Source organism: Rattus norvegicus, chromosome 4 (genome assembly GCF_036323735.1).
Source record: "Rattus norvegicus strain BN/NHsdMcwi chromosome 4, GRCr8, whole genome shotgun sequence".
Taxonomy (NCBI): Eukaryota; Metazoa; Chordata; class Mammalia; order Rodentia; family Muridae; genus Rattus; species Rattus norvegicus.
The window spans coordinates 19373918-19518096 of NC_086022.1; the positions used below are offsets into that span (position 1 = coordinate 19373918).

The 144179-nt window shown below is 36.8% G+C and overlaps 1 protein-coding gene across 1 annotated transcript; it reads right to left on the reverse strand.

Moving 5' to 3' along the window:
* Positions 1 to 9025: 9025 nt before the first annotated feature.
* Positions 9026 to 106430, reverse strand: Cdhr17 (cadherin related family member 17). The gene is made up of 22 exons (XM_063286908.1): positions 106277 to 106430; positions 105174 to 105341; positions 97730 to 97900; positions 92533 to 92627; positions 91055 to 91177; positions 81907 to 82010; positions 80376 to 80521; positions 78465 to 78647; positions 74934 to 75025; positions 73037 to 73150; positions 69602 to 69714; positions 68757 to 68902; positions 67128 to 67308; positions 64297 to 64453; positions 56296 to 56401; positions 55349 to 55570; positions 54480 to 54625; positions 35962 to 36103; positions 35521 to 35777; positions 23010 to 23140; positions 21518 to 21601; positions 9026 to 9211 (listed from the first exon to the last, which is right to left on the reverse strand). The coding sequence occupies exons 1-22, from the start codon at positions 106308 to 106310 to the stop codon at positions 9136 to 9138; spliced, it is 2991 nt and encodes a 996-aa protein (XP_063142978.1). The 5' UTR covers positions 106311 to 106430; the 3' UTR covers positions 9026 to 9135.
* Between the last annotated feature and the right edge of the window lie 37749 nt (positions 106431 to 144179).

Sequence of the window (144179 nt, forward strand, 5' to 3'; positions counted from 1 at the left end):
GGAGGGTACCTATGCCAAAGAAAAGACAAGATACTGATCATCTCACAACAAAGCCAAAAGGAGAGAACCAATGGCTTATGCTTTAAGATCAAGAATCGACAAATGGGACCTCATAAAACTGCAAAGCTTTTGTAAAGGAAAAGACATTGTTATTAGGACAAAACAGCAACCAACAGATTGGGAAAAGGTCTTTACCAATCCTACATGCGATAGAGGGCTAATAAACAAAATATACAAAGAACTCAAGAAGTTAGACTCCAGAGAGCCAAATCACCCTATTAAAAATGGGGTACAGAACTAAACAAAACATTCTCAGTTGAGGATTATTGAATGGCCAGGAAGCACCTAAAGACATGTTTGACATCCTTAGTCATCAGGGAAATGAAAATCAAAACAACCTTGAGATTCCACCTCACACCAGTCAGAATGGCTAAAATAGAAAACTCAGGTGACAGCAGATGCTGGCGAGGATGTGGAGAAAGAGGAACACTCCTCCATTGTTGGACGGATTGCAAACTGGTTCAACCACTCTGGAAATCAGTCTGGAGGTTCTTCAGAAAATTGGACATTCCACTACCTGAGGACCCAGCTATACCTCTCTTTGGCATATACCCAAAAGATGCTCCAACATACAACAAAGACACATGCTCCACTATGTTCATAGCAGCCTTATTTATAATAGCCAGAAGCTGGAAAGAACCCAGATTCCCTTCAAGAGAGGAATGGATTAAAAAAAATGTGGTACTACTCAGCTATCAAATATGATGACTTCATGAAATTCATAGGCAAATGGAATGAACTAGAAAATATCATCCTAAGTGAGGTTACTCAATCACAAAAAACCACACTTGGTATGCACTAATTGATAAGTGGATATTAGCCAAAAAGCTCAAATTACCCAAGATGCAATGTACAGACCACAGGAAGCTCAAGAAGGATGACCAAAACACAGATGCTCTCACCCCTTCTTAAAAGGGAGAAAGTTATTCATAGGAAGCAAAGTTTAGAGCAGTGACTCAAGGAATAGCCATTCAGAGCCTGACACACATGTGGCGCATATATATATATATATATATATATATATATATATATATATATATATATAAAGGGAATGGATATAGATCTCTCCTGAGAGACACATCCAGAGCACATCCAATACAGATGCTAGCAGAAAGTCACCAGACAGAGAATAGGACCCCTTAGGGGGAATTAGAGGAAGTATTGAAAGAGTTGAAGGAGCTTGCCACTCCATACAAACAACAATGCCAACCAACCAGAGATTCCAGGGACTAAACCACTACCGAAATACTATACATGGACTGACCCAGGGCTCCAACTACATATATAGCAGAGAATAGCCTTGTTGGGGCACCAGTGGAAGGAAAAGCCCTTGGTCTTACCAAGGTTGGACCCCCAGTTCAGGGGAATATGGGGGAGGGCAATAAGGGGGATGTATAGGGGACATACCCATATGGGGGCGAGGGGAGGGAATGTTGCCTTATGGACAGAAAACTGGGAAGGGGAATAACCTTTGAAATGTAAGTAAAGAAATATATAATAAAAAATTAAAAAATAATGTCACATATAAAAACAATCATAACAGGAACTAACAATCTTCTGTCTTTAATATCTCTCAACATTAATTAACTCATCTCATCTGAAAAAAGACATAAACTAACAGACTGACTACACAAACAGGACACAGCATTTTGTTGCATACAAGAAACACACCTCAATAACAAAGACAATGCTAGACATGCTCAGATGCTCAGAGTAAAGACTAGAAAAAGATCTTCCAAACAAATGGTCCAAAGAAAAAAAGCTGGGCTACCATCTTGGTATCTAATAAAATAGACTTTCAACCAAAAGTTATCAAGCAATAGGAGGTAGGATGGTTCATATTGATCAAAGAAAAAATGAACCAAGAGAAAGTCTCAATTTTGAACCTCTATAAGCCAATTGCAAGCATACTCACATTCATAAAAGAAACTTTACTAAAGTTCAAAACACATTGAGCCACACACAATATTAGTGGGAGACTGCAGCACCCCTTTCTCACTAATTGACAGGTTATTGAAACAGAAACTAAATGGAGACACAGTGAAACTAATAGAGGTTATGAACCAAATGAATTTAATATGAATGTACAGAACATTTAATCCTAAAACGGAAGAATACACCTTCTTCTCAGTACCTCATGTTACCTTCTCCAAACTTTACAATATATATGGTCATAAACCAAGCCTCAACAGATATAAGAAGATTGAAATAATATCATGCATCCTATCAGGTCAGCATGGTGTAAGGCTGGTCTTCAATAACAACAGAAAGCCCACCACAGGTGGAAACTGAACAACTCTCTATTCAATAATAACTTTGTCAGGGAAGAAATAAAGAAAGTAAAGAATTCCTGGAATTCACTGAAAATGATGACACAACATACCCAAATTTATGGGACACAATGAAAGCAGTGCTAAGAGGAAAACTCATAGCATAGGAAGTCTGGATAAAGAAATTCGAGAGATCCTACACTAGGAATTTAACAGCCCACCTGAGAGCTCTAGAACAAAAAGAACCAAACATACCCAAAAGGAGTAGAAGGCAGGAAGTAGTCAAACTCAGGGCCCAAAATAAACCGAATAGAAACAAAGAGAACTAGAACTGTACAAAGAATAAACAACACCAAAAGCTGGTTCTTTGATAGAACCAACAAGATTGATAAACCCCTAGCCAACTAACTAATGGGTCCAGAGGCAGTATCCAAATTAACAAACTCAGAAATAAAAAGAGAGAAATCACAACAGAAATGGAGGAAATTAAAAAAAAATCAGATCCAACTACAAAAGCCTATATTCAGCAAAACTTTAAAATCTAGATGAACTGGATAGTTTTTTAGACAGATCCCAAATATCAAAGTTAAGTCAAGAGCAAGTAAACAATCTAAACAGGTCCATATCTCCCATGGAAACAGAAGAGGACAGTAAAAACCTTCCCACCCTCCCACCCCCAAAATCCCTGGGCCAGATGGCTTTAGTGCAGAATTCTCCCAGACCTTCAAGAAGACCTAATACCAATATTTCTCAAACTATTCCATAAAATAGAAACAGAAGGAATACTACCTAATTCATTCTATGAAACCACAATTACTCTAATACATAAACTACACAAGGACCAACTAAAAAGGAAAACTTCAGACCAATTTTGCTTATGAATATCGATGCAAAAATATTCAATAAAATTTTTGTAAACCAAATCCAAGAACACATCAAAACCAGGCTTCATCACAGGCATAAAAGATTGGTTCAACACACGAAAATCTATTAGTGTAATCCACCATACAAAACAAACTCAAAAAAAAAAAATCACAGGATCATGTCCTTAGATGTAGAACAAGCATTTGATGATATACAACATCTGTTCATGTTAAAAAATATTGGAGAAATCAGGAATTCAAGGCCCATACCTAAACATAATTTAAGCAATTTACTGCAATCCAATAGCCAATAACAAACTAAATGAAGGGACACTTGAAGGAACCCCACTAAAATAAGGGACGAGACAAAAATGCCCACTCTCTGCATATCTATTCAATATAGCACTCAAAGTTCTATCTAGAACAATAATACTACCAAAAGACATAAAGGGGATAAAAATTAGCAAAGAAATAAAGGTATCACTATTTGCAGATGATATGATAGTATACATAAGTGACCCCAAAAATTCTACCAGAGAACTCCTACAGCTGGCGAAGAACTACAATAAAGTGGCTGGATATAAAATAAACTCAAATAAATTATTAGCTTTCCTTTATACAAATGATAAACAGTCTGAGAAAGAAACTAGGGAAACAGATCTCTTCAGAATAGCCACCAATAAAATATCCTAGGTTAACTCTAACCAAACAAGTGAAAGATCTGTATGACAAGAAGTTCAGGGTCTCTCAAGAAAGAAATTGAAGAGGATCTCAGAAAATGGAGAGCTCTCCCATGCTCGTGGATTGGCAGAATTAACATAGTAAAAAAAGGTATCCTACCAAAGGCAATCTATAGATTCAATGCAATCTCCATCAAAATCACAACAAAATTGTTCAAAGACATGGAAAAAACAATTCTCAAGTTCATCCGGAATGGCAAAAACCCAGAATAGCAAAAACGATTCTTAACAATAAAACAATTTCTGGGGGAATCACCATCCCTGACCTACAGTATCCCTGATACTACAAAGAAACAGTGATAAAAAAACTGTAGAATTGGTACAGAGACAGACTGATCAGTGGAATAGAATCAAAGACCCTGAAATAAAACCACACACTTACACACACTTCATCTTTGACAAGTAAGCCAAAAATATACAATGCAAAAATGAAAGTATCTTCAATAAATGGTGCTGGTCTAACTGTCAGTCTATATGTATAAAAATGAAAATTGATCAATATTTGCCACCTTGCACAAAGCTCAAGTCCAAGTGGGTCAATGAACTAAACTTAAAACCAGATACACTGAATCTAATAGAAGAGAAAGTGGGAAAGAGCCTTGAACTCATTGGCCCGGGCAGAAATTTCCTAAACAGAATTCCAATGGCTCACACTCTAAGATTAAGAATTGATAAACAGTACCTCATGAAACTGAAAAGCTTCTGTAAGGCAAAGGACAAAGTCAATAGGACAAATCGGCAACCAATGGATTAGGAAAAATATCTTCACTAACCCCACATTCAATAGAGGGCTAATATCCAAAACATATAAAGAACTCAGGAAACTAAACACCAAATAAACCAAACAACCCAATCAAAAATTGGGGTATAGAACTAAACAGAGAATTCACAACAGAGGAATCTCACATAGCTGAGAAGCACTTAAAGAAATGCTTTGTCTTTAGTGATCAGGGAAATGCAAATCAAAATGACCCTAAGGTTCTACCTTAGACCATTCATGATGGCCAAGATCAAAACCTGGATGACAGCACATGTTGGTGAGAATGTGGAGAAAGAGGAACACTCCTCCATTGCTGGTGGATTACAAACTGGTACAGCTACTCTGGAAATCAACCTGTAGATTCCTCAGAAAACTGGAAATAGATCCACCTGAAAATCCAGCTATACGACTCTTGGGCATTTACCCAAAAGATACCCCACCATGCCACAGGGACACATGTTCTACTATGTTCATAGCAGCCTTGTTTTTGATAGCCAAAATCTGGAAACAACCCAGATGTTCCACAACAAAAGAATGGATACAGAAAATGTGGTTCATTTACACAATCAAATATTACTCAGCTATTAAGAATGAGGGAATTCTAAGTTTTACAAGCAAATGGATAAAACTAGAGAATATCATCCTGAGTGAGGTAACTCAGTCTCAAAAGAACATGCAAATTATGTACTTACTAATAAGTGGATATTATTAAAAAAATAGAGAATACCCAGGATAAAATTCACAAGTTTACCCAGGAGAAAGTTAACAAGCTGAAGAGCCCAAGTGAGGAGACCTCAGTTCCACTTGGGAGGGTGAAGAAAGCAATCACAGGAGAGAGGGACCTGGGTGGGAAAGGGGGCAGGGAAGGGAAGAGGGGAACATGATCAGGTAATGGGTTGAGGGGACTGAACTGAAGCCTCTGAGGGCCAGCAGAAAGATTGGAAACAGGCAACCTCAGAAGGTAGGAAGTAGGGGGATGCTCTAGAGTGTACCAGAGACTTGGGAAGACAGTGACTCCCAGGACCCAAAGGGAGGGACCTTAGATGACATGCCCTACGCTGGGGAGAGGAAACTTTTGAGCTCACCTCCTATAGAAAGACAGGGCATCAAGTGAGGGATGGGGTTGCCATTCCACAGTCAAAAACTCTTGACGCATAATTCTTCCTGTCTGAAAGAACTGCATGGACAAAAATGGAGAAAAGCCTGAGAAAAGGAGGTCCAGCAACAGCCCCAAAGTGGGATCCAGTTCGAGAGGAGGCCCTAAGACCTGGCACTGTTACTGAAGCTATGGGGTTTTCATAAAAAGGGGTTTTTTAATGACTGTCCTCTAAAAGACACAACGAACAGCTGAAAGAGTCAGATGTCCATATTTACACTGAACCAATGGACTGAAGCTGCTGACCTCTCTGTTTGAATTAGGGAAAAAGCTGGAGGAATCTGAGAAGGGCAATTCTGTAGGAGGACTAGTAGTCTCAACTAACCTGGACCCCTGCGTTTTCTCAGACACTAGACCACCAACCAGGCATCAAACTCCTGCTGATATGGGGCCCCCAGTACATTATACAGCTGAGGACTGTGGGGTCTGGACTTAATCAAAGAAGGTGAAACTAACCCTCAATCAACTTGAGGTCCCAGGCAATGGGGAGGTCTGGTGGGGTAAGGAGATGGGGATATCTTTATGGAGACAGTGGGAGGAGGTATGGGATGTGAAGAACTCAGAGGAGGATAGACCAGGAGGATATTTTTATAAGAAAAAAACTCAATAATTTTTTAAATGAAAAAAATATTTTAAAATAGAAATAAATGAGTGCATTGTGTCTGTGGTATCAACCTGATCCCAAAAATCAGATCCTTTATTTTTTTTCTATAGATGTATTTTATTTATATTGCTTTATCGGCATGTATATATACATGCCAGAAGATGATCATAGACACCATTGTAGTTGTTTGCCACTGCATGGGTGCTGGGCTTGAACACAGGACCTCTGGAAGAGCACAGTGCTCTTAATCTCTGAGCCATCTTTTCAAATGGACAAACAGTGATAAGGGATGGCTCAGCTCAATGTGGGCAGTGCCAACCCCGAACAGGTCATGCTAGAGTTTTCTTATACATAGGAAAACAGCCTGAGCAAGTCAAAAAGAACAAGATGGAAAGCAGCACTCCTACTTGAGTTCTGCCTCCAAGTTCTTTCCTTAAGCTCCAGCCCTGGCTTTCCTTAACTGTAAGCTAAAGAAACCCATTCATCTGGCCCCCAGGATAAACAAAAAAGAAAGAAAGAAATTTAGGTCCTAGACGTCAGGTAAAATAAAGAATCTCAGGCCAAGTCCAGTTTGGTCAAAGTCCAACGTGATGAAAGTTTCTCAAGTCTTTTCTACTTGCTGAACATGTTTTAGTCTCAGACACATAATCATGTATAACATGAGTTGGGCTCAGTTCTTACAGAATTCATGTTTTAGCCTGTAGGAAAGGCCATACGTGTGGCTTTGAAGCCATCTCCTCTATGGCAAAAACCAGTGTATTAAAAACATCACTATTTGGGGAGAGAGAAGCATAAACTTGATTAGTGCTATCCAATATTCTTAGAGGACAGTGTTGGTTCCCATTATAAGACTTTCCAGTACAAAAATCAGAGCGAGAGCAAGGAGGCTCAAACTCTGCCCAGAAGTAGCCACATTTGGGAAGTTTACAGCAGCTGTGCTAGAGAGATCAGCTCTGCCTAAAACCCACATTACAAGAGTGATGATTTCATGGTGTTCTTTATATCCATCTGAGGAAAGGATCTTGGTCAAAAATAGAAAATAATAGATGTCTGTGGTCTTGTTTGGGTTAAATGAATCCTTATATTTCTGTTATAGTAAGCCCATGGAACCATAACTGTTGGGATATGACATCCCATTGATACATAGTATCCTTAGAGTCATACTGCTCATGCAGGTGTGCAAGGTAAGGAAGTTATAGGGCTTGAAGTTTAGGGCATGCATAAAAGTGTGGGGAGAGGAAAATCCACATACTACAAAGAATAATTATCTCCTGTGGGTTGATTTGTTTGTTTGCTTGTTTTGTTCCCACACATCTTGGTATATTGTGATGTTACCTTAAAATAGCCAAAAAAAGTTATTCCTTTAGGTATTCCCTATTCACAAAGAGGAACAAGAAAACCCAATTTCTTTAAATAGTACTCTGACCTATTTTTAGACGCATGAATGGGTTTAAATGACAAATCCAAGCCGTCTTCAGCAGTGAGTTCTACAACATTAAGAAACAGAAAATGAAATAAAAATGCTATTTCTAAAAAGTTAATCATAAGACATCTGGATATGGAATTCACTAAATGACCATGTGATTATGCCATGTTGATTCTAACAGACCATCTGAGGCAAAAACTGAGTAAAGTCTATACCAATACAGGGTAAAATAAAAGTATCAATATAGCTAGATTAGCCAGACTAGTGTCAGAGGTCCCAAGGACTACATGTTGTGATGACCCTGGCCATACACCATGCCCTGGGAGTCTTTGTTCAGTTACATGAGGTGACCTAGTTCTTAGAAGAGAGAAAAGCCTGAATCTAATTTTTACTAATCTTTCACGGTATGCGAATGCCAGCGGAAAAGTGACCACTGCCATCACAGTTTGAAAGCTGCAACTACTGTTTGCTATTTCTCTTTCCTACTATTCATTTTCATTTCCATTACTTTTCATCCAGAATAGAAGCCCCATTGCACCCTTCTGAAAATTCTATTTTCAGCTAACCATTCAATCACGGTCTTTAATGTTTATCCCCAGAGCACCAAACAGTAACAGATGAATGTATGCTAAAGAATTACAATTTCACATCTACTGCAAGAGGAAGCTTCTTTGATGGTGGACTAACAAGGTATTGATCTTATACCAGATATCATAAGGAGTTATTTTGTTGCTATGTTCCTTTAGCAGAACAGTGATATTTGGTTCCATGGTAGGCCCATGACGTATGCAGTCTAAGGTCCATGGCAATCTGAACAATGTTTCATTGGCATGGCATTGTCTTTCAAAACTAAAAACAAATATCTTGTTAACTTAATAAGGAATTTAGTCTTCCAGTGTGCATTTTCTGCTCTGAATTAATCTGTATAATGACCATTACTCTTCAATGCATTAAGACTAGTTATTGAGATACATCGCAATTTGAGCATAATTTAGATTAGTGTATTTTCAACTGGCAATAATTATGCCAAAATATATTCTTAACTGTTGACAAACATATCTTTATGGCATATATGCCTTAGCCTAAGTGCAGTGGTAGAAATGAAACACATCAAAACATGCAACAGGTTATACAAAAGTATCAGGCTGTGTTGGAAAACTTGATGGTTTTTTTATTGTTAAAAAGCTGTGTTTTCAAAGACCTTTTCAAATAAAGTGATGGACATGGAGATATAGTAACCTTTCTTCTGGTTAAAGTCAAAATGTCTTCCATTGAAATAATTTTCTTCTCATCCCCTTGTCTGGCTGTTCAGTAGATACTACATTTCTGTCACTGATGAAAGAAAGAAATACTGAATTAAAATTCTAGTAAAAATTTGAATATCAAGTTAAGTATCTTGACATCAAGACACATTCATGACATCCTCTGTCTGACTATTAAATAGATATTGCATTTCTGCCACTGATGAAAGAAAATAGGTGATTGAAAGTTTAGAAAAATTTAAATATTAAGTTATGTCTTAAGATATAATTTTATTAAAAAGATAATACCAATGGAAATATTATACGGTGTTAAGATTAATTATTATTGCTTCTATTGCCACATAGATTTCCAAACTTATTGATCTTATGGAAAATAATAATGCACCCTATGATGCTAGGTTCTTCAGTAATTACCCAAAGAATCTCAAGTATATGTTCATTGGCTTATGTATAACATATAAGAGACGAATAAAGAAGAGATTTAGATTAATTTTAGTTGCCTTACAAATTCATAATAAGCATCTATTGGTTTCTATTATTATTGCATTCTGCTGATGAAATGCCTTCACTCTCTTAAGAAGCTTCATGGATTCACTTCTGCTCTTGAGGAACTCTTCTCCCCATTGTCAATGATATTTGCTCATTCTGTTTTCCTAGGTTCTAAAGAGAAGTCTCATTGAGAAATTAGCAAGGAGAATTGCATGATGCACCATTCTGAAAAAATTCTCTTATGTTCTAAGAAACCAGAACTTTTGCTGGGGCTCACAATCAGAGTTAATAATACACTTGTAATCACTTAAGTCTACTGTACACTCAAACTCCTTGCTTGACCTGTCTTTAAGAGAACATTGTAACAACCAACCCTACTTCCTTTGTACACACATGTAATCAACTTTTACAACCTACACTAATGTATCGCTGAAATCTTACATATATACTCTTCCATGGCCCTGAACCAGCATAATGCATGTGAACCATTTGCTGAAAGCTATGAATGCATAAATTTAAAGCAACTTCCCAAAATCTACCATAAAATTTGAAGGCAACCATTTACTGCTGTTGGTTAATAAAAAGTGATATTTGTTAGATGAGTTAGTTGCGATAAGTTGGAGTGAGTGATTTAATGCCTTGTAAAACTGTGTTAAATATTTCTGTACATTCTCATTCCCTACTCCATATGATGCTTTGCTGTCTATGTGATTCAATAAATACAGAGTGAAGCCCTTTGTTAGGGAGAGATTATAACATCAGTCATAGATAGATAGATAGATAGATAGATAGTTAGATAGATAGATAGATAGATAGATAGATAGATAGATAGATAGATAGATAGAGAGTGCTTATAAGCCACAGATGCACATAGGGATAGACACACAGACAGGGACAAATGAACTCACAAGACAGCCTTCAGGCACTCACAGGTTCAGACTCCAGAAGCAGGTAAACATGGGAGCACGAAGTTGGGTAGTCAAGTAAGAACTTGTTATGCTGAAATGACTCCAAAGGGAAGCACTTTTATTTCTTTCCATAATGTGACACTGATACATTACTAGGGACTTGGAGTTAATCACAAATGTGCTAGAAGCCACGCAGAGAAGAAATCCTCAAGTTGATGCACAATTTACACATGCTGGGTATGCACAAATGCAAACCAAATGGTACGATAAATAATTTCAAATAGTCTAACCAAAAGCCACTCATCAAACCAAAATGGCCTTATTGAACATGTTTTGTGGGAGGTTTGAGGGTAGAAATGCAGGTTCTGGAGCCAGACTACTTGTGAATCCTGTTTCCCTATCTTCCAGCTATGTGACCTGTACAAGATTCGTGACTTTTCACTGTATCTATCTTCAGAGTAAGACAGTGTTTAGCTCATAGGATGTCTGGAAACCTCATATGAGTGTATATGTTTATACTTTTATGAAAACTACTGGAAAGTGTAGGGACTTTTGTCATTCATGGTAGAAGGAAAGCTCTATCTTCTAATCCGCTCTAATGATAAATTTAGGATACACTGCAGGAGAGGCAGTCCTAGAATTGAAGGCATGCACGTAGTTATGAAATGAGGAGTGAGTACTAGATAAAGTTGGTATTTATGTGACTCAGTTGCCACACAAATTGTTCTTTGGAATTAATTATCAGTATTTCCTTTTATTCCATTTCTTGAAACAAGAGCTGAATGATACATTTCACAGTAAACTCAGTTGCCTAGTATTATTTTGCTCCATTTCATTTTATTTTCAAGGTGAAGATCGTAAGCATTTACAAAATCATGAAAAAAATGGAAGAAAAAGTGAACAAATATGTGTGAGTCGTTTTCTAACTATGTGTGGAGTTAACCTAACTGGCTGAAAATACTCACTGCTGGTTATAGAACAAACAAACAAACAAAACCACAAATAAACATTCCATCAGGTCTCCATGTGTAGGTGCATGCATGTATGCAGAAACATACATAAAGTAATCACTGATCTTTCCTGGGGCAATAGCTCTCCATATGGACTATATGGAGAAGAGGGCATTGTTGTAACACCTGATCCAAGTTGCACAGATTGATGGAGAAAAGTTTAGGAAGGGAAATCTTTTATATAACAGAAATAATTTGAAATAAAATTGGTTTGAGAAATTGGCAAAACTATATTAGGTTTTAATCAATGAGAAAATTAAATAAGTTAACACTCTAGCTCAAATATGAAGGATATAAACTCATTCCTTAAACACAAACTGATTAAAAAGCATGAAAGAAATAATTTGATGGTAATATTAACCATTTCCTCTTTCTTGGGGGGGTCTATCATCCAGTATCTGTAAAATAGTGCCATCCAAGGCTGAACACATATGACAATTCAGTAGCCACAGAAAATTTGTTGGCATTTTTTCACAAATTTAAATCCATATCTTATCTTTTACATTGATGTATAAATTAAAATAGCATGGCAGTTCACACATAAACTAGTTCTATTGGGCTTACAAGCCTACTTGATCCCAGTTTTTCTGTATGCATGCCTGTGTGCCTATCATTTCTTTATTCCCAAATCATTCTAGTCAGGTTTCAAAGACCAAGTTATGCAGCATTTGGCATGAATGTGCTTTGCTGAAGGGTTGAATGAGATTCAAGCAAGGCATTTCATTTTCTATTATGTTACGTTCTACACATAGTTCAATGCAATAATCTGATACTACAGCACCTTTCTTATGTGTAACCTGGAGACAGGAAGTTAGCTAGTCTCCATAATGGCACAGTATCACATTTCAGTCATCAGAAAGAAAGACGATGCACTGCTAGATTCTGTACATTCTGGTCAATTATTGGTAAACCCTTGGATTTTGACCAGAGAAAGGCTTTGCCAAGTTCCTGTGATGTGCTGCAACAGGTCCTTATCAATAAAACACATTCATTCAGACTCCATCTGTTTCTTGTCCATGTCCTCAGGGCTTCTTTAACTCACCGCGTATTTATATGATCATAATGATATATTTGCATGGTAATTTATTAAGTTGTAGGAGAACATCATGGTTGCCTCTGGAGACAGAGAATAAGACTTTTAGCACACATTTGAGTCATTTGAGGCATAAACTAGTCGTTCCTGTTATTCCATCCTTAGTTAACCAAAACCTTTGTTTGGATATGGGTGTCAGCAACTCCTGAATAATGAAAACTACAGATTATATAAAAAAGAACAGACTAGGAGTGTGTGGAAATTAAACAATGATATTCCAAAATATTCCAAATTCCAATTTCTCTCTCTATACTTTCCACATCTGAATGAAACAATACATTTCAGTAAAATGTCACCGTATTCTATCTTTACACACAGAAGACAGAGGAACAGAGACAAAGATAATGTCCACATACGGAGCTTAATACTATCTTTGGACAAAGATAAGGTATCACATGAAGTCCTCAAGGTTGTGCTACTATTCTCTTTCCTCAAATCTGCTTTAAAACTTCTCTGGGAAAAAAGTAGGTTGTACCTGATTGCGTACATAATTTGTTATTAATCCTTGATCCTTGTTATTTACACTCTTAAAGATTACCGGGAAAAACTCAAATAGAAAATTCCCTTTAATCAAACATAATTTGAATACATAGTATTTATTTAGCACAAGGCATAATAATTTAGTTGACATTTCATATTGTCCTCAAATAAGTATATAATAAGGATAACAGAGAGCAGTTTTATTATATACACTGGGTAATTATTTTCTAAGCACCATAGAGATGTGCACATTTCAATAGAGTTTATCCAGAGGAAAGCAATTCAATCCTCTTTTCAAATACGAGTTGACTAGTTGAGGAAGAGTTAAGTAGGTCAGAAATGGCCTAAAACTTGCAAACTACATAAGCAGCCTATATATAAAGATTTCCTTTACAAAAGAACAAAGGTGTAGCACACTGTGACAGAGTTACAAACTACAAATGGCACTATCATAACCAAAGTAACAGAATATATTTGGGGTTCTGTATCTCGACAAACATTGAAAACATGCTCATCTTTGTCAGCTAATGGTTTGGAAAATTGGCAATATGATCTTTGCCAAAACTTTTATTTCCAGTAGGTTCTTGCAATATTATCCATAAATAGTTTGTGCTTTATAAAATAGCAATGGATACAGAATTTGAATTGTTTAGACATACAGGAAACAAAGAGTAAGGTAAATTCAAGTGCAATTTCCTAGCATGAAAAAAGGATCAATTAAGGCTGTTTAGGAGCAATGGGGGTTAATGGGAGATAGTACAAGTACTTAAAACTAGTTAAATAAAGAATTAGGTCTGAATTTTGGTAATATACACTTTAAAAAGTACCTACAAACTTTATAAATCATTGTGATGACAAAAACGACACAATAGCTATTTTAAGAGTACCATAATTTATAAGACACCTGGATCTTTAGGCATAAGTGAGCATTCTTAATTTCCTTTTTAATAACTTTATTAGAGTAAAAACTTGATAGTGTAATATAAGTCACACAACAATGCTCCTTTTCAGTGTTACGCATGCTCTCCATGCTTTAGAAACAAGAGTATTGATTGATATGATATGCTTCTTACCAGGATCTACTGCATTTTCATCACAAACTACTGATGGCTGGAAAAAGATTTGTAATTAATATTTTAGTCCAAGGTTTATCACTATATGCAGATGCTTGAATTATTATTAACCTTCTAAATACTAATAAATATAATGCTTTGCAATTATGTCCCATTTTCCTTGATATACAAGATATCTGAGAACTGAGAAATTGTTTTGTTTGACACTATTGCCCATTCAGGAACATTTAGTGTTATCTTTCTGCTGGATTTCCAAAAACAGGTTTACAGAAAGCACAATTAGGCCAATTCTCTCCTAAACTGTACGGGTAATGGACAAATAAATACAATATTGATTATATGAAGTCTTTTTGAGTTGAATAAATGTATGGAGTTTAGCAATGGATACAGTTACTGAATGCTTCTCATTAAGAACAATTGAGTTGGGTTCCTATAAGGGTACATCTAGGGTGTCACTAAAAAGTACCTTAAAGTAGAACTGTGAGAATTTGAGAAAAGCAAAATGCCATCTTGGGCCATACTAATTAGAAAGCAGAAACAGAGCAAAAATTTTTTTTGATGAAATTATCAGAGAAGGATGCTTAATACATAACAAGAGATAAACACTGAGATGAGAATGAAGACTATGATATCTGGAAAGTGGACTAGGTTTCTGCTGGGGCCATTTAAGAACCCAAGAGAGCTTTTAAAATATTTGTTTATTGAAAATTGTGTGTGTGTGTGCATGTAGGCATATACATGTGTATGTGGACATCCATAAATACCGAAGGTAGCCAATTACCTAGAGATTCAGTTAGAGGCAGTTTTAAGCCAACAGTTGTAGGTATTGGGAACCAAACTTGGTTCTTCTCTAAGAACAACATATGCTGTGAACTACTGTGGCATCCCTCCAAGCACATCTGAGTGAGTTTAAATCTAATTTTGTCTTTTTGTTTGTGAAATGTTCAGAGATATCACAGTTCAAAGTGAGAAGATAGAGATATGTTAGAAATTAGGGGGGAAAATGCAAGAGCTGTCAGGGATCCTTATTCAAAGTGGGAAAGCAATTGATGTAAATCTATAGTTAGCCTGGTTACATTGAGCTGCCCTTTAAAAGAATTGTCATAAACTGTAGTGAGTTAAGACAGAACTATGACATTTTCCCAGGAGACACACTGAAGATTCATAGTGTAATACAGTAGATATGTGAATTTCACTGGGATTGGAGAGTTCCTATAAATGAGTTTAAAGGAGGCACTGGAAGACAGATATGAAGTGCTTGTGACTGCAGCCATGATGTTAGACAGACAGAAGCAAAGTTTAACATTAGACAATAAAGAAGATACACAGGGTTCTGGATATGGTTCCCTAAGGGCCTGTCGCACAAGCATGAGCACCCAAGCTTGCATATCTAGCACCTAATCAGATACTGGACATTGTCAGTTATGTACATAACACTAATCATAAGGGAGGGAACATATAGGTCAATAGAATCCCAGAGCTCAAGAGTCAACAATCCAAGCTAAGGAGTGAGTGTCAGTCTACAAAAATAACATCAAAATTGTTTTAGAAAGATATATAACATTAACCTCTGTCTTTCATATGCCTACATGTATATATACACACATATGCATACATACACAAGAACATAGAGAAACATACACATACACACAAGGAGGAGAGAGAGAAAGAGAGAGAGAGAGAGAGAGAGAGAGAGAGAGAGAGAGAGAGGCATTGAATACAACAAAGAAAAAAGAAAAAGAAGCATGGCAATCAATATAAAAAGTTGGGAAAAGTTGATAAATATTTGAATATTTTGAATCAAATTGAGAAATAACCAAAAGGAATATATTTGTAATCTAGAACTTTGGAAGTGTAAAAACGTTGATGACAAAGTCTTGAGGATTATCATGGGGAAGCATGTCTAGAATGAGTAGAAAGGAAGAGCAGGTACAAAGGAGTGATGGGTCATGATACATGTTGACCATGTTTGAGGACTGTCAGTATTCATGAAAGATGTCAGAAGACACAATGAAGCCAGGGAATAAGTTATTCAATTAGTTCAGTGGAAAGCTTGATAGTGTTTGTAAAACATATGATGGTAGCTCTGTCAAAATGTAGTAATCTGAAGGGAGAAAGAAATACAGATGGGAAGAGGAAAGGGTAATAAAACGTAAGTTCTGTATTACCTCCACAATATTTGAGATATTCATAAGCATTTGTGTGCAAATATAACTTCAGTGATAATTCGCTTCATGGGAAACACATTAAAATTGCTTCAATCAGGAAGATAAAAGAAATACTGTTCTGGATAATGTACACATGCCCATTCACACTGCACAACAGAGCAAGGATGCAGTGTGTGCAGCCTCTGTCTATGCACCTAACCTAATTTAGTAGGGAGAGTTAGAGAAGACGGCACCACAGAACTATGAATTTGCATGCACAATCCTAGAGTATGATAAAGACAAAAGAGAGAGAAATGCTGGTCCAAGGGCAAGGAAAAGTTGTGAAAGGTTGAGGAGTTTTTGAGCCATATTTAGTGCCAAAATAAACACTCCATTTCCTGTCTGTAAAACAATGCAAATTCTTTACGTAACCTCCTAGATTTATTCTTCTGTGGTTCCCCTGCATGTTCTACCGCACAGGAACTTTGTAAATCTCTGAAATACTATGGTGCTTACTACATGCACTACACATTTTGAGAATTTTTCAATTACCAGCATTAATCTTTCCAAAATTTTCCTCGTATTTCTCTAAGCTGAAGCATTGGCTTATGATAGTGAAATCCATGCAATATCTCCTAAAATACTTTCAAATACTCTGGAAAAATGACCTTTATAGGTAAATATTGAATAAATGACCATTGAAATAATGCCATGGATTAATGTTATATAAGTTAACTCAAAAATATTTTACTTGTCAAAGACACTGAGTCATATCAAGTTTTAGGCGAAATCTATTGCTGCAGCTCAGAAGCACCCAGGTTTTAAGTCATTGTTTTAATCACAATCCATATCAGAGCTCCTTCTCCCAGGGTTTAGAGATGATTGCAGAAGAAGGGTGGAAAGTGTGTAAGATCCAATGGATGACTAGAACAAGACAGTGCTTTTGTGTAAAGAGCTTCCCATGTAAAAATCACACTGGCTGGCAAAGCACATACAAGACCTGAACACAATTAAGTTTCAGCATAAAGCAGGAGGGCAGTCATGCAGTCCCATCCTAGCCAAGGAGCTAGAAAAAGTCTGTCCTTTCAAAACTGCTCATGTTAGTACTGAAGTGCATAGTGTGTGCTAAGGATTAAAACAAACATTTCAAATGTGTTCTGCAAGAGGTATGAAAGTTCACTGAGTTTTGGCACTAAAACAAACAAAAATAAGAAGAAATGTCAGTTTTCTTGAAGGATGCAGCTCTTATGGTAGCTAATCAGGCTCTAGAAGATTCTATCCACATATACATGCTGGCAGCACGTATTCAATAAGGGGACACATCGTCTTAGGTCAAGAGGAGATACTCGTATTCAAGAGGGAAGAACCTAAAGGCAGATTTGAGCACAGAGAATGGGAGGGAGGGACTTGATAAAACCACATTGTATCGGTACATAAAATCCTTACTTAAACAATGACAAGTGCATTTAAAAGACCATATCTTGAATGAATACTCCAACAGGTACGCGCCCATGAGACAGTTTGACATGTGGCAAGTATTCACTGAATAATTGTGTTGATAAAGATGGACAGACGTTAAAGTTACCCTTAGTAGTGACCCCGGTACATTACCTACGTAATTTAATTTCACTCAAAGAGTGAACAAAGGAGACTTGAAAGCTATCTCAGCAATACTCACCTTCATTTCGACCCCTACAAATATATCAGCACTGTCCTTGTCTCCTCCCTGACATGATCAGCATTAAATCATTGAAAAGTGGGCGGAAGCTCTACTTTCTTCAAGTTTTGCTCCCACTTTGAACTGAATTGAATGAATTCTCTCATTTCTATTCATGAGTTACTATTAACTATGAGTTATTTATAAGTGCTTTTACTGTCTAGATTCTGTAAAATGAAAAGCAGGCATTCTGGACTCTACAGCGTCCTTTTGCTCTTTGTCCTTACTTTGTCATTTCCAGGCAGCAGGTTTAGTCTTGTGGTTTGCTTGGTGCCAACACTCGGTGAAATTTCACACCTATTAGAGAACATTTTTGAAATAGTTATTTTAATCTTTAATGCAAAATAAGTCTTTTGGTGCTAATATATGCAAAGAATAAATGATATTGCAATTCACTTTCTAAAAGCAATTTGTACACCTGGGCAACATAATACTAGAGTTAGAAGCATGAATAAACTCTGATGTATTATAACACATAACTGGGAATGTTTTAAAGTTCATGTTATAGGGCATATTATTAGTATTTCATATTAAATCTTCTAGAAATAAGTAATGTATTGTGATGTTATGCTAAGTAAACTTTCTGCAAAGTATTTGTTCTTGTTCTTTCGGCCTCTTTGCTCCTCACCATTAAATAAACAATCTGAGGTTAAAAGCACGATAATGTTTTCAGTCACACTAGATTATAATTGTCATCTCAAGTCTGACTTTGCTCTCTGCTTTGATTCCAGGCCTAGAAATGTATTGTGTGGTCAATAAACATTGATGAATAAGGCTACTTTTAAAAATTGATATAGAATTTAAAGATAAGGATTAAATTTTTTTCACAACTGTTTCATTTAGTTTTGAATATCGGAAATCACATTTTCAATATTTAAATACTGTCCTTTATTGTTTAGTTGTTAGTTTTTTTCTCCATCTTTATTAATTGGGTATATCTCATTTACATTTCAATTGTTATTCCCTTTCTCGGTTTTCAGGCCAACATCCCCCTAACCCATCACCCTCCGTTTTATATGAGTGTTCCCATCCCAATCCTCCCCCCATTACCACCCTCCCCCCAACAATCACGTTCACTGTGGTTTCAGCCTTGGCAGGACCTAGGGCTTCCACTTCCACTGGTGCTCTTACTAGGCTATTCATTGCTACCTATGCAGTTGGAGCCCAGGGTCAGTCCATGTATAGTCTTTGGGAAGTGGCTTAGTCCTGGAAGCTCTGGTTGTTTGGCATTGTTGTTCATATAGGGTCTCAAGCCCCTTCAAGCTCTTTCAGTCCTTTCTCTGATTTCTTCAACGGGGGTCCTGTTCTCAGTTCAGTGGTTTGCTGCTGGCATTCGCCTATGTATTTCCGGCTGTGTCTCTCAGTACAGATCTGTATCTGGTTTCTGTCAGCCTGTACTTCTTTGCTTCATCCATCTTATCTAGTTTCGTGGCTGTATATGTATGGGCCACATGTGGGGCAGGCTCTGAATGGGCGTTCCTTCAGTCTCTGTTCTAAACTTTGCCTCCCTATCCCCTTCCAAGGGAATTCTAATTCCCGTTTTAAAGAAGGAGTGAAGCATCTGCATTTTGGTCATCCTTCTTGAGTTTCGTGTGTTCTGTGCATTTAGGGTAATTCAAGCATTTGGGCTAATAGCCACTTATCAATGAGTGCATACCATGTGTGTTTTTCTGTGATTGGATTACCTTACTCAGGATGATATTTTCCAGTTCCATCCATTTGCCTATGAGTTTCATAAAGTCGTTGTTTTTTATAGCTGAGTAATATTCCATTGTGTAGATGTACCACATTTTCTGTATCCATTCCTCTGTTGAAGGGCATCTGGGTTCTTTCCAGCTTCTGGCTATTATAAATAAGGCTGCTATGAACATAGTAGAGCATGTGTCTTTGTTATATGTTGGGACATCTTTGGGTATATGCCCAAGAGAGGTATAGCTGGGTCCTCAGGTAGTTCAATGTCCAATTTTCTGAGCAACCTCCAGATTGATTTCCAGAATGGTTGTACCAGTCTGCAATCCCACCAACAGTGAAGGAGTGTTCCTCTTTCTCCACATCCTCGCCAGCATCTGCTGTCACCAGAGTTTTTTATCTTAGCCATTCTGACTGGTGTGAGGTGGAATCTCAGGGTGTTTCGATTTGCATTTCACTTATAACTAAAGGTGTTGAACATTTCTTTAGGTGTTTCTCAGCCATGCAGCATTCATCAGTTGCGAATTCTTTGTTTAGCTCTGAACCCCATTTTAATAGGGTTATTTGTCTCCCTGCAGTCTAACTTTGTGGGTTCTTTGTATATTTTGGATATGAGCCCTCTATCAGTTGTAGGATTGGTATAGATCTTTTCCCAATCTGTTGGTTGCCATTTTGTCCTAACAACAGTGTCTTTGCCTTACAGAAGCTTTGTAGTTTCATGAGATCCCATTTGTCGATTCTTGATCTTCGAGCATAAGCCATTGGTGTTTTGTTCAGGAAATTTTCTCCGGTACCTATGTGTTCAAGACTCTTCCCCACGTTTTCTTCTATTAGTTTGAGTGTATCTGGTTTGATGTAAAGGTCCTTGATCCACTTGGACTTAAGCTTTGTACAGGGTGATAAGCATGGATCGATCTGCATTCTTCTACATGCTGACCTCAAGTTGAACCAGCACCATTTGCTGAAAATGCTATCTTTTTCCATTGGATGGTTTTGGCTCCTTTGTCAAAAATCAAGTGACCATAGGTGTGTGGGTTCATTTCTGGGTCTTCAATTCTATTCCATTGGTCTATCTGTCTGTCTCTGTACCAATACCATGCAGTTTTTATCACTATTGCTCTGTAATACTGCTTGAGTTCAGGGATAGTGATGCCCCCTGAAGTCCCTTTATTGCTGAGGATAGTTTTAGCCATCCTGGGTTTTTTGTTATTTCAGATGAATTTGCAAATTGTTCTGTCTAACTCTTTGAAGAATTGGATTGGAATTTTGATGGGGATTGCATTGACTATGTAGATCGCCTTTGGTAAAATTTTCCATTTTTACTATATTAATCCTGCCAATCCATGAGCATGGGAGATCTTTCCATCTTCTGAGATCTTCTTCAATTTCTTTCTTCAGAGGCTTGAAGTTCTTATCATACAGATCTTTCACTTGCTTGGTTAGAGTCACACCTTCAGCAATGTGGCTAGATATAAAATTAACTCAAATAAATCAGTAGCCTTCCTCTACACAAAAGAGAAATAAGCCGAGAAAGATATTAGGATTAAACTTTAAAAGCACCAACTGACATTGTGATATAGATAGATAGATAGATAGATAGATAGATAGATAGATAGATAGATAGATAGATGTAGATATAGATATATAGATAGATATAGATATAGAGATATAGATATAGAGATATAGATATAGATATAATATTATATTTCAAATGAACCGAATCACTTAGGGCCTCAAACTTCTTTCTTTAAAGCATCAGATCTCTTTTACCTTGGTAACTGTATAGCATCCTTTTCAGTGAGACTTGGTTGATGTCTGTGATAGTGAGGAAATAGTCTTGAGCAGGCAGGAACACTGAAAAGAATCAAATACAGCTGTGTATGTGAGTGTGCTAAAAGAAATCAGAGCTCAGGCTTCTTCTCTATCCCCTACTGCTTTCCTTCCTAGCTAACTCCAAGTTGCTCTTTTTTCATAAACCCATTCAGTCCTCTTAATGTCACTTGAATACATAAGAATGAAAGAAAATCTACTGGAACGTGGGTAGCATGTCAAAGTCTCCATCCCTGAAGACATAGATTCCCTGCCCCATTCCCAGCAGCAGGCGAATTCTAATAGCTCCTCAGCTAGCAGTGAGAAATCACGAGTACCCTAACCCCAAGTCTGTGCTGGAATTTTGGCTAGGTTGATTTTGATCAGGTTATGTGTATGCAGCGTCAGATGCTGTGAACTCATGTGTGCAATGTTATGCCATGCCCAGCAAATGGCTATTAAAACTTTTTCAACTGTCCTATATCTTCCTTTTATTAAACCTCTTGCAAATGCTTCCTTTATCTTTGGCCCCTATCACTTTACCTTTTAGAATCTACAGTCCATCTAGGGGGATAAAAGACAAGGTTAGAAGGATAAGAGATCCATATAAACCCACTTCTGCTGTTATGCTTATAAAAAGGAGAATGAATCACCCTTGATATGAATAAAGTATTTTCAATATCTTTCCATTGCTTTTGCTTCCACTTCCTCTTCAAAAGCCCATTGTAGTGGCATTTTTCAGTAAAACTTTCTCATGTCAAGCTCCTTGGACAGTAGTTCTATATGCCATAGGAAAACGTTTACATTTAGTCTCCCCTTATCATTCTGCTATGTAATCTAATTCCTTTTCAACTAAAGGATATGATTCTGTCAGAGTACTCTCGACCTGTTCCTGTCCCTGTGTTCCTATCACCTGTCACAATAGCCCAACCATAAGGATCACAAGATAATTACAGGATTATCTCAGCCTCCTTCCCCCACCGCCACCAGATTATCACTGAGGCTCTTTGGTCTCTTACTTTATGACTTCTATCTATCTTCAGAGACCCCAATCTTGATCAAGCATATGAACAGTTTGACATATCATTTTTGATCATTTTAAACAAACCCAAAACTTAGAACCTAGAATCATTCAATCAACCATTTTGGTAATGAGTATTAACTTTCAGGACAGAAAAATTTTCCTTAATACTCAAAATCTACATGTAAAACAGAACTCATGGGGGTTGGGGATTTAGCTCAGTGGTAGAGCACTTGCCTAGCAAGTGCAAGGCCCTGGGTTCGGTCCCCAGCTCCGAAAAAAGGAAAAAAAAAAAAGAAAAAAAAGTACTCATGACAAAGAGCAAAAAACAACAGAGCAACTTCCCAAAAGGTTTTGTCTCTGTTTTCTACCTGATTTTGAGGGCACCCGTGGTTTATTTCATTTCAAGAGAAAACACAGCTGAAATCTTACTCTTTGCAGAGGCACCATGAAACTGCGTAAAGACACATCACGAGAAGAACTCCTGCAAGCGTGAGCACCACTGGAAACCAGCTGTCAGGTCTCCAGTAATATGAGATCTTCCTTAGGACAGAGGTAGTAATCTGAGGAAATAGAATAAATACTTACTAAGCATTAACAATTATGTGATTGACAAAAATATGAGATACAGTATATACTGTGAGGATTTCTACATATTATTTTTACAATTATTCCTATAATATTCTATAAACTATTATTGAACAAGGGTTATTTCCTACATATCTTTGTGGATTCTGTGAAAGTCTTTCTGGGGACAAGTTAATGGCAAAATGATGAGTCAGCAAGTTCTTTACAAGACAATGCAATATTTCAAAATAAGCCACAGTATTATTGGATTTCCTGTTTTCTACCAAGAATCATGATGTTCCCCCCCATAAAAATTTCCATTACTATTTCAAGTCTGATCACTAAGACATGACTAAGAAGTGAATAAGATTTAGTGGGTTGTGACTAACGTCCTTGCCAACAGACCAGTAGAATCCAGCAGATGGCAGCATAACATAGGGTAAGTTTATGAATCCATTGAGCCATTTAAGGTACTGTAAACTACAAGTCCAGTTTCACAAGCACAGCATGGGAGGAGGAAAGACTGAAAATGGCAGCAAAAGGAGACATTTGCAAAACGGATCCATCAGCAGGGGTGGTGAATGAAATCCCATTACTTGTGCAATTCAGTGAAAGGAATCATAGCTGTGTTGAATTTGGGTAGTTGTTAAGGTTAAACATTGTATGACTGGCATGAGTATGGGCATGTCAGAACAAAGACAGATGGGGAAATCAGATTAAGATGAAGTAATGTCCCCTTAAATCCTCTGATCTACTTTTCATAAATAAATACTGCTGTGATGAATTTCTAAATAATAAACAGATCAAGAGGTTGACAATGTGCCACTTAGACACATCGCTTTATTTTCAGATCATTAAGAAATAGCTGGGTGGGGTGGCACACCCTTGGAGTTCCAGGTCCTCTGGAGGCTGAAGCTGGAGGATAAATAGAGCTAAGGAGTTAGAGTGTAGACTGGGTGTCATAATGAGACTCCCTTTCAAAAGCTAAAGTACTATACTGCTACTAATAAAATATACATTTGCCATCATATAAGGAGAAATTCTAACCTACACTTGCTTACTTTCTCCTCACTTCCATCTCTCTTTACCCCTTCCCTCTAACCAGTATTTATTGAATACTCATTGTGCTCTGGGAATCAACATACAACGATCATACAATAGCTTGAATATCCCAGGCACAGCATTTATTTACTAATGACTATGGGCCAAGATAGGCCAAAATAATTCAGCTGCTGTTGTGCCTAATTCAAGTCTCAGAAGAGAGGGGCTCACCATGGCAAATTCCTCATGAATCTGCAAAGGAGCAGGAGAGGGGAATGGAGTAACCTTGCCACGTCTAAAGTGGCAGAAATAGAGTTCACGGGCATACGTGTATGTAAAAAGCACATTTCTTTCAGAGCCCTGTGCTATCAACTCAAAATTGTCACAACACTCTCAGAGTGTGTAGCAAGGCACCAAGGCACAGTCTTGCAAACAGCCTTTGCAGCTCTACATACTGGTAGCTAGCTGTAGAAAACTGACAGACCGTGCTTGAGATCCACCTGCTATTTTTGCTCTCCTATCTGAAAATAAGCAAAGATTTTTGAGTCTTCCCCCCCCCATTTTGCCTTCTCTTGTGCTCACCAAAGTTTATCTAATGATTTTTATTTTTAAAAAGCCACACGTAACTGTGAAATATGTCAGTCTTCTAAGGTAAGTCAGGATAATACGTTGGGAAGTGATAAAAAAAAGAGCAAAATCTTTCTTCAAGTATTAATACTATACAAATGGCTTCTGTTTGCCTAGCATGCTTATTACAAGACCCTTTGTGTCTCTTGTTTCACTTGATCCTAATAAACATGTTTGCACAGCACATTGAACTATTCTAATACATCTAGTAATCTCTGTACAATAAGTAAATATTTAAATGTGTATTTTGTGTAGCCTGGACTCCCATGCTACACACTTTCCACTGGTGATTCAAAAGTACTTGAAAGAAAGGTACGGGATGTGGGTTTATCTACTCTCACTGCTCACAAGGTTTATTAAGCTGTTGCTTTATTTGCAAGTCTGGTGGTGACCTTGGTGCACAATAGTTTCAACAGAGGTCAAGGCTTACCTGGTCTTTGGTGTAGCACTTGCCTGTCTAACTTTCTTGCCTGTGGTTTTTTTTCCCCCCTGCTCTCCAGGCTTTGTCAATCTACCTAATTTCTTAACTCTCTGCCTCAGGCCAACCTCACTTTCTGTCTCAGAACACACTTGATCATTCTTTTATGAATAAACCATGTGCTCACAAATCTACATTCCCTCAACTGTGGCTGTTGCTTAATGTCTCTGCTTCTCTTTCTGTCCATCAAAACCTACCTAAAATTCCACTATCTCTTCTGGGACTTTCTCAGATCCTTCAAGCCAGAATTTGATACGACATCTGCCCTACATTTGTTTATCCTTCACAGCACTTGTCAAAATGATGTGTAACTTAATTTACTGGAAACCATCCCCTGTACTTACTGGAACTTCTCAGACTGTGTGCTGTGGCCTCTTCCTCCTAGTTTGTACCTTATTTACGAAACTAGCCACACGATCCCTCAAACTTCACGCCTTGCTGTGTTTTCCATGATCTTCCTGGCTATGTCATTTTATAATTCTGTGACCTTGAGAAAATAATTTAACCTCCAAAGATGAATTTGGACTTTTCAGTGACAGTCAAATTCTTTGAATTTGATCAAATCAAATCCCATTTTTAATGTGAAAATTCAAATATAGATGCATTTATATACAAAACTTCACTACTAGGTATGAAATCTTATTCACCCATTAGCTGCACAATGTTCTCAGGGAAATTGACTTTAACTATTAAATCCTGCAGTTCACAGAATTCGTCTGAAATCATGTCTTCACTGCTGGACAAAGTGTATACATTTTATATCTGTTTTGAAATGTAGGGAGATACATTTTTTTCAAATGCTACCGTGTTTGTCTAAAAACCCAAAGGCAGGGGTGGACTCAGACCCAGGCCTGCTATTCCCTACACTGATAGACATGACGAGGGAGGAGACATACTGCTCCAGGTGCTGGACTCTGGATGTCACCAGAAGTTTATCTCACCATCAGGTAAAGCACTGGTGAAAACAGAAGAAAGACCCATCTGTCATCCAGTCATGCACTAAACCTCTTCCTGCCGCATGCAGTTAATTTACTTTGATTCATAACTTTAATTACTTAGCTTGTTCTACTTCACAGGAAAGGCAATAATAATAACAATGTCTGTCGTGGAATCTTTCATCAGTGTTTGGAATCAGAGTCCCAACAGATGTCCACGTCTATAGCACAGTAGGGCTCAATTTCGATTATTTCTGCTGCCTTTCATGGTCTTCCACTTACCTCTTGCTTTTGGAGTCATCTTAAAAAAGATTGTCAATAGGTTTTACATTTAATATTTGTTCTCAAATGCAGGATGAATGGCTAGTGAAAATATCAAATAACTTTTAATAGTAAAATAGATTACAGTAGATAGTAAAAGTTACAAAATTAATAACTCCTCGGTGGAAGTTGTGACTGAGAACTAAGTGATGTTGCTGAATGCTTCGAAATGAGAAACAATATATTTCTGTATGTTTTCAGCCGATTGGAAAACACTGATGAAGCATGTTGTGTGTTAATTGCATCTTATGCTCTGGCCAGTGCTCCAGGAAGTGTTAATACAATGGCTGTTAGTAATCCCTGTTGACAGACCGAAACTGTGGCTCAATATAGTAAGTGACTCAGACGTGGTTTACCTAGTTATGGACAGGAAGAACTAAAAGTCAAGCCAGGACCTGCCACGTTACTAAGGCTACGCTCTGCCCCTGCACTTGGACATAGATCATTTACCATCGGTACAAAAACCGTTTTTAGCAGACTTTACCTGGTTTGACATCACTACAAAGTCTTATTCATTTCAAACATTATTGTCGTTCAGCATCGGGACCTGATAGTACTATGAATGAATGGCTAGGCAGAACATTTTTAAGCTTAAAGTTAAAGATGTTTGCCAAGAATTCTTGTAATGAAAAAAGAACTGCCAGTTAGATTTCAAACTTTAAATGATGACAATGGTCTTTATACTTCTTATCTACCCTTATACTTCAGGTCTTAATTTAATTAATTTATTCCACTAAATAAAAATAATGGCACAAAAGAAGGAAGCAGAGAACTTTAAACCATGAAGACAGACACTTCTGCATGTGTTAGTGCACAGCTCTGATCCTAGCACTTATGAGGCAAAGATGGACTCGGGGCAGCCATTCCATATCAAGAGTTACAGTCACTTAGCACACTGTTCTCTTGCAAGACTTGGGCTCATTCCCCAGCATTGACATAGCTCACAATCATCCTAAGTCAAGTTCCGTGGTATGCAATGTCGTTTTCTGACTTCCATAGGTACCAGACATGCATCTGGTGCACATACATACATACATACATACATACATACATACATACATACATTCAACACACCCATCCACGAACAAAGAAATAAGTTTTAAAAAAGAGAAGAAGTTTGAAGTCAGACTAAACTATGTAGAAGACTGTCTAAAATAAAACACAGAACTAGAGTTTAAAACAATTAATCCCCTGTCCTCTTTTTCTAAAATGAAAAGGCAAGGCCATCTCTAGAAGGCACTGCTTAAAAGGGGAAATCAAAATTAAAATGATGTAAATGAATTAATTTCTTACATTTTCCTGATCACTGATTTGTCTCACTTTGGTTACTGTCTTAATCTATTGCTGTGAAGAGACATGACCAAGGCAAATCTTATAAAAGAAAACATTTAACTGAGACTTGCTTACAGTTCCAGAGGCTTTGTCCATTATCATCATGGTGTGATGCAAGGTGGAGGGCACAGCAGGCATCCTGCTGGAGAAGTAGTTGAGAGCTACATGCTACATACTGGTACACAGGCAGAGAGAAAGAGAGAGAGAGAGAGAGAGAGAGAGAGAGAGAGAGAGAGAGAGAGAGAGAGGGAGGAGGGTGGTTGGGGCTGGCATGGGTTTCTGAAATCTCAAAGCCTACCTCCAGAAGCACATTTCCCCCAACAAAGCCATACCTCCTAATCCTCCTCAAATAGAAGAATTTGCCCCTTTAATGAGTAAGCATTCAAATCCATGGGCCATTCTTATTCAAACCACCATAACTGCTCACAGTATCCGCGCAGAAAACCATTGCACTTTGCCTGTGTGTTTTGTGCAATATTAATCACTATTGACTTCAGGGACAGTAACCAGATACAATCTTATTAGATGAGGAGACTCTTGTTTCCTTTATTTTCTTCAATAAACATATTTTGTTTGTATTATTCTTTTTATTTTTGACATTGTAACATGTTATATGATTGTCTCCTTTCCCTTTCTCCCTTTCAACCCTTCCCATGTATTCCAACCCCACTTTCATTGAGGCCTCCATTGAGGCAATTTGTACTTTTAGACACAGGAGTAATCAAGCACAATAATAAAAAAAGAAATTTTATATATAATACATCTAAGGTTAGTTCACATATAAAGCAGACACACACACACACACACACACACACACACACACACACACACACACCTGGTTGTTTTTCTTTAGTGTTGCCAATGCCTTTCCAAATGGAATCATGTACATATCTCTTCAGTTATTCTGTATTTATTTCCTATTAGAGTTGGACAAGGACTGAATCTCAAAAATGGTTGACTGGAAGTGCACCAGTTACACATGCAGCTTAGTTTTTAAGGATTTGTTATTGTGGCATAATACATATAAATATAAATGATCAAACACATGTCTAACATGTAGCTTCCAGACACAGCAATAGACTTTATTAACCGGGCATACTTGAGAGAGGTGACTTAATCACAGTCCCCATGCCTGCAATTTAGGATTAATACCTAGTCTCACAAATAGACCTTGAACACTAGAAGGTTCCAGCTACATAATAAATATTTCCATCTCCCATATGTTCGAGGGAACAGTTATTATTAGTTCATATAGAGAAGATGCTACCATCATGCCCGTTATGGTTGGTAAAATGAAGATGTCTCTCTTCCCCTTAATTTCTCCCTTACAGAGAAGGCTCTATATCTATTGTTATCAATCTACAGTTTCAACATTAACTGTTCTATATGTAATTTGGTATCATTGGCAGATTGATTGCATTTGTATTTTACTATACTAAGAAGTTACACTCTCCAGTGTGTCTTTATGCAAGATTATATTCCCAACTACTCAGAAGGCTAGGCAGGGAGACCACAGCTTAAGGCCAGATTTAACACATTAGAAAGGCTCTGCTGCACAACACTTTGTAAAAAGAAATGTAGGGCTTTGCTTATTGGCAGAGTGTTTGCCTGGCACGGGTGAGGCCCAAGGTTTAATTTCCTAGGCCACAAAAATAAATTATCACTCAATATATTTTCCTTTATCCTTTGTAATGATACAGACTTAGTAGGATTTTAGTGAAGAATAGTTCTTTACATGAGTCTGTCAGCGTTCTCTGGGCAATTAATTAATGTATGATCATTTACAGCTCTACTTCTTATGTTGACAGTCAAGCTTTTCTATGAAGAAGATAGAAATAACAAAAGAAATTTAGTTCAAAAGGTAGAGATAGGCAGTTATCAAATGGATGTCACAGAGAGAACTCTCCTTTCTTAGCCAATTCAGGGAGAGCTCACTGCAATCCATACATTTCTCCTCTCTGCTTCTGCTTCATAAAAGTAAAGAGCCGATGTATCCTTGAGCACACACTCATAACCCTAGCACTTCATCTTCTGAAGAGCAGACATCATCAATTTGTGTGTATCCTGTGCCGTCTAGTAAAACCCTGCTTCAAAATAAAGGCAGAAGGCCACATACGCTGGCACAAATGGCCAGTGAGTTTATAAGGCGGAAGCAGGAAGGTTCTCAGGGTTACACAATCTCTAGCTACATATGGTGCTCAAGGTCAGGCGAGTTATCAGAGAACCTGTATTAAAAATCAAACTAGACCAAAGCAAAAACCATAAGAGGACAGTTATTAAAGTCATCTGTTGCTTCTATAGGTACAGTGTTCTTCAAACAATGACCTTAGTGGTGCATGACTAGTCGTAAGAAGTAAGATTAAAGTATTTTGTTTATTATATATAAGCATGAATCTCACTTGGTTGGGAATATTTTCTATGCTTTACATTCCCTAGAGGACAAAATGGCAGGTCGGAGGGCAAGCCAAGAGATTGACTGTAAAAGGACAAAGCAAAGCAAAATCCTGGGATGCTCCATCTGACTGCTTCTGTGGTATAAGCATCACCCACTGTGATGTACTTCAGTCTACCCAAGACTCATCAGAAGAAAGACATTCCTAAAAATTTATACTGGGCTTTAATTATTTAAAGTGAATTAATTGCAAAGTATTCTATGTGATACATAATAATAAGTGTTGTTGTTTTGGTGTGAGAAATCTAGCTTTGGAAAAGTAGTGTGTCAGTGAGTATAGTCGGGGAGCAAGCACAGAGAGCTAGAACCTACCAGGATAGCTTTAAAGTTCATTTTTAAAGTTCAGATTCAGTAAAAGAAATAAAGACGTACAGATTTTGCCAGTCCATGCACTAATGTCTCTTTTCAGTTCTTCACTGATAGGATAAAGCCTTTTCATTGTGCTGATACGCATCATGAAATATGGATGTGCTACCCAGAAGAACTGATGAAAAGGTTGGACAGAGTTATTTACAGACTTTCTCTCTTCTATGCTTTATGTTGAAATGGGAATAACAACCATAGTTACAAATTAGAATGATTTAAAGTTTTTACCGTCTTCCCTTCTGTCAAAATAGATATTAGTCCTGGAATTTTTATTATGAGCTCAATTTGCTGCACACTGTCTCTGGAATTTTGATTCATGATTCCTCTGGGGAATTGTATTTGCAGGAAACAGTGTCTAGCCAGTTACCTCATTGTCTCTTTAGACAACATACATTTAAGTTGAAGAGTTTAATTCAGTTCATGAAAGATGACTTAGTGTCTCTCTTCTTCTCTACCTGAGGAAGAATTTCTAGATGAGGAGACATGAGGTGATCAGGAAACACTTCACAGTGTTTCTGTTTCCTCTCATCAGACCTCTCATCATCAGTTTGGGCTCGCTTGTTATTAACCTTTTTACTAAGTTCTTCTGTTTTAAAAGCGAGTCCATCTTGCTTCCGTTCCTTCAGGAATTGTGTTAGTTATTCTAACGTCTATCTTGCCAAGTGTCACCACATTTGAGGAGTGTTTTACAGTGTTCTCAGTGGCTCTGTAGCCTGTCTTCTTTGTTTATGTTGTACAAAGGGGAACATATTTGTTCATGGAAAAATATTTTTTACAAATTCAGAGGCAGTTACATACTGCTGTTTTGTAATCTGGATTCCATAGCATTTTTTTTCTTTTACAACTCTCTGTGATGGAATATAAAATTTTACATGTGCATGTCTTTTTCTGCATAGAAGGAGCATAGACTTCAGATTCTGCAACAGTTCATGAGCTCCCACCTTTCCCAATTAAAAAGTGTCACATGTCCTCCTTATAACATATGGCATTCGTCCTCTGACAAATATGTACTTTTGCCATACTTGGCACTGTAAAATATGCAGACGTCTGCAGACTGTCTTCTATAAATTATAATTTCTGAGATGCCCCGTGTATATTCTGAAAAACTAAAAGAAACTTTTACTAATCTCTTTCTGCATTTCAAATTAATTTTAGGATGGAGATGTATTCTATACTATTTATAATATAATTGAATAAAATTTTATTGCTTTAAGCTTTTTATCATTATAACTTCATTTCTCTAAAACTCACAGGCAGATGTTGCTAGCAATATAGGTTTTAAGAATGTTCTATTTTTGTAATGGATTTGTAATTGTATTTTAAAAGCAGTCAAAATTCTGGCAAATATATTTTGACCACTTAAAATATTCTAAATTTCTCATATCTAATTTAACATTTTAAGATGAAAGATTGTCTTAATAATAATAAGAGATAGTTTATAATAATATGGCTAAGTCCTAAATTTTTTCTTTCCAATGATGTATTGTGTTCCTATATTTGACCTTTTTTGGGCAAAATTCATGAAAATTTTTATTATATGTGTATGTGAATATGCATGTATATATATGATGTAACAAAGTCTTATTTTCAGGTCTTCTTTATCCCTGTCATTACTATAAAAGATTAACAGCAATTGTGGGTGTTTCTTCCACAATCTGCCAATAGCCACTGAGCCCTTAAAACCACTATAAAACATGGAAACCTTTTGTCTGGCACAAATATTTCATCACCTGGTTGAAGGGCCTTCATAAAGGAAAATAAAGTCTATATTCCTTAAGTTAACACATTGACCTTTCAGAATGGTCCATTTGAATCTCCTACAATTCTGAAAAAAAAACTGTCTGTTATTGAAGCCATTTTTAGTCAAATGCTTTTATTAACCATTTTACTTTAACTTATTCAATGCTGTATGCCAACAGATAGCACAGAATTTGCTCATGAATTTAATAGACAAATAAAGACACAGTTGAATTTTAACTGATGATTTTATACTTTTGTTGAATTAAATAGAGCTGGTCAATTGTTCTTTTAACAAACCTTTAGAAATACCCTATATTTAAGAATTATTTTATGTAGATGTTTGTGAATATATGTATAGTCATACTTAAGCACGTACATTGAAGTTAGAGCTGTTTGAGTAGCATTTTTTTTTCTTCCTCTATAAACAAGTTGAACTGCAGAGCTGGTAAGGCTATTTCTGGTTTCATAGCATTTTTTCCATAAAGAGAAGTACACATTTCTCATTGTGTAGACCTATGTGTTATGCAAGTATAGATACAAACATTAACCTGGATGGAGTTTTTAAGAGAAAATCAATTATACCTTTCTATGTCACAAGTTGGAAATCATTTCCAGATAGGTTTAATTGCCCTACTTCCTTTAGAAAGCCTAATATGCATTACCAAGGGAAGTGTATGGATTCCAAGACCACTTAGCTCTGCTAAAAATTAAAAAATATCCTGTATGTTTTGCTATAGAATTTGTTTATTTTGTCTATTACATATTAGTATGATGGCTTTTGCTTTGCTTGACTTTGCCTTCTTAACCTTTGGGATGACAGAAATTTGGGTGTAAACACAAGTTGTGAGGGATGTTTTTAGACATCAATAACAATGAGGCTAAAATAATCTCCCACAGAGAAGCATGGACCAGCAAAGTAGAATGATTCGGAACAAGGAAGTGAGATTCATATTGACCCAGGAAGGAGAAATAGTATATGCTCTTTAAAATACTACTCTAATGTCTGACCACATTACCAACAAAATAGGCCTTTCACAATGTTTACCTGACTTATAAAATGATTCAGATGGTGGCTCACAACCATCTGTAATAGGACAGCTACAGTGTACTTATATATAATAAATCTTTTTTAAAAAATGATTCAGTAAGTGTTCATGGAATGTGAAAGTTTGATGCGTACACACACTGGGGTGAGTAGAGAAAATAAAAACTGATTTCTGATAACCAGAAGAATATTACTATTTAAAACTCATAGCTCATGAAGATTGATTGGACAAAATGTATGACTAGAATCTCTGACACAGAAGACAAAGCTTCAATCGATGGGCACAACTCTTTTAATTATGAAGACTGTGTTGGAAAAAGAATTCCGGTATCAGAATATGAATCTTTTCATAAGACACATAGCTTCGTTAAGCATTTGGAGAGTACTGTGTCCTTATAATTCACTTTTCTTCTAGTTAAAATATTAAAATTTGTATTATGTTTTTCTATAGCTAAAAACTAAACTTACCTGTAAAGTCAATAAATGGGATTTTGCTATAACTTATTTAACAAAGGACTAATGTCATTTCAAGTTCGTCTCTTTGGAGTACCATCGTTACATGGGGAATATCAAAGACCTGTTACTGAGGTCATGGATATGCATAGGCAACTTGGCTGTTTAAACTTAACTTGTCTGAAGTCCTGCACAAATCAATTCTACCATAACATTTGCTATTTATTTGAGTATCATTAATCTCTACCAAACACCATGAATTTATCTGCTGTGAAATCACTATAACTTCAGGTCTTTCCTAACATACAAGCCTTCAGCTTCCAGACAGCTCCTCATCTCCTGTTCCAACAGTTCACATATTTACCAATCACACTCTTCTTTGTCAGTGAGCTACATGCTCAACCCTCTTTGTGGCAATAGGGAAAACAGCTTACAGTATCACTACCTTGGGATTCATTTTATTCTTCCTGGGATAATTGATGCCTACCCCTTGAAAAGTTTTCATCTCTTTGCATGAAAATATTAACAGTAATATCTTTTTAAAAAACTGCATTTTATTTTCCTCTACAATGGAAAAACTAAAGAGTTCCCATGAAAACTTACTTTATTTTCAAGCTCAAATATTGAAAGAAGTGTACCATAATTTGACACTATGCAGTATTTATAAGCTACACTAAATTTATTAAATTAAGGACCAAATGTGTTGTTTGTGTTTCTTCAAAATGCATAGGTTATTCAATCCTAAGCAACAATTTAAGAGTGCCAGGAGGCAGGGGTCTTCTTTGTGGTGTGATTAGATCTCAGATGTAGAGCCTCCATGAATGGTGTTAGTGCCCTCACTAGAAAGCTAGAAAAGCTCCCTTGCCTTCTTTTTACTATGTGAGGAGATGTTGTTAAGAAGAAAACCTTTTGGTTAAAAAATTTGTTCTGCTTAGCTTCACTATGAAGCGCTGGCTGACCTTGAACTTCCTGCTCAGTCTAGCCTGCAACTCAAGAGAGGCACGTGCCACCAAGCCTTGCCTAAATGGAAATCTTGGACCAGGAAAGAAGAGTGTATCCATCTAGCTCAGCCTTTCCATTAATCTTGTATACTCCAGCTCCATCCTGTGAAATTTAAGTGTTACTTGGGTCAGTCTCTCCTTTTATGGAACTGTTGCTTGAACCAAGACAGCACACCTGTCCTACCTTCCTGTGAGTCTAAAGGTTTCAAAAAAAAAAGCTACGAGGTATCTTATAAGCATAAAATGATTCTTTTGCCATAATAAAATATTAAATATTACCGGCTATTAATTTAAACAGAGAAAAAAACACACCATGATTGTAATCAGAACTATTGAGAATTCTAAACAGCAAAGTTTACCACAATGCTTGTTTTTGATGTATTTATCTCTTTAACACTGACAGCTGTCAGCTCCAATAGTTTCTCCTTATTGTGAAGATGAGAATTTGATTCTATCAAAAGTAATTATTTCCTTTAGTGTTTTTCCAGCCCCAAACCACAGGGAAACTCCTATGAGAGTTCCTAAGAACTTCCTAGGAGAGTAATTCAAACTACTTCAGAATCCCAGGTCACCGCTTTTACTTACAGGAGTTGTAGTAGTTGTTTTCATGGAAGAAGTTGGCCGTGTTGTAGTCCAGGGAAGCACATGAATTATGACTGTAGTGGTGGATGTCAGCTGACTAGCTGCATTCCCGCCTAGTTCGTCGGTGACTTCAATAAGTAACTGGAAAGTCAATACATCTTGAGCTCCTTCTAATAGATCATACTGGAAATCTTGCCTGGTGGCCAGAAGTGGAGACTCAACCCCTTCTCTCCAAAGTGTGAACTGATTGTTTTTGTTTCCTAAGAATAATGAGGTAATAAAATAATGGAAACCATATTGCGAATGGTTATTTCCATTTCTTTTCTTAAGTTCCTAAGGAAGATGTATGTTATGATATGTTCCCAACAGTTGCAAAATATCCAATGTGAGAATCTTACGGAACAGCATGGAAGTGACCAAGTTGAACTCACATGCTTTACCTACCTTCTATGATTGAATAGCTTAGATGATCCTGTGGAGAGTCCTTGTCTGAACACCTGAGGCGAACGATAGGACCCCTAAAGGTGGCGAAAATCTGAGTCTCTACGTGTGGCGGTGTGCATACTGGAGGCTCGTCATTTACATTCTACAACAAAAGGACATTTTCTTAGGTTATGTCATGCTTCCAAAACAGTCTCACCATAGACAAATTAGTCACTTTCAACTTTTTATTGTGTATGCTGTTGGCCTTGATAATTTCAAGTAAACTATAGAAATCTCTCTCTCTCTCTCTCTCTCTCTCTCTCTCTCTCTCTCTCTCTCACACACACACACACACTCACACACACACACACACACTCACACACACACACACACACACACACACACATGCTCGAGAGACAGAGAGAGGCAGAGACAGAGAGAGACAGAGACAGACAGAGGAGATTCTGCACCTCTGCAATTTCCCCCAATTTTCCTGAAATTTTCCCAGACAATTTATTTCTCCACATATTCTTCTGCTTAGTCACTCACCTGTCCCTTTTTCTTGACTTTCGAGCTTATGAAATCAAACAGGTACAATAGACAGCTGATAGTATTGGTTTGACCTTATAGCCATTCCTCCATGAACAATCAATTTAGGAAACATGACTATTTAATTTTCTAAAACCCCATACTAAGAAGCCCTAGAGTTGTGTTGAGGAGGTTTACAATTTCGCTTTGGAGTGATAATCACAACTGTACAACTTGTAAGGGGAAAAAATGAAATGGTAGGGACAGAATCCATTAATTGGTTTGAGCTTCTCACAAATTTGGAAGGATTCAATTAATCTATGTTCTTAATACAGATTAACACACACACAAAAGTAAACATGTTTTAAGAAGAGCCAAGCAAATATTTTTCAGGAAGCAATTATCTAAGCACTTTTATAATTGCTCTTCTTATATGTGCCTCACTTGAAGTAAGGACTCTAAGCAAAGCTCTCTGAGTAAACTTCCGGGACTGTAATTCTCTACACTCGTTTTGATACCCCCATTCCATCTTGACGCTCTGGGAACATTTTGGAAGAAGAAATTCTTAGTTCACCAACATTATTATAACCAGCTTTTAAGCTTGTTCTTAAATTAAGCAAAGGGGACACTGCCAACCTTGAATCATCAGTTTCTTATTTTGAGGTGCTGTTTCTATGGTTTGGAATTTAATATATCATTCCAATCTTGCTTGCCAGAATTAATTTTGGCAAAAGACCATCATTTTCTTAAATAACTGAATCTCCAATTACATTAGGACATAGCATATTTGTGTTACTAAATTATTATTCTTTATGGAAATTTAGCCAATACAAGGTATACAAGAAAACAAAAACTGTGGTTTTAGTTGTCCATACACCTTAAAAATTAGAATCACTATAATTCTGGAACAAACATACTCTGAAATGTTATTTATGTATTTATTAATAAAATTTCAATAAGTAAGAAGAAACTTAGCCAATGTGTTTGGTAATTTCTTTAAAACCTGTTCCCAATTAAAGAGAAATAAATTGAGTTGCAATTATCTTTAAACAATCTGGAAAGGCATTTTCAATCCCTGTGTTGCTATGCTGTTACCCAAGGTAGTTATTAAATAAAACACACTATTTAAATTTTCTTAATTCCTAATAAATAAAACAAACTCCCTATACATGAAATATAAGTTAGCAATATTTATCTTATTTCATCTGAAATAGTATATAGATTATCTTTACATACAGAAGTCCATCATGTTACTTAAATGCAGGAGTTGGACACATGCTTCAGCAGGTAAGACCATTCACTCTTTTTAAAGGAGGACCCAGGTTCAGTTCCAAGCACCTCTATGACAAATCACAACCATCCATAAATTAACTTCCTGAACATCAAACACATTTGTCTGATGTTGTGGGACATCAGGTATGCACACACTGTGTGTACATACAGGTAAAAAGGATAAATGTAAACTGGATCACATAAATAAGTAAATCGTTGTGTTTTTAAACATAAATATGGTAAATTTTGACAAACTGGGAAGCTGTAGATCCTTTGCTTAATATGATTTAGACTCTAAATTTTAGAATAAGACAAAAAATCCTAAGTGCATCATTTATCAAGTTGGGTGCCCTTGTGTTTGGTGCACAGATGTTTAGAATTGTAATGTTCTTGTGGATTTTTTCCCCTGACTGATGGTGTAATATCCTTCCCTACCTCTTCTGATTAGTGTTGGTCGGAAGTTTATTTTGTCAATCTAGCACTGAAAGGGGGCTTGGACAGCAGGGTCTCATCCCTATCCAAGAAGCAATTTGCAACTTATACCTGTTAGGAAAAAGAAAATCAGTTCTTTTCCAGTGAGGAAACTAGGTATATTATCACACTCCAAGACGGAGCCCAGCCCTGGAATATTGTCAACACAGAATGTACTCCATGTTTTTACTGAATGTGCCTGTGTGTGCGTGCAGGCATGTGTGTGTGTGTGTGTGTGTGCGCGCGCGCATGTGTGTGTGTGCGCGCGCGCCCACGTGTATGTGTGTATGTGTGTGTATGTGTGTGTGACTAGGGATAGGGGAAAATCGGATAATAATACATTATATGAAAAATAACGAACAGATTTGTAAGGAAGAAGAATGGCAGGACACATGGTGAAATGGTCAGGTCAGAGCAGATATGATATAAAAAGCATTGGTATTCTTAATGAGCTTCATTCTGTTTGTACAAATATGATATTTAATAACTTAAACCTGAAAAGTTCTCTGACAAAGTAGGTTCACTCTTGCCTCCCCTGGGCTGGAAATATATATATATATATATATATATATATATATATATATATATAATATTTATATTCCATTTAACTATTATTATATCAGATATAATATACATTATAACTAAAAATACATGTTAAATATATATTATATGTAAAATGACATTTATTTATATATATAAATTTCAAGGAAGAAGAAATTATAGCATGTAAACTTCTGAAATATTTTAAAGATGGAATGTAAACAAACTGCCACTGAAACCGTATTTTGTCTGCTCCCCTTGATGCTGATTGTAATGGTCAACTTGCTAGAGTCTTAGTGCTGTGTTCTGCTTCTTCACATTGAATAAGGTGTGGCCAGCTCCTCCCTTTTTACTTCCCCTCCATCATAGGCTCTGTGTGGATGTGCAACCCAAAGGAAGCCTTTTTCTCTTCCCTTGCTTTTGACAGAGTATCTTATCAGAGCAACAAATAAGAGTGGCTAAGACACTTTCATAAAACATTATTCTTACATAAAATAAACCAGGGCAGGCAAGAGAAGACCGTGGGTAAAGGTTATAGAGTGTAACAATCTGAGTTCTATTCCTGGGACAGACACACAGAGGCTGAGAGACCCAACTTCCTCAAGTTGTCCTCACAGCTCTTCAAGTACTCAGGCAAATACATCAAATACATTTTAACTAAATTGAGAATAAAAAAGAAAGGAAAGAAATTATGTGAAACTGAGAACTGAGTGTCCATTTTAATTTAAAGCTTTAAAATAAAATATTAACTACATTGTGTGACTAAAATGTCAAATGTTAAAGGATGTATTATTAGCACACATATCAAAGAGATAAATAAAATGAACTCGAGATTCAAAGATTTAAGATGATTAGGAAAAGTTCTTAATAGTGATACATAATATTTATTAAGCTTTCTTATCATTACCCATGAATATCTCTTATGGTTTATGAATTGAAGAGCAGGAACCCTCTTTCTTAGATTTCTCTTTACTAACTGAAATTCTTGTAGGCTTTAAGATAGAAAAATCTTAGAGTTACTCTTCTCAGTCACCAAAGCAAGAAAATTCTTTCCTTACTTTTAGTCCTTAGTCCTACATTTACTATTATAAGTAGGTGTGTGTGTGTGTGTGTGTGTGTGTGTATTTTAGTTTATTCTGCCTTTTAACATTTTTATTTTTTTGGCATAGATTCCAGTAACCTCCCATAGGACCTTCTCCTCACACTCAGGTAATAACACCTTAGCAGGTGGCTCCCAGGGGACAACATGCATCAGGTGCTACCTGTGCTCTAAGCACTCTCCATGGACTATGTCTGGATAAGCTAGATGTCCCACCAAGTTCTGTCTCTGATTCTACAGGCCAGTTCAGGCTTGTGCCTTCTGCTAAATTTCCCTTTTATCCTTTATCTCTCTTCTTATGTTTGAGCACATATTTGTCCTGCTTCATTGTCCTGCTTCCTAGGATACCAGGTGCTATCCAGGTTTTGTACTCATTTTTACTGTGGCAGCCATAGGCCAGATGGCAGATACATACCCCTCCCTCTGAGATGTTCTCTAGTCAAGAAAGACACCCTGTCATCAGCCTGTAGTGATGATGTTACCCTCTCTTCCTGTGCCTTGAGGTGGCAAGTTCTTTTACTCCTGATACATTGGAAATGCTAGACATTTCCTTTTGGCACCACTGTAGTTAACCATGGTCTGTTCCTTTTTACTTCCTTACTAAGTACCAAAGGCCTTACATCTAATGGTGTGATCTCTACTGTAGTTGACACTGTGATTAATGATATAATGTATTTGGACTGACTTCCATATAAATATATAGTTCTTTATTTTAAATATTGTTTATCTTTATGAACGGGCTTCCATTTGCTTCCTGCTGTCTTGATTGATTACCGGGAAATTTGTAGCCACTGACAAAAAAAATGCAACCTGCAACTCAAGCAAGTACAAAAAAAATAGTCAACAGAAAGGAGAAAAATGTAGAAAAGCAGATATAAATATATCTGTTAACATGTAAAAAAGATAATGAATTTAAATACATTAACAAGCATAATGTAAGGACATTTGCTTTGCCATTAAAATACAACTACATTACTGAGCCATAAACCATAAAATTATATAGAAACATCTTTAAAGGCAAAAATATAAAGACATGGCTTAAAATGTAAAAATAATGAAGTAAATACCAAGGGCAGGTCAATATTGAACATAAAAGAGTTTTGGGGTATTTATGGCTAGCGGACTTTTGTCATTTAAGTAAATGTCTCTCCAAGTTTTCAATCATCATTACAGAGCAATGGGGAAGGTAAACCATAGTGGCTAGAGTCAAGCAATGACAATACCAAATGATGCAGAGGAAGAGGAGCTGCGTACCTTGCACCTCATGGATGGCTGTACAGTGATCAAGTCAACTTGGAAAAATTAAGCTTCCAGATACTGAAGAATGCATTTCAGTGTGTGTCTGTGAAGATCTGTGGGGAGCTTAACACCTGACTCATAAAATTCCATAATAAGAAATAGTCCAATCATGAAGTAGACATTGCTCAGTCCTCGGGAGAATCAGATTAGGGTCTCATCTTCTTATTTGGGCACAGGAGCTCTAGGTTATTTTGCTTTCATATTTAAATGTTCCCACCTCAGGCCTTTTGGACTAAATGGGACAGTGGTACTGAAGTGTTGGCTTTCTCTCCATGGTCAAGGAATACATTTAATAGGACGCTCTGTTTCTGCAAGGTTTGGTTAACTTCTGCTCAAGATAGCATAGTTATTTCCTCTCCGAGTTCAAATTTGTGCTACCGTGGGAACCTCAAAGAGAAATGTAATCTGTATTTTGATCCACAACACATGGTATTCTCGAAGAAAAGAGTAGAAATGAAACTAGGTGTACAGGCATAATTTTATGATTCAAATAGTTGTTTTTCCATTGTAATAAGGAAAACCTGAAAACCGTCAGTATATAATATTGTAAACCATGTATGGTCCTCTAAGTAATGATAGAATTATCAGAAAAGGGAAGAAAAATAAATAAGCTTGAATTGAATGATGTAATATTTTGAATATTAAAACACGAAAAATTCAAGATTTCATTAAAATGAAGCATATCTATCTCATCATTTGAGAGTAAGAGTAAGAAAAATAAGCTGCCATTTTTACATGTGCTCATGATGCTTGTGTTTTTGACCAAATCACTGATATCTAATCTTCTTTAATAACTATAAACTATGGGGCCAGTGAGATGCTTCACTGGAAAAGAATACTTGGCTCCGAGACTGAAACCTGAGTAAAGTCCCAGAAACACATGACAGGAGAGAGCCAACTCCCACAAGTTGTCATCTGACCTTTACTCAGAAATGATAGCATGTGTTGTTCTCAGGCAAGGACACACATCTACTGGGCTCTGTGAACACTCCTACATATGTCACTCATACACACACACACACACACACACACACACACACACACACACACACACACACACACACCAAGTTAATTAATTAATTAATTAACTAATTAAAGTTATCACTATGTATTATTTCTCAAATTGAAGCAATGTTCTTTCTGGTGTTCTTATTGAAGCTATCTACGACTTAAAATCACCACCATCCAACATGAAAATATAAAACATTTTAGAGGGTTCCCTACCTACCCACGTGCCGGCGGCTGAGACTGCTTATTTCCATTCATGTTCCTGGCCCTCTGGGCTTTTCTCCTTCCTCTATACCTGAGTCCATTCCCCTTTATCCTCCCCTTTCCATTCTTCACCACAGTCCTACCCTCACTCTGCTGCCTCCCGTGATTATTTCCTTTCCCCTTCTAAGTGGGATTGAAGCATCCTCTCGTGGGCCTTCCTGCTTGTTAAACTTCCTATAGTCTGTGAGGTGACTAATGGGTATTCTGCTCTTTTTGGTTAATATCCACTTATCACGGAGTACATACCATGCATGTCATTTTTGGTTTGGGCTGCCTCACTCAGGATGATATTTTCTAGTCCCATCCATTTGCCTGCAAAATTCATGATGTACTCATTTTTACTGGTTGAATATTATTCCATTATGTAAACTAATCAAGACTTAATGGGGGTGACCTTAGCCAAAATGCCCAGCTTGAGCAGAAGGAATTTGAAGAGCCCACTTCCAGTAGACAGACAAGGCTTCAAGTGGAGGAACTGGGTTACCAATCCACAATCAAATTTTCTGACCCAGAATTATTCCTGCCTTAAAAAAAATTGCAGGGACAAAAATGGAGCAGAGATTGAAGGAAAGGTTTCACTGACTGCCCCAACTTAGGATCCATCTCAAGGGCAGGGGGACACTATTGCTAATGCTATGATGTGCTTACAGATGGGAGCCTGGCATGGCTGTCCTCTGAGAGGCCCAACAAGCTGCTGACTGAGACAGCCTCAGATGTTTACACTTAACCATTGGATTGAAGTCAGGGAATCCAATGGCTGAATTAAGGGAAGGATTGAAGAAACAGAAGGGGAAAACGACCCATAGGAAGACCAGCAGTCTCAACTAACCCAGACCCAAGGGAGATCCCAGAGAATTAGCCACCGACCAGGTAGCATACATGGACTTGTTTGAGGCACAGGCACATATATAGCAGAGGTCTGTCTAGTCAAGCCTCATGAGAGAAGATGTGATTAATACTACAGTGACTTGAGGCCCAAGGGAAGAGAGATGCCTGGTAGTGGTGGGGAGGCATCCTCTCGGAGGCAAGGGGAAGGAAGAATAGGATGAGAAAATGGGAGGGGGAACCGGGAGAAGGGTAATGGTTGGAATGTAAATAAATAAAGTAATTTAAAAAAAGAAAAAATAAAACATGAACCTAAACTTTTCTATAATACAGAAAAACAATAATGTCTGTTTTAGCTTTCTTCTGTCTGTCTTTCTCGTTCTCTGGTCATGTACTCTCCCTCCTGCTTTCTCTCCCTCTCTCTCTTTCTTCAAGTTTTTTCTTTTTCCTTTTTTTAAAAAATATTTCTTTATTTACATTTCAAATGTTATTCCCTTTCCAGATTTCCCGGACATAAAGCCCCTATCCCATCCCCCTCCTCTTCTTTTATAAGAATGTTCCCCTCTGCAACCTCCTCCCTCACTCCCTCCTATATTCCCCTAAACTGGGGGATACAGAGTCTTGGCAGGACCAAGGGCTTCTCCTTATATTGGTGTGCAGAAAGGTCATCCTCTGCTACATATGCAGCTGGAGCCTAGGGCCAGTCCATGTATAGTCTTTGGGTAGTAGGTTAGTCCCTGGGAGCTCTGGTTGGTTGGCATTGTTGTTATAGAGTTGCAAGCCCCTTCACCTCTTTCAATCTTTTCCCTAATTCCACCAATGGGGATCCCGTTCTCATTTCAGTGGTTTGCTGCTAGCATTCGCCTCTGTATTTGACATGTTCTGGCTGTGCCTCTCAGGAGAGATCTATATTGGACTCGTGTCAGCATGCACTTATTCGTTTCATCAATTTTACCTAGTTTTGGTGACTGTGTATATATTGGCTACATACCCATATAGGGCAGGCTCTGAATGGATGTTCCTTTAGTCTCTGCTCCAATCTTTGCCTCTATATCCACTCATGAATATTTTTATTCCCCCTTTTAAAAAGGAGTAAAGCATCTATACTTTGGTTGTTCTTCTTGAGAATCATGTGGTCTGTGGATTGTATCTTGGATAATTCAAACTTTTGGACTAGTATCCGCTTATCAGTGATTGCATACCATGTGTGTTTTTCTGTGGTTGGTTACCTCACTCAGGATGATATTTTCTAGTTCAATATATTTGCCTTTAAATTTCATGAAGTCATGGATTTTGATAGCTGAGTAGTACCCCACTGTGTAGATGTGTCACATTTTCTGTATCATTTCTCTGTTGAAAGGCATCTGGGTCCTTTCCAGCTTCTGGCTATTATAAATAAGGCTGCTATGAACATGGTGGAGCAAGTGGCTTTGTTGTATGTTGGAGCATCTTTTGGGTATATGCCCAGGAGAGGTATAGCTGGGTCCTCAGGTAGTGCAATGTCCAATTTTCTGAGGAACCTCCAGACTGATTTCCAGAGTGGTTGACCAGTTTACAATCCCACCAAGAATGGAGGAGGGTTCCTCTTTCTCCAAAGCCTTGCCAGCATGTGCTGTCCTCTGAGTTTCTGATCTTAGCCCTTCTGTCTGGTATGAGGTAGAATCTCAGTGTTGTTTTGTTTTGCATTTCCCTGATGGCTAAGGATTTAGAGCATTTCTTTAGTACTTTTCAGCTATTCGATATTCCTCAGCTGAGAATTCTTTGCTTAGCTATGTACCCCATTTTTAATAGGTTATTTGGCTCTCTGGAGTCTAACTTCTTGAGTTCTTTGTATATTTTGGATATTAGGCCTCTGTCAGATGTAAGATCTTTTCCTAATTTGTTGATTGTCATTTTGGCCTAATGACAGTGTCCTTTGCCTTACAGAAGCTTTGCAGTTTTATGAGATCCCATTTGTCAATTCTTGATCTTAGAGCAACAGCCATTGGTTTCGGTTCAGAAAAATTTTCCCCAGTGCCCATGTGTTTGAGACTCTTCCCAAGTTTTTCTTTTATTAGTTTGAGTGTATTTGGTTTGATGTGGAAGTCCTTGATCCACTTGGACTTAGGGTTTGTACAGGGTATTAAGAATGGATCAATTTGCATTCTTCTACATGCTGACCTTCAGTTGAACCAGCACCATTTGTTGAAAATGCTATCTTTCTTCCATTGGATGGTTTTTGCTCCTTTGTCAAAGATCAAGTGACCATAGATATGTCGGTTCATTTCTGAGTCTTCAATTCTATTCCACTGATCTACCTGCCTGTCTCTGTACCAATACCTTACAATTTTATCAGTTTTGCTCTGTAATACAGCTTAAGGTCAGGGATGGTGGTTCCCTCAGAAGTTCTTTTATTGTAGAGGATAGCTTTTGCTATCCTGGGATTTTTGTTATTCCAGATGAATTTGCAAATTGCTCTTATTAGTTACATGAAGAATTAAATTGCAACTTTGATGGGAATTGCATTGAATCTGCAGGTTGCTTTTGGCAAAATGGTCATTTTTATTATATTAATCCTGCCAATCCATGAGCATGGGAGGTCTTTCGATCTTCTGAGATCTTCAATTTCTTTCTTCAGAGACTTGAAGTTCTTGTCATACAGATCTTTCTCTTGCTTGGTTAGAATCACACCAAGGTATTTTATATTATTTATGACTATCGGGAAGGGTGTCATTCCCCTAATTTCTTTTTTACCCTATTTATCCTTTAAGCAAAGGAAGGCTACTGATTTGTTTGAGTTAATTTTATACCCAGCCACTTTGCTGAAGTTGTTTATCAGGTTTAATAGTTCTCTGGTGGACCTTTTGGAATCACTTAAATATACTATCATACCATCTGCAAATAGTGGTATTTTTACTTCTTCCTTTCCAATTTGTATCCTTTTGATCTCCTTTCATTGTCTGATTGCTCTGGCTAGGACTTCGAGTACTATATTGAATAAGTAGGGAGAGAGTGGGCAGCCTTGTCTGTTCCTGATTTTAGTGGGATTGTTTCAAATTTTTCTCCATTTAGTTTGATGTTAGCTAGTGGTTTGCTGTATATGGCTTTTACCATGTTTAGGTATGGGCCTTGAATTCCTGATTCTTCCAAGACTTTTATCATGAAGGGGTGTTGTGTTTTGTCAAATTCCTTCTCAGCATCTAATGAAATGATCCTGTTTTTTTTCCCTTTGAGTTTGTTTACATAGTGGATTACATTGGTGGATTTCCATACATTTAACCATCCCTGAATTCCTGGGATGAACCCTAGGATCATGATGGATGATTGTTTTGATGTGTCCTTGGATTCGGTTTGCGAGAATTTTATTGAGTATATTTGCATTGATATTTATAAGGGAAGTTGGTCTGAAGTTCTCTTTCTTTGTGTAGATTAGGTGTAAGTATAATTGTGGTTTCATTGAAGGAATTGGGTATTCCTCCATCTGTTTCTATTTTGTGTAACAGTTTGGAGAGTATTGGTGTGAGGTCTTCTATGATGGTCTGATAGAATTCTGCACTTAACCCATCTGGACCTTGGCTCTTTTTGGTTGGGACACTTTTAGTAATTGCTTCTATTTCTTTAGAAGTTATTGGATTGTTTTCAATGGTTAATCTGATCCTGGTATTTGTCTAGACAATTTTCCATTTCCTCCAGATTTTCCAGCGTTGTTGACTATAGGCTTTTGTAGTAAGATCTGATGATTTTTTTTAATATCCTCAGATTCTGTTATGCCTCTCTTTTTATTTCTGATTTTGTTAATTTGGTTACACTCTCTGTGCCCTCTAGTTAGTCTGGCTAAGGATTTATCTATCGTGTTGATGTTCTCAAAGAACTAGCTCCTGGTTTGTTGATTCTTTGTGTAGTTTTTTGTTTTCTACTTGGTTGGGTTCAGGGAGCTGAGCGACCTGTCCAGTTCAGTTCCAGGCACTAGCAGAAACCAGCAGGTTACTGTAACTGACTGCTCCTCTATTCCTGTATCCAGAGGCCACCATGGAGGTTCTTCTTGAGCAGGAATATGAGCAGAAGTGTTCTCCCTTGAGGTCTCAAATTGTCCTAACTTCTGGAAGTTCAGCTCTTTCCCCCACCAGATATGGGCAATGTTTTTGTTTTGTTTTATTTGTTTGTTTTGTTGGTTGCTTGTTTTGGTATGGTTTTGCAAGCAAAGAACAATGTAGGCAGTTGTGTAAGATTTGCAAAGAAAATCAAAGGACGCTCTTGAAATATTTGTTAGATTCCACCACTTTAATTCTGGAAGTTAGGTTAATAGAGTGGAATATATCCCCCAACTGGCATAGTGGGATTCAAAATTCATTATTTTATTATGTTTTTCTTCTTAGTTTACAAGATCAGCTTTCCGTATGTTATTTGTAATACTTACAGGAAGGTTTATATGTTGGCTTCCTCCCTTGTAAAACATATGTTCTTGAGTTCTTGGACTTTGCGCGAACATCGTCAGTCTCAGAGGACTCTGAGAGACTGTTTTCATGTTATCTCTGGGGTTTATAGACACAGCCTCTAGCCTCAGTCTGGGCTTTAATTACTAACTTAGAAAAGACTTGCAGTTCTGGGTGGGCACAGACATCATTTTCTCCCTGTCTATTTTTACTCACACTAGCCATTTTTGATATATATATATATATATACACATATAATATATACATATATATATTAATCTCTGTCCTTTCTTTCATTGTTGCTGTGGTTTTTGCTGTGTTGAAAAAATGCATTAAACAACAGCAACATTGAAATCAACTCATATAATAAATAACAAAAAATAACAAAAATCAAAAGCAAGCCCCTTTCGGGTTTGTTTCTGCATTTTCCTGTTTTGGCCACAGAAGAAAGAGAAGACTCAGAGAGAAAAGTCCTCATGGGGATAGACTATCCAACATTGTTGTCCCAATGTTCAGAACCTCATGAGCAATCTTGGCTTCCATGGCAAGTGCAGTTATATGTCTGACACGCTGCTCTAATGCAAGATGGTATGGATGTTGACAGACAGCAAAATGGCACTGCAGCCAACACAAGAGGATCTGCTAATCATAAGCTGGAATGTGCTTTGTTATGGCCTGGCAGATGTCCAAAGAGCAAACTACACTAAAAAGAGTAGCACTACTGGGGACTCTTCTGCGGTCATTGGTCCCAGTCTTTTCCAGGTCCCTTAAGCTTCCAATAGATTTTTTTTCAACATTTTCATAAAATGGTCTCATCGATTTAATAAAGTTATTTGGGGCTTTAACAAATAAGTTCCTTAGATTTTAGCCCTTAAAATAAAATGTCAATCATATGTTTCTGTTACATATTTTCTTATCTAAAACCTGATTTCTCAAATAATTCTTCTCCATTCTCCTACTGAAGAACATCCCACTTGCTTCTAAATTTGAGCAGTTACAAACAAAAATGTTTTAGACATTCAAATACTGGCTTTGGAATGGACGTACATTTTTTCAGTTAAGTCAACTGAATATTATGGAGCATAACTTCCAGATGGTGTGGCTGAATATTTTTTGCATTTGGTAGAAAATGTCGAACTTATCTAACATAGACATTATTTTTATTACTACTGTTAAAGAACATTAATGTCTTTTGTCCTATAGCCTTGCCAGCACTTGATGTCATTTTTACTTTCACTGTTTAATTACATATCTGTTATATGTAATTATATTTAAGTACTAAGAACAAATGGAGGGGGAGGGGGAGGAGGAAGAGGAGGAAGAAAAGAAAACAACACCTAAAGATAGAAATAGGCTATCAGAGAATGAATATGAAAGACAGTGAGTGAAGAGAATAGTGTGATCAAAATATCTGTCATGGGTTAAATCATCAAATAATAAATTAACAAAAGACCCTTCATTTCTTGTTACTGTATTTTATGGTGAATCAAGTTTGTGATATATTCTGCCTCCATTTGCTGATGGAATAACTTAGGGAGGAATTTAATGTTCATATTTGTATCTTAATTTTATTTTAAGAAATCTTCAGATTCTGTCTTATAATTTTGACACATGGATAAAAATATACATGCATACATGTGTATATATTTGACTATTATATGTAATCCAGGAAACACATTGGCTTTTATATGATAAACTCCAGTTATTTATTATAACTTGAACAACAGTCTTTCAATAAAAACAACAGGTGCAAATTAGAAGAATATTCATCTGAGGCAGTTGTTTCCATTAAATCACAATACTGTTGTAAAAATACCAGCTTGAAAATATTTTAGAACTACACCAGTAATTCAGCATCATTTTGTGACTTTTAAAGAACATTGTTTTCTATTATTGTTATACTTCTGTTTGCTAAAGTCATATTACATTTCATTAGAAATATTCTGAATTACTCTATGTTGCAATTACTCAGAAATACTGGAAAATTACCAACTTTTTAGAAAAAATCATGTTCTCTCACCACAGAAGTTAGGTGACTAAAAGTTGGAATCAATAGTTTTCTTTGAGAACAAATCTCTTCAATCAATGTTTGTGCTTTTATATAAGCTACATAAAAAACAAAAACCCCACGATAGCTTACTCTCAAAGCATGGGAATAGAAAGATAGAAATAAGTTTGTGAGAATGTAATCATTTGGAGAGATATTATGAGAAAGCGGGAAAAGTCTGCAGTATGCTAAATGCACTGGATCATGTAATGTCACAAATGACCATAAAATATGACTCACTATACTACTATCAAGGTTTATCTTGCCTGTGTCAAAATCAGGTGTGCTGGGTATTAGTGAAAGCTGCCTTTTACACACTGACTTATAGAGTCATGTTCTTTGTATCTTTTTTTTCTACACTAAAGTCTCTGTTTCAGGGATTCAGAAGGTCATTTAATTGATAAAGTACCTGTCATGTAATCATAAAGAACAACTTTTCTGTCCAGAAAGCCAAGGTTGGGGGTTTGTGTTGGTTGGGGAAGTAGAGACAACCAGTAACCTGGGGCAGGCTGGCCAGGAACTTTACAACTTTATATTTACAAAGATATTTCCAAACTGTCTTAAAACACAAGACAGACAGTACCTGAGGAATGACATGTTGACCTCTGGTCTTTACACACAGGTACACATGTAAGTAGTTAGGCCAGCACACACAAAGCACACAAACATGCACACACACACATACACGCACACACACACACATACACACACGCACACACACACACACAGGCACACATACAAAACACACATAGACACAAACACGCACCTACACCACACACATACAAAACAAATACACATACAGAAACACACATATACACAATACACATGCACACACATACTGACAAACACAATGTACATGGGCTTCCAAACCAGGTGTTCAAAGCCAAACTAGGCAAAGTTTTTGGTGTCAGGTTTAGCAAAGCTCTTCATTCTATAAACTTTTCAAATGGCCACAATCTTGCTAAAAGAATTTGTCAGGAAATGTTAAAAGCTTGTTGATGCAGAAAATAAAATGTTTTTTGAATATAAAAAAGTCATGACTTCTACACTGTAATAAACACTCAGGAAAACATCAAAAAAAAACCCACATTATTTTTGAATAGACATGCAGTATGTCTATGTGTCCATTGTATAAATGGGAGAATAAATATGATTTTGTTAAATTTTCTCTAACTAAAATTTTGAGATAGATTTTAGGGATGAGTACTTTTTTTCTCTACTCAAACATTCTAACCACACTGCCAATATATGCTATACTAAGTAAGTAGTTAAGGAACGCCTTTGATTACTAGATGAAGAGAAAAGATACACGAGAAGGAATTCTCCTTCAAGGACTTAATGTAAAAAGCTTAAAGTATGATTTTATAATTTATTTCAGAAAGATTTAAATGACAATGTGTAGATATGAAGAATCCTGGGGATAATGAAAAGAATGATTAATATCCAGCTCTCGGCATCTACCAAAAGTGTGTTTGGTATTTCTTTTGTCTCCTTTGGCTTACATTCTCCCCACTCCTAATGTGATCTTACACAACGTATAAATAAAATCTGTAGTAGGTTAGCTCTTTGCGCTATGTTTTTAAAATTCCCTGATCTCTGCCATATTTAGTGCATGAAGGAAATTGATTTACAGTTTTTACCATTTCAGTTTCATATTAACGCAAACAATACAAGGAACATTATGCTTTCAAAAATATCCAAGATGAGGAATATTTATGCTTTAGCGTAGTCTACAAAAGCAAGTGCATTTTAAATGTGTTTATCAGTCATGGTTAAGTAAATGCTTAGCTCTTGTTTTGTGGAAGAAATGATAAAAAGCCCAGTCTAATAAAATATGCTAAGTCAACCAAACAACAATGTCAATGGGATTTTTCTCCATCTGTGGAGTGGCCCTAGTTTATTTGTTTATGAAAGATGAGTAAAGTATTCATGATGAGCCTTTGAGTACTTTACAGAGTCTCATTTAAATTTTACTTTCACTACAGGACTAAATAGAATCATCAACATTTTGTGAATAGACAATTTAAAATGTCTCAATAACCTGTCCGACATCCATAATAGTAAGTGGAGAGGCAGGGATTGTAACCCGAGTTAACCCTTTGAACTCTACCCTTCCTGCTGGGACAAGAATATGTGAGATTATGTGATGTATTGATTCTGAACATGTGCACATAGTTCCACGTCATCCAGGTTGAGTTTCTGTGGCTCACAGATCCGAGTTGGATATCTGTGTATGTAATTCACTGGCAGAAAAGTAGAACACATATGCAAACTCTCACACTTCACAGGGTCATTTCTGTTAAAAAAAATCACTAAAACTCGCTTTCTAAACAGGTAGTTTCCTCTAAAACCAGACCCATTTTTGTGAGGACCCTACATGCTTTCAGGGTAATGGCTTTCTACAGGAATGAATTTTGAAACTGTGACTACTCTGAAAGGCACTTTCAAGGAAAAACTGACATTCATTTTTTAGCCATTATTCAATTATTATTTGCGATGTAAAGAGAATGGCAAATCTTTACGTGTTCCAGAAATGGAGTATGCATCTGGCACAGGAGAGCCGCTGCGCTTCGGTCTGGAAACAAAGGGCATATGTTTGGTAACAATCCCTTCAAAAAGACTCACAAAAGAGACAGTGATGATTTAGAAACCGTCCTCTGAGGAAATTGATCTTTCTCTTTGCAGGAGACAAAACAGTCTTCAGTTGTGTATGCAAATTCTTGTCAGCAAGTACATTATGGTGTAATACACACTATATGATCACGCTATGAAATGATTTTTGGTTGGGGATTTTTTTTCACTTTGTTTTGTTTTTATTTGAGTAAAAGCATCTGACTTTGCTTTGCCTCAGACCCTGGCAGCCAGACTATTGGTATAAAGATGGATTCGCTTACCTTGAGTGTTACGGATACAGAAGTTTGGCCTCTGGCTGGACAGGAGCACAACCCCGTTTAACTATTTCATTGTTCACAGGACAGGTTCCTTCTATACTTACGATTTTCCATAAGTTGTTTTTCCACCCATTTATGCACTATGTGACCTAGACCCGTATATCTATCCACATGTTTTCTAAGGATATAGGTTCAATATTATATCTTTCAAATATTTTCTTTAAGCTTTTGTGTGCTACCGTTACAAAGTAGGAAAGGTTTCTTGAGAAAGGTTACTTTCTCACAGTTTTAGAGGCTGACTCAGCTCATGATCTGTTGGGGCCTTTTCTCTCGGGAGTGGTTTTCTACAGCTAGTTTCTCTTAGAATACGTAGAAGCCGAGAGAAGGTACTCCCTGGAGGGTTTTGTTTGCTTGTTCATTATTCCCTCAGTATACTAATCTCATCAGACTGGGGCCACGCCAGACTCTCTTCCTTTATCAAATTACCTTCTAATACAAATGCAAATAACTACAACAAATCACACTGGAGATGAAGACTCAACAAGAATCACGGGAGTGTATGACCGATCAACCCAAAAGAACACTAACTGTCCAGTTTATAAAGAGCACAGAGTTTGTTAATTCATTCTGGCACATGTGGTACAGATGCATTCTTGTGCTTCTGATTTAAAGAATAGAATTCCACTATGTTTTCTTCACTATGGATTTTAGTATCTATTAAAACAAGGTACTAGTTTAGAATTCTACAGCTTTAGAACCCTGAGCCTTTTCTTATGTTCCAAATAAAATATTATTGGTAACTTTTACACAATTAAATATGTAAACATATATATGTACATATATATGTGTGTGTATAAATGATATATATATATATTTATTACATTTACTATAAAACTATTTTTACTAATTTTATCTTTCTTTCTGATTCTAAAACAAAAGAGATGAGTGCTTCTTCAATGAAGAATACAGGTAACCCTTCTCATCCTACCTAGTGTACATTGGGCATTCATACACAGAACAGAATGTCAATAATAGGTTTAGAAACCTTAGCACTCCGGCCTTCTCTTTCTTCCTTTAGAGAAACTGTAAATATGAGTGTGTATAGGTGCCTCGCTGGAAACACACTTAAGAAAGAAGTTTCATTAGCTCATGTCATCCTTGAGTCATAGTTGAAACCAGTCAAGTCACTTCATTAAATTTCCCTCTAAAAAGATTTTGGCCTGGTTTATTGCATTTTCCAGACGTAACGAGGCTGTAGTGGGGATTACAGCACCGAGCCATGGACACCGCTGAGAGGTTCAGCTCACCACAGCACATGTGAAAATGTTCACCTCAAAGCATTATGCAAAGGCTCTACTCAATGTCTGCAGCTTTAAATCATCATTTGTTTGGAAATTATTGCCTTTTCTCTGGGATCCAGAGTTGAAAACCTTACAGGTCTCAAGCAGCAAAAATGAATGCAATCATTTGATAAAGGAAATTTAGCTCTATCTATAAAAGATATTTTTTTCTTAAATCACAGTTCCACCAATAAAAGTGATGCATTTGATGATATTGATGTAAAGCTCAAACAATCCAGGTATATTCTCACATTGAATCTTTTAAAGTATTTTTTAGAATAATATTTTTAATTAATTAATTGCAACTTATGATACCATGTTCTCTTCATGCAAATTCTTCTTATGTGACTCGGAAATCATAGCATATTCTGCATGTGCTAACAATTTTATCATTACCAATTACAATTAAGAAGTCAATGATGAAAGCCTGTATTAACCACTCCCAACTATCTGTTATTTTGATTTTTTTTGAGAACATGTCTTTTAAGTAATAACAATATATCAAGCATCAGTGCATTATATCAAGCATCAGTGCATTCTTACCAGAACGTGGATGGTCACCTGAGCAGTAGCACTTCTCTGCCTGAGAGGGTCAGGGAGGGCATCATTCCCCATGTCTGTGACTCTCACAGCTATCTTATACTGAGAAGCTGCTTCCCTGTCCAGTGAATTCAACAGCTTTATCATCCCTAGCACAAATACAATGGAAAAGCCTATCAGTACTACTTAATGGTTTTAACCATTGCTACATTCAACCTGTATAGACGAAGGCTTTGTGACAGTACCAAGGTAGAAATTGAATGACACAATAACTTTCATCAAGATTTATATCATTACTTCCACAGTTAAATCATGACAGATGTTAATTCATGCATTAGTCACCTACTGTACGTTCTGAGGCATTTGGCAGAACACATGTGTGCAAAAGCTTTGTGAATTTCAATATATCAAAGATCAAAGTTTCAGGGTTTCTTCTGTGGTTGCTAAGAATTATGGAGACAGCCAACAAACCAAGGTGAACATTATGTAGCTCAAGGTGAGGGAGGGGTGCTCTGATAAAAAGTGATCTTTCCCATGAATTCTAAATAAAATGCATTCAAAATGAAGAACTTGATTTTAAGTTTTGAGAATTTCATACAGGAAGACACTATTTTAGCATAATTTAAACCCTTCACTGTTCTCCCACTTACTCCTATCATAGCTCTCTTGAATTCATCGCCTCATTTTTTATACCTTATTATTGCACATATACAAATATGTATAGTCTACCGAATCCAGTTAGTGTTGCCTGGATGTACATGTGCTTAATGTTGAACACTTAGGATTGGGGAAACTCACAGGAAGCTTAGCTTGTCCCTGGAGCAAAAGACTCTCCCTCTTATTATTAACTAATATTAGCATTCCTACATTACCTGTATCTGATTCGATGTAAAATTTTGGAGGTATTCCAAAGTTGCCCCCAACGATGGTATAGTGTATATTGCTACGTGGCCAGTCTTCATCTGTATAGGTAATTTTTCCAACTGGCGAATCAACTGGACTGTTTTCAAATATACTGAACATAAATGTCATCATAGACCCAATAGGATTGTGTTCATTTATACGGCTCACTCTTAATATGATTCTAATGATGGCTGTGGAGAAAAAAATTTCATAAAAGTGTAGATAGAACAACAATATGTCTTCTTCAACAATTCTTTTTTCCTTTATAATGACAACTCACATATTGGAGTTTAAATGAATATATTTCACAGACATGTTTATATTTATGTTTTGTTAGTAAATTAATAACGTTTAGTTATAAAGCACTTAAAATAGTTTAGCAAAAAATACTTTATTAACTGATTCTTTGAATATTCTTCAATGTAGAATACACTGATTACTTGTTCAATACTTAAAACGAGTAAATATTACAGAAAAATTGTATTCTAAAAGTCGACAAGTGACTGCAAAGTGCTGTATTATATATTTGAGAAGTATTATATCAACCTATTCCTAGTTTTATTGCCTTTCAGTATTTAAGTAGTAATATTCATGGATTAAATAAATTAATTTGATCATAACTATCATGTACATTATTACAACTTGTGATTAGAATATTTTTTTAATTTTTTTATTTTTCTTGGACATTTTATGTATTTACATTTCAAATGTTATCCCTTTTGCCCCCTCTCCCATGACCACCCTGCTCCTGTGAGGATGTCCCCACTTCCACCCATCAATTAAGACCTCAATGCCCAGGGATTCCCCTACATTGGGGAAACAAGCCATCACAGGACCAAGGGATCCGAGAACTAATATTTAAGATACTATTTTACTTATTCAAACTATTTAGTATATTGAACTAATAAATTCTTACTTGAGAGTACAGGAAAACCTTCATCAGACACTCTTATAAACAATGTGTGCTTAAAGTCCATTCCTGCAAAAGTTGTACTATCATAATCTAGATGCATAGGTCCGATCTATAAATGAAAAATAACATACTATTAGCTTTTTTTATTACATGTCTACTTTGCCAATTATGAATCCAAAAGGAAGACAGCAAACCAATAAATAGAAGTGTTATTTTACAATACTACAGCATAGTTAAATATCCATGAGCCACAGACACAAACCATGTATATAATTTTAGCTTAAGGAATAATCACATTTAAAATTAAATCATATCTAATTAAGTCTAATAACATGCTTTATTCAGGAAAGCATATTTTAAGTGCTATTATTTCAAAAAGGAGCAAACACGGATAATACTGAATATGCATACATGTTTGTTAATAATCTGCTGGAGACTCAGTTACTTCACAGCTGCAGTAGAACGTGGAAATGTAGTAGGTTGGTCTGATGCTCTTTATAATCTAATGCTAAATACTGGTTCCTCAAGATGTGATTGCCCGCAGCCCAGACCAGCAGATCCTCACGTACTCAAATTTAACTGGTCACTAAAAGGCTAAAGCCTGTGATTAGAAAATGAAGGGAAAAAGTGAGGGGGCTTCAGGTAGAGAGAGAAGGTAGATGAAGGCAGAGGTGGAAGAAACCACCATGGACCACAACCACATGGCCAGGAAAAACAGCAAGTAACAAGGAATTTTATAGCTGGGAATAAGTTATTATAGTCCAGGATCTGCCTAGCCTAAGCTTATGGCTTATAAATAAAATACCTGCATCGTGTTTCTTTTATACAGCTTTGTTCAAAATAAAAATTCATAGAACAGAGTAAAGTTTTACTTCAGGTGTTCAAGGGAGTGTTTGGCCACTGGTTTCCACAGGAGAGTCAATACAGTTCCTAGCCATCTGAACAGAAGCATGTGCCCAGTCCTCCATCTGCCATGGCATCATGAAGGGAAACAGCTACTTTTTTGGAGCATGCCAAGGTGCGGCAGTAAGTATGACAATACATAAGTTATAGAAAATGGATTTGAACTTACGAAATGTTCAATTTCAGAATGGTTGAATTGAAACATACTGATGTTAAGTTGAGGGGTATCTGAAATTAATGTGATGCATTATGTACATAAGATTTTTGCAATGATACCATTAAAAACTTAGTACCTTTGGCCCTGAAAATAAATTAAATCTGAATTGGAAATAGTGAGAATAATCTCTAAAGGACAAGTCTAAATTCTGAGCTTCAAAATCAAGTCAATATAAGACTAGAAGTCAACTCTGCTAAGGGATATAAACATCTCATATGTTTGCTCCTTTGCTTTACTCTCCTGGGATGGACAGATAAGGCAAGCATGATGTTCTCAGGGTCTTTAATAACACTAAATATATAGGCAATGCAATCTAAATGCCTTCTGTACACATCTCTTGCCTAACCATGCAATTCTCACAGAACTCACAGCCTAGACTTCTGTGAAGACCTTCCAAGAGAGTAAGGAATGCACATGATTGCTGCTGCCTTCTCCAGCTTATTTGAGATCCTTTCCATGCCCCAGCCATGTGCACCTTAGCTATTTTCTCAACAGTCAACATTTATTATTTGGGTAAGATGTGTGTAGTCATCAAGTGATTAGTTGGCACAGAAGTATGTTTTGTTTTTTGTTTTTTTAAGATTCTATAGTGTTCCAAAACTCAAAGAAAAGAAATGGCTGCACTCATTAACCAACTGGCAGAAAAGGGGTTTCTTTAGGAATTAATGAAGATATTAGGTGGTATCAGACATTAATGGGAGGAGAGGCCCTTGGTCCTGTGAAGGCTGAAGCCCCCGGGGCAGGGGAATGCCAGTAAAGGAGGTGGGAGTGGGTGAGTAGGTGGGTGAGGGAGCACGCTCATAGAAGCAGGAAAAGGGAAATGGAATAGGGGATTTCTGAGGTGGAAACTTGGAAAGGGGATAACATTTGAAATGTAAATAATCGAAATATTCAATAAAAATTGTTAAAAAGAATAAAAGAAAAATAGAAATACATCGAGTACTGACAGGAAATAGAACTACTACGAGAAAATAACCTAGGCTCATACAAACATGATAGAACTTCTGTGCAAGATATCAATAGCACTGAAGACCATTTTAGAAATATGATTCTCTGAATCAAAGTTTGGGATTTTGATATTCTAAACGACTAAAAGAAATAAATAGATTTTTTCTCTAAACCAGCAAACTAATTTCTTTACATATTCAAAAATCTAAAATTGTAACACCATTTGTTAAAATATTTATTTAAAATATAAAGACTTTTAGGAAGAACAACAATATCAGCCAACCAGACCTCCCAGAGCTCCCAGGGACTAAACCCCCAACCAAAGTGTGCACATGGAGGGACCCTTGGCTCCAGTCATATATGTAGCAGAGAATGGCATTGTCTGGCATCAATAGAAGGAGAAGCCCTTTGTCCTGTGATGGCTTGTTTCCAAGTGTAGGGGAATGCCAGGGTGTTGTGGGAGTAGGTCCGTGGGAGGGGGAGCATCCTCATAGAAGCAGGGGGAGGGGGAGGACAGATGGGAGGGGAAAATGGAAAATATTTGAAATGCAAATACATAAAATATCCAATAGAACATATAAAGACTTCTGTATAGAAAGTATGCCATCATCCAAGGAATATAGCAGCCTATAAAATGGAAATAAATTTCTACAAATTGTACATTTGATTAAACTATATCTAAGATTAGGATATGTTTAATATCTATATTCTAATTAGATATATGAATTTCATACATTGTATAATTATAACTCAAATAAAATGAGTTATAGAACTAAACAAAGTTCTCTAAACATAAAGCACAAATGGCTGAGACACATTTTTTAAATGTTTAGAGTTATTATCCTCAATAAATTGCAAATTAAACTTGCTTTGAGATTTCATCTTTCCTGAGACAGAATGGCCAAAATCAATAAAAGAAATGATATTACACACCAAGAAAGAGGCAATCAAAGGGAAACACTTAGTCATTGCTAGTGGGAATGAAAAATTTTACGGGCACTATAGAAAAATTCAGTGTGGATGTCTTTCAAAAAAACTGTAAATTGATCAACCATAAGATCCTGTTGGATAAAACCTCTCAGGAGACATCGATGTCTGGTCTTCTCTCTCATGTCTTTCTGGGTCTGAGTCACCTCACTCAGGATATTTTCTAGTTCTAATCATTTGCCTGAAATTTTCATGATATATTTGTTTTAATAGCTGGATAGTATTCTATTTTCTTAATCCATTCTTCAGTTGAGGGACACCAAGATTGTTTCCAGTTTCTGGCTATTTTAAATAAAGCTAATAAGAACATAGTAGAGCAAGTGTCCTTGTGGTTAAGTGTGGTATCTTTCAGGTATATGCCCAGAAGTGGTATAGGCAGTTATTGGTATTTAACTATTCCAAATTTTCTTAGAAACCACCAAATTGATTTTCAAAGTGGTTGTATAAGTTTCCAGTCCTACCAACAATGAATGAGTGTTACCCTTGCCCCACATCCTCGCCATCATGTGCTTTCACTTGACCTTAGCCATGCTGAAAGGTACAAGCTGGAACCTCAGCGTCATTTTGATTTGCATTTCGCTAATGACTAAGGATGTTGAACAGGTCTTTAAGTGCTTCCTTTGTTGAGACTTCTGTTTAGCTCTGGTGCCATTTTTAATTGAGTTATTTGGTTTGTTGTCTAATTTCTTGAGTTCTTTATATCATTTGGACATTAGTCCTCTGTTGAACGTATGGTTGGTGAAGATCTGTCCCCATTCTGTAGGTTTCTATTTTGTCTTATTGGCAGTGCCCTTAGCCTTGCAAAAGCTTAACTGCCTCTTGAGAGACTTCATTCAGCATGTGATGGAAATAGATGCAGAAACCAACAGGCAAACATCAGGCAGAATTAAGAGAGTCTCGTTGAAGAGTAGAAGATAGGATTGAGAGAGCCAGAGAGGTCAAAGATACCATAAAACCTACAGAGACAAGTAACCTGGGCACATAGAGACTGAACCACCAATCAAAGTGCATTCAGGGACCTAGGCTTCCCACACATTTGTAGGAGATGTGCGGTTTGTTGTTCACATGGGTCCTCTAACAATTGGAGTGGAGACTGTCTTTGACTCTTTTGCTTGCCTGCCATTAGATGGATCCCTTTCCTCTAGCTGGACTGCCTACTTGAGCCTAGTGAGAGAGGATATGTTTAGTCATGCTGAGACTTCATGTTACATGATGAGGTAGCACTAAGCGGGTGCTTCTCCTTTTCTGAGGAGAAAGAGAGTGGGTAATACTGGAGGGATTTGTAAGAGTGGTACTGGGAGGAGAGGAGGAAGGGGGATGACTGCTATCGGGATGTAATGTAAACAAAATTAATTAATTAATTAATTAATTAATGGAAAACCAAAGATCATGCTATATAATTCCTGGACATATTAAAGGATTGCACATACTCCTACAGAGACACTTGCTCATCCACTCAGGAAAAAAAGTTAAATGTCCAAAGACTTCTGGGTAGATAATAAAAAGCTTGGTTCCTTTATACTATGAAATATTAGTCACCTACTAAGAAAAATAAAATTATGAAATTTGAAGGTAAATACATAATGCTAAAAACAATCACTGTAAATAAAGCAACCCAGAAGAACCCAAAGACATATTAATGTTTCTCTTACATATGAATGTGGCTTTTAAGCTTTAGACATGTATGTTTCAAACCAAATAACTAAAGGGTTTAGATAGAAAGTATCTAGGCAAAATCACAGCATGGAAAAGAGTAAGAAAAGTCAACATTTTATGTTAACCAACAAGCTACTGGACTGATATGTGCTGAGAATGAGAAAATCAGTTTTCTTCAGTGGAGTGTCTCCAATTATTTGAATTGCACTCCAGGACAGGCTTAGGTTGAGGAGTAGTAGGCTAGCCCAAAGAAAAGACTTAGTGGGTTTGTTTTGTTTTGTTTTTGTCTTGTTAACTCTTTGTTTATATAGCTTTTTAATGTTGTTGCTTTTGCTTTGTTTGATTTAAATCTTTGGTAAGAAAGAAAGAAAGCATTAAATTGCATAAGGCAGAAAGGATTCACAAAGAGATAGAAGAGAACTAATTTGACCCAAAAATATTGTATGAAAATATCTTTTCTTTTTCTTTACTCTTATTTTTTTTGAATACATCCTGACACAGCCTTCTCACCTCTTCTCCTCCAAGCATCCTCCTACCTGCCTTCTTCACCAGATGAACTCCTCATCCATTTCCCTTCAGAGTAGAACAATGATATCAACTGAACACTACAGAAGAAGGTGGAAGAAGACCAGGCACAGCCTTCAGATCAGGACTCAAAGAGACAATACAGTAGTAGACAATACAGTAGTAGACAATACAGTAGTAGAAAAAGGGTCCCAAGAGCAAGCGAAAGAGTCAAAGACACGCCCACTACCACTATTAGCAGTCCAACAAAACTCCAAGCTAAATAACCACAGTATGTATGCAAAGGGCCTCATAAGACCTACATAGGCTCCATGATTGCTCTTCAGTCTCTGTGAGCCCCTATGAGTCCTGCTCAGTTGATTCTGTGGGCCATGTTCTCCTGGTGTCCTTGAACCCTCTGGCCACTACTAAAACATTATTTATTATTTTAACATAAGTTTTTAGTGCTAGCTATCAGTCTGAGTTTTGAGTAACTAATAAAAATATTTCTCATCTATCTGTAACATATATACTAATTTTTCTTTATCAAAGAGCTAATGAATTTCAGTGTTTCATTTAAAACTTTTATACATAAATTATGATCTTATTTTAGTTAAATGGTGGAGGATTGTTGAAACCTTATGTAGGTTCTCTTTTTTGTTTTTACAATAAATATTTTATTCTTTAAGTTTTTTGTTTGTTTGCTTGCTTATTTATTTATTTATTTATTTATTTATTTATTTATTTATTTATTTATTTAATGTGTGAAACAGTATTACTGTCTTCAGACACACCAGAAAAGGGCATCAGATCCCATTACAGATGGTTGTGAGCCGCTATGTGGTTGCTGGGAATTGAACTCAGGACCTCTGGAAGAGCAGAAAGTGCTCTTAACCAATGAGCCAACTCTCCTGCCCTTATCAAGTGGTAAAATTGTGCCATTTTCTTTAAATGGCTTGTCTTTCCTGCTTTGAAGAAAGATAAGAACTGAGGTATTTTAATAACTTTCAAGCCTAATTACCCTGTGTAGAAAATACCATGTTCTTATTATAATCACATAGCAAATGTTATGAAAAGAGAATTGTGTATTCTATTAAATGTGTTTAGCTTGTTGTATGTTTTAAATGATTTTGATCCTATAAACTTTAAGGAGCTGTTTAGAGTGAATTAGTAAAAATAGGTTCAAAACAATAATTTTGTTACTTACTCATATATTTCATATATCCTGTTAGAATTGTTGAATATAAATGATTTAAAGAATTATAAACACTTCTATCATTTTTTATATGTCCTGCTTCAAGAACAGTGGTGTTGTATTTTTCCATCATTTTTGGGCTACAAATGCACTTAGATTCTGGTTCCATCAACATTTCCAGTTATGAACATTTTATATTCAGACTTTGGGATTTAATATGTTGCCACATACTACAAACACCTATTGTTTTACATAGTTATTTATCACAAATTGAGTCAAAACTTAATAGGAATATAATCAGAATTATACATGTTCCAGATATTCATTTGATATTGAAAGCTTTTTTTTTCATTTTCTAAATAGGGACACATGAGATGTTTAATTAGTGCTACAGAAGGACAGACACAAAATATTGAGAGAACCCAAGCATACAGATGTGACACAGATCCAAGTGAGGAAAAAATGTCAGGGACAGATTCATATAAGAAATGTATGTAAAAAACTATTCAGTTGTGCAAAAGAACCTAGGTAATGGAGACATAGAAATTAGGGGCTTTTCTAGCTTGATAAACAGTACAAATTTCAAAACTGGACGTCTGTTTTTAAGATTGTGAATATGATTCTTTGCATTTCATGCACAGAGCATAAGGGAACAAAAATAGGAGAGGTTTGTATGAAATGTTTCTTTGATAGAAATTCAATCTGTGGAATCAATATTAAAACAGGGTACATCTCTTTGCTCTTCTCTGCTCTCTTGCCCTTTTCCCCTTTGTCCCTTCTCTCCCCATTCCCCAACCCATGCCCATGACCAGCCTCCTTTACTTCTCCCCCCTTCTACTCTTCTCTCATTAAACCTCTCCATGCTGGGTGAGGGGGAAGATATGTACATGTTACTTCCACCCCATTCATGGAGCACACACTGGGTAGTTCATGAGCAGTTGTTTAAATGAGCTGCATTTAATTACCATGTTGAATACAATACTTAATTTCACTTTTCTTAATCTATTTTATAAATGATGAATATAACTACATTTAGCCTAGCAGATTTCAAAATGTATTGGAAATACAATCTATATCTATCTGCTTGTTTTTTCTTTTGGTCTAGCTACCTATCTATCTACACACACACACACACACACACACATGTATATATATATATATATATATATATATATATATGTATATATATACTAAATTGGTCAAAAATATTTGAGCTGCTGAATACCACAGGACAAAGTAGTAAAGTATGCATGTTTGTTCTATTTAGTTCAAAAGTAATTTAACATATTTATCAAAGTTATTTTGGCACATTCCTATTGAATACACAATATTTTATCCTAACACTATTGTTCTAAGAAATTCATAACCTTCATAGTTTAGTTCTGGAGTTCAAAACTGCATTCCAGTATTCATCCTGAAGGAAGCTAGGCTTTCAACAATTTAAGGTTCAGTTGAAAATCCAAGAACAAATTCTGCCATCAGCTATTTTAACTACTGTAGTTCATTAACAATTTTATAATAATAAAAATAAATGTACTCTTTATATCTGAGGTTAATCACAGGGCCACAGTCAGAGTGACTTCACAATACTTACTTTTAGTTCACTCTTTGTAAGAGTAAAGGTTTTGTTTGAAAAAGTGTCTTTAATCAACTGATAAGTTATATTGTTGTTCGGAATAGTTCCATCCTGATCTGTACAACTTAGGGAGACTAAAGAGGTGCCAACTGGGATGTTCTCAGGAAGTTCAATTCTGTAATGAGGAAAAAATGTTACATGTTGAACTTGGTTTAAGGAGATTATTTAAATTTAATTTAATAGGTTATTTGAAAAGTGGGCATAATTTAAATAACCTTCTTGACAATAAGTATTTCATAGTATCCATGAAAAAATTATATAGTACATGATACAGATTAATGATGAAGCCAAGGGAAATGGCATTACTGTTATACTAGATTCCTGCACAGCAACTGAAGCCATAAATATTGCTAAACAAATGACAGTTCATTCCTCCTCAGGTTGATAACTTTACGCTTGTAGATCATAAAGTTCAATGTCCGCTTATAAAATAGCCATGTTCCTATCTTTAAATTGGTACTATATTATTCTCCCCCACTTAAGAATAAAGAAACTACAAATTACTCTGTAGTTGTGCTTAAAAGAGAGCTGAGACTGGATTCTGTATTAAAACCTTTCCTATTTACTAAGACAGAATACCTGAGAAGAAGTTACTAAAGGGAGAAGGGTTTATTTTGGCTTCAGCTTAATTGATGTGCCCATTGTGGCATGGAAGCCATTGGGGCTGGATTGTATCGCATCTGGTAATAGTTTATCTGGAGTAAGCCAGAGAGGGTCATGAATGCTGGTGCCCAGCACATTTTTCTTTTCTTTCTCAGTCCAGAATCCCAATTTTTTTAAATTATTTTTTAGGGCTGGAGAATGCAGATATATCCACATTGATTAACCTAAGGTAAAAACTCCTTTTTGGACATACCAAGTAACTGTTGGTAATTCTAGACCCACTAAAGTGGACAGTTGTGTAAACTATTCCCCTTACATACATTTCATTTACACAAACAAAATTCACATTTTCTCTACATATCCCAGTTTCCCTACAGCCTCTGCAAATTGCTTAAGGGAGGTGCACTAGTGGCAAATGGAAAGGGTATTGATAGGTTAAATTACAGTGCCTGATAAGGTGGTTAGAATGTGGACACCTGAATATACTAGAATCCCTGAGTCATTGATCAGAGTAGAGTCAACGGATATTTAGCTGTACTTTCATCTAGCAAAGAAGTACTCATTGGGTGGAAGATACATTGTTGAATTCAGCAGTATGGTGTTTGGCTATTACAACTACAATGGTGTTTCTCATTACTTTTGAGAGGATGTTTTCAACTTGACTTTGGATTATACTTTAGCATGAAACTCCAACCTGAGCTGAATTAGGATAACACTAATAGACATGCCAACGTTGTTGAGGAAAAGACTATGAGGACTCAGCCCTACATAAAGAACTTACAAGCAACTATGCAACAATGAAAATAAGCAAAATATTCTTCCCTAGGCAAAAGCACATCATTTAGTTCCCCATTACCAAATGGTCAGCCTGAAAAAACCATAGATTTTTCATACATAGACTGAGAAGATTGTATTTTGTAATGGATATATATATATAGAGATAGATAGATAGATAGATAGATAGATAGATAGATAGATAGATAGATTGATAGATAGATAGATGAATGGATGGATAGATGATAGGTAGATCGATAGATTTGGTAGATAGCTAGACAGACAGATAGAGATTAGACTTATATGTAGATGTAGACATAGACATGTATTCATATAATAATGTAAATTGCGGCCATGGGTTTGAGAACAAACAAGGAGGGATGTATGACAGGATTAGGAGGAGGAAACAAAAGAGAGAAATATATAATAATCTCACAAATTAAAGAAAGATAAAAGTTAAAATAATCAGTTTAGCATGAAAAATCATGAAATGAAAGATAACTTGTCTATTTTGTTAAGGTGAAGAATATTTTAGAAAGTTGTACTTTCACCAGGTTGAACACATCTGCCATGTTAAACATTTCCCATTTCTGTAGAGGGATGATATTTAAATTCCATTATTTATGGTGTGGAACACACAGAGCATTATAGTGATCAGTGGTGACCCTCCAGCAATTAGCACCTGAGAACCTCTGCGGCTCTTCTGCCACTCTCCCAGACCTCTAGCAACAATCAATAGTTTATATCTGTCAGATTATAAATGTCAGTTTTTGACAACTCCACAGAGCAGAGATATTAGTTTTATGTGGAGTCTTGTACTGTTTCCTATTATTCTTTAGTAACTGAGGCATTTCTGCATTATTTGTACACAAGGTGTTCATTTAAAGAAGAGATGAGTTATTCAAGGGAATAACTAAACCCATTGTAAGACTACTAAACCCTGTAAGACTAATCTAAGTCTATTGAAACATTGTTTGTGCTATCAAAGTGAAAAGCTCTAGTAATAAGGAATGCTAATTTCTCAGCTTACAAGGTTACATACACTCCACTGTAAATAGATGGCATTGTTCTTCTCTACTCGATACTTGATTGCTGTGAATATATATTTCTAACGTCTTTTGGTGTTCGGTGTACAGATGGAATATTCCTTATATGGCATTTTGTTGGCTTTCTAGATAGGCCAGATTTTGGAGCAGTTGAGTATTGATTTTTAATTTTTGTGACAAGAAATGAAACAAATCAACGTGTCCCAGGCAGTTGAAAGAACAGGCTAGATCCTGTGTGAAAATAAATAAGAGAAGAGTGAAAGGATACTGCCTCTGCTGTAGGATAAGTGAAGCCCATGCACTCATTTCTGTGATGTTTTCTCAACACAAATATCTGAAGACCCAACAATTATAGACATAACTTACACATAAATTTCCTGAGAGCATTGTGGAGGGTTATCATTTACATCCTGAAGAATCACTGTGAGTGTCCCAGTTGTTGAATGTGTTCGATCATTGTCGTAAACTCTAACATATAATACCCAGGATTTTGGGATTGTGTCATCTTCATAGTCTAGTGGATAGGCAACAGTGACTTCTCCAGAGTCTAAGAGGCAGGCAGATTAGGATATATTCACCATTCTCAAGGTAAGCAATATATGCATTAAAATCATGACATGAAAAGAGTAGTCCTATTGATTAAAGGTCGGTTGCTGATCCAATGAAACCACAAACAAGTTACAACTGTGCACATGTGAGAAGTAGAGGTTGAGTATGTAATAGAAGACAGAAGCCTGTTACTCAGGTTCTTTCATGGGAAAGTCAGCAACTGCACTGGGAAACACAAAATGAAGCTTAGCCTGAATAAGGAATAGTGAACACAGGGCAGGTAGGGAGAAAATTGGGGTTATGGGGAAGGGTAGGGTTGGGACGGTATATGTCCAAAAACAACCAAATTATAAGGTATGTTTCAGGTAGGAAATACTTCCTAAATACTTTTATTGCATCTGCACTTACAGAGTAAACAAACTCTAAGTATATACATTGCTTTACCAACTCCGAGTATATAAATAACTGATGTATGTCGTCTTCACGCTGCTAAATCCCCAGGAAGATTACTCCTCTATCACTTACCTCTCCTTCATGCCTGCTGACTTTCTTGGCAAAGTCATTATTTTTCTGGATATAAACTTTGTTAAAGATTTGGTTGCTTATAATTTTCCAAAACTGTAGGGAGGGGACGTAGCCATGACGTGCATATAACTACCAGATTCCTTTTTTGGATAGGATTGAGATGATGGCCAGTGGATGTTTACTCTTATTCTATTCATATATGAAAGGGTTTGCTCCATCCTAAAAGGGGAAGAAATGTTCCTTTCCTCCATATTCTAATTTTACGCTTAAAATTTTTGTGGGCACAACTAGTCTCTTAACCTCTGAGAATGTGAGATGTAATTAAGTCACAAGTGTCATATTCAAATGCCTTGAATCTAAGTTTATCTATGTCATGGAAATTCATCATGGGAGTTTAGGTTGCGGATTTGGGTAGCTCAGGGATAGAGCGTTTACATAGCATTTCAAGCCCCTGCTGCTGATCCCCTCCATGGTGGTACAAAAGGGGAATAAAAGTTCTTCCTTGGTACTATATTTCAGATGGGGATTGGTCCAGTAAAATATACAAACTGCCTTTTATGTACATAATGTCCTTACAAGAATGTTTGACATAAAATGGATATTCGGTTTATGGCAACTAATATTCTAGTTTCCATGGGAAAATTGGTTTCTCAGAGAAAGCTCATAAAATAAGTTCCCACTGCAAACTTACACATCTGAATTGTCAAAGACTCTGCCAGAGCAGACCAACACTGAGAACACTTCCACACTTCTAACAAGGAATGAAGGATTACCATTTCCTTCATAAAAATATGTTAAGTGCTCTACTACATATTTTAAATATCATTTCATTCTGATATAATGCCTTTAGAGCTTAGTTTAATGAATAAAAATACTTTATAGAATGCTTTCTGAAATGACTAACAATAAAAGTTATTATACCTTCATTTATAGCAAACTCTTTCTGTGTACCTATGAATTCATAATATACTGTATCCGCTATATCTCTATCTGTTGCCGTGAACTTGGCCAGCTTTGTTCCAATAGGCAGATTTTCATTAATATTTATAGGAGCCTCCGGTCTGTATCTATAGGACAAAGAAGAGGTTTTTATCACTCAGGGTAAACAAATGTCTTTTTCCATCTATGTCACATAGTAAATATTTGAAATTTTATGTGATACATATTTTGTGAGATTTTATACACTCTGAATTCAAATAATTTTAATTGATATATATGCCATTGTTGATATTTAAAATACATTTATGCAATATTTTATTCATTCTCTTTCTTTAGAAATTCTCTTTCAAATGATTGAGAAATTATTAATATAAAAGATGAAAATGCTGCAAACACTTCAGCAATAACTTTACATTTAATGTATATTTGGACACATATCCTTCTCACAAAGTATTTTGATCCAATTCTCTTTCTCTTGAGTGGCTACATTGATTTCACAATATGAATAAATCACTGTTCGTTTTCATAGTATTTTTCTCAGTAATAACAAGTAGCAGAAAACTAGCAAACAATTCTATTTCATGAAAGAAAATGATTATTTTCTGTGGTTTCAAGTGCAAGTATCAATGGAATTGACTTTGTTTAGTGAATATGAGAAGAGCAGAGAGCTTCCAAGCTCATAGAAGCTTGTTTTCTACAACATTTTGAATATTATAATAAATTTTTGCAATGAAAATAATAGTAAAACACTGATATTTATCTGGCTATAAAAAAAGTTCCAGAGGTTAAATCAAACCATTTAAATATTTAGATTAAGCATTGCTTACATCAGAACAGGACTCTCATCATTAACATTTTGGATGTTTATAGTGATGGTGCCAACACATGACTCCAGAGACAGGCTGTCCCTATTTCTCACAGCGATTACAAACTGGAAAAGCTAAGAACAAAAGACAGAAGGTTTTACTTTTGTCACTTTGAGTGCTTAGTCCTTATGGTTTCCTTTTATATGAAAAATAATACCTTAAAATGAAATGGAAAAATGGAATGGAAGCAAACTTTTAGCATTCCTAATTGCCTTAACATTTGTTGAAATTATTATCCCCTATGTTTATATATGTATTAGTACAATAAATACTACCTTCCAATTATTACAGATTTTAGGTTGTATTTTTAGATATTACCTTATTATATTATAGGTAACATATCCAAATAAACGTATTGAAGTAACAAAATGAAAGTATTGAAGTATCAAAATAAAGTGGTGAATTAAGTCTCATTGTTTAGGGAAAAATCTCAAGCATACTGTCCTTAAATATATTGGAATCATTTTTACCAATTTAAAATATGTAAGCCTTCTTTAAAATTTGAACTGTAGCATATACAAACAATTGTGAAATATAGTAAAACAAGGTAATAACATGTCTGGTAAAATCTAATTTTAGATTTTATTTATTACGGTTAGTTCTATATTCATTAAGATTAAATATTTGTGCAAAAAAACTTATTAAATTGCACAAAATTCCAAAATGAGAGCCTCCCTTATTGAACCTTATACTCCAGAAATATTTCATGAAGGTGAGAAGGTATCGAAGCTCATCCCATTAAATTCTTGTTTGTCTACTTCCCTTTTCTCCTTTATAACATTGTCTTTTCTCTCCCCTTCATCGAAAGGTTAAGTGGACTGAAGAATGGAGGGACAGAGAAGAGGAGCAGCTAAATGAAGTGTTAATAAAACTCAGGGCCTTCTGAAATAGTCATCTGGAAGAGCTAGGACCTTCTACTGGGTGTGTTGGCACAAGCCTTTCATTTTAGTACTAGAGAGGCAGAAGAAGGTAGATTTTCTGTGAGTTCCAGGCCAGCATGGTCCACATACTCAGTTCCAGAACATCTAGGACTACATAGACAGACCCTTGTATCAAAAGAACAGCAGGAAAAGAAGCCTTATAAAATAAATGTACACATAGATATAAAAAGAGTTTGCGTATCTTAACTAGAAAGCACATGCTGACAAATAGAAATCCCAGCACCAGGAATGGGTTACCTCTGTTTTGGGTCAAGTGGAATTCCATAGACTTTCAAATATTTCAGGATGATACTGTTCAAATTGGTCACCTGCGAGAATTTGATACTAAGAACCTATTGCTAAAGACATCACATAATTGAATTTTAAAACTTAAAAAAAATCAAGAAAATGACAGGAACTTTATTTTTAATGGGTATTTTTCAGAGCATTAAAAGGTGTTTTGTGTGGCAGGGAAAATTAATCACGAGTCTCACACAGCTGTAAACTCTGGGAGCTCTAGTACTAATGGTTGGGGCAAGAAAGGCCAACTTATGTTATAGTGGCACAAATATTACGGGGTAAGTATAACACATACTTGTTGGATTTAAGGACACCTCCACAAAATGAAACTTATTCACTATACTATTATCAGTGCAAAGAATGGATAGCTAGCTAGGTAATCAACCCTAGAAGAACTCAATATTATTATTCTCCTAAGTGAACATAGAATTGAAATCAGTTCCAATGATTTCTTGCTACTTCAATAGATGAGTATATCTCTCAATACTCCTCTAAGAAGCTTCTTCTTGCAGTAGACACAGAGACCTACATACAGAGACATACAGAGACATACAGACACAGTGTGTGGTGTTCAGACCTAAATGGAACATCTATATCATATTCTTCCTCCGAAAGTTCAGCAATCAAGAGAGAATTGGAGGCAGAAATATTCCAAGAATCAGAGGTATAGGTTGACTACAAAGAGGTGTTTTCAGACAGAACAGGCTGAGACACACATCCCTATGAAGGACGTACATGAATTCACAACAATTTTGATGATTACATATACTAGACTAGAACAAGTACAAGACAGAAGAAAAAAAGAGAGATGCTCAGCATAGTGGTGCAGGTCAACATGAAGTGATACCTATAACTGAGAAGCTTAGCAATCGATAGGCAAGGGGAATCAGTTTTCTTCAAGGATATAGTGGACCACATTCCAAGGCCACATAGACGGGAAATATATGGACTCTATTTTAAAACAACAACAACAAAAAAAACCCCATAAATTTGGGTACATAGGTAAAAGAGGGACAATTCTGGAGGAGCTGGAGTAAGAATGGATGTGGTCAAAATATTCTGCATGAAATTCTAAAAAGCATCAAAATGATGTTTTAAAATGAGTTAAATCTCACATAACTATAATTAGTCATGTGCAACACATTGTCCTTTAAGTAAATTGTTATTATATATATATATATAATACATAATATGCAATATACATGTGTATATAAAGTTTATTTAGAAATAAAATAGAAAATATGTAAAGCGGGTAGGAGGTTTCTTCCGGAAAAGATGAACAATTTGCCGTGTGTTGCTGTAGAAACAAGAGTAAGAGTGAAATCCACACCCGGAATAGAAAGTAGGCGGGGTTGGGGATTTAGCTCAGTGGTAGAGCGCTTGCCTAGGAAGCGCAAGGCCCTGGGTTCGGTCCCCAGCTCCGAAAAAAAGAAAGAAAAAAGAAAAAAAAAGAAACTACGCTAAGAGTTGGTAGGTAAGTCCTTAAATAGATGAGGTTGTTTTGCTTGTTGGTTGTGCTTGGCTTTGTTCGAGACATGGTTGTTCTTTATAGAGCTGACTGTCCTGGAGCTTGCTTTGTAGACCACAACTATCAATTATTCTCAATTTAACTTAAAAAGTAATGCAGCTCTATCAATGTGAAGGCATATTAGAGGAACGTTCATGTTTGACAAGACAGGACATCCCTGTTGGAGGACCAGTGATGGAGCAGAGGAGAGAGAGAGTCCTGAAAGAGGAAGACCCAGGAATCCTATAGAAATATGACCCAGAGCCCCCTGGCAGATTCTCAACTCTATGCTCATGGGTGCTGTTTGCTCCTGTTTGCCTTGTTCTGTGCTGTTCCTGTCCCATCTTTAAGGCGCTCTAGCTGCATCTGCCATTTTCACTTTCCTAACATCTGCAGCGTTCCCATTCTTCTGTCACCTTTGCTTTCTCCTTATTGGTCTTCTTCCTCTCTCTGTGTCCACCCTACACAATGCCCTCCATGGTCTGCCTAGATCACCCCCCTCATTCCACGATGCCTGTAACAAATGCATCAAATATGCTTCTCGGTTTGCTTCTAAAGGGATTTTTATTGACCCAGATGAATTGGATGGGTCTTTATGCTTTGTTTCAATTTAAGTAAATTTCGAGTATTTTGATTAAATGGTAAAATTACAGTGCTGGTTGTTCTCACCTTAGGATCTGTCTCATAATCCAAGAGTGGTTCCACGGTTTTAGAAATAACACCACTATGTGAATCCAAAGCAAAGTAAGCAGTGGCATCGGTTGAAGAATTTAATATTAAAAACTGGAACAAAACCCACAAATATGGCTGATATATTATTGCAAAAGCATGAATTTTGAACTGACATTTTTGATGCGATTATTTGGAAAAGCTACACTCAGTTTCACTTTGTGAAGACAGTGCCTATAAATAAAATCTGAATTCGCTTTTATATCCAGACTTCAAAAACAATGCAAACATTCCTTCACATTTTCAGCTGTACTTTCCCCATAGTTCAGCTTTGAACACAAGTACTAGGGCATTTTAAGTGTCTTTCATTGGTTTCACAATTAACTTACTTTCGAGTGTTACCATGACAGCTTTAAAAAAAAATAAAACCCCATTCCCTCTTGTACACTAAAGAAGGGCATCTAGAGAGGTACACATAACAAAAGATCCGGAACAAAGCTTTTAATCTCATCCCAGTACTGACTTTAGAGATGAAAAATAAGTTAAAGGCAGTGCTCTACACAGTAGGTTGTTTTATTATGAGCAGTTACAAAGCATTCTCTACTGTTAATACCCAAACTAATAACAGGAAAATGGTGCCCAAAACTTGAGAGAAATACTACTGAGTATACCAACAAATTTATTAAGAGACTGAATTGTAACGGGACAAAAAATGGCATCCTGATTCTTGATCAAAGGAACAACAAAACCTGGAAGGTTTGCCTAATGCTTAGAAAGAGATATGACAGCCGTGCTGATGGAAATATTGGCTTACTTTACTTGGCTGTTTCTGAAAAGCCAAAGTTGTCTTATTTTAGATTAGAACCCAGAAAACATTTTTATGGAAAAAAATCTTTTATTCCTTCTGATAATATGATGGTTTTGGACTTGCTAAAAATTATTGCTTTCAAAGTCTTGTTTTTTTTTTCTGCTTTTAATGACTTAGCATTTAAATGTTATAATTAAGACACTCAAAGAAAATATAGATGTTTACTCACATATATAATGTATATATACACACATAAATATAGATCCCCATAACCTCTAAGGCACATTCTTACATTCTAATGTTCTGCCCTTACCATAGCAATAGACTCTCGTAAATGGACTTTTGTGTCTAGTTAGAAGATATTATATTTTACCTTGTGGTTTTTCTCAGTCTAAGGAGTTGATAAGGAAAAAGCAAATAGATCTTAGTTTGCTAACCAATGCTTCATAACTAAATCAAAGTAAAAATTCTACAAAGACTAAAGTATCCTGAATACTACACTCTCAAACTTTAGCATTAGCCATATTGTCGTTTGTTTATAAGTCAATAGTTACGAGGATAAGCAAAAAAGAGACTCTTGCCTGTTGTAACAGGAAATGGACTAAACTATTAAAATTATGAGAGAACATCCTAATCTATTAACATGATGTATTATACTATTAAAAACTAAATTTGTTTTTTATAAATATAATTAAATTATGAGATATTTTACACCATAAACATTTTGAGAAAACACAATGATAAATTTTCTTCTTCCCCCACTTTACTGTACTTTATCATCCACTACATATTATCTTGACTTTTTACAAATTATTGCTGAAGACAAAATAATGAGGTCTAAAATATGCTTTATGTAAATTTTGGATACAAATAAATAAATAGATGAAAGAAAATAACCAGAATAGACTTCCATTTTCTTTCTTACTGTTTTTATTTTTCTGCTATATTCAAAAAATTTAATTAGCACTCTGAGGTACAAAGACATGCTTAACAGAAACCTGAGAAAATAATTTTTGCTTATTGAAAATAAAGTAGTGCATTTTTCTTTTTAAACACTGGGAAAAACATGAATGGAAATATCAAACTTACTTCAACCTCTTGTCCCAGATCTGGATCTCTTGAAAGTATTGCATATATGAAAGCGGATGAGGGGATATTTTCGGCAACAGACACTGAAACACCTACACAATCACACAAGTCGTCAACTGTAGTTAAATGACATATGCCTGTGTCTCCTCTTGCTTCACATGGCCTCTGTAAGTCACTGGGCTGTAAAAGTCTCTATTGAGTAATTTCCTAAAGTGTACGTGCTGTAGAAAACACTACAAATGTTTATTCACATGAACATCAATATTGATACTTCACTTTAACTTTATTTGCGTCTTAGGGATGGGGGTGTATGCGTGTTTACTGGTACAAATGGCCACGCAGGCACATGTGAGGGTAAGAGACTGATGTTGGTTTCCTATTCACTCATTGCTCTACCTCATTGTTTGAGACAAGTTTCCTTACTTAACTTGAGCTCTCACTTTGATTTGTACTCCCTGGCCAGTGAGTCCCTAATATTTTGTTCATCTTCCCAGTAATAGATTTATAGGTGGGCATTGTAACACTCAACTTTTGTGAATGCTCTGGGGAAATACCCCAGGTCTTCCCGCTTGCATAACCAGCACATAAGCACTGAGCAACCTTCCCCATGGTTATTTACATAAAATAAAAAGATGACTCTTAGCTAAGCTTTCCAGTCTCATCTCCTGTGAAGGAACTAAAACAATTCCGCTTCAGCTTCCCTTTCTGGGACTCTAACCCAAGGACACCCAGTCCCAGATAAGTGCTTTTTAAGTTGTGATATTTAAAGCTATCAAGCCAATTCGTATGTTTTAAAATTCAAATATCTGGTTGATATGAGAAATGAGATATAACTGCTCAGTGTCTGAAACCACCAGAGGTTATGGTTACTTCCAATTAGATTCACATATCCAAGAATCTTGATTTTTACTTTCTTCCCACAGAAATGCATAAAAATAGATGCAAACAGTAAAGAAAAATATGTTTTAATCCGTACGTCATCCCGTTCTTATTTGTACAACGGTGATAAACTTTATCTTCAACATTAGGGTGGTTGTGAGAAGTAAGTACAACATGTCCATACCTCACAAAACTCAACAACGCTACTCTTTGTAAACTGTGCACTTTATCTTGGTTCTGATGTAATCAAGTGTGATTCTGTCTCATCCCCACATAAAATAAGACGGACAAACAGATGGGTACGCAAGCCACTGAGAGTTTCTTCATCTGATGAAAACCCGATTCATCTTTAGAAACATGGGATGCCTTCGTGCATTCATTCTTACACATAATCACCACACACACACACACACACACACACACACACACACACACACACACACACACACACATTTAAAAAGGGCAAAAAGAGAGGTACATAAGAAGAAAGAATGCAATATAAAATTGTTAACATCCAATTGATCCATCCAGAATCAAATGTATTCATCTATGTTGCTTGGACCAAGATAGATTCAAATATTTTGTAGAATCTGCTACTCGATGATTCTTGCTTACTGTGCAGATGAGTTTAATACTAAGACTGGTGTAATTTTTAAAAAAATATTCATTTTTACTTTTATTCCATGCTTTTATGTAAATAGCTGAATATAGATATGTATACCATGTGTAGGACTGGACACAAGGATGTAAAAAGAAGGCTGGATCCTCAGAAACTGATGCAATAAATGGCTATGAGACATTATGTGGGTTCTAGGAACCAAACCCAGACTCTCTTCAAGAGCATCAAGTGTTCTTAGCCACTGAGCAAAACCTCCAATCCTGTGGTTATTGCTTGTTATCTACTTTGGTTATTCCAGGAATCCTCATTTTTTATATTTCTGAGGATATTAAATGACCAAATTTTTCTATGAATTAAGATTATTTTATTTTGAAGTTTTTCCTCTACACCGGATGTATGTGAACAGACCATCAGGTTTAATGATTCACTCTGGGTAGCTGTGGCCTCAGGGAAACTGAAAGCAGAAAGTGAGTTGATTAGATACATGTCAAATCATCAACATACAAATTGTAGTAATGTCTTTTGGGTTGTATACTTTGCTTAATTTACAATGAGGCATTCATGCTCTCTTCAGTTGCAAGGAAACCACCAATATGATGGAGAAAAGGCTCCCTGATCTCCAGCACGTCTTAGGAGGTAAGCCAAGTTCATGGTAGAAATCAGGTCAGCATGACCTTGAGATTCATGTGCATCTTTTAAAAGTTTACTATAATGTGGAGACACTAAAAATCAAATTACCAAGAACATCAAATCGTTTCATAATCTTCCAAAAAGATATTATCTTCATGAACACTAAGACAAAAAACTAGTCTACACCAGGAGCCACATAAGATTTACCATTGTTTTTTACTATTTTTTAAATAGAGATTATAACATAATAATAATTTTTCTTCTTCATTTTTCTCCTTCCAAATACAACCTTATATTCCTACTCCCCTGGTCTCTTTGAAATTTATGGCTTTTAAAATTTTCATTGCTGGTGTGTGTGTGTGTGTGTGTGTGTGTGTGTGTGTGTGTGTGTGTGTATGTGTGTATGTGTGTATGTTTGTCTGTGTGTGTGTGTGTGTGTGTATGTGTGTGTGTGAGTGGGTGTGGGTGCGTGTATTCCTGCATAAGTAAATACTATCTTCCCAGTCAGTGTAATGTTACTTGTATGTATACATTTTTTGTTGATGACCAATTCCTGTGTTATTTCTTTGGGCAAGACTATTTCTCCTGCTGTCAGTATTCTTTACTTGCTAGTAGTTTTTTGTCTACGTTTGTGCTTGCCAATTGGCTAGACTGAATGGCCAAGGTCCTCCAGAGACCCAGCAATCTCTGACTCACGGGCATGAGGATTAAAAGCACTGGACAGCAGCTGTAATTTGTTTGCTTGTTTGTTTTGTTTTACAGGGGTTCCAGGGGATTTAACACAGGTCGTCATACTTGCAAAGTTCACTTTACTGACTAAACTTTTTCCCCTGTCATGAAAATTCTATCTTACTGTTTAAATTTTATATATTTGACAACTTGAGAGGAACATATTAAACTGTATGTTACAGATACATTTAAAATACTCTATTACTCTTTACTGTCTATTGCACAAACTAATAAAGACAATTGCAATTTGAACTATACAGTTGCTTTTTTCTTATTTTGCAGCCCATCTCTCCTTTTATCTAGCTTTTTTATTTGTAAACATATTCCTTTTTTTTAGCTCATTGAATCCTCTCATATTCAAATGTATGGCCTCTTTTTTCATTGATTGTTGTTAATAAACATTTTCAAGCTTAGTGGCAAATACTGGGAGAATGAAAAAGTAAGACCACAAATTCAAGCCCGGCCTGAGTTATGAAGTGAGCCTTTGTTTGAGAACTAGAAGTAGAACCAGCTAAGTGGTGGAGTATGCCTGTACTCATGTAAGGTCATGGGTTCTATCCTTAGCACCTTTCACCCTAAATGAAATCACCAAGGAAATCCATCTATGTTTCCATGCTACTTCCTCTAGGGCAGTGTTTGTTGAATCTTTGAAATGAAATTGATTTGTTATATACCCGGGCCTGTTGAAAAACTTGGATCACAGGAAATAGGATCATCAGCGTTGTCCACAAAAACTGTGAACATATACGAGCTGGTGTTGTTACCATCATCTCGGGCTTCAACTTCCAAATGGTAGATTCTGGAGTTACTTGGATTGTCAAGATTCAAAGGTTGAAGAAGAGTGATTATACCTGTGACTAAGGAAGGACATAAAAATAATTAAACTCAAATACTTATTTCTGTTAGTTTATCCTGATGATGTCTAAATCTATATAAAGGTATAATATTTATTTATAAGAAAGTAATACATATATACATATATATCAAGTACATATTCATTGTAAGTATTGAAAGCCTTTTCTTTACTATATATTTATTTTAAAATAATTCCATATTATATGCTTAGTTTATTATATTTTCTCTGTCTTTTAAAATTTTCATGCATTTGTTTACCAAATACGGAAAGTAGAACTCTTCCTCTAAAATACCAAATATGAGAGGTCACATTTTGGTAGTGATTGTAAATATATCACAGTAATAAGTGTAAAAACTCAGCCCAATTATTCAGCGCTTCTGATAATAAGCTTCTGTCACTTTGTTTCAATCAAAGGTGGAAGGAAAGAAGAACTTAAATGTGAAACTAAATACGAAAATTTTGTTAAATGAAGTGACTGTTTATCTCCGGAACTACGATCTACTTTCCCTCTAAAAATATGTTCTTTCTGCTTTGAAATGATTTACTTTGATGTATCGCAAATGTCCTCAGCCTTTTTACAAAAATTTTGGAACCCCCCCTAACATTTTCTTACTTTCTTTTTTCCACTCATACTTAAAAATTGAAAATTTATAAACAAATGAAAACTATGGATTCTTTTTTTAAATATTGGCTGATCCGTAGGATAGCTTTGTAATGAGCCAATTTGACAAGTCTATTTAATTTGTTTCTGATTTTGGTGACCCACAAGGAATTATCTGTTGGACTAAGAGGATGGAAAGGTAGCAGGAGCCATATAGTTTATTTTGCCGTAGTTTAATTTTTACATATATTTTGAAAAATTGAAACAGACACACAAACACACACACACACGTATATAAAGAGAGAAATAAAGACACACAGAGAGATGTTTTGATTAGGTGTGTAATTTTGTGTTTCTATATCAGAGCTACAGTGACCCTCAGACTGAACACATTTGTTGGACGTTTCAGCTTTTCTGACTGCTAGGATAATGTGCATACTAAGCCCTGAGAAATAAGGACCTAGATTACATAGCATACCAACGCCATCCGAGTGAGCGAAAGGAGTCTCATTGGCCAAGTCATGTTAATGGGATTCCATCTGTCCTTTTGTATTCTAATCTACCCTAAGTTTTTTTTTTCCATTTTGTGTCCACCTTCCTTTCATGACTTCAAGTTCTAGAATTAAATGGAGTCCATAGCCTATTTAAAAACGACACAGTCTGCTTGCACAACATGTTCTTATGCTTCTGTTTTCCTGTTTAGTTCTCATATTTGATAATGCCAGGTATAACAAAAACCACAAGAACAGTATTTCAGGGTAACTATTCTGTCCACATAGACAGAATTCCTCCACAGTCAAACATTTAAGATTAAATTACCTGACAAACATCTCAATTTTTACAAATATTATTTAAAAAAGATAGCTTGTGTCCCAGACATGTATGCATGTGAATTATTGCTAAAGGATAATGTTCCATAATGGAGGCAAGTTTTATATCACTCTCTATGTCATGAGACTGTTTTAACAAGTAAGAAAGCCATAAGTATAAATGTCACATGTTTCTGCTATGTTTCCTATGCTGTGTTTAATTTTGAAAGAGTAATTCTACCAGCCCAAACTCTCAAGGGAGTGTAGAAATTGGTTCTGTTTAGCTGAAGCAATCTAGAAGTATTTATCTAAAACTTACTTGGGTCTAAACCAAACATTTCCTGCTGGGTCTTAAAGGAATACGTGATGCTGCTATCTTCATCACGGTCTGTGGCTTTTACCCTTGTGACAAAATCACCAATGGGTTTCTTCTCAGTCACATTAATCGAATCCATAGGAAATGGCCTAAGAATAAAAGTGTGAAGAAAAAAATTGGAAACAACAATTTTACAGCGTAATTGATGATATATAAACTAAAGGAACTTCTGGATTTATGAGAGCATTCCGTGCTGACAAGAGTGTAAGAGCTACAAACCTAGTAAAATGTTGAGAAAAGTTGTTATGGCACAAACTTACATGCTTCTAGGTGAGTTTACCCGGAACAAGAATGGAATTTTATCATGGTATAAGAGGGAGATAGAAAAAGAAAAATTAAAATGAAATGATACTTATTACCTGTCTGCACTTTACACAAAGTTCCTAATCATGTCTAGTATATATCTGAAATATAATTCTCTTTACATAGAAAGTTTCTCAGATGCCATACTGACTGATAACCTTTGTGCCATGTAGGTCCAATGAAAAGAGAGGTGAGTGTGAGATGCTCTGCGCACAAGAAACATGCCTGCTCATATCAACTTGGTTCCTTTGCCTCACCTAGTATAATACATATAATACCCCGTAATAATTAAGTACAGGAACACGAGATCACTGCCTTTTCTGTTGCCCTATTTCTTAATGGTCGATGCTTCTTTGTAAATGAAAAATACATTTACAACTATCTAGTAATTTGGCATGGCTCATATATGCTTAGTATAAAATTCTGTTAAATGGGGAATAATGTTATATTTATTAAGGAACAAGAGCAGCAAAATATTATTCTTAAATCATGATGGTACGTTTACAGCAAACATTGGTAGACCTACAGATTACTTATTTTCAGAAATAATGGATTATGGAACCTCTACATTTGTTCTAGTTTCTCAGATACTTTACCCAGATGAATGCAGGAAGTCAAAAAGACTACTCCCTGTAGTTATCTATGGAGACACAACTTGCTTACAGAAGGAAAGCAATCTCAATTCAACTGCTGTTTGGTCTTTACTAATCTAAAATGTATTTGACTATTCTTCTATTGCAGCAGAATATTTTAGTGACTACATTTTGAATTATGTAAATTATCAATTCACAAATATGAAAATAATGTACTTTTTACTACTTTTTAAAGTGTTTAAGGCTAATATAATAACTTTGAAACTTTTTGAGAATAGAAACAGAAACACAACTAATCATTCCAATACAATTATAGGTGGATCATTTATAATTTGCTTTGAGTATTTTGAGTACAGTATACTTTGTGTACTGTATCCATACATACACACACACACACACACACACACACACACACACACACACACACACACATCAGTTGGGGATATATACTAAGATGTTTTTGCCAGATCATACTATCATTTTCTCCATTATCATAGACTCTACTGTCATTTTAATATACACAAAAGCTTTGTTTTAACCATTCTCCTACACATATTCTTTGAAATAAATGTACTTACTCAAATTGAGGTGTCTCATCATTTATGTTTCTAATATTGATAATTATTGTCCCTTGACAGAACAAACCTTCTGTATCTGTCACTCTCACTGACAGCTGGAAAGTCTAGAAGAGAGGTTTGGAAAAATTATAGTATACTATTTGATAAGTGGTAATACATGCATAATGTAATTAATCTTTAACCCAAAATTCAATGCACTGAAGCTCTTAATAAAGCAAACTGCTTGGGGAGGATCCCAAGACACAGGCCTCTGAACTATTAAGAAACAGTGTAATATTACATAACAGCCAGAACGGCTAAGATCAAAAACTCAGGTGACAGCAGATGCTGGCAAGGATGTGGAAAAAGAGAAAAACTCCTCCTTTGTTGGTGGGATTGCCAGCTGGTACAACCACTCTGGAAATCAGTCTGGCATTTCCTCAGAAAATTGGACATAGTACTACCTAAGGACCCAGCTGTACCACTCCTGGACATATACCCAAAAGATGCACCAACACATAACAAGGACACATGCTCCACTATGTTCATAGCAGCCTTATTTATAATAGCCAGAAGCTGGAAAGAAACCTGACATCCTTCAATAGAGGAATGGATACAGAAATTGTGGTATATTTACACAATGGAGTATTACTCCGCTATTAAAAACAATGACTTCATGAAATAAAGATGCAAATGAATGGAATTAGAAAATATCATCTTAAACCCGCGGATCCCGGCCCGCAGCAGCTCTCTGCTCCTAGACACCGTGGGAGAGAGACCTCACCGCCTGGTCAGGTAGGCACTCCTGAGGCTGCAGATGGAAGAGACCACCAACACTGCCCACCCCTGCCCACATCCCTGGCCCAAGAGGAAACTGTATAAGGCCTCTGGGTTCCCGTGGAGGAGGGCCCAAGAGAAGCAGGACCGCTGCATCTGAGACACCGCCAGAACCTGAAGGGATCTACCGGATAAACAGTTCTCTGCACCCAAGTCCCGTGGGAGGGAGAGCTAAACCTTCAGAGAGGCAGACACGCCTGGGAAACCAGAAGAGACTGCACTCTACACACATCTCAGACGCCAGAGGAAAACACCAAATGCCATCTGGAACCCTGGTTCACAGAAGCTCCCGGAAACGGCCGCGCAGATCTTCCTGGTTGCTGCCGCCGCAGAAAGCTCGTGGGCAGCACCCCGCGAGTGAACTTGAGCCTCGGGACCACAGGTAAGACCAACTTTTCTGCTGCAAGTGACCTGCCTGGTGAACTCAAGACACAAGCCCACAGGAACAGCTGAAGACCTGTAGAGAGGAAAAACTACATGCCCGAAAGCAGAACACTCTGTCCCCATAACTGGCTGAAAGAAAACAGGAAAACAGGTCTACAGCACTCCTGACACACAGGCTTATAGGACAGTCTAGCCACTGTCAGAAATAAGAGAATAAAGTAACACTAGAGATAATCTGATGGCAAGAGGCAAGCGCAGGAACCCAAGCAACAGAAACTAAGACTACATGGCATCCTCGGAGCCCAATTCTCCCATCAAAACAAACATGTAATATCCAAACACACCAGAAAAGCAAGATCTAGTTTCAAAATCATTTTTGATCATGATGCTGGAGGACTTCAAGAAAGACATGAAGAACTCCCTAAGGGAAACACAGGAAAACATTAATAAACAAGTAGAAGCCTACAGAGAGGAATCGCAAAAATCCCTGAAAGAATTCCAGGAAAACACAATCAAACAAAAGGAAGGAATTAAAAATGGAAATAGAAGCAATCAAGAAAGAACACATGGAAACAACCCTGGATATAGAAAACCAAAAGAAGAGACAAGGAGCTGTAGATACGAGCTTCACCAACAGAATACAAGAGATGGAAGACAGAATGTCAGGAGCAGAAGATTCCATAGAAATCATTGACTCAACTGTCAAAGATAATGTAAAGCGGAAAAAGCTACTGGTCCAAAACATACAGGAATTCCAGGACTCAATGAGAAGATCAAACCTAAGAATAATAGGTATAGAAGAGAGTGAAGACTCCCAGCTCAAAGGACCAGTAAATATCTTCAACAAAATCATAGAAGAAAACTTCCCTAACCTAAAAAAAAGAGATACCCATAGGCATACAAGAAGCCTACAGAACTCCAAATAGATTGGACCAGAAAAGAAACACCTCCCGTCACATAATTGTCAAAACACCAAACGCACAAAATAAAGAAAGAATATTAAAAGCAGTAAGGGAAAGAGGTCAAGTAACATATAAAGGCAGATCTATCAGAATCACACGAGACTTTTCGCCAGAAACTATGAAGGCCAGAAGATCCTGGACTGATGTCATACAGACCCTAAGAGAACACAAATGCCAGCCCAGGTTACTGTATCCTGAAAAACTCTCAATTAACATAGATGGAGAAACCAAGATATTCCATGACAAAACCAAATTTACACAATATCTTTCTACAAATCCAGCACTACAAAGGAAAATAAATGGTAAAGCCCAACATAAGGAGGCAAGCTATACCCTAGAAGAAGCAAGAAACTAATCGTCTTGGCAACAAAACAAAGAGAAGAAAAGCACACAAACATAACTTCACATTCAAATATGAATACAACAGGAAGCAATAATCACTATTCCTTAATATCTCTCAACATCAATGGCCTCAACTCCCCAATAAAAAGACATAGATTAACAAACTGGATACACAATGAGGACCCTGCATTCTGCTGCCTACAGGAAACACACCTCAGACACAAAGTCAGACACTACCTCAGAGTGAAAGGCTGAAAAACAACTTTGCAAGCAAATGGTCGTGAGAAGCAAGCTGGAGTAGCCATTCTAATATCAAATAAAATCAATTTTCAACTAAAATTCATCAAAAAAGATAAGGAAGGACACTTCATATTCATCAAAGGAAAAATCCACCAAGATGAACACTCAATCCTAAATACCTATGCCCCAAATACAAGGTCATCTACATACGTAAAAGAAACCTCACTAAAGCTCAAAACACACATTGCACCTCACACAATAATAGTAGGAGATTTCAACACGCCCCTCTCGTCAATGGACAGATCATGGAAACAGAAATTTAACAGAGACGTAGAAAGACTAAGAGAAGTCATGAGCCAAATGGACTTAACAGATATTTATAGAACATTCTATCCTAAAGCAAAAGGATATACCTTCTTCTCAGCTCCTCATGGTACTTTCTCCAAAATTGACCATATAATTGGTCAAAAAACAGGCCTCAACAGGTACAGTAAGATAGAAATAATCCCATGCGTGCTATCAGACCACCACGGCCTAAAACTGGTCTTCAATAACAATAAGGGAAGAATGCCCACATATACATGGAAACTGAACAATGCTCTACTCAATGATAACCTGGTCAAGGAAGAAATAAAGGAAGAAATTAAAGACTTTTTAGAATTTAATGAAAATGAGGGTACAACATACCCAAACTTATGGGACACAATGAAAGCTGTGCTAAGAGGAAAACTCATAGCGCTGAGTGCCTGCAGAAAGAAACAGGAAAGAGCATATGTCAGCAGCTTGACAGCACACCTAAAAGCTCTAGAACAAAAAGAAGCAAATACACCCAGGAGGAGTAGAAGGCAGGAAATAATCAAACTCAGAGCTGAAATCAACCAAGTAGAAAGAAAAAGGACCATAGGAAGAATCAATAGAACCAAAAGTTGGTTCTTTGAGAAAATCAACAAGATAGATAAACCCTTAGCCAGACTAACGAGAGGACACAGAGAGTGTGTCCAAATTAACAAAATCAGAAATGAAAAGGGAGACATAACTACAGATTCAGAGGAAATTCAAAAAATCATCAGATCTTACTATAAAAGCCTATATTCAACAAAACTTGAAAATCTGCAGGAAATGGACAATTTCCTAGACAGATACCAGGTACCAAAGTTAAATCAGGAACAGATAAACCAGTTAAACAACCCCATAACTCCTACGGAAATAGAAGCAGTCATTAAAGGTCTCCCAACCAAAAAGAGCCCAGGTCCAGACGGGTTTAGTGCAGAATTCTATCAGACCTTCATAGAAGACCTCATACCAATATTATCCAAACTATTCCACAAAATTGAAACAGATGGAGCACTACCGAATTCCTTCTATGAAGCCACAATTACTCTTATACCTAAACCACACAAAGACCCAACAAAGAAAGAGAACTTCAGACCAATTTCCCTTATGAATATCGACGCAAAAATACTCAATAAAATTCTGGCAAACCGAATCCAAGAGCACATCAAAACAATCATCCACCATGATCAAGTAGGCTTCATCCCAGACATGCAGGGATGGTTTAATATACAGAAAACCATCAATGTGATCCATTATATAAACAAACTGAAAGAACAAAACCACATGATCATTTCATTAGATGCTGAGAAAGCATTTGACAAAATTCAACACCCCTTCATGATAAAAGTCCTGGAAAGAATAGGAATCAAGGCCCATACCTAAACATAGTAAAAGCCATATACAGCAAACCAGTTGCTAACATTAAACTAAATGGAGAGAAACTTGAAGCAATCCCACTAAAATCAGGGACTAGACAAGGCTGCCCACTCTCTCCCTACTTATTCAATATAGTTCTTGAAGTTCTAGCCAGAGCAATCAGACAATAAAAGGAGGTCAAGGGGATACAGATCGGAAAAGAAGAAGTCAAAATATCACTATTTGCAGATGATACGATAGTTTATTTAAGTGATCCCAAAAGTTCCACCAGAGAACTACTAAAGCTGATAAACAACTTCAGCAAAGTGGCTGGGTATAAAATTAACTCAAATATATCAGTAGCCTTCCTCTACACAAAAGAGAAACAAGCCGAGAATGAAATAAGTGAAACGACACCCTTCATAATAGACCCAAATAATATAAAGTACCTCGGTGTGACTTTAACCAAGCAAGTAAAAGATCTGTACAATAAGAACGTCAAGACAGTGAAGAAAGAAATTGAAGAAGACCTCAGAAGATGGAAAGATCTCCCATGCTCATGGATTGGCAGGATTAATATAGTAAAAATGGCCATTTTACCAAAAGCGATCTACAGATTCAATGCAATCCCCATCAAAATACCAATCCAATTCTTCAAAGAGTTAGACAGAACAATTTGCAAATTCATCTGGAATTACAAAAAACACAGGATAGCTAAAACTATCCTCAACAATAAAAGGACTTCAGGGGAAATCACTATCCCTGAACTCAAGCAGTATTACAGAGCAATAGTGATAAAAACTGCATGGTATTGGTACAGAGACAGACAGATAGACAATGGAATAGAATTGAAGACCCAGAAATGAACCCACACACCTATGGTCACTTGATTTTTGACAAAGGAGCCAAAACCATCCAATGGAAAAAAGATAGCATTTTCAGCAAATGGTGCTGGTTCAACTGGAGGTCAACATGTAGAAGAATGCAGATCGATCCATGCTTATCACCCTGTACAAAGCTTAAGTCCAAGTGGATCAAGGACCTCCACATCAAACCATACACACTCAAACTAATAGAAGAAAAACTAGGGAAGCATCTGGAACACATGGGCACTGGAAAAAATTTCCTGAACAAAACACCAATGGCTTATGCTCTAAGATCAAGAATGACAAATGGAATCTCATAAAACTGCAAAGCTTCTGTAAGGCAAAGGACACTGTGGTTAGGACAAAACGGCAACCAACAGATTGGGAAAAGATCTTTACCAGTCCTACAACAGATAGAGGCCTTATATCCAAAATATACAAAGAACTCAAGAAGTTAGACCGCAGGGAGACAAATAACTCTATTAAAAAATGGGGTTCAGAGCTAAACAAAGAATTCACAGCTAAGGAATGCCGAATGGCTGAGAAACACCTAAAGAAATGTTCAACATCTTTAGTCATAAGGGAAATGCAAATCAAAACAACCCTGAGATTTCACCTCACACCAGTGAGAATGGCTAAGATCAAAAACTCAGGTGACAGCAAATGCTGGCGAGGATGCGGAGAAAGAGGAACACTCCTCCATTGTTGGTGGGGTTGCAGACTGGTACAACAATTCTGGAAATCAGTCTGGAGGTTCCTCAGAAAATTGGACATTGAACTGCCTGAGGATCTAGCTATACCTCTCTTGGGCATATACCCAAAAGATGCCCCAACATATAAAAAGACACGTGCTCCACTATGTTCATTGCAGCTTTATTTATAATAGCCAGAAGCTGGAAAGAACCCAGATGCCCTTCAACAGAGGAATGGATACAGAAAATGTGGTACATCTACACAATGGAATATTACTCAGCTATCAAAAACAATGACTTTATGAAATTCGTAGGCAAATGGTTGGAACTGGAAAATATCATCCTGAGTGAGCTAACCCAATCACAGAAAGACACACATGGTATGCACTCATTGATAAGTGGCTATTAGCCCAAATGCTTGAATTACCCTAGATGCCTAGAACAAATGAAACTCAAGACAGATGATCAAAATGTGAATGCTTCACTCCTTCTTTAAAAGGGGAACAAGAATACCCTTGGCAGGGAATAGAGAGGCAAAGATTAAAACAGAGACTGAAGGAACACCTTCAGAGCCTGCCCCACATGTGGCCCATACATATACAGCCACCCAATTAGACAAGATGGATGAAGCAAAGAAGTGCAGGCCGACAGGAGCCAGATGTAGATCGCTCCTGAGAGACACAGCCAGAATACAGGAAATACAGAGGCGAAAGCCAGCAGCAAACCACTGAACTGAGAATAGGACCCCCGTTGAAGGAATCAGAGAAAGAACTGGAAGAGCTTGAAGGGGCTCGAGACCCCATATGTACAACAATACCAAGCAACCAGAGCTTCCAGGGACTAAGCCACTACCTAAAGACTATACATGGATTGACCTTGGACTCTGTCCTCATAGGTAGCAATGAATATCCTAGTAAGAGCACCTGTGGAAGGGGAAGCCATGGGTCCTGCTAAGACTGAACCCCCAGTGAACTAGACTGTTGGGTGAGGGCGGCAGTGGGGGGAGGGTGGGGAGGGGAACACCCATAAGGAAGGAGAGGGGGGAGGGGGATGTTTGCCCGGAAACCGTGAAAGGGAATAACACTCGAAATGTATATAAGAAATACTCAAGTTAAAAAAAAAAGAAATTATCATCGTGAGTGAGGTAACCCCATCACAAAAATCACACATGCTATGCACTCACTGATAAGTGGATATTAGCCCAAAATCTTGGAATACCCAAGAAACAGTTCACAGATCATATGAAGCTTTAGAAGAAGGAAGACCAAAATGTGAATGGTTTAGTCTTTCTTAGAAAAGGGAATAAAATACACATGGGAGGAAATACAGGGACTAAGAGTGGAGTAGGAACTGAAGGAAATGTCATCCAGAGACTGCCCCATCTGGGGATCCATCCATATGCACCCACCAAACTCAGTCACTATTGCTGATGCCAAATTGCGTGTTAACAAGAGCCTAATATAGCCTCTCATGAGAGGCTCTGCCAGAGTCCTACTGATACAGATGAGGATGCTTGCAGCTAACCATCAGATGAGCATGGGGACCCCAATGGAGGAGTTAGAGAAAGGACTGAAGGGTAAAAAGGGTTTTGCAACCCCATAGAAAGAACAACAATATCAGCCCACTAGATCCCCTGAGGTCCCAGTGACTAAACCACTAACCAAAGAGTACTCATAGAGGGACCTATGGCTCTAGGCACATATGTAGCAGAGGATAGCATTGTCTGGCATCAGTAGAAGTTTTTGGTCCTGTAAAGACTTGCTTCCCCAATGTAGGGGAATGCCAGGGTGTTGAGAGTGGGAGCATCTTCATCAAAGCAGGGGGAGGTAGGGAGGGGGATGAGAAGGTGGTAAAAGGATAACATTTGAAATGTAAATACATAAAAATCCAATAAAAATAAATAAATATTAAAAAATAGTGCAGTTTCTGAATGGCTGATCTTATCATAAGAAATGAATATGTTCCTTGTCAGCCTGTCCCTCTGCCGGACCCGTCATATATTGTATATTCGTATTAAATGTCCCTTTGGGAACACAAAGGAAGCACTACTAACATAGTAAAAGGTCTTTAACAAACTTTATAACAAACATTAATAAATGCCTACAATGTACAAGCCTTCATGCTGAATGAAGGACAAGGAATGTAGAGTTGGCACTATGTGCAATCTTATAAAATTAGTGTATAGTGAGGATAAAGAAAAAGTTTGGGATGACTGAAGGTGACAGGGAGGATGTGTGAGTAGAGACAGAAGAGAATCAGGGGAGCCCCAGAAGGGAAGCTTTGAACTGCTTACACACTCACGGAGGTAGTATATTTCCACCTATTTTCTATCTTACTTAATGCCCTACAATAGATACACTTAAAGCCCACTGTTGCCTTTTCTTCCATTCCGTCACATTCAATATTTCCAAACTGAAGGTAAAATTAAATTCATTTGCTTTTGTCACCCTTTATTTTTCTTTAGATTAGAGAGTTGAAGTCATCTTCAACTTCTAAATCTTCCCTAATATCACCAGCAACTTCTTTAGTTTTGTTCTAGAGAAGTGGTTCTCAAGTTTTGCATCACAATCCCTTTGGGGGTTGCATATCAAATATCCTGCATATCAGCTATTTACATGATGATTCCTAACAATAACAATAAAGTAGATACAAAGTAGCGATGAAATAATTTTATTGTTGGGGGTCACCACAACATGAGGAACTATATTAAGGGGTTATATCATGACACTAGGAAAGTTGAGAACCACTACTGTAAAGTCTTACATTTTCTCAATTACTCAGTATTTTCTCAACTGCATCCTGAATTAATATATTTGGAGGTATTGCTAAAATAATAATGATTTCATAATAATATTAATAACAGTCATAACATATTCATCTGCATTCCACGTTCAACTATCCCAATAGGTCATTCAGCTTGTATATCTCTGCTCATTTTATCCTAAATTTCATTAGAAACTTTTTATAATTATGGTATAATCCCTACACTTGGGTAACTAATGGAGTAGTTCTAGACATTTGGTTAACTACACAAATTCTTGCAAATGAATCTTACAAAATTTGTAATGCCACAATGTCTTTTATTTCTCATGAAGAGTTCAAAGTTATCTTCTATTTACTTCCATTCTTAATAAAGAAATAAATAAAATTGAATTACGTGATATCCAGCATCAAAGTCCAAGACATCTTCACCTCTTAAGCTAACAATACCATTTACAGGATCTACTCCAAAGGAGTTTGCTCCCCTCTTTGGCCCAGATAACTCTGTCTCGATGTTGTACTGAAAAAGAAAATGTGTATTCCTCCTTCCAAAATGAATCAAAAGGCACGAAAAGGTTATTAATGTACAGTAATGGGACAAACATGTAGAAATTTCTTTAGTTTTTTTATAATTACCACCATTATGGCCTAGCTGGCATAAAATCATTGGCACATTGGCATTTGGATAAAAGAAAATGAACTTACTTGGTTACCATATTTCATACTCTCTGTGTTAATGTTTAATGGAGTTCTGTATCACATTTTTATAAAAGTCTATTTCTGATTCTACAAATAATTTCATATATGAAAGGATATAGATACAGAATAAATTTATTGTCAGTTTAAATTCTAAAAAAATTCAAGAATGAAACATTTATATTTTCAGATGTTAATACAGCTGGAAATGTAGGTTTTACATTTGTACTGAAAGTTCTCCAGTGATTGGAGAGGATAGATTAGATAAATCTTTACTCAAAACCTTCTGACAAGAAAGTTGAAGTAGAAAATAATTTATTAGAGAAAGGACCAGTTGCTGTTGTGAATTCACTAATATGAATTCTATATCCCACTAATTTAACCAATTCTCAAAGCACTGTATTTTGACACTATCACCCGCTGGTCCTTCTCATGTTCCTTCAAATAGGAAACTGGCAGTAACTCTTTTCAGCTGGACCATACGTTATTTTTCTTCAATCTACTGAAAAGACATTATCTAATGGGAAAGCTCTCAGATTTCTTAACAATTTCATGTAGGCTAGTCTACAATAATACAGTTTCGACTATTCCACAGAAAATCTTAATATGTTGACTGATAACAACATATATATTAATGAGGATAAAGAAGAAATATCTTCTAGTTGAAAAAATCAAGGGCAGGAGAGATTATGTCACTTTCCCAATGTCGTGCCACTACCCTAAGGTAAATCCAGAACACCCCAGGTCAGCAGACAGCCCAAGCAGCAGTTGGTGCTACATTACTTCAGTCTGATAATTTCTGAATTGGAAGTATGAGATTTCAGTATATATTCAAAAGGAATGTATGTGAAGTTTATGAGCCAAGAAACCCTGCAGAGTTGAAATGGCAGTACACTTTCTGAATAGAACTGTAGAAATTTTGTTGTTGTTGTTATTGTTGTTTGGTCAAATCTACAAAAGACTTTATAAGCATAAACCAATTGTGAGATAAAAAAATCTCTTTAGGTTAGAAACTTATGAATTAGTTCTGCAAAGTATCAAAATACACACACAGAGACACACGTAGACATATACTCAGTTCTGAAAATACATTGTCTATTCTTATAAACCGCCTCAGAGACTATGCCCTGCGAGCCTGCTGTGAAAATATATGCGTCTCCCACAATAATGGCCACCTACTGTCAGCCTGTCACCATGGGCAGTGTCTTCATCTGCTGCGCTCACTTTATAAATAGGTTGAAAGAGCGGATGGTCCTCAGCAATTTCAAATGTAGCTATGAAGCAAATCAAAAACGAAATGAAAAACCTTGCATTAAAACGGTATATTAATTATGTTAATGTGAACGTTGGATTATTGTGAGACAGGAATGGCAGTTTAGGACAGGGATCTGATTTTTTTTTCTCTTTCTTCGTCTGTAAAGCTTTTCTTTTTTTTTTTTTTTTTTTTTGGTTCTTTTTTTCGGAGCTGGGAACCGAACCCAGGGCCTTGCGCTTCCTAGGCAAGCGCTCTACCACTGAGCTAAATCCCCAACCCCTGTAAAGCTTTTCTTTACTCTGTAGCATGGCTGGCAGCAACTAAGGCTCAGTAGGAAAGAACACGACATGAGTAGAAACAAAATATTTCTGCATCTTCTCGAGTCTTGCTTCTTACAGAATTATGAATAGTTAATAGTTAACCTCTGACGCGCATAAACCTTCAAACATCTCCTTACGACACTGAAAGAACGGTTTTAAAAAACACATAAAACCTATTCAAAATATGTTTTATGGATGGACGGAGTGGGCTCAGGAAAAGACAGGTTAAATGAATTGTCTTGTGGATATCTGACATGAGCACACTTGCACATGTGTTCCTGCATTCCGAGATTGGGCGGTGGTTCTGTATGGGTCTGTGTGTTGCTGTTCCGTTAGCCCTCACTGAAACTTGATCTCAAGTTCAGTTGCAAGGCATTCTAAACTTCCCTGCTTCTTCTCTAAGAAGTAGACTACATTGAAATTATAAAAAAAATCAATATTACCAAACTGCCCAACTAAATTTAAATTTTTGTAATGTTTAAAGGAAAGCTCCAAAAGATTTTGATATAGCTCAGGGCTATGCTGATGTCTAAGAACATGTGCCCCATATTTTCTCCAGAAAAGAAAATGGAAGACGGATGAGGAGGAAAGAAAAGAAGCAGAATAAATACCAATACACAAAAACCCACCTGAGCATAGTTTGAAGACAGATTATTATTAAATTTCAAAGTAACTTATCATATGAAGATTAAAACTTTAATAAGCTTAGTAATCAATGTCTTAGGTTTTCATTTCACCATATTGCCATATGTCAAGCAAAAATTAGGCCAGAAAAACTGTAAGAGGAAAAAGTGCTAATACCAGGTCTAATTATGATACAAATTTTCATCAGAAAAAAAATATATTCAGAGTGCAAAAACAGAAAATTCCTTTCAAAGAACCACAAATGTACAATAGTGGAGAGAGGTACAGAAACAGTTAAAAACACACCCCAAAACTTTTTCTTAGTCAGATAAATAATAACAAAACTCCTTTTAGATAATAATTGAAATTTAAAATGAATGAATGAAGTAAAGTATGACTGGACATAAACAAACATCCAGAACTGAGCTTGAAATAAATCATTAGAATACCAGATTTAAGCGTCTTTAGAATTTTCAATTTGGACAATTGTCAGATTTTGAGTCTTTATGAACTCAAGCTATTATCTACAAAAACAATTATTAAAGATAATGTTCTGGACCCTCAATGCTCTGACACAATTCTTTATTAGTGTACTCTTTATCTTTCTACATTATTTCGCTTTGCCTATCTCCTCTAAACCTTTAACCTCTTCTCATTTATCTTGAAATCCATAGAAGAGCTATCAAAATATCACCGAGTAAACAATCAGTCTATTAAGAGCTGAACTTCCCCCGAGTGTTCTGCATAATCACTTCTATCTGTGTATTCTGTACTTGTACAGTGAGGTGGAAGAATTTTTCTCTAAAGGGCAAACCTGCTTTCTGTGCCTGTGCCTCCCTTTGAGTTTGTTGTTCTGACTTTTCTCCTCCTTTCAGCATCTCTTTGACTACTGACTACTGTTCGTTAGCATGTCAACACATGCTTTTCTGTAAAACACCACCTAAGCAAGCACTGCTTAACCATGACCCCAACTCTCCCCTACCCTTTATTGCCAGGGTTTCTAATATCTTTCCACCTCCTACTCAACCTTAAATCCATTGTACAGCAAAAACAGTTACCCAAAACTTATTTGTACATCAATGCTTGCTTGACAAATGAAGCAAACTTGGCATCCATGTTGTTGATTTCCTGTCAACGTTTTTACACATGATTCTTCTTTATTCATTTGGCGATAAAAGGGTTTGCTCTGAGACTTCCAGCATCCATGAAAAATGCCTACTTGGAAAATCAAAGATGGCAATCTCCTGAATAGCTGTTAAGTTCTTTGATAAGACAAAACAGATTTTCAAGTTGGGTCCAACAGTAAGTGAACAACCCACAGAGGTGACCCCACCTCCCTTATTCTTTTATTCTCAAAGACACATTTATTATACTCTCACAGAAAAGGAGGGCATTTCAAAGTAAGAAGTGAGTCGTCATCAGACTTAAGAGTCACTAGAGGCTGAGATCCAGAAAGTATACAAGAACTTACAGATCAGGAGAGAATCTGGCAACTTGCTTCCTGACCACAAGAAGAAAGAAAAACAAAACAAGAAAAGAACCTAGTTATCTAAATCTACAGCAAATACCACCAAGAGTGGGTATATATGCTTCTTTTCCCTTTGAGGGACACACAACAATTGATAGGAAATATCTTTTTTATAGTAGTAAAAGCAAGGAAAAGATTATTTTATATGGATATTATGGAATACATGTCCCATTTCCAAATGCAACTAACATTCCTAAGGAAGTAAATGCAACAATTGAGCACAATCTAAAAAAAGTACTTTCGTATCAAAAATATTAATTTATCATAATGATCATTTTGAAAATATTTAATAGAACCCATTTAGTAAATTGAACACTTGGTTTTGCTTTGTAGATTTCAAACTTTAAAATTGTATATTTAAAAAAAATATTTCACATTTCCAAAGGCAATTTATAGTTCAAATTCATATTCTAATCTTCAAAATTGAGGTATAATAAATCATATTTTCATGGAAGGACACATTAATTGCAGTGATAAACATGTCTTTCAAGTAGGTACTCTCAGGTCATTAGAATGTTTTTAGAATGTAGAGTACAAAAATAATTTGAAAGAGAAAATGTAAAATTTTAAGACACTTTTTAATTTGATAAACACAGAAAATAAATTAAAATGATAAACAAAGACATATAACTGTTTAGAAAAGATATGCACACATTGATAATCTTTCATTAATTCCAGCTGGCCTTTTATCTGACCCATTTGTACTTTCCTTCATGTGGACTCAACCTTCCAGTCAAATGAATCCTCTCTGTTTATGAATTATGCAATGTCTTCTTTTAAAAAGTAATAAGCCAGACAAGAGTCTTGCAATCGCATCTAACATAGCCACTGCCTTCTGTTCAATTTCATATTGAGAGGTCTAAAGAACTTCTTTTCTCAGACTCACTAATCAACCTGTAACACTCTGGCTTCTACACCTATGGCATGTTAAAATAGCTCCGAGACTCATTAGTTCTGCTTCTTTATATTGTATGTGGGGATTAGGTTAACTGTAGAATGCAATTCTTCTAAGCACGCACCTGGCATGCTCCTGGAACATTCTTTTCCCTTGTCATACATGGTATAACGCTCCCCTTTCTCTACCATCACTGAAAGTGTTCTTTCTTTTCTTGGCAGGCTAACGTTCTTCCCAATGTCATTAAATGTATTTCTTCAAGGTTTGGCCATGTGCCTTCTCTAAGTCCCCACTGTAATTGAGTGATTTCATCCAAATACATGGTTTCAATTACAAAACCTTCATAACCCTATACAAGACCTCTGAGCTCAACCGCTAAGTTAAATCTCTTCTTTGATATATTTAACAAGGGCATATCAAATATGATATGCTGCACTGGGGATGTCATTCAATGGAAGATTGCTTGCCTATCATGTTTAGAGGCCTCATTTATATTTTTTACCCAATCCAGGAACAAACAAATCTAATTCAAAATGAGATCACAAGTATCTTCAAATGTGTGTTCCTCAGTTTCACTTCTCTGTTTGAGGATTTGTACCATAGTTTTACCAATGAGAAACCTGGGGGCTTTCCTTTTTTTTTTAATTTAGTTTGTCATCAGGTTGATTTAACATTTAAGCATATCACAATTATTTCCATTTATTTTTACCACATTCCTAGATCAAAATGTACTGTATCTTCCTGGATTGCTGCAACAAACTGCTGGCTAGTCTTTCTCTGTCCATGCTATATATTTTTAAACTCAGTCATATGAGTTACCTCTTAAATTCTGTCAGCATGTCTATGGTCTATGAACTAAAAGTAATTTCTATAAGATGAAATCATTTAAAGATACAAAGATATTTTTTGACACAAAATAGCTTAAGGAAGCTGAAATTTCAGTGTTCACAAATAACTTTCCCACAGCCACTTGCTCTCAATAAGTCATTGTTTATTTCTGCAATAGGAGCAGAGTTAATTGGTCATAGACTCATCAGTTCAAACTCTGAGCCCCAAACTTCCAAACTGCAATAACTTGCTGTTATTTGCCACACACCCTTCTCATAATCAGAAAATAAGAGGCATAGTGACTGACACAAATTTAAGAAATGTGAACTGATCTGTCACTGAATTTCTTGGTGAAAAAATAGTATTTATTAGATAATACCTCTATAGTTAAAAGAATCTAATGCATGTCAGAGAATACAGAGAGGGCACTGATCACAATAACTTTATTGGAAAATAATTGTCAGCGAAAGTGGAATACTTTAAGTGAAACATTTTATGATGACATATCCTTGTCACGAAGACAAATAAAATAAGAATATAATCCAATTAAAATTCCAAAGCACTTACTTATTAACCAAGAAAGAAGATACACTTACTAATACATTTATTTATCCCTCTTGCCTTCCTGTGTTAATTCTTTTATAACTGCCCTTAAGAAATATTTTCTAAATCTTAATATTTGTTTTCTAAGCTCACAAGTATAAGTGAAAATTCTACCTTAAATGTATTTTCAATTTATTTTAGTGAGCATTTGCATGTTTCCTTATACATATGTATGTTGGCATAGGTTTGCACATTTCTATTTACATACATTGTCCAATAAAATATTGCTGAATATTAATACTTTCATATTAAATAGCATATTTCATCTCTTTGAATATAGATTTTTATTGAAACTAAATAATAGGAAAGAATAAGCATCATACCTGAGCCTGAAGAAAAAAGCGGGTCAATATTACAGTCTGGAGGTTCCGGGACATCATTTATATAAATGGTCAAAACGTGTCTCATGTCTCCTCCAGTATCAACTATAAGTAGAAACCTGGTTGGATCTGTTTCATAATTAAAGATTTTTGTAGATGTGATGATGCCAGAATCTAATAAAGATACAATTAAAATTACAAATACTGTCTACAAATCTTGCTAGTAGTCTACCTATCTATAAAGATTTATTTATTTAATTTATGTAGATGAATCCACTGTAGCTCTCTTCAGACACACCGGAGGGGGTATCAAATCACATTGTAGATGGTGGTGAGCCACCATGTGGTTGCCGGAAATTGAACTCAGGAGCTTGGAAAGGGCAGTCAGTGCTCTTAACCACTAAGCCATCTGTCCAGCCTGTACCTATCTATAAATATAAACTTGAATATCTACAAATGCATTAGAATTATAGATAATAACTGTCATATAAATGAGTTAAATTGACATCGACATTATTCATCCAAAGCTGTGCAAAGAATAGTCATTCTATGAATCTTTCATGAATAGTTGAAAAGAAAATAGGTATGAATATAGGTTCCCTGCATAGAAAGAAATATAAACGATTCAGACATTGTCTAATAAACTCCCTTTTCCTAAACCATTTTTATTAAAAATTATTTCTGAGATCACAGAGGCTGAGATCATAATGACTGCTCTGACTATATTTACTTGCTAGGAACAAAGAAAATTATTTATATACAGTAAGCTGACCAGAAAATCATCATGCATGGTCTTTATATGTGTTCGAATGTGGATGTAGGGTTGTACATGTAAGTTGGGATATGGGCAAGTTACAGTAAATTGATGTTGCTGTCTTCTTCAATCACTTATCACCTTGCATTGGAGCAGGATATCTGTTAATTGGAGTGCATTGATTGGCTACACTACTTGGCCAGCAAGCATGGTGAATCTCTATGTCCTGTTTTCACTAGCACTGAATGAGAGATAATCATTGCCATGCCCAACTTTCTTATGAGTGCTAAGGATCTGGTCTCAAAATGTTTATGCCATATTTATGTGTCAAATATTTTATCAACAGAGCCATCGCTCCAGCCACTCAGGTCTGGGTTTTGCAGAATTTTTGAACTGAATCTAAGATAAAAATAATTATTACCAAGAAGTCTATGTTATGGAAGGAGATAAATTGCCTCTGATAGATTAGTCTAATTCTCAGCATTAAAATAATCAGTTAAGTTAAGGCAAGAAGAGATAGTATAGAAAAAAATAAAAGAAATAAAGACAGTTTAAATAATTTTTATTGTTAAGCATATCAATATTATTAAGACTGAATATTTTAAGAAATTAAAACATGTTTTAACAAATAAGCTGCTTTAAAATAAATATAATATTGCCTTTAAAAGAAACATATTCACAGGAGGCAGAGGGAGGGAGGGATCTGGGTAGGAAAGGGGAGGGAGGGAGTAGAAAAATGGGGAACAGAATCAGGTATCGGGGACAGGAACAGGAGAGAAGTCCAGAGAATGAATGGAAATAAGCAGCCTTTGTGGGGAAGAGTGGGGATCCTCTACAAAGTACCAGAGAAACAAGCGGTGAGAGACTCTCAGGACTCAGTGTGGATAGCCTTAGCCAAAATGCCAAACACTGGGGAGAGGGAACTCAGAGTCCACCTATATGGATCGTGCCTCAAGTGGAGGTACTGGGTTACTAACCCACAGTCAAAATATCTGAGCCAGAATCATTCCTGTGTTAAAGAACTGCAGGGACAAAAATGGAGAAGAGACTGAAGGAAAGGTAGTCCAATGACCAGCCCAACTTAAGATTCATCTCATAGCAGAGGCAGTGGTTGTGGAGGGCATCAAGGCCTGACACTATAACTGATGCTATGATGTGCTTACAGATAGGAGCCTGGCATGGCTGTCCTCTGAGAGGCCCTATCAGCAGCTGATTGAGACAGACACAGATATTTACATCCAAAGATTGGACTGAAGTCGGGGGATCCTATGGTTGAATTAGGGGAAGGATTGAAGAAGCTGAAGAAGAGAATGATCCCATAAGAACACCAGCAGTCTCAACAAACTCAGACTCCAGGGAGCTCCCAGATAGCAACCAGGGGCCAATCCAAGGTCCCTGACACATATATAGCAGAAGTCTGCCTAGTCAGGCCTCAGTGGGAGAAGATGAATTTAATTCTCAAGAGACTTGAGGCCCCATGAAATAGGGAGCCCTAGGGGATGGCACACTCTAGGAAGCAATGGGGAGAGGAATTGGATGAGGAACTGTGGAGTCCAAGAGGGGAGAGGTAATGCCTGGAATGTGAATATATAAAATAGTTTTAAAAATATATTGAATAGGTAGGAAAAATTATTATAAATTCTGAGAAATTCAGTATGATCAACAGATAATATCTTTTACTATTTTTTAAAACAGATACACTTAGCTTATGAATGTTAAAAGGACAAATAACATGCTTTTGATTTCTTGTAAGTTCTTACAGAATTCCTTTCGATTTCATGTAATGCTAATTGCCAGATAAACTCAAGTTATAGCAAAAGACAAACATAACCCTACCAGAACTTCACTCAAATCAAAATGGGGCTTATCTATTTTTCCTAAATATTCAAGAACTGATTTTAAAATGTGGTACCAGGTCAAGCCTTAAGAAAACACAAATTGGATCAATGGAAGGGTTGGTTTATTATTGTGTCTCCTAATTGGTTAGGCTGAGTGAAGTAAACTTGACTGAATGACTCTATGGTTCTTTCCCAACTCCCTAAAGATTTTGGTGTTAAGGATATAATGCAAGATTAGTTGTATCAAGGCCTAACTACTAAAATTAGCTCATATACTGATACCAATGTAACCCATGATGTTTGTTGATGTCACACCACCATAATGTGACTACTCCCAAAGAGAAAGCAGGGATTTTTATTAATTTAAGGCCAACTCAAGATACTTAGAGAAAATCTCTTTGCTAAAAGAAATAAAGGAATGGAAGAGAAGGAAAGGAATGGAAGAAGGGAAATTAGAAGATTACAGAGAATTTTTATATGAAGTTTAGATCAAGCTGCATTCTTAAATGGTGTTTTGATTTATTTATGAACTGACAAATCAAAATTGTGAAGGGATTGTTCAGGAGAAGAATGGAGACAGATGTCATGACATGTGCCAAGGTCAAGAAAAAGAAGGCTACGCGTAGGAGACTCTAACTAAGGTATAAAATATGCAACCGATACCATTACCATTACCATTGAAAACATAAGTATTAAAAGGAGCCACAATTTAAAGGGACTCATTAATTGGTTTAAGGAGTTTTTCTTTTATCTTGGGAAAATAGAAACATATCATATAATTATGTGACTCAAAATAAATATGTATCAAGTTGTTGTAGTGAGTGAACATTTTTGTCTTTAATGAAAGGTCTGTCAATAAAAAGAAAATAGTGAAAAAAACCTGGAAGCAAGAAAGCTGTTTTGAAGACTGGTACAAAACAAATTAGATATGATGGAAAAATGGCTTGAGACAGTCGTTTTAAAGATGAAGATTATGTACCAAAGTATTAGAATCCCAACAATTTGAGATGGATTCAACCAGACAGAAGCTGTGCGAAAAGTCTGCAATCCACATTTGTCACAGATTTTCTAAAGGGCACACAGTAGCAAGTCTAATATGTATCATGTGTGTGTGATGTTCTGCAAAGTAGTCAAGGATGCAAGTCCTGGGGTACTTGAATGTTGTATGTACTTGTACAGGACTGCTTTGTCTTCTGAAAGTAATAAATTACATATAGGACACCCACAAAGGTTAAAGGAGAAGCTTTAGGAAAAGCTAATCAAGCCCTTAAATAAATAACTAAATTTAAGGTGTTTCTGAGTATCTCTTTGCAGTAGATATATTATCACTCATAATGTCTGGGCTTCAGGTGTGTATTTTGTGATCATTTAGTCACTGTAGTAATAGGATAGTTAGGTGAGGTTTTAGTTGAGACCGGCATGAAAGGTCTAATAAGTAGGTAGAAACCAATAAAGCCTCGAATGACACAGTGTCTATAATAAGCAAGAGAAATGCTGGGGTTGGAAGGAAGACAAGGTGGAGGAAAGGTGTGGTTAGGGGAACTCAGAAGACTACAGTGTCATAGAAATCAAAAGATAAATGAGGTAGCTAGAGCAACAGCTCAGTGGTTAAGAGTACTGGCTGTTCATGCAGAAGACCATAGTTCTAATTCCAGCATGAAGGTGGTAGCTAAGAACCATGTGTAACTCCAGTTGTAGAGGGTCCAACACCTTCTTCTGGATTATAGAAGCCTTGTATACATATGGTGCAAAGTCACATAAAATAAGCATAAAATAAACATAAATCCAACTTTTAAAAAGATGAGTGTGCTTCAGAAATAACTTTTACAGAAAACAATAAATATAAAATTATACAAGGAGGGGACCTAACTCTAGTCTTGCATAAAGCATTAAAGTAGAGTGCTATGTTTTGTCTAATTCATGCTTCATACTGAAGTTTACTCCAGAATATATTACAGGGGTCAGAGTTTGAAACACTGTTGAAGAGAATTCTTTACAGACTGAACAATTTAATGAAAAGTAAGATGCCTTGTGGAAACATGTGAGTTTTATTAACATAAGAATGACTTAAATGATTACAGAAATGATTAGTAATTCTTTTTAAAAAACCTGAGATTGAGATCCTGAAACTAAGAAGAAAAGAAAAGGGACTGGGAGTTTACACAATAGCTCAAGAACTTGTTCAGGCTCAGGGATCAGGGTTCAGATTCCCAACACCCGCATGATATCTAGACAGACATAACCCACCTATATCCCCAGTCTTGGAAGAAAAATACAATGAATTTCTGCAGAAATCGGTAAGCTAAATTAATGAAATTCGTTAGTTCTGAGTTCAAGTGAAGGACACTGCCTTGATACTTAAGTCAAAAGCAATGAAAGAAGATATTCAATGTTAACCCTTAACCTTTCAACATATGTGAACAAGCATCTGTACAAATATAAACAGCAACAAGCGTGTAAACACACATATATGTGCACGTGGTATACGAATAACAAAAAGTGAATACAGAAAAAAATTGTTTTGAGTGTAGATAAATTCTGGCTACAACCATAGGGATGTGGAAGGGCAACTTATTTTAATGTTATCAAGATTTGAGAACAGGGTTTTATACTGGCTCACAAAAGAGATTCTGCATTTGTGACACTGGATAGGAGATGGTGTGAAGATCAAACGACCAGAAGAAACTCTATGGCAAAACATGAAGTGGAAAGAAATAGTATGAATGACATAATTCTGTCCCCAGGGAAATGACTACTATGGTGTGGGAAGGAGCTGAAAATAAGCCGGGAAAATTCCAAAGAGTACCGAAGCCACACTCGGGAATCAGTTTTAAAGACTGAGAAGTATGCTGACTCCCCACTTCCTGACAATGAGATATGAGCTGCATGGGAGTGTGAGTAATATCAGCAGGAGACATGGTTCTCTCTGAAAATGAAAGTTTTTGGTGAAAGCCAAGAGGTAGAAAAATGTCACAAGATCGGTGGGAAAAGAGAGGATTATTTTTTAAAAAATAGATTTTTTTTTCATAAGTGGAGTAAACTGAGGGCAGAAACGAAGAATTTGAGTAAACAAAATTGCTTTAACGAGCTTAGCGAAGACGCTGAGTGGGAGGCTGATAAGCAAGAGAAAAGGATTAATGCTTGCAAGAGCTTTCACCTTAAGTAACACCAAAGACCAGGGTAGATGAGAGATTAGGTGTGGATCTGTTTTTTCATAAGTAGATGCAGATATATTCATATTATTAAAAAGTGGTGAACAAGGAATATGGAAAGCTTCATGGGGGTTCATCAGGGATTCAAACAAGAGTTACACTGTCACTCTAGCAGTGGTCATATAAGAAAAATGTATGTCTTGCATCCAAATAGCAGGCAGTTGAAGACTCTTAGGAGAGGGTCTTGCTGCAATCTGCCTAGGAAAAATCAAAAGCCATGTGTCAAGGAAAATAGTTCAATAGACAAAGAGCTTCCTGCACGAGGATCTGTATTCTGGCCCACATAAAATATGGGTATAGTCACATATACTGTGATACCAGAACAAGAACAGCAGAGACAGGAGGATTTCAGATCTTTCTAGTTCAACAACATAGCCAAATTGGTGGGATCCAGAGTTAATGAAAGAACCTATCTTACAAAGTAAGATGGAGAACAAGCTAAAAAGACCTGCTATGGGGTTGGGGATTTAGCTCGGTGGTAGATCGCTTGCCTAGCAAGCGCAAGGCCCTGGGTTCAGTCCCCAGCTCCGAGAAAAAAGAAAAAAAAAAAAGACCTGCTATGTCACACTCTGACCCACACATGCACTTTTACAGAAACCAAAAACAAATAGTAAAGAAATAAATCAGAGACCCTAGAGCCACAGAAAAATTGTTAGTATCAAACTGTAGTCAAGAATACATTAATCCCAAATTTGAGGTTTAATGCAGAGTCTCAGAGATGAAAGAGGAAGCCACTGATGAGCAGAAGTTGGAAAGGGCTTCTGTGAAACGGGACTGTTTATAGACTCTGGAGCTCACTCCACTGTTGGTAGAACTTTCTAAAGAATACACATGGCTCGCGACTGAGACACAAAGATATCCCATTTTTAAAACTCATTTTCTTGCATTTATAAACATCATACCAGGCAATATTTTGATATTTCTTGAGTAGAATATACAAATAAATGTGTTATAGCTAACACTTAGCTAATTTCATATATAATTATAAAACTCATGTTTTGAACAGAAAAATCATCATGGATTAAAAAAAAAAAAAGCTATCAACAACCTTCCCAAGTTATCACCTGTGTTTTGAGGAGTTCCTTGGATCACAGGCTACTTGTGGGAAGAACTGAATTCTGCTTACATTTTCAGTGTTTCAACTAAGAACATCTTCCTCTTCTTATCAAACTATTGAGTTCTTAGTCTGCAAACTACCTGGGATCTGGGTGCTGCCATCAGTGTGCAAAACAATGTGTGTTGCTTACCTTAACTGATGCTTCAGTGATCTTCTCAGGGAGACAGTTTAAATTTATTGATCAAAATATTTTCAAATTGTTTTCCTTAAAATTCGTTCAAAATGCACATCCCAAATCATTTTTTATTCAAGGGGCACGTTCTGCTTTGAAAAGGAAGAAGCAACTCTCAAGCTGATTAATGGACAAAACTTAATTTTCTTAGGAAAGAAGGCTCAGGGCAGTGTCAGGCTTACTCTGAGTGAGGAGCAAGCCAAGAGGGGAAAGCTTTGGAATTGTAAGTTTCTGAAGCAAAGTTTGAGCAAACATTCTAATGCACAACTGGAGTATAACTAAATAATTGTCTTAAGAGTCTTCCTTTAAGAGTTAGAAAATAAATAAAAAATGTAAATGATAAAATTAATTTACTTGCATCGATGACAAAATACTTCGTTTTATTCAGAAAGCGGTAGGCGTTTGGTCTCCCAGCCACATCTTTGTCATAAGCTCGGCTTAGTTCTGTTCCAGGAAGCTGATTCTCAGGCAAATTAACGGGGTTGATTAACATCTGAATTTCTGCTCCGATATAGGAAACCGCTAAAGTGTCAACACATAAAGACTTGAGTAAGTCCAAGAAGAAAATGAAATCATTTGCCCCATGGTCACTCTGGGGTTGTGCTCATTAGTGACGACAGTTGGAGAAAACACCTCCTGTGAAACAAAGCTACCATTGGATTTCCCTTTAGTGGGATTTTGATACACATTTTCTGTTGAGCCCTACATAACAAATTTTAGCTTATGAACAAACCGAGATCCAATTCTTATTCTACCTCTAAAATATTTCCTCATTCAGTCTGGCTACTGAACTATTACCAAGCACAATCGCTATCTTATCCAGAGAAAATTTCACTAATTTCTTCCTTCTTATTGCTCATTCAGTCTAGGAATTTTGTCCATTCAATTAAACATTTTTGATTGCATTTTTACTTGAAACACCACTTCAAAATATCAGCATAATGTCTTTTCTGGTTTTATCTACTTAACTAGTTTCGTTGTTTTCCCTGCAAATGAAAAAAGACTCGGCGTTGTTTTAGACGTGACTCATTATAGCTTCCTAACTCCACACCTCCACAGCAAAGAGTAGAAATAAAATATTGTTAGACTCACTCGTGGACTGTGAACTACAACTCAAGAGATAGTATGTGAGCATATGCAGTGTCCATAGACATGGCACAGTGTGAAAGTGAGTCATAAGCTTAAGAAATGCATTATACAATCCTGTTATAGAGTAGAAAAGACGTTAAAAGCAAATAACACTATGAATTAAACCTGGAAAATACCAAGATGAGTACTGCATGAAAAAACCCAAGGCCATAGTAAGTGTTTCTCTTTACTCACACACACAGGCATGCACATAAGAGGAAGCAGAAAGCTGAGAGATATTAACTGAAACTAAAAGGATTCCAGCATAGATCCAATTCTTCAATACCCAGACTCTTCTAAAAGCAAACAATCAGCAAACTTAAACTCACCTGTGCATATTAACAAAATCTTGAAGTTACTCATATTCAGACTGGCTTCTCCTATGCCCACACGGAGGCCGCTAACAAATGCACAACTTTGCCTATTTATAAAATTCTGTCGTCATACACGTTAAGCCAGCAGGTCAATAAGCTCTTACTCAACGACGATGATGGTAGGTTTACTCTGTTTAGCTGCGTGATTAGGTGCACAGATCCAATTTCGGCTCCTGTGTTTGTTCCCTCACAAATCTGGTGAGATTATCAGCAAACCGTCATGTGCCACCATTTCATTTACACCTTTGCAGCTGGTGGCTAGTTTACTGTGGAGAATTTTGGGCCAGAAGCCAAGTGTTCTCTTCTTAATCCCTCCCGATCTAAAGACACAGTGTACACTTGGAAACCATGCCTGAAACTTGCAGCTGGTGAGCACTTGAGTGCCACTGGTATACAATCACCTCTGTACCTAAAGTTGCTGAACAACTGTAGAAGAAGGAACAAAACCCACTCTTGGGTCTTTCATAACCTAGCAAACATAAAGAATGGATAAAAGTAACTATAACTCCCAAAGCGGAAGTAGGGGTGAATAAAAGTACATAAAAATTTAGGTAAAAAAGAATCACTTCTAAGGAGAGGAAATCCTCAGAGAGAGAGCATCATCTGAAAACCTTTACAGGAACCAAGTTTTCTGACAGTCATCTCATTATCAAAGGATTTGTTTTCTCTTCTCAATATTTATATGCTTATGTACTTATAACTTATTCATATGCAATTTGGCACCATTTAGAATTATTCATAAGAACTTGAGTAAATTTAAAGAATGATATAATTATTTAAGCATTATATTACATTGTTATATAGTTATGTTCATAAATACATTGAAAATGATGTAAATATACCACACTAAAAGGTTTTCTGACTCTCAACTATTTAAAATGAATTATTTTCTAATGCGAACTATTATTCTTTGTATTATAAACGAGATGAAGCGTGAAGTAAATAAAAAGCAAATTGTATTTATAACTCATTCCAATTTTGCCCATTAATTGTACATAAAGTATTTTACTTACTAAACATTTTATTAGACGCATATATTATGTCATATACAATGCAAAAATTATGATTCATTATACACCTTAAAATACTTAGGTTGAAAAATCAATAAACATTCAAATTAAAAGTAAGATTTTCATACTGAATATATTTATTTTATCAATTATTAAATTGTTATTTAATTGACATGTAAATAATTGACTTGGATTATATGAATATTCAACTTTCCACTCCCTACTCTGACCTGCCTCAAACACATCCTGTATATTTCCTTTCCTTCATGTGCCACCCCTCTCTCTTTTTTATCTTACCTCACTGAGAACAATTAATGTTGCCTGCACGTGACCTTGTACAGCATTTCATAGTACTCTTCCTTACCATCTAATTCTTAACATTATTTTCACCCCTTCTTCCATGATTTTCCCTGAGCTTTGTAATGGGTAAAAATATATACAAGTCATTAGGACAGAATACACAATAGTCGCTTATTCCCTGCATATAAGTGTTATTTTAACTGTTTGATATTTTTATATATTCATATCTGAGGTCAAACTTTATAGAATGGCGCTAGAGAGATGGCTTAGTGGTTAAAAAAGGAAAAGAAAAGAATTCTGCCGGTGTAATAAAAATAAATACCAAAGCTTGCGCATGGCAGGTAAGAAGTCTGCACACTGATAACTTCAACTCCAAACAGAACACAGGCACGGTGAGCTCTGAAGGTTTGAGGTTTCAAGCCTAGCCTATAAAATGAGGGCCCTGAATTCAGGCAGAGACTTTACTGTAAAAATAGGCAAGCAGTCAGAAAAGAGGCCATGTAATGGTTTCTTCTGAACTCCACTGGCAAGCACAGATATTCTTATATGTGCTTGTGTGTACCCTTACATGGATAGAAAATCAGATTGTGTATATACTTGGAAGTTTTACACTTGGAAAGTATGTCAAATATGTCTCAGAAATATAGGCACAATGGAAGAAGTGTAAAATAGTGTAAAACAGAGATAAGGTTTAAAAATCACTGAAATGTTTCATTCAAAAGTTCCTCTTCTTATAATGTTATGAGAGCTTGACTAGAATCCAAATTTGCCATGATGGACAAGGGGAAGTAAACTCGAGCCCTACCCACTAACAGGGAAACATCTGTAATTCATGCCAGCTGGAAAAAGGAAAATCCATTTTCTCCAATGAAGCGTCACTGGGTATATCAGTGCCTCTTGGGGAGAGACCCAGTGGCCAGGAGTACTTGGCCAACACAAAACAGAGTCCATTTTGCTTTTGTACCTTTTCACTTGTTTTTGTTTGTTTCAACCATTTGTTAAATTATATGCATTTTGATTTCTGAGGGAAGAAAAAGAGGGAGCATGGACTTGGGTAGATAGTGAGGTGGAGAACACCTGGGAAGATTCGGGTAGAATGAAGAATATGACCAAAATACATTGAATGTAAAACATTTATTTCAAATATGTAAAATGGAATGATAACATATCCTTTTCCTGATATACCTTTTCATCATATGACCTTCACTATAAAAGCAGCTACTTTCCTATTCTTCTTTAAATGGCTCATTTATCTTTAAAGGACTGATACAGTATACCTTCTTATAATCTGATATAAGGTATTATTTATTATGGAAAATAATTGATTCAATTTTCTATTTAGGATATTGTTTAACAATAGAGATTCAACATCATATGGCCATTGAAGAATTAGCTATTTCTTTTCATCTTTTTCCTTTTGCTCTTGATGTTTTGCTTGTGTATATATTTCTGCCTTGCTTGGCACAAATTCTAAGCATGTCACTAATTTTCTCTGAGCTTTTATTCACTTCCATTGCTTCAGCACTGGATGGTACTGGGTTCAGGTTTGCTGGGTGTCTCCTGTAGGTGTAGTATTGCTTCAGGACTAAGGGGCAATCCAAGCTCCTGTTTCTCTCATCTGCACTATTGGCGCTCAGTTCAAAAAGAATCATAAAAGTATGTAGAGGAGATATTCTGTTCTCACAAGTCTCTACTAGAGGACTGAGTAACCTAGACACAGTAGTCATTTACCAGGCATAATATAACTTTCTTCCTGCCCTTGGGTAGTCAATTGTGATAAATAGTCTCTGGCTCGAGGGTTAAGACTATGGTCCCTAGTGTCCCTCTGCTGTGTCTTATGTTAGGCCAACAATCTAAGAACTGGAGTCATACTAAAACCTTCCTATTGAAGTGGCCTTATGCCCAAGACTACTGCAACCATGTATAAACTGGTAGACTGTGGTAGAAAGCTCTTCAGCTGAGGCTATGTGCCTTCCACTGGTACCTGAGCTGTGCGAGAGGCTCTGTTCTTAGGATGCCCCAAAGGGAACACTGTCGTGATCTTCTCAGTGTAAGGCTTCAATGCATTAGCACTAAGTTCCAGCTATAAGTCTTGTGCTTAGAAAATAAAATGACCCCCTTTTAATGGACTCTAGTATTGCACTGTATTACCCTAGGATTGGGTAGTGCTGATTGAGTCTGTCTCCTGCTGCACAGATTTTCCTATCCCTAGACTGACATAAAAAAAGAAAGAAAAACAACACAAACACCTGCATGTTTTTAGTGGTGCACAAAACCCAAACAGCAACTTAAGGGACAGACCAAAACACAAATCCATCCAACTGGGGCACTAATTTCTATAGCTGTTGCTTGGTCAGTTTGGGAGCTCTGTAACTTGTGCTGGCATAACTGCAGCTGTGCTACTCAAGGGTGGAGGAAAAACAGTGGACACAGGCCCTTGGACACCAAAACAAACCCCCAGCTAGAGCATGCATGATTCTTACAGTCTCTAGGAACTGTTCATTCTTGGAAGGCAGTCAGATGTGTCCCAAGCTTATTCCAAGGGAAAAAACTGATGCAGGCTATAACTATCACCAGTTTTCCCAATGTATAACTTTTCACATGACATCACAGCAGCTCCAAACACCTTATTTATAAGCTCTGTCTAAGTATGAGGGAATCTGTTTCTACTGGGTGTTGGACCTTTCATCACATCCTTGATATCAGAGTTTGTGTCCTGTTGCCTATTGAGAGGAGATTTGTTTCCTGTTCTGTCAGTCCATAATGAAACTCAATCTAAGGTCATCAAACTGGGTTAAAATAATTTCTTGATTGTTGAACAATTTAATAAAAAGATAGCATTTCTATTTTTTTAACCATTTCTATTTCTTTTTACCATAAGAACTTTAGGATGAGCAGAAAGTCAACCAACTGTTAACGGTCTTTAATAGTTTAAACACTTTGCTGATTCAATCTTCCACCAAAAACTAACAAAAATGCAGAACCCAGCTCATGACAGTGCTTTAAATGTTTTTGAAGTATTGCCATGTTTCAACCAGAATATCAAAAATTCTATGATAAAATAAAATAAAATCGATAAAGAAATGTAACCTAACAAAGCAATAATAAAATCAATAAACTTGTGTATAGTATTGACAGTGAGCTGAAACTTGGCTTATATTAGCTATCCAGCAGCAGTTCATGTAAATGCTTATATATCAAGTCTCCTGTGGAATTTGGGGTACATAATGTTATGGCTATTAAGTAGGCTTCTATGCCTGTTATTCTAAACAAATGCACTTTGCTGGAAAGCAGCTGTCCAGAGACTTCTACCATTTCTACACGTGAACTTAGTACGTGACCACACTAGTTGTTACCTCTCTTCAAAGACTGTCTTGTAGCACAGTCTTAAAAGATGTAGTGTAGAGGAACATAGGAGCAGTCAGTGGCATGAGCCTTCTGGTTTCTGACTGTGCCCTAAGATGAACCACTTTCATAACTCTCTGTACTCATGGGAGAGAGAGCTAGACTCGCAGAAGTGTGGAAAATCCTGAAAGCTCAGAGGAGACGACTACTTCTGCCCACATTCCTGATACAAGGGAAACCCACTTAGTGCCCTTTGTGCACTCTGGACACAGGGACCAAGGAGCAGTCTGGGGCAGGACTCTTCTGGTTTCTGCCTGAGCCTTGAGCTGAAAAACTAGTTCCCAGGAGCACTGACACACCTGAGAGCAGAGGTAAGACCAACTCTTCTGCTCCAAGCAACCTGCATGGTAGCCTCAGGACACACATAGGCAGGAGCTGTCTGGGACAGGACATTCCAGTTTTTGTCAGCATCTAGACCTGAGCCACTCCAACAACTCTCTGTACCCAAGTCCCATGGGAGAGAGAGCTGGACTTTCAGAAGTGAAGACAAACCTGAGAGGTCAGGGTAGCCTGCCACTTCTGCTCACATTCCTGGCCCAAGAGGAACCTGCCTAGTGTCCTCTGGATACAGAAACCTAGGAACAGTTACCAACAGGAAGCTTCTGGTTTCCACCTGAGCCTAGAACTGTAAGCCTGTCATCTGCAGCACTGACACACATGAGAACAGAGGTAAGACCAACTCTTCTCCTCTAAGCGACCCTCTTGGAGCCTTCAGGACACACAAACCCAGAAGAGGGTCTTGGTTCTCAGATCCAGCTGAAAGAAAACAGGTCTAGAGGAGTGCTGGCACACAGGCTTACAGGAGGGTCAAGCCACTGGAAGAGACATCAAGACAAGCTAACAACAGAGAAAAACCTAATGGTAAGAGGCAAGCTCAGGAAATTACGCAACAGAAACCAAGACTACTTGGCATCCTTACAACCCAGAACTTGAACCAAAGCAAATATTGGATACACCAAGACATGAAAAAGCAAGATTTGGATTTAAAATCACATCTGATGATGATGATATGATGATGATGATGATGATGATGATGATGATGATGGTGGTGGTGGTGGTGGTGGTGGTGGTGGTGGTGGTGGTGGTGATGGTGATGATGATGATAGAGGACTTTAAGAAGAACATAAGTAATTCCTTTAAAGAAATACAGGAGAACACAGATAAACAGGTAGAAGTCCTTAAAGAGAAAACACAAAAATCCCTTAAAGAATTACAGAAATAGAAACAACTAAACAAATGAAAGAATTGAAAAAAAATCATAAACAAAACCATAGAGGATTTAAAAAAATGGAAATAGAAACAATAAATAAAGCACAAAAGGATACAACCCTGGAGATAGAAAACCTAGAAAAGAGATCAGTAGTCAGATGCAAGCGTCAACAACAGAATACAAGAGATAGAGGAGAAAATCTAAGGGCAAAAGATACCATGGAAAACAACAATAGTCATAAGGGAAATGCAAATCAAAACAACCCTGAGATTTCACCTCACACCAGTGAGAATGGCTAAGATCAAAAACTCAGGTGACAGCAAATGCTGGCAAGGATGTGGAGAAAGAGGAGCACTCTTCCATTGTTGGTGGGATTGCAGACTGGTACAACCATTCTGGAAATCAGTCTGGAGGTTTCTCAGAATATTGGACATTGAACTACCTGAGGACCCAGCTATACCTCTCTTGGGCATATACCCAAAAGATGCCCCAACATATAACAAAGACACGTGCTCCACTATGTTCATCGCAGCCTTATTTATAATAGCCAGAAGCTGGAAAGAACCCAGATGCCCTTCAACAGAAGAATGGATACAGAAAATGTGGTACATCTACACAATGGAATATTACTCAGCTACTAAAAACAATGACTTTATGAAATTCATAGGCAAATGGATGGAACTGGAAAATATCATCCTGAGTGAGGTAACCCAATCACAGAAAAATACACATGGTATGCACTCATTGATAAGTGGCTATTAGCCCAAATGCTTGAATTACCCTAGATGCACAGAACAAATGAAACTCAAGAGGGATGACCAAAATGCGAATGCTTCACTCCTTCTTTTTTTTTTTTTTTTGGTTCTTTTTTTCAGAGCTGGGGACCGAATCCAGGGCCTTGTGCTTCCTAGGCAAGCGCTCTAACACTGAGCTAAATCCCCAACCCACTCCTTCTTTAAAAGGGGAACAAGAATACCCTTGGCAGGGAATAGGGAGGCAAAGATTAAAACAGAGACGGAAGGAACACCCATTCAGAGCCTGCCCCACCTGTGGCCCATACTTATATAGCCACCCAATTAGATAAGAGGGATGAAGCAAAGAAGTACAGGCCGACAGGAACCGGGTGTAGATCTCTCCTGAGAGACACAGCCAGAATACAGCAAGTACATAGTTGAATGCCAGCAACAAACCACTGAACTGAGAACGGGACCCCCGTTGAAGGACTCAGAGAAAGTACTGGAAGAGCTTGAAGGGGCTCGAGACCCCATATGAACAACAATGCCAACCAACCAGAGCTTCCAGGGACTAAGCCACTACCCAAAGATTATACAAGGACTGACCCTGGGCTCCAACTTCATAGGTAGCAATGAATAGCCTAGTAAGAGCACCAGTGGAAGGGGAAGACCTTGGCCCTGCCAAGACCGAACCCCCCAGTGAACATGATTGTTGAGGGGAGGGTGGGGAGGGGAACACCAATATAGAAGGGAAGGGGAGGGGTTAGGGGGATGTTGGCCCGGAAACCAGGAAAGGGAATAACGATCAAAATGTAAATAAGAAATACTCAAGTTAATAAAGATAAAAAAACAGAAAACAACAATACAACCATCAAAGATAATGCAAAATTCAAAAGGGTCCTAACCCAAAACATCCAGAAGGTCTGGGACACATTGACAGGATCAGGCCTAAGGATAATAGGTATAGAGGAGAGTGAAGACTCCCAACTTAAAGGGCCAGAAAATGTCTTCAACAAAATTATAGAAGAAAACTTCCCTAACCTAAAGAAAGAGATGCCCATAAACATATAAGAAGCCTACAGAACTCCAAATGGATTGGAACAGAAAAGAAATTCCTCCCATCACATAATAGTCAAGACACCAAATGCACAAAACAAAGAAAGAATATTAAAAGTAGTAAGGGGAAAAGGTCAAGTAACAAATAAAGACAGACCTATCAGAATTACACCAGACTTTTCAACAAAGACCATGAAAGCCAGAAGATCCTGGACAGATGTCAATCAGACCCTATGAGAACACAAATGCCAGCCCAGGCTACAAAATCCAGCAAAACTTTCAATTAACATAGATAGAGAAAGCAATGTATTCCATAACAAAACCAAATTTACACAATATATTTCCAAAAATCCAGCCCAACAAAAGATAATAGATGGAAAACTCAACAAAACGAGGGAAATTACACACCAGAAAAAGCAAGAAAGTAATCTTCTTGCAAGAAACCAAAAGAAGAAAGCCACACAAACATAATTCCACCTCTAACAACAAAAATAACAGGAAACAACAATCACTATTCCTTAATATCTCTTAAGATCTATAGACTCAGTTCTCCAATAAAAAGAAAGACTAACAGACTGGATACATAAAGAGGACCCAGCATTGTGCTACATGCAGGGAACACACCTCAGAGACAAAAACAGACACTAACTCACAGTAAAAAGCTAGAAAACAAGTTTCCAAGCCAATGGTCTGAAGAAGCAAGCTAGTGTAGTCATTCTAACATCGAATAAACTTTTCAACCAAAAGTTATCAAAAAAGATAAGGAAGGGCACTTCATATTCTTCAAACCAAAAATCCACCAGGATGAACTCTCAATCATGGATATCTATGCTCCAAATGCAAGGGCACCTACACTCATAAAAGAAACCTTGCTAAAGTTCAAAGCACACACTGCACCTCACACAATAATAGTGGGAGATTTCACCACCCTACTCCCACTAATGGACAGATCATGGAAACAGAAATTAAGCAGAGACATAGAGAAACTAACAGATGTTATGAACCAAATGTATTTAACAGATAGTTATAAAACATTTCATTCTAAAACAAAAGAATATACCATCTTCTCAGCACCTCATGGTACCTTCTCTAAAATTCCCCATATAATCAGTCACAAAACAGTCCTCAACAGTTACAAGAAGATTGAAATAATAACATGCATTCTATTAGATCACCACAGACTTCAATAACTACGAAAACAACAGAAATCCCACAAACACATGGAAGTTGAACAATGCTCTACTCAATGATAACTTCATCAAGGAAGGAATAAAGAAAGAAATTAAAGACTTTTTAGAATTTAATGAAAATGAAGGCACACCATACCCAAACTTATGGGACACAATGAAAGCAGTGCTAAGAGGAAAACTCATAGCTATGAGCATCTCCAAAAAAGAAACTGGAGAGAGAATACATTAGTAGCTTGACAGAACACTTAAAAGCTCTGGAACAAAAAGAAGCAAATACACTCAAGAGGAGTAGACAGCAGGAAATAATTAAACTCAGGGCTAAAATCAACCAAGTAGAATGAAAAAGAACTATACACAGAATTAACAAAACCAGGAGGTAGTTCTTTGAGAAAAATCTACAAGATAGATAAACCCTTAGCCAGACTAACCACAGGGCACAGAGAGTGTGTCCACATTATCAAAATCAGAAATGAAAAGATAGATATAACAACAGGATGTGAGGAAATTCAAAAAAATCATCAGATCCCACTACAAAAGTATATATTAAACAAAACTGGAAAATCTGGATGAAATAAACAATTTTCTAGACAGATACCATTTACCAAAGTTAAATCTGGATCAGATAAACGATCTAAACAGTCCCATAACTCCTAAAGAAATAGAAGCAGTTATTAAGTCTCCCAACCAAAAAGACACCAATACCAGATGGGTTTAATGCAGAATTCTATCAGTCCTTCATAGAAGACCTTATACCAATACTGTCCAAGCTATTCCACAAAATGGAAACAGAAGGAACACTACCCAATTCCTTCTATGAAACCACAATTATACTTATGCCTCAACCGCACAAAGACCCAAAAAAGAAAGAGAACTTCAGACCAATTTCCTGTATGAATATTGATGCAAAAATACTCAATAAATCTCACAAACCGAATCCAGTAACACATCAAAGTCATCATCCATCATGATCTAGTAGGCATCATTCCAGGATGCAGGAATGGTTCAATATACAGAAAGCCATCAACATAACCCACTCTGTAAACAAACTCAAAGAAAAAACCACAGTCTCTCTACATATTCAATATAGTACTCAGAGTCCTAGTCAGAGAAATCAAACAAAAGGAAGTTAAAGGGATACAAATTGGAAAGGAAGAAGTAAAAATATCACAATTTGTGATGATATTATAGTATACTTAAATGACCCCAAAAGTTACACCAGAGGACTATTAAGCCTGATAAACAATTTCAGTAAAGTGGCTGGGTATAAAATTAACTCAAACAAATCAGTAGCCTTCCTCTACTCAAAGGATAAATAGGATGAGAAAGAAATTAGGGAAATGACACCCTTCAAAATAGTCCCAAATAACATAAAAGTCTTCGGTGTGACTCTAGCCAAGCAAGTGAAATAACTGTATGACAAGAATTTCAAGTCTCTGAAGAAAGAAATTAAGAGAAGCTATCAGAAGATTGAAAGATCTCCTATTATCATGGATTGGCAGGATTAATATAGGAAAAATGGTCTTTTTCCCAAAAGCAGTCTACAGATTCAATGAAATTCCCATCAAAATTACAACTCAGTTCTTCATAGAGTTAGAAAGAGAAATTTGAAAATTCATCTGGAATAACCAAAAAAAATTTTTTTAAAAAAAGGATAGTGAAAACTATCTTCAACAATATAAGAACTTCTGGGGGAATCACCATCCCTGACCTCAAGCAGTATTACAGAGCAATACTGATAAAAAATTGTATGGTATTGGTACAGAAACAGACAGGTAGATCAGTGGACTAGAATAGAAGACCCAGAAATAAACCCATACACCTATGGTCACTTGATCTCTGACAAAGAGCTAAAGCCATCCAGTGGAAAAAAGATAGCATTTTCAACAAATGGTGCTGGTTCAACTGGAGATCAGCATGTAGAAGAATGCAAATCGATCCATTCTTATCACCTGTAGAAGACTTTAGTGCAAGTGATCAAGGAACTCCACATAAACCCAATACACTCAAACTAATAGAAGAAAATGTGGGGAAGAGTCTTGATCACATGGGCCCTGTGGAAAATTCATGAGCAAAACAGCAATGGCTTATGCTCTAAGATCAAAAATCGACACATGGGACCTCATAAAATTGCAAATCTTCTGTAAAGGAAAGGACACTGTCATTAGGATAAATCGCCAACCAACATATTGGGAAAATATCTTTACCAATCCTACATCTGATAGATGGCTAATATCCAATATATACAAAGAACTCAAGAAGTTAGACTCCAGAGAGCCAAATAATCTTATTAAAAATGGGGTACAGAGCTAAACAAAGAATTCTCAGCTGAGGAATATCGAATGACTGAGAAGTACCTAAATACATGTTCAACATCCTTAGTCATCAGGGAAATGCAAATCAAAACAACCATGAGATGCCACCTCACACCAGTCAGAATGGCTAAGATAAAAAGCTCAGGTGACAGCAGATGCTGGCGAGGATGTGGAGAAAGAGGAACATTCCTCCATTGTTGGTAGGATTGCAAACTGGTACAACCACTCTGGAAATCAATCTGGAGGTTTTGCAGAAAATTGGACATTGTGCTAGCTGATGACCCAGAGTTACCTCTCTTGGGCATATACCCAAATGATACTCCAACATACAACAAAGCCACAAGCTCCACTATGTTCATAGCAGCCTTATTTATAATAGCCAGAAAAATTCATATGCCCTTTAACAGAGGAATGGATACAGAAAATATGGTACATCTACACAATGGAGTACTACTCAGCTATAAAAAACAATGACTTTATGAAAATTATAGGCAAATGAATGGAACTAGAAAATATCATCCTGAGTGAGGTAACCCAATCACAAAAAAAAACAAAAAAACCCCACACATGGTATGCACTCACTGATAAGTGGATATTAGCCCAAAAGCTCGAATTACCGAAGATATAATCCACAGACCACATGCAGCTCAAGAAGAAGGATGACCAAAGTGTGGATGCTTCATTCCTTCTTAAAAGGGGGAACAGAAATATTCATAGGAGGAGATTTGGAGACAACATTTGGAGCAGAGACTGATAGAATGGCCATTTAGAATTTGCTTCACCTGGGGATCCAGTATATATATATATATATATATATATATATATATATATATATATATATCCACCAAATCTAGAAAATATTCATGAAGTCAAGTAGTGCATGCTGATAGGAGTGTGATATAGTTGTATAGTTGTCTCCTGAGAGGCTCAGCCAGAACATGACAAATAAAGAGGCGAATGCAGGCAGCAAACCATTGAACTGAGAATGGGGTACCCATTGGAGGAGTTAGAGAAAGAATCGAAGGAGCTGAAGGGACTTGCAACCCCATAAGAACAACAATACCAGCCAATCAGAGCTCCCAGAGATTAAATCACTACCCAAATACTACACATGAACAGACCAATGGCTTCAGGTGCATTTGTACCAAAGGATGGCCTTGTTGAGCACCAATGGGAGGAGTAGCTCTTGATCCTGCCTATTCTAGTCTCCCCCAACATAGAGTAATGTCAGGGCATGGAGATGGGAAGGATGTGTGGTTGGGCAGGAGGAACACTCTTATAGATGAAGAGGAGTGGGATGGGAGAGGGGTCTTATGTTTGGGAAACTTTTGAAATATACATAAAAATATCCATTAAAAAATAAAAGAATGCAAACTAATAGATAAAATACTCTATGTAAATACTGAGAGAGAGAGAGAGAGAGAGAGAGAGAGAGAGAGAGAGAGAGAGAGAGAGAATCTTGTCCACTAGACAGAATGTGGTCTGTTTATTGGCCAAAATAAATGTCTCCCACCTGTGTAACAGTCAGTCAGACTTGGGCTGTTTCTAAAAAGTTCGTGTTCCCAATTCTTTCTCCACATCATGTGCCTTTATCACTTGGCCTTCTTTGTTATTTCAGGAACATAGGATTCAAGACCAACATAAATTCTGACATTATTACTTCTGTAGTTGTCATAAGAAATAATGTCCTTTGTACATGATTTGAGAGTTTCCTATCTTATACCTCAGGAAATCTAAGTATTCAACTTGAGAACCAGACAAAACCTTAGACCCTTTGTGAGTTTACCTTGAAAGTCTCAATGTGTTTTTCTAGTCACAAGTACCTATCATCTCAGGAAACAACAAAAAGTCAGGTCAAACTTGTAGAAATATTCAGAATATAGATTAGAATTATTCTGGTTTATTAAAATGGGTGGTAAATTCTCTTCCATGATCAATAACTTGAATGGCCACAGGTAGTTGGCTAGGTTTTCAGTGCCAGGCATAATTTCTCTCTTGTTTAACATTCCATAATTCCAGTTAGAGAGCTGGTGAACACCAATTGTTTATTTGATATCTAGGGGTCAGCCCTGAAAACATATATACAAGTAACATTATACAGAATGAGTAGGCTGTGCATATGTGTATATATATATATATATATATATATATATGTAAGTGAATATATATATGCATACACAATTGTGCATATATATATATATGCACAATTAATGAGAAAAACATCATGAAATTTGGAAGACAGCTAGGTAGGCATATGGAAGTCTTCAGAGGGAGGAAAGAGACAGGGAAAGGAAATAACTATGCTGTAATCTCAAAAGGCAAAATGATTTTTTAATTGTAGAAAGAAAATGGCATATGTATGCCATGCTTTCATGGTGACATATTATGAACACCAATATGCCAGTTAAAAAAAAATAAATGTAGCATAGCAACACATACGCAATCAAAAGTCTAAAGCATTGTTTCATCTATAAGCTTACTGTTTAATCTTCTGAGACTTTAATTTCTTCATTTATAATGTATAATAAGTTTAAACACTGCTCTCAGAGCTGATATGAAGAAAATATGAGGTCATATATAAAAGAAGCTAGCACAGTACAGTGTATCCAAGAATCATTCCACAAATATTTACTATGGCTTTGGAACCACTTGGGGTACCTTATTAAATACCTCACGTTCTACAGTGGGATTCTGTAGTCCTTCATACTGTATACCCCATGAAATTGTGATTTAAATATTTTCAGAAGCAAACTCTCCTATTCTGAGCTCTCTTCTATATCAACAATAGCAGTGAGATTTCTATGTAATGCTATAAAGCTTCCTTAAAGAATGAAAATATTTATACCTGAGTCTGCAGGGACTTCTTATGGACAGCTGGTAACTGTAGCTGCCTAAGTGATTCAATCAACCCTATAGACCCACTATCCAACAGTTCTAACTGGAAAACCTATGTTACATTTTCATTAAAAATACTCTTTCTGCAAAACATTCCAAACAACTCAGAATGTAGAATTCTGTTCCTCACTCATTCCTTCTTTTCCCTTCTCAGGCATCCAATAAAGTCAGGGCTCTTTTGTATTTTCTTTCAGACAATTGGAAATATGGTTCATTTCCAAGTAATGCTTCTCTTGGTTTTCACTTCTTGCCTATGAAATTCATTCTTCATTTTAGGAAGGAAATAAAACATCACTCTATCCATGAAGCTACATATGATTTCTACAGCAGTCACGATAACTTCCCCCTATCATGCATGAGAGCACATGTATGTAGAAAGTGATGGGTAGCATACATGAGTTTTTATTGTCTAAGTGATCTTTTCCACAAGTCTCATGAACAGAAAACCTTTATTTAGTATTTGTCTGTAATAAATAACAACGACACAACTGTAGGCTTAGACTTTTCAAAACCTACTTTAACAAATGTTCTTAAATGCTTCAACCTTCCCTTCTAGCCTACTGACCAAAGGTAGAAGAGAAAAAAGGCTAATAGGAAATAGGGGATGTGGACTTATTTAGAAGTATTTCTTCTGGGCAATCCCAAGCACAAATTAGTAGCAGAGGTTTTATACAGAAGAAACCTGAGTCTCCACCAAATCAGCAAGAGTCTGTGGAAATGGCAAGAAGTTAGATTCAGAGTCCAGAATGCTCACAGAATGGGAGAATGCTAGAGCAGTTAAGTGGGAATAGGTGAGCGGTTGGAGGAGCATCCTCATAGAGGCAAAGGGAAGTGGTACAGGATGGTGAGGTGGGGGTGATGGAATGAGGTGGTTGTGGAGGGGTAACCGGGAAGGGAGATAGCACCTAAAATGTAAACAAATAAAATGATTAATTTAAGAAGGTGAGGGGGAAGAAGCTGGAATACCACCATAAGAAGTTGTTTGGTGTTTTTCTCTCTATGAAGGCATGGCAAGAGAAGATCCACAATGACCAACAAAACACTGCAAGGCAAACCAATGCAAGAGCATCGCTAGGGAGAGCAGCAAAGGATTGAAAGGGGAACAAATGCAAGAGTGTTTTCTCACTGTCTGTGGGGTTAGATTTATATTCTTTCTAAACATCATACACCCTTTCAAGCATCCACTCTAGGAAAATGACATCCTATCATATGTCCACTTCAGCAAAACATCCTTTTATAAGACAGCTTCCAGAAAACATCACGACTCAGCTGAGTCTCCACAGAAACCAGAAATTTCCTCTTCACACAAATCTGTTTCATATGATACTGTGAATTAAAGTGAATTCTACCACAACAAATTCCTCACTGTGGATTTTATATATAAGCATAGTTTCATAGAATTTTACATTAAGTTCTCCAATTGTCTGGAGATCACTTCAAGCATACTACTTCCTCAGCTCTTTGCAATTGAACAACTTCTCGTCATGGAACATTTTGAGCTTAAATATCCTTGAGACTTAATTCCTGAACTCCTTCAAAGTTTGAATGATTCATTGTGTTCTTAAAGTTACGCAGACCATGTGTCCCCCCCACCCATCACATGTTTCTTTCACTGTCTGATTTTCTTTATAGTACTCATTTTATTTCAACATACTATGAGATTAAAGTATGCTATTAGTGACCTGTGAGTAATCCCTGAATGTACACTATTTTTAAAAGTTTTTTTTTCCTTTTCTTCAAGAAGGTATCTTTAAGAACTGGAAGAACCCTAGGATGGATAGTCATTTAAAATAATTACTGGAGGTGGGGAGAACTACAAGAAAGATTTTCATATTGTATTCTTGAACTTGATTAAAAAATGGGTTCAGGAAAATGTGACAGAAATTAATTTATAATGCTGAAGAGAATTCAACATGTTCTGCACCTTGCTAGATAACAGCTGTTTCATAGAGTAGATAGGTTGATGTTAGATTTATATCATGGATATTTTATCATTATATTATATTAAGTATAGTTACTTTGTGTCACTGTGAACAAAACACTTAGAATAACTTCAAAGGAACACATTCATTCGACTCACAGTCTCAAATGGTTCAGTCCATAATAATGAGGCCCCACGAACCTATGCACAATATCATGGCCAAGATAGTATGTGGCAGATCAGGGTTCTCATAGACAAAACACAGTCAAAAGAGGATCAGAACCCAATTCCTATAGTTTCCCAGAGTTTCTAAAATAGTGCTACCAGTTGGGGATAAAGAATTCAACACAGGAGCCCATGGGAGACATTTCATCCTCAAACCATAACACATATATTGTACTTACACATTTGTGAAGAGGAATTTTAATCCAGCAAAATGGCTGCTTTGGTTAGAATACAGACATGCCCTTAGTACATTCCTTTAATTCCAGGAGACAGAGGCATGCAAATCTCTGGGTTCAAGGCCAGTCTGGTACAGAACAAGTTTCAGGTAAAGAAAAGCTTATTCCAAGCTGTGGTGGTACATGCCTTTAATCACAGCACTCAAGAGACAGAGGCATGCAGATCTCCTGAGTTCTAGTCGGTTCAGTTCAGTCAGTTGAGTCCTGTTCGGTCAGTGCAGGAAATAGTGCAGTGTAGTACATTTCAGTTCTGTTCAGTTGATGCAGCAGAGGCAGTTGAAACCAGAGGATAAGAAGGAGCCACAAGATTAGAACAACTTGCCAGAGTTAGTTTGAGGTCACCAGAGCAATTTGGTAAAAAAACTGAGGAAAGCCAAGGTGAATTAATCAGCTTTATGAGAAGTTTGAGCCAGATCGGGTGAGTTGAACCAGCCAGCCAGAGTTCAGAGTTCAGAGTCCAGAGTTCAGGGTATGCTTAGTCAGCAGTAACCTTCTGCGATGACAACTATATCAGGTGAGTAAACTTACATTTACATCTATGTGGGTGTCTGAAAAGCACGCTATGAACATTTGTTATGGCATAAAAGTTTCCTAGGATACTTCCGCAATTAACTGAGAGGTTCAAACTAGAGTTTTGTAGGTCTTCTACATTTACATCTCATTAAACAATTAATTAAATTTTGAGGGGAAAATGGTTATTGTAGTTCCGAGCATTTGCACCAAGTAGAAAGTTTATGATCTCCCTGACATTTTAAATATAAAATATTAGTAAGTAAATAAATTATATGAACAGTACAAATAAACAACTTTTCTCCTCTTAGTATTATCTGTTAGTTCCTTTGGAATATAATACTTTTAAATCATCTTTAAAAGTCAAAAACTAAGATAAGCAACAGAAGGGCATGCTAAAAACAGCCAATTAGTTGGTGTTCTAATGAAGCCAAGAAAAGCAGGAGAAAGTGAGGAAGGGGAAGATGAGGGCTGGCTCTGCTTTTTTCCTATGAGTCACTGGTTGCCTGACTGAAAAAATATGCAGAGCTCAGAGAAGAACATGAGCCCTTTTGAACCAAGAGCTTTAGTAACCTTGGAGGAAATAGCAGTTTATAATTGGTTTTGAAATATTATTTAATCTGACAACTGAGACAAATGCCTCTCCATCATATGAATCCTCTCATATAAGATACCAGACCAAAAGATATGTTTAATAAGAAGCACCCCGTTTCCCGTTGGATGTGGTTACTTAAGGCCACACAATTTACTTGTGCAGGATTATGACATCTTACAGATATTTAAATGTTACTTAGTAGTTCAGTGTGTTTTTAATTAATTATCTTTTATTCTGAAATGTACAAAAATAGTTCAAGAATCCCACAATGTAAAACCCCTGCTAATTTAGCTTTGATGTAAAGAGAATGCACTCTAAAGGTACTCTGTGATCTAATTTCTCCTCAACATTGTTCACGTTGGCAAGTATGAAAACCTAGGCAAATGATGTTTTTCTTCTCTGCCTTTTTCTTACATGCTCTTTTGAAAATCTCATCATTCAGATCTTGAAACTCTTAATGCTTCCAATTAATATAAGGATTATATCTAATTAATGTGTCCCAGAAAAGAAAAATGAAGGTTTGGATAGGATACAGAATGATAAAGAAAATTATGAGAAAAAAAATCAGCTTCCTGGGGAAATCTCATTTCAAGTCTGTTGATTTGTGAGTTTGAAAAGGAACATACCTCACAATGCATTTTATTCTAACTTTGCCTCTTACATAACTATTTATATGACTACTACATTACACTTATCAAAAATCTGATTGTATATTGATATTTTTCTGACTCAAATTACAAATACCTTAAATATTAGAATAATTTTCTTTTCATTTTTTTTGGTTTGTTCCTGGTACATGATTTTAGGATTTGCAATTTGGTGGATAATAGAATAATGAATGGATTACAAATTACAGGAATGAATGAATAACTAAAGGGAAGAAGGAATAAACTATTAAATACTTAATGATCATTTAATCTTAATGTAACTAGCTGTGAACAAGGCAGTCCATTATTTTCAACCATAAAATCAAGTAGCCAATGAGATCACATTCATTCAAATGGATGAGAAACCCATTTTCTTAAAGAGAAGTAAATTAAATGATGATAAATATGATGGCTTACATATGCTCATCCCAGGGACTGGCATGATTAGAAATGTGTAACCCTGCTGGAGTAGGTGTGTCACTGTGGATGTGTGCTACAAGACACTGGAAGCCAGGATTCTGCTAACAGCCTTCAGATGAAGATGTAGAACTCTCAGCTCCTCCTGAACCATGCCTGCCTAGATGCTGCCATGTTTCTGCCTTGATGATAATGGACTGAACCTATGAACCCTTAAGCCAGTCCCAATTAAATGTTGTCCTTATAAGAGCTGCCTTGGTTATGGTGTGTGTTCACAGCAGTAAAATGCTAACTAAGACAATAATTAATTGCACATACCAATCTAAAACCACAGTAGCCCTCATAAAATCCTAAGATTTGGCAATGAAGGTTGCATTCCTAGAAAATGGTCACTAACTTGGGTTAATGGCATCTTCTAGTCCAGACACCACAGTATTGTCCCTATTTGCTTACATGTTCAATGTACCATTCATTTCCAGTCCATGAATCTGAACCTAGGATTCAGTGTTATGAGAGTCCACATTAGTACTGTGGTATGTTCAAATTCTCGGTTGAATAAAAAGTAGACATTTCAATAAGAAATAAATGAAGAATTAGGTTAAAAAGGCATATTTGGAAATATAAAAATATAGTTGTTCTTACATGGATGAGAAAGAAGCTGTACAGAACATTAAGCGTACATGTGAACTCTGAGTTCAGAGATCTGAGGCAGAACCTCACTAGACATTAGAAATTGCTGAAACAAAGAAGCTAAATTTTCTCACTATAGAAACAAAAGCAATATCAGTTAAGCTACTATGTATTCACTCATAGATTTATTGTAAATATTATATACAATATTAATGTACAATTTATCTTGAGGTTCAGAGGAGTAGAAAATATTTGGACATGTCTGCACCCGTATAGGCAATTTTCATTGCCTAAGATAAGTTCCAGGGACTGAAAGCAAGAAGAGGAGGATGAAGTTTTGAGAAAGTGTTTTAGATACATGAAAGAATACAAGAGTGCCGCTGCCTATGTCAGCTTTTATGCGTTTGTCATTTGTCCCAGTTTGGCAGCACTGCTTTGCAACAAGTAGGTATCTCAAATTGTATCCTATCTTGCTTTGAAATATTCACAGTAGTACATTGCAGATGAGCCTCAAAGCAGTAATGGCAGATACAGTAATAAACTGTATATAGTGAGAGGAAATAGTAGTATGCTCTGATTGTTTAGTAGACAGAGTGTAGTAGCTACGTACGTAAATTACTATAATGCCCTTTCAGAAGGCATACGTGAAGTCACCATAAAGGGTACTTTGTGATAAGAGTATGGTGATTTGAATGTGCTTGGCCCAGGGTATGACAACATTAGGAGGTGTGGTAATGTTGGAGTATGTGTGACCTTGTAAAGATATGTGACACTGTGGAGGTGGGCTTTAAGATCTTTTCTTCAAGATCTGCCCAGTATGAATGATAGTGTCCTCTTCTCTGCCTGAAGAGGATAATCACCTTCTGGCTGCCTTAGGATAAAAATGTAGAACACTCAGCTCCTTCTAAAGCACCATGTATGCCTAGACACTGCAATGCTTTCCACAATGATGATAAAGTACTGACACTCTGAAACCATAAGCCAGACCCAACTAAATGTCCTTCATAAGAGTTGCATTGGTCACGGTGTCTCTTCACAACAATGAAACCCAAAATATCAAGAGGAAAAGTCCAGAAGTATGTCATATAACATGATTGTGATTCTTCCGTATGCTTGCATACACACACACACACACACACACACACACACACATACACACACAAACACACACACGTGCAGAGAGAGAGGGAGGGACGGAGGGAGAGAGAGAGAGAGAGAGAGAGAGAGAGAGAAAAGAGAGACAGAGAGAAAGAAAAAGGAAATCCATATATATGTAATATAATCATTTATATTAATATTTTAATATTTGAAGATCTCTCTACCCACTCTCCTGACTGTCCTGATTAAAGCAAGAGCAACTTTGTATTCACCAATACTAACTTCCTGTTTTCCCCCTTACACAAATAGAAGACATCTTTGAGCCTTTCTATTTTGTTGTATTGAATTTTTTCCCCTTTGTTTTTTCACAAGCTGTGGCTAAATATATGTGGAAGACATTTGTGTTTGCAATCCCAAGCCTAGTATATAAAAAATCAAAACCTACTTGAACCTTCAAACTTTGTGATAATAAAATGTAGAGGATGCCTGAGAAATCTCACTGGACTGAGACAACTGCAAGATCTTATAAACCTGGATCCCTGAATGACAACCTGGAAAGCAGCTCACCCAGAAGTGTCTGCTTCAAACTTGAGTGAAATGAAACTGTGACATCATAGGTATTTGCTTGTTATGTCGCATAACTAATGTACACAACCAAATATTCCGAAATGCTCACAGCTTTGCAGGGGTGATCTCTCTGGATCTATGAAAATAAGAGACGAAGGGGTGGGGGTTGGTGGGTAGCAAAAGCCAGAGCTAGTTGAAACTAGACACCACAGCAGACTTTGTTCACAAGTAAGTAGTTACTTGAGCTGTCTCACAACAGTCATGACTTCAGTCTTCGCATTGTCTACCGAGAACTGTCCAGGGCTCTGTCTTTGTCTGTTCTACATCTGTGAGAAGGTTGACCTGCTGTAACTTGCGCGCCAGCAGTACTGTTAAAAAATCACTACACACTCACCAGTCTGTACTTTTCTCCCTAAAACAGGGTGCTGACCTCAAAGGAAAACAGGTTTAGGCCACATCTACACGGGTGACCATGTGTGGCATAAAATAGACTTTCCAGCATGCGTTTATTTGGCAATGACTTAAAAGTACAACCAGATGTTTTCATGGAGAACAGTTCTTTCTGCTACAAGTGTTTCCAATTTAAATACATTTGTTTTGACTCTATTTTGCTGCACATGGAAAACATCCATTTTCTTTCTTTCCAGTGGGGATAGACAGTGAACGTTGGCAAATCTCATAGAGAGTGATTACCAGCATAGGCGAAACTTCAGTAAAAGCTGTATTTCCATACAGAGAATTTCTTAAAGACAACTTTGCATGTTAAGTAGGTTGGCTCTTTTAAAAACAATTTCTTCTCTTTAATTTGTACCATAAGCCTTAAACATCTGTACGTGTTTGATCCTAGGCAACTATCTTATTCTTCAGTGATAAGTCTGATGGATCTATTCAGAATGATGGCCCAGCTTCTGGATAGCCCGTCAATAGCTATGGCAAATAGATGCTTAAGATCTTATCAAGAGTATATTATGTGGAAGTATTTTATCAAATATACTTGGAAATGGCAAGATGAAAAGTAACAAGAATATTAAATAACATTTTGGAAATAACAGGCAAAACTGTTTTCTCCCTTCTTTGAGAATAAAGCCAAATGTGTGCATGACAAAGTCTAGCAGAACCTTGGCCAGAGTTTACATTTTTTGTTTTAGGAACCCAGGAGTTATATTTTAGCTCATAAAACACGTAGTTTTCTTCAACAAAATTTTCTTTGATTTTCTTTTTCTTAATTTAAATCTAAGATTTGTTGGACACTTCTATAAAAGATCTTCTAAAAGTTTTATTCTTTGCCTAAGAATATCTAAATGAATAAAAGTCCTAGCACTACACTAACAGCAGAGTTGCAGGCCGTTTTGTTTGTCTCCCCTTGGAAGACTGCTTCCTCTATTAGCCAGTGTGTAATACTTTCATGGTATGGGGTACACAGTACTGAGTTTAAACTACATAGCTTGTAAAGGAGCCGGTAAATACTACAGTATTATTAATTTGGTTATTGGACATTCTTGTCTCCCCACCTCATTTTCCTACTAAAACATTTCTTCTAAGATGCCATTCTGTTTGGAGAGTTTCACAATGGCTTTTCAATTTTTCCTTCCACATAACATTAATCTGTCAGATATCTTCTGATTATTCTCTTCTGTCACAAATTTCCTATCTCATGCTCAGTAATTAAAACAATAATCCTGTTTCTAAAAACCTCTCCAACTATAGTCCCATCCATGTGAGCTGCTTAGCTTCATTTGCAATCCAAATGCTTTAACTTTTTAAGGCATGTATTCAGGTGGTTAGACATAGATCCACTAAAGAGAACACTCTGAGATCCTGACCCTGTGGCAGTCTCTCCAGTGGCTCTCCCAGCATGATACCACTAGCAAAAGACTGATTTTTGCCAGACCACAGGCTTAGAGAGAATTCTGCCAATATAGTGTAGTCATAGATTGTTTAGATGACCCATTAGATCCAGCCATTGACTCAGAGAAATATGAAATAAGGGGCATTTTTGTAACAACATTGTGAAACAGGCTTTGTCATGTTCTCTAGTGTTATTTGGAAAAGGCAAATGCATTATTTCTCATTTATATTTCCCCTAACTTGTGTTCCATTTAATTTGTGAATGATAGTGAAAACTTGTAAATATTCTTAATTTACAACTACTTCAATTTAGCATAGCATGCGCTCTGAGAATAAGGAAATAAAACTCATTTCAGCTAAATAATGAATTATTCTAGATTCAATTTAAAAGTCCTAACATCACTATTTTTCTAAACACCGTACCATCTTCTTTTTCATTTTTTCATTTGTATTGGTTATTTTATATATTTACATTTCAAACCTTATCTCCCCTTCCCAGTTTCCCCTCCACTAGCCACTTATCCCCTTCTTTCTCCCCCTGCCTCTATGAGGGTGCTGCCCCACTCACCCACCCACTCTGCCTCAGTGCCCTAGCATTCCCCTACTCTAGATCTTCGGGCCTCCACAGGACCTTAGGGCTTCCCTTCCAATGATGCCCGCTAAGGCAACCCTCTGTTACCCAGCTGGAGCCATGGGTCCCCCCATTTGTACTCTTTGGTTGGTGCTTTAGTTCCTGGGAGCTTTGGTGGGTCTGGTTGGTTGATATTGTTGTTCTTTTAATAGAGTGGTAAATCCCTTCAGCTCCTACAGTCCTTGCCCTAACTTCTCCATTGGGGTCCCCATGCTCAGTCTGCTGTTTAGCTGTGTACATCCACATTTGTATTGGTCAGGCTCTGGCAGAACCTTTCAGGGGACAGCTATACCAAGATCCTGTCAGGAAGCACTTCTTGGCAACAGAATAGTGACAAAGGAGTCAATACCATCCAGTGGGAAACAGAAAGCTTACCATCTTAAAGGCACTATCAAATGTTGTCATTTATTATTGAAAAATATAGTTTCTTCTTTAAAAAAAATCTGTTCATAATTAATGAAATATCTGTCTTGAGTTAACGCATAATCTCCATGATTTTGCCTTTTTGAAATACTACTTATTATATTTTCTGCAGAAAAACTGAATGACTTCTCCTACATGACAGCTTTTCTCTTCACTTTTTCCATTTTTAATGTGATAAGTGTCAATAAGATCCAAGACAGTTGCTATGGAATTTTTTATCATTATTTCAAAATAAATCAAGTTTTGAAAACTCTAGGAAATCATAATTATTTCTACTTATTTTCAAAGTAATTTAAAAATTTAAAGTAGTCAGTATAGTTGTCTTATTTTCTGGCCTTGTTCATGGATGCATTCCCAAAAGAACATCCTGAGTTCACTCCAGTAACTCCTCTTTTATGGCTATTTGGTACTTTGTATCCTTTGGTCTAAGTGCTTAAGTGTGCATCTAAACATATATATTCATTAAATCACAAGCTTATCAGGAACTTTTACTAAGGTTTACTTTCAACATATGTATTAAGTTTTGTGCATGTATTTGCACAGTGATACCTGTTTTAATGAGTGCATGGGCACACTAAAACTTGAAATTCATAAGTATCTATGTCTTAGTTATGGTTTTATTACTGAGAAGAGACACCATGACCAAGAAAGCTCTTATAAAGGCAAACATTTAATTTGTGATGCCTTACAATTTCATCAGTTTAGTCCACTGTCATAGTAGGAAGCATGGCAGTGTGCAGGCAGACATGGTACAAGGGGAGCCCAGAGTTCTCCATATTGATCTGAAGGCAGCCAGGAGGACACTAGTTTCCACATTGGGCAGAGCCTAAATATATGAAGCCTTGAAGCCTGTCTACACAGTGACGCACTTCCTCCAACATGCCAACAACTCCTCCAATAAAGCAGTACCTCCTCATAGCACCTCTGCTTATGGCCAAGCAATCAAGCACATGAATCTACGCAGACCAAATCTACTCAAACCACCACAAGCCACTTGATGTTTTTAACTCCCTATAGCTGGAAAATGGAACTTCATGGTTATCTGAAGCACCGTCACTGAAAATCAAGTTGCTATGCTCTATAACAGCAAGGGATGAGATCCTTAGCATTATGACTTTTGACTAATAGTTTGTTGGTGATATCATTTTTATATTGAATTTAGAAAGATGTTCCTGAAATCTATGCTGCAGAAAGACTGAGGTGATGGATGTAACAAACAAGGGTTTTCCTTCATAAATGACATCATGAACCTACAGGGATTCTTGGGCTCAGCATCTGTTCCATGGTAAATAATCATGAGCAATCAATAGGGGAGGTCTTCATTAGGTAAACCTGAATAACTACAGAAAAGTAAAACACCTTAGAATGCCCTGTGCTTGTTGCCTACGCCTTTAATCTGAGAACATGGAAGGGAGAGGTAGGCAGCTCACCTAATTAGAGACCAGTTTGGTCTGTTGAAAGAGTTCCAAGACAGCCAAGAGTACATAGTGACACACTTTCTTGGATAACTGAAAAGGAAAAAAAGAACCCACACCAACAGCCACATCAACAACAAAAATCCTACAATGTCAAGCTAAATGAATAAACGCAACAGTGCTTAAATCCAGAATATTTGCTCTTCAATTTCATTAATAAATACTTAGAACAATTCACTTAAACCTGCAGAGAAATCACACCATGAAGAATTATTTAAAATTCATTGTGTAAGTTTGTATGAGCCAAGAAGTACAAGATGAGATCTGAATGAAGACCCAAGAAGATAGGTGAAGAATAGAAGATTTGCGGCAACCATAATTGATTTATGACTAATAACCCTATCACTTACAGCAATGTAGCAGTTTATGCAAATTTAATTTTTATAGAAAATAGTGAAAACTAATAGTACAGCAAGGCTTCCAAAAGCAATTATGACTTGAGATTGCCATTGCAATTGTGTTCTGCTGCACCTTTGCCATCCAAATGGAACCCTTAGGAGTTGACATTGAAATTTTACCAACATTTTTAAATGTCTTTGTTGACTAGTCTTATTTCACTTCCATGGATTGGTTCTAACCTTGGTGAAAATAACTCAATCATGAATCTACATCAATTAATAGTAAACTTTAGAACTGCTAGATTCAACACAAAGAGGGTTCTGACTGATAATTACAATGATTTACCAACATCTTGGCTTTAGAATAGTTAGATAAAATTTGATGTACACTTCGCATAAATGAAAATGCTTGACACTTAAAATCAGTGCAAATGGCAAGAAGGGAAAATTTAATGCCAAATTGCTGAGGATTGGCTTAAAATCAGATTAAATTGGTCCTGATAGTGCAGTTTCTTCTGTTTGGGATAAGTTATTAGAATTATTTAAACCTCAGTTTCTTCTTATTTAGAGTAGAGCTGGTAATATAAATTATGGGTCAGAATTTATACAAAGTTCTTACTACAGAGTGAGGGACACAGAAAATATTTAACATAAACTAAATCCTCACAATTATAAAAAAGTATGTTCTCAATTTTGGTCACATGATGTGCACTGTGCAGCAATGCCACAAAAATATAGAATATCAAAATGGAGGGACTACACTTGCTTCTGGATTCATGTCATACTTACCATGTACATAGAACATAGCTTGTCATCTGATCCCTTCAACCATATTCATTCATATTCTAGACTTTGAATGACTAGTTATAAGGATAATCAACACAAGTCTGTGGTTCTGTGAACATGTGGGTTCATAATCTTGTCAGTGCCCAGTTTAAAATCGAACACAACATCCAATGTGGTAATAAGTTTGAAAGCAATTATCCCACACATGTTACTAAACTCACAGTGGTTTTCTAAATAAAAAAAGAAAAACATTTTCTCCATAAAGAAAATCATGTTTCAAAGCCTTTAATTTGGTATTGTGAGGATTATAATATGGTGTTACAAATAAAAATGAGACAAAAAGAAAGGCACAAACCACAACCAGAGTAGATAAATGAAATATAATTAATGTGACCTTTTACCCTACAGCAGGCAAAGTCAATAAAATATAAAATTGCTAGAAATCATCACAAGGTAAGTAAAGTTTATGTTTTGTTATGTTAAAGTTTTGTTTTCAAAGAAGCATATCAAATTAAAATAGATGTCATTTTGAATTATTTTATTTGGGCTTGTAAATAAGTTTTAGATTTACAGTTAGACTTAGTTCTAAGCAATACAAGATTATTGTGATTGTAAGACATTTCTAGTTAGGTAGTCTGCTGCAAGACAATCTAAATGCAGTAGTATATTTCCTGATGTTCAAATAAGCTCCCACTGGAATCAATGGTGTCAGTATAGCTGAGAAAAATCAAATGGCTATAGTTGACCTTACTATGTGTACACCTTGATGAATCTTGAAGTTCCTTTACTCACATTTCTTGGAATGGCACAATCTAAGATTGATTTGTAACTATGAACCTGTAGAAAAGTCTTTTTTTTTTTTTATTAACTTGAGTATTTCTTATATACATTTCAAGTGTTATTCCCTTTCCCGGTTTCCGGGCAAACATCCTCCTCCCCCCTCCCCTTCCTTAGGGGTGTTCCCCTCCCAACACTCCCCCCATTGCCGCCCTCCCCCCCCACAGTCTAGTTCACTGGGGGTTCAGTCTTAGCAGGACGCAGGGCTTCCCCTTCCACTGGTGCTCTTACTAGGATATTCATTGCTCCCTATGGGGTCAGAGTCCAGGGTCAGTCCATGTATAGTCTTTAGGTAGTGGCTTAGTCCCTGGAAGCTCTGGTTGCTTGACATTGTTGTACTTTTGGGGTCTCGAGCCCCTTCAAGCTCTTCCAGTTCTTTCTCTGATTCCATCCACGGGGGACCTATTCTCAGTTCAGTGATTTGCTGCTGGCATTCGCCTCTGTATTTGCTGTATTCTGGCTGTGTCTCTCAGGAGCGATCTACATCTGGCTCCTGTCGGTCTGCACTTCTTTGCTTCATCCATCTTGTCTAATTGGGTGGCTGTATATGTATGGGCCACATGTGGGGCAGGCTCCGGATGGGTGACCCTCAGTCTCTGTTTTAATCTTTGCCTCTCCCTTCCCTGCCAAGGGTATTCTTTTTCCTCATTTAAAGAAGGAGTGAAGCATTCACATTTTGATCATCCGTCTTGAGTTTCGTTTGTTCTAGGGATCTAGGGTAATTCAAGCATTTGGGCTAACAGCCACTTATCAATGAGTGCATACCATGTATGTCTTCCTGTGATTGGGTTAGCTCACTCAGGATGATATTTTCCAGTTCCAACCATTTTCCTACGAATTACATAAACTCGTTGTTTTTGATAGCTGAGTAATATTCCATTGTGTAGATGTACCACATTTTCTGTATCCATTCCTCTGTTGAAGGGCATCTGGGTTCTTTCCAGTTTCTGGCTATTATAAATAAGGCTGCGATGAACATAGTGGAGCACGTGTCTCTTTTATATGTTGAGGCATCTTTTGGGTATATGCCCAAGAGAGGTATAGCTGGATCCTCAGGCAGTTCAATGTCCAATTTTCTGAGGAACCTCTACACTGATTTCCAGAATGGTTTTACCAGTCTGCAATCCCACCAACAATGGAGGAGTGTTCCTCTTTCTCCACATCCTCGCCAGCATCTGCTGTCACCTGAGTTTTTGATCTTAGCCATTCTCACTGGTGTGAGGTGAAATCTCAGGGTTGTTTTGATTTGCATTTCCCTTATGACTAAAGATGTTGAACATTTCTTTAGGTGTTTCTCAGCCATTCGGCATTCCTCAGCTGTGAATTCTTTGTTTAGCTCTGAACCCCATTTTTTAATAGGGTTATTTGATTCCCTGCGGTCTAACTTCTTGAGTTCTTTGTATATTTTGGATATAAGGCCTCTATCTGTTGTAGGATTGGTAAAGATCTTTTCCCAATCTGTTGGTTGCCGTTTTGTCCTAACCACAGTGTCCTTTGCCTTACAGAAGCTTTGCAGTTTTATGAGATCCCATTTGTCGATTCTTGATCTTAGAGCATAAGCCATTGGTGTTTTGTTCAGGAAATTTTTTCCAGTGCCCATGTGTTCCAGATGCTTCCCTAGTTTTTCTTCTATTAGTTTGAGTGTGTCTGGTTTGATGTGGAGGTCCTTGATCCACTTGGACTTAAGCTTTGTACAGGGTGATAAGGATGGATCGATCTGCATTCTTCTACATGTTGCCCTCCAGTTGAACCAGCACCATTTGCTGAAAATGCCATCTTTTTTCCATTGGATGGTTTTGGCTCCTTTGTCAAAAATCAAGTGACCATAGGTGTGTGGGTTCATTTCTGGGTCTTCAATTCTATTCCATTGGTCTATCTGTCTGTCTCTGCACCAATACCATGCAGTTTTTATCACTATTGCTCTGTAATACTGCTTGAGTTCAGGGATAGTGATTCCCCCTGAAGTCCTTTTATTGTTGAGGATAGCTTTAGCTATCCTGGGTTTTTTGTTATTCCAGATGATTTTGCAAATTGTTCTGTCTAACTCTTTGAAGAATTGGATTGGTATTTTGATGGGGATTGCATTGAATCTGTAGATTGCTTTTGGTAAAATGGCCATTTTTACTATATTAATCCTGCCAATCCATGAGCATGGGAGATCTTTCCATCTTCTGAGGTCTTCTTCAATTTCTTTCCTCAGTGTCTTGAAGTTCTTATTGTACAGATCTTTTACTTGCTTGGTTAAAGTCTCACCGAGGTACTTTATATTATTTGGGTCTATTATGAAGGGTGTCGTTTCCCTAATTTCTTTCTCGACTTGTTTCTCTTTTGTATAGAGGAAGGCAACTGATTTATTTGAGTTAATTTTATACCCAGCCACTTTGCTGAAGTTGTTTATCAGCTTTGGTAGTTCTCTGGTGGAACTTTTGGGATCACTTAAATATACTATCATATCATCTGCAAATAGTGATATTTTGACTTCCTCTTTTCTGATCTGTATCCCCTTGACATCCTTTTGTTGTCTGATTGCTCTGGCTAGAACTTCAAGAACTATATTGAATAAGTAGGGAGAGAGTGGGCAGCCTTGTCTAGTCCCTGATTTTAGTGGGATTGCTTCAAGTTTCTCTCCATTTAGTTTAATGTTAGCAACTGGTTTGTTGTATATGGCTTTTACCATGTTCAGATATGGGCCTTGAATTCCTATTCTTTCCAGGACTTTTATCATGAAGGGGTGTTGAATTTTGTCAAATGCTTTCTCAGCATCTAATGAAATGATCATGTGGTTCTCTTCTTTCAGTTTGTTTATATAATGGATCACGTTGATGGTTTTCCTTATATTAAACCATCCCTGCATGTCTGGGATGAAGCCTACTTGATCATGGTGGATGATTGTTTTGATGTGCTCTTGGATTCGGTTTGCCAGAATTTTATTGAGTATTTTTGCGTCGATATTCATAAGGGAAATTGGTCTGAAGTTCTCTTTCTTTGTTGTGTCTTTGTGTGGTTTAGGTATAAGAGTAATTGTGGCTTCATAGAAGGAATTCGGTAGTGCTCCATCTGTTTCAATTTTGTGGAATAGTTTGGATAATATTGGTATGAGGTCTTCTATGAAGGTCTGATAGAATTCTGCACTAAACCCGTCTGGACCTGGGCTCTTTTTGGTTGGGAGACCTTTAATGACTGCTTCTATTTCCTTAGGAGTTATGGGGTTGTTTAACTGGTTTATCCGTTCCTGATTTAACTTCGATACCTGGTATCTGTCTAGGAAATTGTCCATTGCCTGAAGATTTTCAAGTTTTGTTGAATATAGGTTTTTATAGTAAGATCTGATGATTTTTTGAATTTCCTCTGAATCTGTTGTTATGTCTCCCTTTTCATTTCTGATTTTGTTAATTTGGACGCACTCTCTGTGTCCTCCTGTTAGTCTGGCTAAGGGTTTATCTATCTTGTTGATTTTCTCAAAGAACCAACTTTTGGTTCTGTTGATTCTTTCTATGGTCCTTTTTGTTTCTACTTGGTTGATTTCAGCTCTGAGTTTGATTATTTCCTGCCTTCTACTCCTCTGGGTGTATTTGCTTCTTTTTGTTCTAGAGCTTTTAGGTGTGCTGTCAAGCTGCTGACATATGCTCTTTCCTGTTTCTTTCTGCAGGCACTCAGCGCTATGAGTTTTCCTCTTAGCACAGCTTTCATTGTGTCCCATAAGTTTGGGTATGTTGTATCTTCATTTTCATTAAATTCTAAAAAGTTTTTAATTTATTTCTTTATTTCTTCCTTGACCAGGTTATCATTGAGTAGAGCATTGTTCAATTTCCACGTATATGTGGGCATTCTTCCCTTATTGTTATTGAAGACCAGTTTTAGGCCGTGGTGGTCCGATGGCACGCATGGGATTATTTCTATCTTTCTGTACCTGTTGAGGCCCATTTTTTGACCAATTATATGGTCAATTTTGGAGAAAGTACCATGAGGAGCTGAGAAGAAGGTATATCCTTTTGCTTTAGGATAGAATGTTCTATAAATATCCGTTAAGTCCATTTGGCTCATGACTTCTCTTAGTCTGTTGACATCACTGTTTAATTTCTGTTTCCATGATCTGTCCATTGATGAGAGTGGGGTGTTGAAATCTCCCACTATTATTGTGTGAGGTGCAATGTGTGTTTTGAGCTTTAGTAAGGTTTCTTTTACGTATGTAGGTGCCCTTGTATTTGGGGCATAGATATTTAGGATTGAGAGTTCATCTTGGTGGATTTTTCCTTTGATGAATATGAAGTGTCCTTCCTTATCTTTTTTGATGACTTTTAGTTGGAAATTGATTTTATTTGATATTAGAATGGCTACTCCAGCTTGCTTCTTCTGACCATTTGCTTGGAAAGTTGTTTTCCAGCCTTTCACTCTTAGGTAGTGTTTGTCTTTGTCTCTGAGGTGTGTTTCCTGTAGGCAGCAGAATGCAGGATCCTCGTTGCGTATCCAGTTTGTTAATCTATGTCTTTTTATTGGGGAGTTGAGGCCATTGATATTGAGAGATATTAAGGAATAGTGATTATTTCTTCCCTTTATATTCATATTTGGATGTGAGGTTATGTTTGTGTGCTTTCATTCTCTTTGTTTTGTTGCCAAGACGATTAGTTTCTTGCTTCTTCTAGGGTATAGCTTGCCTCCTTATGTTGGGCTTTACCATTTATTATCCTTTGTAGTGCTGGATTTGTAGAAAGATATTGTGTAAATTTGGTTTTGTCATGGAATATCTTGGTTTCTCCATCAATGTTAATTGATAGTTTTGCTGGATACAGTAACCTGGGCTGGCATTTGTGTTCTCTTAGGGTCTGTATGACATCAGTCCAGGATCTTCTGGCCTTCATAGTTTCTGGCGAGAAGTCTGGTGTGATTCTGATAGGTCTGCCTTTATATGTTACTTGACCTTTTTCCCTTACTGCTTTTAATATTCTTTCTTTATTTTGTGCGTTTGGTGTTTTGACAATTATGTGACGGGAGGTGTTTCTTTTCTGGTCCAACCTATTTGGAGTTCTGTAGGCTTCTTGTATGTCTATGGGTATCTCTTTTTTTAGGTTAGGGAAGTTTTCTTCTATGATTTTGTTGAAGATATTTACTGGTCCTTTGAGCTGGGAGTCTTCACTCTCTTCTATGCCTATTATCCTTAGGTTTGATCTTCTCATTGAGTCCTGGATTTCCTGTATGTTTTGGACCAGTAGCTTTTTCTGCTTTACATTATCTTTGACAGTTGAGTCAATGATTTCTATGGAATCTTCTGCTCCTGAGATTCTCTCTTCCATCTCTTGTATTCTGTTGGTGAAGCTTGTATCTACAGGTCCTTGTCTCTTCTTTTGGTTTTCTATATCCAGGGTTGTTTCCATGTGTTCTTTCTTGATTGCTTCTATTTCCATTTTTAATTCCTTCAACTGTTTATTGTGTTTTCCTGGAATTCTTTCAGGGATTTTTGTGTCTCCTCTCTATGGGCTTCTACTTGTTTATTTATGTTTTCCTGGAATTCTTTCAGGGATTTTTGTGTCTCCTCTCTATGGCCTTCTACTTGTTTATTTATGTTTTCCTGGAATTCTTTCAGGGATTTTTGCGATTCTTTCTGGCATTTTTGCGATTCCTCTCTGTAGGCTTCTACTTGTTCTCTAAGGGAGTTCTTCACGTCTTTCTTGAAGTCCTCCAGCATCATGATCAAAAATGATTTTGAAACTAGATCTTGCTTTTCTGGTGTGTTTGGATATTCCATGTTTGTTTTGATGGGAGAATTGTGCTCCGATGGTGCCATGTAGTCTTGGTTTCTGTTGCTTGGGTTCCTGCGCTTGCCTCTCGCCATCAGATTATCTCTAGTGTTACTTTGTTCTGCTATTTCTGACAGTGGCTAGACTGTCCTATAAGCCTGTGTGTCAGGAGTGCTGTAGACCTGTTTTCCTCTCTTTCAGTCAGTTCTGGGGACAGAGTGTTCTGCTTTCGGGCGTGTAGTTTTTCGTCTCTACAGGTCTTCAGCTGTTCCTGTGGGCCTGTGTCTTGAGTTCACCAGGCAGCTTTCTTGCAGCAGAAAAGTTGGTCTTACCTGTGGTCCCGAGGCTCAAGTTCGCTCGTGGGGTGCTGCTCACGGGCTCTCTGCATCGGCATCAACCAGGAAGATCTGCGCTGCAGTTTCCGGGAGCTTCAGTGCACCAGGGTTCCAGATGGTCTTTGGCTTTTTCCTCTGGCGTCCGAGATGTGTGTGCAGAGAGCAGTCTCTTCTGGTTTCCCAGGCTTGTCTGCCTCTCTGAATGTTCAGCTCTCCCTCCCACGGGATCTGGGTGCAGAGAACTGTTCATCCGGTCTGTTTCCTTCAGGTTCTGGTGGTGTCTCAGGCAGGGGTCCTGCCGCTCCTGGGCCCTCCCCCACGGGAGCCCAGAGGCCTTACACAGTTTCCTCTTGGGCCAGGGATGTGGGCAGGGGTGAGCAGTGTTGGTGGTCTCTTCCGCTCTGCAGCCTCAGGAGTGCCCACCTGACCAGGCGGTTGGGTCTCTCTCTCACAGGGTCTGGGGGCAGAGAGCTGCTGCGGGCCGGGATCCGCGGGTGTGGGACTTCCGGTAAACACAGAACGTGCCCGGTCCTAGAGGAATTCTGCTTCCCTGTGTCCCAAGCTCACCAGGCAGCTTTCTTGCAGCAGAAAAGTTGGTCTTACCTGTGGTCCCGGGGCTCAAGTTCGCTCGTGGGGTGCTGCCCACGGGCTCTCTGCAGCGGCAGCAACCAGGAACTATTTCAGAAAAGTCTTAATCAATCAACATGGCTGCTTAAGCAAGGGATCACATCCAAAGACTTTCTACATCTTGCTAGAATACACACGTAGCCTTATTCCATCCCATACAATCGAAGTAAAGTTAATTTTAAAAGTTAATTAATTAAAAAGTTAAAGTCAGATAACAGTTAGTGGCAGACAAAGTGCAGAGACAGAGAAAGATTTGACATGAGTCAGAGATAGCATAGGCCTAAGTCTCATGAGAACAGACAGGAATGAGGCTACTTAAGAGCAGCACAGGGAGGGAGAGGAGAGTTTTGTACTGGGACCATTTGACAGAGATATCTTGCAGAGAGAATGAGCTAGACACAGGGGAAAGACAGAACAAGAAGAAAGTGAGAAGGAAGGAGCCAGAAGATTAAAATATATTGCCAGAATTAGGTTGAGGACAAGCAGAACAATTTAGTAAAAAGCCAAGAGAAGCTAGTTTGAACAAGTTAACTTGGAGAGAGGTTTGAGGCAGAACAACTGAGTTGAGCCAGCCAGTGAGAGTTCAGGAAGAGCTAACACGGGTGAGCTTACTCAGCAGTAAACCCAAAGTGTCTAATGGGCCCACTTAGTATGTCTTGAGTACTCTCAGATGTGTGTCTTCAGGCTGTTACATTATGACCCATGAATCCAGAACGCAGCAGCATTTTATATAGAAAACAGAGTACTTGGTGTGTTATGAGGGGCTCAGAAATTATATAGACTTATTTTTAATCACGTTTTACTAGTGAAAGCACCATGACATACCTAGTTACAAAAAAGAGGGACCAAAGAGTAGCTTCTTAGAAACTATCAAAAACTTGACAACAAATTTTTAACTATGAGTATGCTTCCTGTGCATATCATTCTTCAAATGGATGTGATTAGGAAATTAGGCTCATCTCCTCCTAGGTCTTGCAATCACAGTGTTAAGGTTCAAGTTCATGGTGAAGAATCACATTATTTAAACAGATACCAAAGAAGAAACCACTTAGAACGTCTACGTCCTCCTACCGCCTCCTCATCTCACATGGTGAGACTATGTCTGTGGGCTTGTTTTCTAAACTATCAAATGAATAACCACAAGTGTGGTTTTCTAAAATAATCCTGTAACCACTTGGGTCACAGCCAATGAATTGCTCTTCTTAATTCCCGTCATATAGGTGTCTTGTTCAGAATGTCTTTACTGTGATAATGAGTTCAAGTTCATTCCTTATTTTCTCTTCCACCATGTTCAGAGTATCTGAATTAACATAGAGGGCCTTACTGCATTTAGAATTCAGTTTTTGCAAGGTGAGATCAGGATGGAATTCCATATTCTACACGGAACTACTGAGTTTAACCAGCAACATTTGTTGAATGTGTCATTTTCTCCACTGTGTTGTTCTGAAATCCTTATAAAAATTAGGCAGATGTAGGGGTGTGGGCTAATATCTTGTTCCTCAGTTTTATTCCATTGATAATTGTCTGTGTTAATGATGGTCTCATGCTGTTTTCTCCATAGCTCCATAGCATAACTTAAAATCTGGGATGGTGATACCTCTCTCTACATTTTAATTGTTCAGTATTATTTTGACTATGCTGGGTCTTCCTGTTTTCATATGAAATCAAAGATTGCCCTTTCAGCTTTCTGTGAACAATTGTGTTGGAATTTTTATGAGGATTGGGTTGACTTTGTAGATGGATTTGTGGGAAAAGGACCATATTTATAGCATTAATCCTACCAGTCAATGAGCATAAAAGACCTTTCCAGTTTCTGGTTTCTTCTTCAACTTACTTTTGCAGTGTTTTAAACTTTCATTGTACATGTATTTATGCTTCCCTGGTTGGATTTATTCCTAGATATTTGGAGCAAAAAGCTGCTGTGAGTGATATTTTTCTTCCTGATTTTGTTCTCACTATGTTTGTCTTTAATTTACCCAAAGCTGCTGACTTTCCCATGTTAAATTCATTTCCTGCACTTCGATGCAAGGATTTCCTTGTGGTTCTATAGGGACTTTAGCACATAGGACTATATCATCTACAAATATGGGCAGGTTAACTTCTTCCCCTGTAGGGGTTCTTCCCTTTATCTCCCTCATTTGTACTATTGCTCTTACTCTAATACTACAAATATTATATTAAGAAGTGTTACTATTTTTGCATTAGTTCCATTAACTTAATTACTGCTAATGTGGCATCTTCACATACAAATCAATATAAATATTCATTATTTAAAAGGTGAATAACACTTCAATATCCTTTTAAAAACTTTTACTTCAAATTGTGTAAAAGGGATGCTAGGACACCAATATTCTTTAAACAGGATTTTATGAATCACAATATGAATTGTATAACCACTTATTAAAGAATGAATAAGCAATGAACACAGAGAAATGAATTAATGCTATATAAACACTTTAATACAAAAACCCCACCAACTACTGTTGGGTAACAGATTATGAAAATGTATTAATATCATTAGGCTGTATATAGTCACAAATTTAAAGTCACAACAAAATTTTATTTTTACCACATATGGACATTTCAAAATATGAACCTAACATTAAAATTATTGAAAAGTATATAAAAGAACTGTGTTTTAAAGCATCTATTAGAATTTTGTGTAAAATTAAAAATGCATTTAGTGTACATCAACAGCTCATTTCTAGATATTACTGAATACAAACATATATAAAAATTTCTGTACAAAAATGTCTTAGTTTTCTTATTCAGTGTATTTATAAACTGACAACCCAGATATCTACTAAGAAAAATGATATATTATAACCAATTCATTTAGAGGAATAACATTAAGTAAAAAGAATTATGTGCTCAAATCAGCAACATTGTGAGTGTACCTTGTAAACATTGTTATGTGAGAGAGGAGCCAAATCCAGATATACTATGCTGTAATGAATATCAGTGTTTTAAAATTACTCTTAAATCTTTAAATGGGCTAAATTATTCAGCTAGCCCTAATTCTGCAACCAAGAACAGTGCAGTTTCTATAAACAAAACAAAAAAATAAATAAATAAAAGTAAAACTTTTCAGAAAATGAACCTAACATTAAAATTATTGAAAAGTATACAAAAGAACTTTGTTTTAAAACATCTATTGGAATTTAGTGTAAAGTTAAACATGTATTAAGATCTCTTAAACAGAGATCTTGTAGCTTTAATGCCAATACATAGAAAGGAAGGCATCAAAGAAAGGACAGTTCCAAGCAAATCTCTCCCATACATCCAAAATGTACAAGCCATAAATGGAATGTTGGCAATTCAGTGACAGAGGAGTGTGTAAAATTGCAACCAATCTCTGTTCATCCAAAGAATGTAAGATTCTATCAATATTCAAGAATTTGTCAATCAGTTGCAGACAAGAATGTAAAAGAAGATGAGCAGTTTATGTGTTGATGGTAATTTCATAAAATTCATACTCATAGCATAAAAGCCTATGTAATAGAGTACCATGAGATTTCTAAAAATATCTTTTACAAACATGAATTTATGGAAGAAAACTGTTCCTTTAAATCTGAGAAGGCAATGTAACCTGATAATAGCACTGCTGTTTAAAGCTTTGCTTCTCGGAACTTTCTTTTTTTTTCTCGGAACTTTCTTAATTGTTTCTCTTTAAGTAATGCAAAGATGTAGTGGGAAAGATGACTTGTAGTAATTATTATTACAGATAATCTAAACTTGTCAGAGAAAATCAGCCAAAATCTGTAGTAAACCATTAAAATGGCTAAGGAAACTGATGTTCACCCAATAGAATAATTATTTGTAGGGCTAGTGAATACAACCCAGCTGGTAGAGGTGCTTGCTGTAT

Coding starts and splice junctions, on each gene's coding strand:
- Cdhr17 (XM_063286908.1), bottom strand. CDS start 106,310: ATGAGTAACTTCAAGATTTTGTTAATATGCACAG. Junction 36,104..54,479: donor AGGTGACCATCCACGTTCTG/GTAAGAATGCAC, acceptor CTTTTGTTGTAG/AATGTAAATGACGAGCCTCC. Junction 35,778..35,961: donor AAGCTATTCAATCATAGAAG/GTAGGTAAAGCA, acceptor CATTATTCTTAG/GAAACAAAAACAATCAGTTC.